A 125,379-nucleotide genomic window follows, 5' to 3' on the forward strand; every position below is an offset into this window, starting at 1 on the left:
AATAAGGGTTAACGGAGGCAGTTTCTATAAGCAACACCAGAATGTTTCCTTCCTGCCTTCCTTACAGGATTAGGCCAGTAATTTCTTCTAACAACCGGTTCTCTGAACTGCTTAGAATGTTAACAACCGGTTCTAGTGAATAGGTGTGAACTGGTAGAATCCCACTCCTGGATCTGTACCCAACATGGTGTCTGCCATTGTTTAAATGGGGTCTTGTCTCCACCACTCAGTATGACTGTGGTGCTCCTCGACAAAATATCCATCACATTGTGTCCAAATGTCCATCAAGAGCTTACAATGGCCCAATGTCTGATTTTTTTCAATATAGACCACCCTGTCCTTGAATGGCGGGGTGGAGTGGACATTAACATTTGAGCTACCTTAACTACTATAAGTATTTGCCATATGCTAAATAAATAAATTTCAATCTACATAAGAAGCAAAAGGTACATTGATCTCCACTGCTCATCTAATGGAATTGCTGAACTCATTCCATTGCAATCAGTTCAGGTTTCCTCACTGTTTGTACAAAACTTCACAATCAGAGCAGGAGGCAATCAGGAACTGGCATAATGAGAGATGCTTCAATACTGACCTCACTACATTGGCACCCTGGACAGGCACAGTGGCAAAGTTTGACATCTGGAATAGATTCAGAAGAATCAAAACTGATTAGCTGTTTCAGAGTTGTATAGATTTATTACTTCTATTGTGCAGGGTGTTTTTTTAGGGGTATGGGGTTTCACGAGAGTTGGTAAGAATAGTTCATACTGGGAAGGACCTCCTTCAATATGATCAAGCTTTATGAATTTCCTGCAGCAGGATGAGCCTTTCTACCTTTCAATATTCTTATTCCAGTTTTGGCAAGCATTTCTGAGAACCCAGAAATTTTGGCAAGTGACACATAGAGGTTTCAAGGCAATATGAAGAGCTTCAGTGAACCAAATTGCATTGCTTCTTTGCCTTGGCAAATAGAACCAAATACTTCCTGCCTTGCAAATCTCTTTGGCAAATTAGGTCAAAGCAAGAGAGGCTCCTCAAATTGAATCTACCAGCTTTTAATGTCCAAAATAACATATAATGTCAACAGAAGGATAGTTTGCCAAAAGTTCTGGGAGAATGCTTTAGTTTATCAATGTGGTGACTACATATATCTTATCATAATCCTAATCAGATATCTTATCATAATCCTAATCAGAAAAGCAGAAATTTCAGTGTAAATTTGTTTACACTGTTTACCACTGCAAATATAATCATTTGGCATAGGGGGTAGATAATCAGATGAAACTAACAGATTTAATAGATAATCAGAGTTGGAAGGGACCTTGTAGGTCATCTAGTCCAACCCCCCGCCCAAGCGGGAGACCCTACACCATTTCTGACAAATGGCAGTCCAATCTCTTCTTGAAAGTCTCAAGTGATGGTGCTCCCACACCCAGGGTAGGCTGTTCCATTGGTTGATTGTTCTCACTGTCAGAAAGTTTCTCCTTATTTCCAGGTTAAATCTCTCCTTGTTCAGTTTCCATCCATTATTCCTTGTCTGGCCTACAGGCGTTTTAGAAAATAGCTTGACCCCTTCCTCCCTGTGGCAGCCCCTCAAATATTGGAAGACCTCTATCATGTCTCCCCTGGTCCTTCTCTTTACTAGACTATTCAAGCCCAGTTCCTGCAACCGTTCTTTGTATGTTTTAGCCTCCAGTCCCCTAATCATCCTGGTTGCTCTTCTCTGTACTTTTTCTAGAGTCTCAAAATCTGTTTTATAATGTGGTGACCAAAACTGGATGCAGTACTCTAGGTGTGGTCTTACTAAGGCTTTATAGAGTGGTATTAGTAATTCCCTTGATCTTGATTGTATCCCTCTGTTAATACAATTTAGGATTGCATTAGCTTTTTTGGCTGCTGCTGCTGCTGCATACTGCTGGCTCATATTTAGCTGGTTGTCCACTAAGACTCCAAGATCCCTCTCAGTTACTACTATTGAGCCTGGTTTCACCCAGTCTATATGTGTACTTTTGTTTTTTTGTGCCTAAGTGTAGGACTTTACTTTTCTCTACATTGAATTTCATTTTGTTAGATAGGGCCCAGTGTCCTAGTCTGTCAAGATCCATCTGGATCTTGAGCCTATCTTCTTGGGTGTTAGCTATTCCTGCCAGCTTAGTATCATCTGCAAATTTGGTAAGTTCCCCTTCTATTCCCTCATCTAAGTTGTTAATAAAGATATTGAAGAGTACTGGGCTTAAGACGGAACCTTGTAGCACCCCACTGCTTACTTCCCTCCATGTAGACTTAGACCCATTAAGGACTACTGGTTGAGTATGGTTTGCCAGACAGTTGCGAGTCCATCTAGTGCTATCTATTCCACTTTTTTCTAGCTTACTAAGAAGTAGGTTGTGGTCTACTTTGTCAAATGCCTTGCTGAAATCTAAATATATTATGTCCACAGTATTTTGCTGGTCTACTAATTTAGTCATTGTGTTGAGGAATGAAATAAGATTGATTTGGCATGATCTGTTTTTAAGAAACCCGTGCTGACTGCTAGTTATTACTTTACTTGTTTCTAGATGTTGGCAGATCTGTTTTTTTAATATCTTTTCCAGTATCTTCCTGGGTATTGATGTTAGGCTGATTGGTCTATAGTTTCCTGGGTCTGTTTTTTTTTCTTTTTGAAGATGGAAACCACATCAGCTCTTTTCAGTCCTCTGGTAGTTCCCCGGTGCTCCAGGATTTTTGAAAGATATGGTGCAGAGGTTCTGAGATGGCCTCTGCCAACTCCTTTAAAACTCTGGGATGTAATCCATCAGGTCCCGGTGATTTGTTTTCATCAAGATCAGATAGGTGTTCTCTTACTAATTTTTTTTGCTTATTTTAACTTTTATTTCTGGTCTGTCTTTTACAGTTATGTTTTTGGTGGGTTGAGCTATAGTTTCTTTTTGCATGTAGACAGATGCTAAGAATGAGTTAAGCAGTTCTGCTTTCTCTCTGTTGCCTGTTACTTCCTTGCCATCTTCTCTCTTTAGTGGACCGACTGTTTCCTTGATTTTTTCCTTTTTATTTATATGATGGAAGAATTTTTTTTATTATCTTTGACTTTTGTTGCAAGTCTTCGTTCATTCTGAGCTTTTGCTATCCTGACTTTATCTTTGCAGATTCTGGCTATCTGCTGATATTCTGCCTTAGTTGTATGTCCTTCTTTCCAATTTTTTGTACTTGTCCTTTTTTTCTTTCAATTTGCCAGAGAGATCTTTGTGCAGCCATGCTGGTTTCTTCTTGGATTTCTTGTTTTTCTTTCTCAGTGGCATTGTGCTGGTCTGGGCTTCTATGATCATACTTTTTAGAGTTTCCCAAGATTCTTGAGTTGTTTTCCCCTTTAGGATTTTCATCCATGGAATCTTTCCCAAGTTCTCTCTGAGTGTATTGAAATCAGCTATTTTAAAATCAAAGACTCTGGTGTCATTATGTTCTGTTGCTTGTGTTTGTGTTATGCTGAATTCTAGTATGACATGGTCACTCTCACCCAAGGTTCCTGCAGTTTCAACTCCCTCTATCACTTCTTCTCTGTTTGTAAGAATTAAGTCCAGTATAGCTGTCCCTCTAGTTTCACCCTCTACCTTTTGGACAACAAAGTTGTCAGCTAGGTTGGTTAGGAACTTGTTTGATTTCTCACTTGGTGCAGAATTAGTTTGCCAATTGATATCAGGATAATTGAAGTCTCCCATTACTATTGTTGTGTGTTTCCTGCCTGTTTGTTAGTTGTCTGGCAAAAAGGACATCTATATTTTCTGCTTGATTGGGTGGCCTATAATATACGCCTATGGCCATGTCATTCTTTTTTTCTTTTATATTGACCCATATGCATTCTAGGAGGTTTTCATCTTTGGTTTCATGCATTTCTGTAGCAATATAGTGGTCCTTTACATACAGTGCAACTCCACCTCCTCTTTTATGGGGTCTGGTTTTTTTGAATAGTTTGTATCCTTCTACCAGTATCTTCCAGTTATGGGTTTCATCCCACCAAGTTTCTGTTATTCCAACTATATCATATTTACCATCATCTATTCGTAGTTCGAGTTCACCCTGTTTGTTCCCCAGACTCTGTGTATTTGTATATAGGCACTTGAGATCTTTATATCTGACACTGTGTTTACTGTCTTCATAACCTGTGTTGTGCCTGCCTGCCCCTACTTTCTTGCCACCTGTTTGATTAGTGCACATGGTATGGCACTGACTATTAAATGCTTGGTTTTGGTTGGCATCAAGGTTGATAATCTTACCTGCACAAACATCTATTTTGCATGCACTGGTATCCTTATTAGTTTTTGGTTGCTGGGGACAGAAATGTTCTGAATCCATTAATTCTCTGTTCCCCACTGTTCAGTTTAAATGTTTATCCAGAAAATCTGTGAATTTAATGCCAAGTAACTCAGTCCCTTTCTTTGATGGATGCAAACCATCTCTTTTGTACAGTTTTTCACTGGACCAGCTGCAGACATCATGACTAATAAAACCAAAGCCTTCCCTTTTACACCACTCCTTTAGCCACACATTAAACTCTGCTACATGCTGCCCTTTCCCTTTTTGTTCCTTGTATACTGGTAGAACCTCCGAAAAGATAAGCTTACAGCCCATATTAATAAGTTCATACCCCAAGCTCTGGAAGTCTTTCTGAACAGAAAGTACATCCTTCTGGGATAGATCATTTGTACCAAGATGTATAATAGCATCAACATCACAGTCCTTGCTAGCATTCTTGACTATCTTAAGAATACGCTTCTTGTCTCTGCTGGCAGTAGCACCTGATAGACACCTGACCTCTTTCAAAACCTCAGTATCCTTTCCTAAATTTACATCCCTTACAATTGAGTTCCCAACCAGAAGATGGCTTCTCTTTTTGGATGTCTTGCTCTTCTTGTATGACTGGTGCATAATACCTGATTCACACTTTCTCCTTTCCAAAGTAAGTTCTTCTTCTGGGACCATGATCCCCGGCTTACTTGCGTTATCATTATCACAAATACCTTGACCTGTCACTTTAGTGTCCCAATTAAGATCAGTAAGGGCAACTAGTTTAATGGATTGATTAAAGGTTCTGTTTTCCTCTATTTCTGTAAGATTGGCTTATAGTTGACAATAGTATTTGGGCTTGCATACCAAGTACGAGTGATATTTGAATAATATTACAGATAGTGAGATAATAACGGGAAGCATAGAACTCTGTGTGCAAGAAACACAAAAATAGCATGAATGAGGTAAATATAATGTTAACAGAAGGACTGTTTGAAATACTGTAAGTACAGTCAAAAGTTCTGGGAGAATTCTTCAGTTGATCAATACAGTGACAACATCTATCTTAGCATAAACAGACACAACAGAAGTTTCAATGTAAATTTGCAATGATACTATGTTTACATCTGCAAATATCCACATTTGGCATAGGCAATAGATAATCAGACAGATCTTGAAACATTTACTGAAAACTAGTTTAATGAATTTATTAAAGATTCTATTTTCCTCTATTTCTGTAAGATTGGCTTATAGGCTAGCTAATAACAGTATTTGGGCTAGCATACCTAGTATGAGTGACATCTGAGTATGCAAGAAAGACAAAAATGGTGTGAATGAGTTGAATAGTCTAAACTACTAACCTCCGACATGTTTGTCCAAATGTGGCCTTCAGTGAAAAAAGTTGTAACTCATGTTGATTCTGAAATATTAGATATACATATTCATTCTTTAGAAATTATGGGTTTTACAGTGAAGATAGAAGTAATCTCTTTTAATATGAATCAGATCTATCTACAATGGAATAGTAATGTCTCCTTTCAGCATCAATCATTCTTCCAGGCAAAAATGAATTATTCAAGATTATAGCAATATAGGAACAGCCTCTTATGTTAAATAACTGTTTATATCTTGCATTATATACACCAGCACTTGTTCTTTGAACCTAGATCTTCTCTATACAAAGTATTTAATAATTTTGTTTTTCTGTTTTAAATTATTATCACAATTCAAAGACAAAATGAACACCAGAGAAATAACACTTGGTGGATCTAGATTCTGCAGCGCTTCGGGGCAGGCAGGAATCCACGGCTGTGTACGGTTTCTGCCTGTGTTCGCTGCCTGAGTGCCCTGAGCCACCCGGCTTCAGGGTTAGCCACCTCTGTAGAAGGTGGCGAAGATAGGGGGGGCCTGGCAGGGTCGAGAGATATCGCACCTCTCTTCCCTAGCCGGCAAAACCCCCTTTTCCGAAGGCAGCTGAGCGGCGGTCAGAAATGGCCGCCACATAGAAGCGCTCAGCCGGAAAAAGAAGTGCAGGAGGAGTTGTGAAGAAGTGAAAGTGTTTTTTGCTGACCGGGAAAAGTAACAGCAAAAGCATCCTGGATTTTAAAAGTTGCTAAAGATACATCGTCCCCAGAGACTTACAAGCGGCGAATGGAAATTTAAAAGGGAAAGTTTTTTTCTTTTCTTTTCACTCTCCTTCCTAACGTGTCAGTGAACAGAATCGCAAGAGAAATCGGAAAACCCGCATTGGAGGTAATTAAATGCTAAAGGGATAAGGATTTCTGAATATTCAAAAAAAAAAAAATTTTTTATCTGTAAGTGGGAAGGGAGAGGAAAAAAAATTGGAGCAGAATTTGAAAGTAAGGAGGAGATTGCCTAGAACTTCGAAGAGTTATTAAATATTAACAAGACTTCTAAAAGTCTTGTCTTAATATTTTAACTGGAACTTTGTGACTAAACAGTAACCCCAGAAAGAGAAAGGGTAGAAAGAAGAAAGTATTAAAAGAAACAGCTTATTTGGATTGTTTGGTGATTTTGGAACTTTTGGGAACTACCTTTAATTAAAAGCACTTGGGTGGTTGTTTTGGAAAAACTTTTTCTCTTTACAATGGCATTACTTCTGGATGATTTGAAAATTGAATACCAAAAATACAAAAAGAACAAGAAGGGAAAGATTCTCTTGGCACCCTTTTTCAATTTTTAGAAATGGCGGTTTGTACTTATGAAAAACTGACTGCGCAACAGGATGATTGGGATAAAGAAGAAGCCATCTTTGATGAACAAGTGACTCTATTTGGGGAAGGAAAGGAGAAAGAGGAAAAGAAAAAGGGGACTTTAAGACTTGAAAAAACAACCCAAAAAGAGAAAAATAAGGTGAAAAGTGGATACAATGTTAGAAAACAACAGAAAGGGGGAAAGCAGAAGAAGAAAAGGGAGGCGGAGAGACAAGGGGGTAAAAAGGGCAAGGAGAAGAATAAGCAAGGGAGAATGGAAGGGATGAGAAGCCTCAATGGTGGGGAGCAAGATGTAAAGAAACAAAATTCTTTTAGAGACAATGGGTAAATTTAATTGAAAAAGGGATTCTGTAAAGGTACACTAGATTGTATTCTTATATTTGCATTTAGCAATAATGTTAGAAAATTGGAAACAACATGTAATCAAAAACGGGATAAAATATTTAGTGTAATTTAGTGAAATTTTTGTGAGGAAAAAGAAGGTAATGAAATAAATGAGAGAATTGAAGTAGGAGAAATGGGAACATTTTAATGAAATAATGATTTAAAATATGTGATGTGGGGGGAAATAATTATGGAAAGTATAAGTGTTCCCATAAAAGTATGATATTTAATTGAAAAGTAACGTGTAAAGTGTTTAAGATATAAACGAATATTAATATTAATGATTAGATCTGTATTGGCATTAATAGCTGTTTTAATTACATCAATTACCTATAATTTCCCTTTTTCTTTATAAAAAACATTGTGTAATTTTAGAGAATAAAATTGTGAATAAAATAAATGAAATGAAATAAATGAGAGAATTGAATCAGGAAGGAATGGGAACATTTTAATTACCTAATGTTTTATAAAATATAAGTGAAGTGGGGAGGAATTAACTATGGAAAGTTTATAAGTGTTCTCATAGAAGTATGATACTTATCTGAAAAATAATGGGTAAAACGTTAAGATTTAAATGAATATTAATATTAATGATAGAATTGAATTGGTATGGATTGTTGTTTTAATTATATTATATATTTATAATTTTTTCCTTTTTTTAAAATATAGTGTGTAATTCTAGAATGTACCAAACAGAATCCCAATGGAAGTCATGTATTATATTAAGTGTTATAAATTTAGGGGAAAGAGTTAAAGGCGTCATACTCCAATCAGTGTACAGGAGAAACTTTGTTTAAAGAGAAAAGATAAATGGATAGCTGGAAATAGAACAGACAAAGAATAATAAGTATTATGATTTGAACTGAGATGAGATAAATAAAATAAAATTGAGAAAGTTAAAAGAGGTGAGAAGTTATATAGAAAATTGAAAGTGGTAATAAGATATGGAATGGTATATAAAATGAATATGAATTTGAATTTGTGTCTGTACGAAGAGTTGTAACCCGGGATCAAGCAGCTTTCAGAAAAGATGTTCTATGTTTTTATGTTTTGTTTGTTTGTGTATTGTCTTTGAAAATCAATAAAACTGGTTTTAAAAAAAACATTAAAAATGACATAAAAGCACATAACACACACACAAACACCCAGGACAGCAGCAACACAGTCAATCAACCACCTGATTGATCCATTTCCATTCATCATTCCCAAGCCCACACACAAAACCATGTCTTCAGGCCTTTCAAAAAAGCAAGATGATGGAGGCCAATAAGCACAGATTCCAAATTTGGAATTAACTTAACAAAATGTTAAAGCAGCTTGAAGTAGAAGGCTTTAATTAATTTAACTCACAATTTCCCAAGCAGTCATAGGTGAAGTTGCCCTACAATAAAAAAGAAAATGATTATTATCCATTTTTTGCTCTCCTTTCATCCTTATATTTTGATAATTATGGATAAGAAGCCTTATCATGTATTATTTATAATTCACACTTGTGAATTATATACGTTATTTGGTATATGTATATAAAAATCTTATGCCTATGAAGATACTGGTATATAGAAAATCTTCATATATCTAGATGTTTTGCTTGGGTATGATCTAGAGGAAAAGCTATCCTGGACCTAATTCTTACTAATAGAGAAATGATAGAGGGAGTTGAAGTTGAACTTGAATAAGAGTGACCGTGTCATATTAGAATTCAATATATTGCAAACACAAGCAATAGAATATAATCCAACCAGTGTCTTAAACTTTAAAATAGCTGATTTTAACAAACTCAGAGCCCAAGCAAAATTTCATGGGATAAAAATCCTAAAGGAGAAAACATTAGCCAGCAAAAACAGATCATGCCAAACTAATCTTATTTCATTCTTTGACAAAGTGACTAAGTTAGTAGACAAGCAAAATACTGTGGACATCGTATATTTAGATTCATATTTGTCAAGGCATTTGACACAGTAGACCACAGCCTACTTCTTGGTAAAGTAGAAAAATGTGGGATAGACAGAATCACCACCAGATGGATTTGTAACTGCTGACAAATTGTACTCAATGAGTAGTCCTTAATGGTACCATATCTACATGGGAGGGAAGTAAGCATTGTGGTACCATAAGGTTCCATCTTAAAGCCAATACTCTTCAATATCTTCAAAAATGACTTAGATGTTATATCTTTTTGAGATATCTTTTTGAGTTTTGGATCTAATGAACCTGGAGCAAAGAAAGAGAATACTTTTAAGTAAATGGAAATAAAGAAAAGGAAACAGAATATGAGTCTGTTACCTACTTTTAAAAATCTCCGCATTCTAATAATGAGATGATATTTCTACATGGTCTAGACTCTAGATCATTCTGGTTCTCAATGGTTCTCAATCAGAGGTCATATGGCCTCTAAGGACCTTAGGATATCACAAGAGGGCTTCAGACAGAAAATATGTAACCAATGGGACTACCGAAAAGCAAATGTATTAAACTGAAACTAGTGTCTTGTTGATGCCCAAAACACACCAGTTATTGTTTTGTACCTGTGTCTGCTAATGACACAGGACAGGACAGGGAAGGCATAGGAGAGAAACAAGGCTGGAAGGAAGCCACGGGCAAATAAAAGTTTAGACGCACTGGCCTAGTTTTAACAACATACTTAAGGATTGAATTTACTGGTATGGCTACCAATGGATCATGGATCTTCTCTTTGTTTTTCTGTTAGCTTTCTTTGTTTTTGGTCACATTTAGTATATTTATGAAATGAGCATATGCAGAATTGCTATATAGTTCTTGTATTTTTCCCTTTTTTATTGTGATACTAGAAAAGCATACAAATTGTACTAACATTATCAGTAAAACAGTATTATATTTTAATTTGTTCACTGTTATTATTAAATTAATGGTAAAAAAAATTTCCATAAAAAGTATGGAAAGTAAATTGTTATTGGAATAACAATAACTGTAAATTCTATAAATGAAATACTATAAAATTTGATCATGTTCCTTAAAGATTACCCAGTAGGTCCAGCTATAAATCATTGGATTATACAGAAATGTGGTAAAACAATTTAAAACAAAATTATATATTCAGAAAACATCACATCTTTCTCTTTGGGGGAAAAATTGGACAGATTTATGAATGCTGAAATTTAAATTTCTCCTTTCAAAGACTTAAAAAATCAAGTGAACTTGAATCATATCTGTAATTAGTTTGCCTTTTTTGTTCTTATTTATTGTATTACGTTTTATTTTCCTTTTTTCATATGTGGTGAACTGTTTATTTTTATTTATATATGTTTGCTTGAAAATTGATTTTTTTTAAAAAACATATATAAATGAATTTTTTCTGCAGCCCAATCATTTCCTACATTTTACAGCATTAAGATTTCAGTAGGAACAGATCATCATTCTTGAGATGAATCCAAAGATAAATTGAAGGATGAAGTTCTTCATTCTATCCAGTAACTGAGGCTAAAATAAATGCACAATGAAACTGCAACCGCAGATGGACACATTTTTCTACTAGTTGAAAGTTATAGTATCATATCTTCCTAGGTAACTCTGCATTGGCTTCCAGAAGGAACTGAATAGGGAAAAATACAGGTAAGGTACCTCATAGACATGTTGTATCCATTCATATGGATGTTCATGAATGAGTTCTAATAGCAGAACAGAATGCATTAGATCAGCTTTTCTCAACCTTTTGGCTGTGGAGGAACCCTTGAAATATGTTTAAAGCCTTGGGGAACCCCTGCACAGAATACTACAAAATTATATTTGTTTCATATGTGTAAGAATTTATATATGTATTAACAGTGTTCTCAACAGGCATGATATTCCCCTCTGAAAAAAAAATCAGGGCCGGCCAAAAGAGACCCCCCCACCACGCGCCAAGAAATCGCTGCCCAGCTCCCTTTTCCTGCCGCTCAGCGGGCTCCGCTCGCACCGCCCGGGCTCCACTCGCACCACCCGGGCTCCGCTCGCACAGCTCAGGTATCCGGCTGGGGCTGTCAGGAGTTGCTACCGCCGGCGCGGCTCCGCGCGGCTCCAGTCCCGCGTTGCCTCGGGAAGGGAAAGGCAAAACCAGGAGCTGCTGCTGCCGTTGCAAAGCGCCGCCGCAGCTCTTCCTTTTTGCCTTTCCCTTCCTGAGGCAACGCGGGACTGGAGCCACGCAGAGCCGCGCCAGCGGTAGCAACTCCTGACTCGGGCCTCCGAGGGAGGGGAAGGAGGAGAAGAAGGGGGGAAAGGGGGCGATTCCCAAAAAAATCGGAATTCCGATTTTAATCGGAAGAATATCATGTCTGAAGCTAAAAATAAAAGGCACGTGTGCACCTGTTGCCACTGGTGGCTGAACCACGCCAGCCCTAGATCTCCTGAATTTGCTCTGGGATAGAGCCGCCTCCCCAAACTACTGTGCCTGCAGAAAGGCAAGTGGACAATGGCATGGACAGATTCAGAACATAGGGGTATCTCTCCCTCCCTCCCTCCCCCTCCCTCTCCCACTCCTTCCCACTCTCTTTCTCACCACCTGCTGCTCCTCCCTCCTCTCTTCCTCCCTTCTCAGCTCAGCTCACTCCTATTCTTTCACTCCTCATTCCTCAACTTATGCTTTGCTTACCTCCCCACCTGGTATGTGCACAATCCCCACCCTGCCTGTATCTGTGCAGCTTTGGTGGGCCCACCCAGTGTTGGAGGTTGGAGGGGTTTTGTTCAGTGTCTGCTTTTTTAAAATCAACATGATCCCACAGGTAATTCCTGATGACCATTTATGGAAGCCTGGCTGAGAAACCCTGTATTTAGAAGAAGAAGAAGCGCCTGGGGGTGGAGTCAAGAGAGGAATCAGCATTATGGTCCCATAAATAATACACAACCAACTTTCCCTCCTTGAATTCCCTTAACCCTCATCTATTGCCAGTTTAGTGCTATTAGTTGACAAGATTCTTATGTATAGGCATGAGCAATAAACCAGCTTAACTGGAACAATGTGTGATCCTGATTCTTTAGATACTGCATTAGATAATGGACTTTGGAGCATTGTCTTAATAAATTATTGTCTTATAGGACTAACCGCTAAAACAATTCTGCTTCAGGTGTTGATGGAGATACAAACTTGTCAAAACAAATTATTATTCATTATTATGCATCATTCATGCATAAATATTGCCCTTTTGTACTCAGAGAAGTAAAATATTGCTTTTAATATTATTATTTATTTATTTTGTTTTTTATTTATTTTGTCAAATACTTACAATATAATAGAAATAAGAATAAACATAAGTTTAAATACATGAAATAGGAACTAATAATTGGGGACAATAGGACAGGAATGGTAGGCACGATTGTGCGCTTATGCACACCCCTTACAAGATCTTCTTGTAGTTTAGAAAAGACATTGATAATATAAAATCCATCTCTGGGATGCTGATTCCCTCTCAGAAGCTGTTTGGTACATATCATTTCTTATAATTACATTGCAATGTCCTACCTGTCAATGAATACTTCAGCTTCAACCATAACAACACAAGAGCAAACAATAGATACAAACTCAAGGTTAATCGCACCAAACTAGATTGCAGGAAATACAACTTCAGCAACAAAGTGGTCAATGTCTGGAATACTCTACCCGACTCTGTGTTTTTTCCCCCCAAACCCCAAAAACTTTAACCTTAGACTGTCTACTATTGACCTCACCCCTTTCCTAAGAGGTCTGTAGGGGGCGTGCATAAGCACACCAACGTGCCTACCCTCCCTGTCCTATTGTTTCTTTTATTTTCTTTTATTTTTCTTATATGTATCTATGTATTCATAACTATGTTTTTACTTATACCTATTATCTTGTAAGCAATTGACAAACCAAATTAAATAAATAAATAAAAATATAAGATGTAAAGAAAGCTGTGAATCCCCTACCCTCACTTCCCTACTGTGGGAGTGAAACCAAGCTGGGTTCACACACTGCTGCTTACTGTCAACAGAAAGTGACTTTGATCAAAGAATTCACCAATGTGTTTGGTGGGTTGCCTTGCTTAGAGATAGAAAGCAGATACTGAATGCAAACTTGGCAAATAAGGAATATTTCAGAGGCCTCTTTCTCTTTCTCTTTTCTATAAAAAGCTTTCTCTTTTCTATAAATAAATATTCTTCATCAGTAGATTGGAAATTATACAGCTCATATAAAGGACAGGGGTTGAGACAAGTGTAACAGCAGAAAAAGTGAAGAAATTTGGCTGCATTATCAGACAAAATCAATGGCAAATTGGTTAAATTTTCTGTTGAGATTCCAAGCCTTGTGTGACAACTTTCTCACATAAGACTCAATGTTGACTATAGGAAGCTGAAGGGCCAATAGTGAGTTAATGAATCACAGGTTAGAACAAACTGATTCTAAAGCATAAGCAAATATGCTTGAACAAATTATGTCCATAATCACAGAGCTTATGGTTCAAATAAACTGTAGTGTGGGAAAGAAATTGAGTCCTCCCTTCACATATTCTTACTTCTATAGCTCAAGTAACAAATTAGAATAGGCCCTGGGCCAGGGCTGTCAAACTTCCGGCCCATGGACCTGATGAGTCATGCGCTGGCCACATCCACAACTGGTTTAGCAAAGGAGGGGGAAAGTCCTGATATGTCATGTGACACCGCCGTGACGATACGAGTTTTACACTCCTGCTCTAGGCAAAATTCAAACTGCAACAGGAAACACAAAATGTAATAGGATGCAACATCAATCTGACCTAATCTGAGATCTCTTTGATCCAGAAGAGAAAAAGCTCCCCTCCCACTGGCCAAGAAAAAAATGCACTGTTTGCCATCAATAAATGACACCCCAGTAGGATACCTGAATTGCAAATGTGCTGTGAAGGGTTACTGTAAATGCCATTTTGTCAGACCTCTTGGAGGGCTCACTTTTGAGGAACAAGGCAAGGAATTACTACACAGAGACAGCTTGGAAAAGATTTAAGAATGGCTACCTCTGATATTAGCTGATATTATGCTAGTATCATGCTCTCAGAAATAAACTTCTCTATTTCTTCAAGCAACTGCCTGGGTTCTTTCAAACCCAGCTTTCAACAGACCTCATTTTCCTTCCAATAGCACTTATACTGCATTCTTGAAACTTCTGTGATTTATTTTATTATAAAGCCTTGAAAACAGAGTTATATACCGGTATTAGATAAGGAACTGTAAATCAGATATGGCTAGCTTAAACAAAGTATGTGGTTGTCAGAGAATCATTCCCTCTCCCCTATTTTAAATGTCATAATCTAGAATTAAATCTGACAGACAGGACTAAAGCAGAAAAAAACTAAAAATATAAAAAAATGAATGTAATTGAAATTGAAGTAAAACTTTCTCTGCGACACCCTAGATTTTCATATATTTTTTTTATGAAAAAAATTATCATCTGTGGTTTTTACAGAAAGCTAATTCACATTTTTTTGGGTGGGTGGGTGTGGAAAATATTTGAGATTTTTTACAGTTACCTTCTAGATCGGGGTCGCCAACCTTTTGGACCTCAGGGACCACCAAAGTCATAATTTTAAATCCCAGGGACCACTAACAGGTTCTGTGGATGTGGCCTAATTTGTGGGTGTGGCTTGGTGGCCATGTGACTTGGCTTGGCTTGTATGTAAATATTATAAATATTTATATAAATATTGAATTTTTATTTAAAAAACAGCAACTTTTACCCAAAATCAGGCAAAGCAGGCAGGCAGATTGAGTTGCTCACAGAATCATTCAGTGATCTATGTATCTGCCATCAGCTAGCTCAATCTGTCACATAAAATTTGCTTGCAAGCAAACTCATAAAATTTGCTAGCAAGTAAACTCACAAAATTAACTCACAATACACCATCTATGTAAATATTGAATTTTTTATTAAAAAAAGAGAAACTTTTCCCTAAAATCAGGCAAAGCAGGCAGGCAGATTGAGTTGTTCACAGAATCATTCAGTGATCTATCTATCTGCCATCAGCTAGCTCAGTCTGTCACATGAAACTTGCTTGCCGTGAGTCTGCACTGAATAATAGAACCTTCAGTCCTAAGGGAGGTTTGGCTGTGCTTAAAAGCAGAGCTGAAGATCTAAAGACTAGCTAGAAAGCAAGAAATCCAACCATTTCCTGCTTCCTAGCTAATCTAAATCTCCTGGCACAGCAGAACAGCTGATGGTCAGAAAAAGGAAAAATAGCAATTTAGCAGGCAAGTTTGCCGGGTAAGGAGTGAGTGGGCGGGGAGGGTTCCCACGGGCTACGTGGGCGGCACAGCCATATGTTTCTGCACAGCCTGGATTAATTGCTTTGGGGGGGTGCTCTGGGGGTGAGATTTCTCTGCAGCCCACCAAAATTTTCTCACGGCCCACCGCTTGGCGACTGCTGTTCTAGAGCAGGGATGTCAAACTCTATTTCATTGAGGGCCTCCTCAGGGTTGTGTTTGACATTGGGGTGTGTGTCTGTGGCCAGGGTAGGCATGGCCAACTCAACATCACTACCAGCGAAAATGAGCTCCCCAACTCCATTTTCACCTGCACCAGCCTACTGCAACCCTCTGCCAGCGAAAATAGAGTTCAAGGGGGCCATTCGCAGCCCTTGTGAGCTCCATTTAACTGGCAGAGGCACCATGTGTCGGTCCTTTGCTGTTTCCACGGCAGCCCCATGGGCCAGATCCAGCCCCCAAGCCTTGAGTTTGACACCCGTTATAAAGAAATGCATATTCAAACTCCATTACTTCTAGAGAAATGCATATTCCCCTTTCTGTGGAATTATCTGAATAATGATCTCTATCTGGAGTCTTCAGCATCAACTGAGGAATGTATTTCTTATTGATTCTACATGTAGAATGCCTTCCTATGTCTATATATAAAACAGCTTTTTAGAACTTGACTATATTTATTTAATACCCAAGTGTGCAAACTTTCTTGAATCAGTATGTATAAAAAGCAAACTGAACAAAAAAGGTTTGAAAGTTATGGATGAGCTGTATATGGCTAGGATTCTTGGAACATTATTTAAAAGTCAACATCTCATAAGATTTTAAAAGATCCTACATGACTCTTTACTAGTAGGCTTTAGTCTCTTTCAAGAAAGGAATATTATATTTGATTCTGATTTACCCTAATGTGAAATGTCATATTTTAGACTGATTCATTTTGCTTTGATGTATACAGCAAAAAACCTTAATAACAAGAGACATCAATATCGAGCATGTGACTCATTAGACTACCATTTTCATCAACTCCAGCCAATAGGATAATGGGAGTTAACTTGAAAACATCTTTAGAAGCCATCAGACTGGAAAAAGCTATTGGACAGCAACAGAAAACTATCTCAGTTATGAGAGGTTACCCAATATGTATTCTACGTTCAAGCCTCCCGCCCATCTCTGCTTCAGCAAGGCAGAAAGAAAGCTGTTTGACCATGTCCTTCTGGGGTTCTGGTCTCGGCGCCAATTCGAGCATGTCCTCCATGGACTGCTAAGAGCCCAAAGTTGGTGGTGCCAAGGCAGCCCATGCCTCCTGCTGCTTTGGGCTCAGAGCTGTAAGTTGCATCCAGGAAGCACTCTGGCGGAGAAAAGCTGCCAAAGTCAACCCTAGTTTGCTGTCCGTTGAAGCTAGAAATCTCAAATACGGATGAGAAATGAACATTGTGAACTTGTAGCCAATGGTAGATCAGCCCCCTGCGGACTCCTAGTCTCTTGAGGAGCCAAGCCAATCACCAAGTTGACAGGACTCCCAGTGATGGGATGAGGTCCTTCAAGCACTTAGTTTGGCCACCTGTTTAGTAGCTCCAGCCAGCGGCTACAACACAAACATTAATTCTTGGCAGCATTTGAGATTCCTAGCTGCAGTTCACTTGTGAGCACCATTGGCCGGGAGAGGCAGGGAAAAAGATGAAGGGGCAGTATGGTCGAGGGTGCAGGAGCTGGGCATAGGCAGGCAGATTACAGGCAGCTGGCGGACCACTGGCTTGCTCGCTTAGCTGCTCACCGCCCAGAGCTCGCAGGCAGCGAACGAAACCCGTGTTGTGACCGCTGCCTCCTGTCTCTGTGCATCGAGGAGGCCAAGCAGCAGCGGGAAGAGCACACACCTCCTGAGCCGCGGGAAGCATCTGCCAGTGATGCCCCCAGGTGAAGATGTTGTGAGTGGGGAGACTCGAGCCCCCTCAGGAGCTGCAAAGTACTCACTGCCCCTCTGAGAACCCATCAAGCCTCCTCCACCCATGCTTCTCTTCCTCTTCACGAGAAGCGTTATTTTGGGGGAGACTGCAGGATTGTCCCACCTCCCTGCCAGCCATCTGGTCTTCAGTACATGGCTCATCGGCCTCTGGACGTCAGATTCCCTCCATCCAGCACCAGTTCAGAAGTTCCTTCCCCCCACCAGGGAGGGAAAGAGAAAGAGAAGGGAGAGGGAGGGAGGGAGGGGAAGAGAGAGAGAGAGAGGCAAGAGACACAGAGAGAGGGGGGAGGGAAAGAGAGAGAGAGACAAGACACAGAGAGAGAGAGAGAGAGAGGGTGAGGGAGAGAAAGAGAGAGCAACAAGAGACACAGAGAGAGAGGGAGGGAGGGAAAGAGAGACAAAACCCACAAACAGAGAGAGAGAGACAGGGAGAGAGGGAAAGAGAGAGAGACAAGAGACAGGCACAAGAGAGAGACATAAGGGAGAGAAAGAAAAAGAGGGAGAAAGAAAAGAGAGATGAGAAAGAAAAAGAGGGAGAAAGAAAAAAAGAGAGTTGAGAGAGAGAGAGAGAGAGAGAGAGAGAGAGAGAAGAAAGAAAAAGAGAGATGAGAGAGAGAGAGATGAGAAAGAGAGAGGGAGAAAGAGAGAGACAAATACAAAGATAGATACCTGTTTCAGGCTGCAGGGATTGCCATAGCCTACTGCTGCCTCCGTGCACACCATTTTCAGCCTCCGCATCCCATTTTCAGCCTCCCCACGCCTTGTTTTCAGCCTCCATGTGCCCCATTTTTGGGCGGCAGGGATTGGAACAGGCCAAAAATGGGGTGTGCAGAGGCCAAAAATGGGATGCATGCAGAGGCAGCAATAGGCTCTCAATAGACAATCAGCTGCGAGTGCTAATCAGTTTGTACTGAAGCTGAAACTGAAACAGGCTGCTGTTTGCTGCAAAGAGGCAAATTGCAGGGAGGCAGAGGCCAAAGGGTGGGGGGCCGGTGAGTGGGTGGGGCCAGTCAAAAGTACTTTGCTTGTGTGGAGTGACCATTCAAAGTTACAATGGCACTGAAAAAAGTGACTTATGACCATTTTTCACACTTACGACTGTTGCAGCATCCCCACAGTCATGAGGCCATGCGAGGAGATGCGTGCCTCAATGTGAGTGATGTTGAGTTGGCCACGCCCAGCCAGTAACATGAACACCAAGCCATGTCCACCCAGTCACATGACCACAAAGCCACGCCCACCTAAGCCATGCCCACAGAACCGGTTGTTAAAAATTTTGAATCCCACCCTTGGCTGTACCCCTTATCTAATTTGCGAATGATACTAAGCTGGCAGGAATAACCAACACCAGAGGTGGTATTCAGCATGTTCTGACCAGTTCTGGAGAACTGGTAGCGGAAATTTTGAGTAGTTTGGAGAATCAGCAAATCCCACCTCTGACTGGAGATTTTACAGTATCCTTCCCTTGCCATGCCCATCAAGCCACGCCCACAGAGCTGGTTCAGGACTGTCAAACTTGTGGCCTGTGGGCCAGATGTGTCACGCACTGGCCATGTCTGGTTTAGTGAAGGGAAAAAAATGATGCATCACTGTAGAGTTGTAATTGCAGGAAGGTCATTATCTTGATGGCAAACCTCAGATAAGGACAAAAGCAAATACAACTCAGACAAACAAAATCACTAATGCAAAGAAGGATTACAGAGAGGAAGTAAACGTGTTAGACTTTAACTAGAGACAATTAATTGTGTTAATTACTATGCTAGACAGTAACAAAGGCTGATCAACAACCAAAGTTAACCAATGTTAGAGGATTACTAGAAATGTGTATAAATACAAGACTAGACTCCAATAAAGTCATCATGATTCATGTGATCATGATCAAACACCTCGACTGCCTCGTCATTGCAACAAGTGGCGCATGAACAGGTACCCTCTTACTTCATCCGGCAAGGATTTGGTGCACCTTCAACCCTTTGGGGTTTCTCAACCATTATTGGTTTCTGTAAGTATGGGGTCTTCACTTTCAGAGGAACAAAGGAAGCATGTAGATGAATTAGGCTATTTGTTGAAGAAAAATAATACTCAGGTACCAGAGAAAAATCTCTTAAGGCTGGTCCAGGTGATTGCAACTCAGTGCTTATGGTATCCAAAAGAGGGGTCTTTAAAATTAACTGATTGGGAATGTATAGGGAAACATTGCATACTGAACCTAGAGCAAAAATAGAAGTTTTGCATGCGTGGCATTTATGTAGACATGCAATTGAAAAATTTGGTCACAATGAACTTTCTCTTTTAACACCTCCACCTTCAAGTTATACTAATGTTGTCATTTATCCTCCTTCTTCACCTGAATATATGTCTTCCATTCCCTCAGCTGTTGCAGATACAGGGCAAAAGCCTCCTGACTCTATTGTTCAGTCTTTTCAGAAAATGGTTGAGAATTGTAAGGAGGATGCCTCTGTCTCAGGAAAAGAACTTGCAGAATTACTGTCTGTTTGTCCAGTACAATATCATCCTGGTCAGGGGCCACAGCTTGGACTGCAAGTAGCAGAATGGGAGGGTCTGCCTTATCAGATTTTAGGAGAGTTAAAAAAGGAAGTTACAGACTATGGGATTAGTGGTAATTTTACAAGAGGACTTGTAGAAGGAATAAAAAATGGTTATACAATGATTCCTGATGATTGCAAGCAAATATTACCTGACTCCTTCAGCAGTCTCTCTCACTCCTCCCTAGCCACAGCTGGTAGCGCTGGGATTGATTTAATCACTCAAGAGGTAATTGAGTTTAAATTTCCTTTAGAAGTTAAAATAGTTCCATCTCAATTTAAAGGTCCTCTTCCTTCAGGATTAGTTGGCTTAATTTTGCCTCGTTCTTCTGCACACAAAAAGGGCTGTTTTGTTGTGCCTGGTGTAATAGATTCAGATTACACTGGTATCTTCATGATTCAGATTTGGGTGAATCTTCCTCAAGTTCTTCCTTGTAATTCTTCTGTTGCTCAATTGCTTCTTCTTCCACATGAAATCCCACCTCCTGGTATAGGTAATCATGTGGATGCAGGATTTGGATCAACTTCTTTATCTGTAGGTTTACTTCATCAGCTGAACTCCTCTCTCTTCTTAAATATACAACCATTTCAAGGGTTATTGGATACTGGAGCCGATGTTACTGTCATCTCCTCTTTACATTGGCCAGTACAGTGGCAAAAAACAACAGTTTCTTCATTGTGGGGAATAGGAGGTTCTACAGCTGCTTGGCAGAGTGTTCAAGAAATTAATGTTACAAAATCTGCTGGTAAGTCTTTTTTCCTACAACCATACATTCTAGATATTCATACTAATATTTGGAGCCTTGAAATCCTTTCTCTTCTTAATGTTCATTTGATTCTTGATGATGGCTCTTCTTTATTTATTTATTTATTTATTTGATTTGATTTGATTTGCCAATTGTTTACAAGATAATAAGTATAAGTGTATACATAGTTGTGAATACATGAAATGGGTACATATAAGAAAAATAAAAGAATAAGAGAAACAATAGGACAGGGACGGTAGGCACGTTGGTGCGCTTATGCACGCCCCCTACAGACCTCTTAGGAAAGGGGTGAGGTCAATAGTAGACAGTCTAAGGTTAAAGTTTTTGGGGTTTGGGGAAGAGACTACAGAGTCGGGTAGAGTATTCCAGACATTGACCACTCTATTGCTGAAGTCGTATTTCCTGCAATCAAGTTTGGTGCGGTTTACTTTGAGTTTGTATCTATTGTGTGCTCTTGTGTTGTTATGGTTGAAGCTGAAGTATTCATTGACAGGTAGGACATTGCAATGTATGATTTTATATACCATGCTTAAGTCAGACCGAAGACGGCGTAATTCAAGGTTTTCTAGTTCTAGAATTTCAAGTCTGGTGGCATAAGGTATTCTACAACGAGTAGAAGAGTGGAGAACTCTTCTTGTGAAATATTTCTGGACTTTCTCAATTGTGTTAATATCAGATACGTAATGAGGGTTCCAGACTGATGAACTGTATTCGAGTATTGGTCTAGCAAATGTTTTGTATGCTCTGGTTAGTAGTGTGATATTACCAGAGAAAAAGCTACGTAGGATTAGGTTAACAACTCTTAATGCCTTTTTGGCTATGTAGTTGCAGTGGGCTCTAGCACTTAGATAATTAGAGGTGAGTATTCCAAGGTCCTTTACAGAGCTTGGGTCCTTCTTAAATGGCTCTGTTCTAAATAGGTTTGGGTGGAACAATGACCACTATCAAGGGAAAAACTTGCTGCTTTACAACAATTGGTTCAAGAACAATTGGCTGCTGGTCATATAGAAGTTTCTATTAGTCTTTGGAATACTCCTGTTTTTGTTATAAAAAAGAAAAATGGGAAATGGCATTTCCTTCATGATTTAAGAGAAGTTTTTAATAATAGCATGCCCACAAAACGATATCATTGGTGCATGTTGCCTCAGGGAATGCTTAATTCCCCTACACTTTGTCAATATTTCGTGGATAATGCTCTTCAACTCTTTAGGAATAAATTTCCTTCCTATTTAGTCTATCATTATATGGATGATATATTGATAGCAGCCCCAGATTTTGATGAATCTAAATTGTTAAAAGAGTTAATGGATATTGTGGCAGAACAGGGATTGTATATAGCCTCAGACAAAATTCAAAAGGTAGAACCTTATACCTACTTAGGACATAGAATGTTGCATAATTGCTCCATTCCAATTCTTCCTGAATTACAAGTACAGAAATCATATACCTTAGTACAATGGCAAAAATTACTAGGCATTATTAATTGGGCACGCCCATTCTTTTACATTACAACTGGTGATATGTTGCCCTTATTTCAGTCTTTGAAGGGAGCACAATCACCAGGAGATCTAATTGTATTAACTGATCTTCAAAGAACATGCCTTCAAGAAATATTGAATAAATTTAAGCATCGATATGTGGACAGGATAACATCCTTAACAATAGGACTTTGTTTAGCTGTTCTTCCTACTGCACCCTTACCCACAGGATGTCTTTATTCTAATGCCTCTCCACAAGCAGTCAACATTCATGAATGGATTAATTTGTCTGCTACTCCGCCTAGAAACATTTACCCCTATCAGACGGCATTAGAGGATTTGATTATTAAAGGTCGTAAAAGAGTCTTACATCTTACAGGACAGGATCTCATTAGTATAGCTTTCACTCGTACAAAAGTTGAACATGAGCATTTGATGATGATTTCAGAATCATATCAGAGAGCCTTTTCTCAATATGTGGGAGACTTATTATATTCTTTACCCAAGGATCCTAGAATAGTGGTTACTACTACTTTAAATCTGGCCTTTTCTTCCATTTTTGTGCGAAATCCTATTTCTAAAGCTCTTACAGTTTTTACTGATGGCTCACCTACAAGAGGTGTGGTCGTCTGGCAGATTCAACAACAATGGTATTCTAAATTTACTGTCATGCAGACTTCAGCTCAACGTGCTGAGCTGGCTGCTGTGATTTTAGCTTTACAATTGTTCAATGATCAACCTATTAACTTGACTGTTGATACTCAATATGTGTATTTAGCTATGCAATCTCTGCACTTTTCTTATTGTGCTCTCTTTGGATAAGAATTTGTTATCCTTGTTTTTATCTTTAAAGAATAGTTTGGAAACTCGCTTGTATTCTTTGTATGTAGAACACATTTGGAGTCATACTCTCTTTACTAATGCCTTGACTGAAGGAAATCGGAAGGCAAATGAATCCTTAAAGAATGTTGCATCTTTGTTTGTTGACCCTGTTGATAGCCATTCTTATTTTCATCAAAATGCCAAGTCGCTTGAAGCAATTTAAAATTTCATTATCTCAAGCCCGGGATATTGTCCGTGCTTGTCCAGCTTGTCAGCAACTAGCTGTTCCCTTTCTAGAGGGTGTCAACCCACGAGGAATCCAAGCTAATCAAATTTGGCAAATGGATGTAACTCAATTTTCAACCTTTAAGCCATACTGTTATCTTCACACATCTATTGACACTCATTCACATTTCCTTTGGGTTACTGTTTTAAAACATGAACGTACTTCAGATGTTATTTCTCATTGCCTATCCTCTTTTGCTGTAATGGGTCGGCCTTCTCAGTTGAAAACTGATAATGGCCCAGCTTATATTAGTAAGGAATTTCAAACCTTTTGTCAAAAATGGAATATTACTTTGGTACACGGAATTCCTTATAACTCTCAGGGTCAAGCTATAGTTGAGCGAGCTCATCGTACTTTTAAGGCATTGCTTCAAAAACAATTACAAACTGAGTCTGGCCCTTACCATCTGCGAAAGATTCAAAATCTCATTGCTGTAGCATTATATACTTGGAATTATTTAACCTTTTTAGATTCTCTTGCAGACTCACTTGTTAATTTACATTTTCGAACTACTGAATCTTTAGCAAGGCCTTTGGTAAAGTATCGCCAAGCTCCAGATCCAACCTGGAAAGGCCCTACACTGCTGATCACCTGGGGTTGTGGTTACGCTGCCATGGAAGATCCTTCTACTAGACAAGCAGTGTGGGTTCCAGCACGCTGTGTTTGTCTGTATCATGGCATGGTATCAGGGCCTTCACAACCTGATTCCGGATTTCAATCTTCATCTGAACACAGAAGTCCGGCTTCCAAGGTCGAAGTGCCCGCAATCCATCACTTGGGGCCAGGTTAAATCTACTACATATCAAGCTCAACAACAACTGCAACAGGCCTCATTACCTCAGACTCCTGAAAATCTTGTTGCTGCTGTTTTTGCTATTATTACTGCTAATTCTGTTACAATTTTACTTTGTATTTTCTTGTTTATGGTTAATGGTGTTTCTGCTCAAAATGACACTTCTGTGGTTCGTCTTAACCCTAATTTGTGGGTTCGTCATGCCCAATACATGTTTATGACCCATGACACAAATATTACTTTATACTATGAGCCCCCAATGGCATTTGGTCAAATTTATTTTACCCCTAACTTGATCATGTCTTCTACATTTATTGTCTCACAACTACAATCTATTTCACACTCCTGGCTATTTTCTAAACCCCCAATGCAATTGAATTCTGTCCGTTGGCATTACTTGAAAGTTAGTCAATTTACAAGGGGTCTGTGTTTCTGTTGTCACGCTAAACACACTTGGCTTCATAATTGGTCTGATTATGATGCTGCCCAGCACATATTAAAAAAGCTGGGGAATTATAGTTATTGTTCTAACTACTATTGGTTGTCAGGTACCTTTAATTCTTCTTTGTATGGACTTAATATAGCTCCTGATATGTATCCTAACAATTTTCCTATTTTTAATGCCTCTGATCACTCTAATACAGGATCGATATGCGCTGGATGGCAGCTTAAAGATCCTAATATGTGGTTCTTTTTTGATAAATATGCCACCAATGTGCATCCTCAGAATTATCAATGTGCAGCTATAGGTTATTTTACTCTACCTGTTCAAATAGGTACACTCCCATCAACTCAACAGCGGCGTTCCTCTCTGGGGCCTACATGTAATGATGAAGTTATTATTGACACACAATTGTCTTCTGGTTCTACATTTGGCCGTGCATTGGCAGGGGCCGTTACAGGAGTCATTACTCTAGGCTCTTATCCTGGCATAATTGCTCAAGAAAACAGACGATCTATTCTTGGTCTCACCTGCAGACTTGAAAAATCCATCAATGCTACTGCTGCTATTATTCATGATTTGCAGCATGAAATAGAAGACTTAAATCAAAATGTCTTACAGCAACGTTTTGCCATAGACTATCTTTTAGCCCGTCAAGGCGGGTTCTGTAAGTTAGTTGGACACCGTGGATGTGCTGTGCATTTTCATTCATTGAATAAAACTATTGAGGATGAACTTGCCAATTTACAATCCTACATTCAAAATAATATCCATGCTCAGTACTCACTTTTTGAGTGGCTAACCAATTGGCTCCCTGATTGGTCTTGGCTCAGACAGTTTTTATTTTATGTTATAATTATTATTATTGTACTAATTGTAACCTGTTGTTTTATTCAATGTATTCCAAATTTGTTTGCATTGTTTCGTTCTACTTCCTCTTCTTTAACTCCTTTACAGTTGCGATACATTCATAAATCTTTGAATCCTCCATTTAAAATAAAAAACGAGGATATGTAGAGTTGTAATTGCAGGAAGGTCATTATCTTGATGGCAAACCTCAGATAAGGACAAAAGCAAATACAACTCAGACAAACAAAATCACTAATGCAAAGAAGGATTAGAGAGAGGAAGTAAACGTGTTAGACTTTAACTAGAGATAATTAATTGTGTTAATTACTATGCTAGACAGTAACAAAGGCTGATCAACAACCAAAGTTAACCAATGTTAGAGGATTACTAGAAATGTGTATAAATACAAGACTAGACTCCAATAAAGTCATCATGATTCATGTGATCATGATCAAACACCTCGACTGCCTCATCATTGCAACACATCACGTGATGCTGCTGATACATCATGATACATCATGCGATGCCGCCATGATGACACAAGTTACCTTCCCACCAAAGTGGTCCCTATTTTTCTGCTTGCGTTTTTACATGCTTTTGAACTGCTAGGTTGGCAGAAGCTGGGACAAGTAACGGGAGCTAGTTACATGGTGCTAGGGATTCGAACCGCCGAACTGCCGACCAGCTCAGTATCTTAGCCACTGAACCACTGTATCCCAGATAGAATATAATAATAATATAATAAAAGTACAATAATGGTAGGATAGAATAAAATAATTTAAAAATATAAGCAAGTAAATGAGAATCAGACTCTTCAATTATCTGCAACACGACTAATGGAAAAGTTAGATCCATTCTTTAGTGTCGTATAAAAATATCTAGTTGCCTTTCATTGTTTAAGCTTCAATTACAATTATTTTTAAGAGAAGAATTGTGATGCTTAATATAGATTCTAAGTGGTTTAAATATTAATAATGTCAGGAAGGTTATTAATTCTCAGAAATACTTTGAAAACATCTGAAGAGCTTATTCAATGAAAGCAAAATCATTTATGTAGCTCTTAAAATCTGACTGTGACTGACAGCCCAGCCATGTTCCATTTAGTTTCTTTCAGGCAGTCAGAAGAAGTGAGGCTATGAAAGCTGGTGGCCTTCTTTTCATTATGTATACAGTCTGTCCATTCATCTTGTTAGAAGTTAAAACCCACCCACCCCCTTCTAGAAAAATGAAATATTTTAGGGAATATTAAAAAGGCAGAATGAGGTATGTTTGTTAAGATTTGTGTCTTCCCTAATTTAACTCAGATTTATGGTGGGAATGACCAGTGTGTGTGTAAATGATGGAGTGGGAAGCACGCCTGAGTTCCCTAGCCATTAGAGTTCTGTGAATCAATGGGCTCTGTAGCCACCTGAGGCCTTCCAGGCTGCAGCAAATTTCTAAGTTCCAGTGTGCCATGTAACTTGTGCCTATGTCCCATTCCCCTGAGGCATCCCCACATTCCCTACCTGGGACTCCATCTGCTTAACAACCCATGAAATCGATTAACAACCACAATTGGGAATGCCAGGTTACGGTTGAGATGCAACATCTCACTTGCTGACCTCTTTGATCAATGACCAATTGTGGCCAAAAGTCAAGGACTAACTGTATTGGGTTATTTTTTTCTTTTCTTTTTTCTTCCATTCAATTTTGTCTGATATTTGACAAGTCCCTGCAGTTTTCTCAGCAAGGATTTTCAGAAGTGATTTGCCATTGCCTCTTTCCTAGAGTTGAGAGAAAGTGACTGGCCCATGGTCATCCAGCTTCCTTCATGCTCACTGCAGGACTAGAACTCATGATCTCATAGTTTCTAGCCTGATGCCATAACCACTACACCAAAGGGACTCTCTATGCCTATATTTAAAAAGATATAAATCATTAATTATTTTGAATAAAGATTTGAAAATAGAAAACCATATTTTCTACGCCATCCTTCAATTTTCTTGCCATGACATTCAATGTATTGGTATGTTTTACCCAGTATTGCCCCTTTTAAACTCATGGCTATATAAAATACGTTCTAAAGTTTGCTTTCAGTGGTTTTTAAATTATTGTTTACAGTGTCCGATGGTGCACTTTAATTCCTAAATATTAAATTTTCTTTATAGTATTATTTATAAAGGCTAATTGTAAAAGCATTTAGAACTCTGAAGAAATCAATATTCTTTCTAAATATACAAATAGTAACAATAGCAACATAACATCATTCTAGTAAAACAGAAATCAAAGGAAAAGCAGAAATGCAAAAAGTAAATTTTTGACTGATAGTTTTAGAGAATTGCAATAAATAAATTTACATACGGTCTTGATTTATTATAAAAATTCATTGCTACATAATTGGACCACTAAATGTTTGGAAATGTTGAGAGGGGTAAAAACATTAGAATGTTTATAGAAAAAAATGTAGGTATAGTGGCTAAGATTAGAAACCAGAAGACTGAGTTCTGGTCTCACCTTAGATTAAAAAAAAAACCCTACTGGATGACCTTGAGAGAGTCACTCTCTATCAGTCCTAGGAAGGAGGCAAGGGCAAATCATTTCTGAAATCTTGCCTAGAAAAGTTCAAGGACTTGTTCAAGCAATCATAAGCAGTCAAAAACTAACTCGAACATACATACACAAAAATGGAGGGTCTATCAGCAGAATCACTGAGCAAAAAGCTCTCTATGTGAGTGAAGGTTTATTCTCCGAGCGCTTGTTCTTTGGTTTCTGAATGTTTCATTACCAGGTTAGGTAACATCCACACAAAGTCCTTATAAACAGAAGAACCCTGACATCCCCTAAACTCCTTTGAAGGTGTTACCTGGCTGGTAACGAAAAGTTCAGAAACCAACCCACAAGCTCAGAGAACGAACTCTCATCCTACACCTGAACTACAGATATTTACCACTATTGCAGCTCTCTATGTGTTTATCTTTGGAACAAAGGCAGAAAGAAGATCAGGCTGATTATCTCCGTCACTCTTAACATAATCATCCTGTTGGTGAGTGCATCTAACTGCAAGGTGCTTTTGACCAGATTCTGGCAAATCTGGCTGTACCCATCATGGAATGAAAGCCAATGGTGATGTCTGATCTTTTTGCCTACCATTACATTTCATTGTTTAAAGGTTATGAAAAGCCATGTAGCCCGGATTTCCGGTCTACAGCGCTCCGGGGCAGGCAGGAATCCGCGATTGTGCGCGGTTTCTGCCTGTGCTCGCTGCCGGAGTGCCCTGAGCCACCCGGCTTCAGGGCTAGCCACCTCCGTAGAAGGTGGCGAAGACAGGGTGGATCTGGCAGGGTCGAGAGATATCGCACCTCTCTTCTCTAGCCGGCTAAACCCCCTTTTCCGAAGGCAGCTGAGCAGCAGTCAGAAATGGCCGCCACATAGAAGTGCTCAGCCGGAAAAAGAAAGAGCAGGAGGAGTTGAGAAGAAGTGAAAGTCTTTTTGCTGACCGGGACAAAGTAACAGCGAAAGTACCCTGGAATTTAAAAATCTGTGAAAGATACATCATTTCCAAAGATTTACAAGCGGCAAACAGAAGTTAAAAGGGAAAAAAAAACTTTTTTTCACTCTCCTTCCTAACGTGACAGCGAATAGAAAAGCAAGAGAAATCGGAAAAACCCGCATTGGCACTAACAGGTAATCAAACGCTAAAGGGATAAGGATTTCTGAATATTTAAAAAAATCTTTTTTGCTGTAAGTGGGAAGGGAGAGGAAAAGAATTGAAGCAGGATTTGGAAGTAAGGAGGAGATTGCCTAGAATCTTAAAGAATTATTAAATATTAACAAGACTTCTAAAAGATACATTTTAACTGGAACTTTGTAACTAAACAGTGACCCCAGAAAGAGAAAGTGAAGAAATAAGAAAGTGTTAAAAGAAACAGTCTATTTGGATTGTTTGGTGACTTTGGGACTTTTGAGAATTATTTTTGATTAAAAACACTTGGGTGGTTGTTTCGGAAAAACCCTTTCTTTCTACAATGGCATCACTTGTGGATGAATTGAAAATTGAATACCAAAAATATAAAGAAGAAGAACAAGAAGGGAAAGACTCTCTTGGCACTCTTTTTCAATTTCTAGAAATGGCGATTTGCACTTTATGAGAAACTGACTGCGCAACAAGATGATTGGGACAAAGAAGAAGCCATCTTTGATGAACAAGTAACTTTATTTGAGGAAGAAAGGGAGAAAGAGGAAAAGAAAAGGGGGACTTTAAGACTTGAAAAAACAACCAAAAAAGAGAAAAATAAGGTGAAAAGTGGATATAATGTTAGAAAACAACAGAAAGGGGGAAAGCAGAAGAAGAAAAGGGAGGTGGAGAGACAAGGGGGTAAAAAGGGCAGGGAGAAGAACAAGCAAGGGAGGAAGGAAGGGATGAGAAGCCTTAATGGTGGGGAGCAAGATGTAAAGAAACAAGATTCATTTAGAGATAATGGGTAAACTTAATTGAAAAAGGGATTCTGCAAAGGTACACAAGATTGTATTTTTATACTTGTACTTAGAAATAATGTTAGAAAATTGGAAACATGTGATCAAAAATGGGATAAAATATTTAGTGTAACTTAGTGAAATTTTTGTGAATAAAAAGAAGGCAATGAAATAAATGAGAGAATTGAAGTAGGAGGAAATGGGAACATTTTAATGATACAATGATTTATGAAATAACTATGGAAAGCATAAGTGTCCCCATAAAAGTATGATATTCAATTGAAAAGTAATGTGTAAGTTATAAATGAATATTAATATTAATGATTAGATCTGTATTGGCATTGATAGTTGTTTTAATTATATTATATACTTATAAATTTTTTCTTTTTATAAAATATAATGTGTAATTTTAGAATGTACTAAACAGAATCCCAATGGAAGTCATGTATTATATTATTATAAATTTAGGGGAAAGAGTCAAAGGCGTCACACTCCAATCAGTGTACAGGAGTTATTTAAAGAGAAAAGAGAAATAGATAGCTGGAAACAGAACAGACAAAGAATAATAAGTATTATGATCTGAACTGAGATAAGACAAATAAAATAAAACTAAGAAAGTTAAAAGAGGTGAGAAGCTATATAGAAAATGGAAAATGGTAATAAGATATGGAATGGTATATAAAATGAATATGAATTTGAATTTGTGTCTGTACAAAGAGATGTAACCCGGGATAAGCAGCTTTCAGAAAAGATGTTTTATGTTTTTATGTTCTATGTTTTGTTTGTTTGTGTATTGTCTTTGAAAATCAATAAAATTTGTTTAAAAAAAAAAAGCCATGTAGCCCAACTCAGTACAACAATGTTCAATAAAACTCTCTAGCCACATGTTGAGATTTATCTGACAAGAGAGATTTATTGAACATTGTTGTACTGAGTTGAGCTATATTGCTTTATTGTTTTACATAATCTTTTAAATGATCAAAACACATGAGCAAATTCTCAAAACAAACCAGTGAGTGTGTGATTACTATAATCCTGGAAGGTGGATTATGTGAGTAGATGCATGATTAATGGCCGTGGGAAGCTGCAATGAGTCTTTGCTTCAATGTTTTGAGCAAAGCATCCCTTTGGAGTTCTTTTGTGGAACAATAACCTTTCCCACATACTTCTAAGCACAAAGCAGTCGCAGGATCCAAATCCAAGATCTTCCTAGAAATGCCAGTCATTGCTCAATGACAAGAATTGCAAAACTAAATTGCTTTGCAAAGATCTAAGGCAGGTACATGAGGATGCAAGACCACTGCTGAAATTGTACTTGTAGTACCAGTGAAATTACTTTACTGAGCAGTACAACTTTGGGAGGACATCACAGGATTGATCAAACTTGCGGTGTATTCACTGCCAGTCTCAAATTCCAAAGTGATTGAGGGGTGTTTGTGTGCGTGTGTGTGTGAATATATAATATTTTTACTATGGTACTATGGAAGTTATTTGAAAAGGTAATGAAAAATTTGGAACATATAAACATGTTAGCTATTTTTACATAATAGTACATGATGTAATTTCATTGCTTTGCAATATCCCTAAGTGCATTTTGGTAGCACTGAACATATTTTATCCTGCACAGTAGCCCACATGAAGATGAATCATATATTGATTTTTCAGAGATTCTATGGATAAGTAAATTATATTGTGAGAAACCCAAACTCCTTTTTTTTTAAAAAAAGTTTTGAAACATAGAATACACTTTGAGGATTTCTAGAAGGATGGGGGAAAGAAAAAGGAAAGAATTTCAGAATGTTCTGGGAAAAAGTGGAAATTATGTTTTCTGAACATTAATCTGATCCTACCATTTATTTTTGTGTGCATGCCTTTTAGTTACTCTTGATTACAGGTGGCACCATGCAAAGTCTCTGCAGTTTTCTTGGCAAGATTTCAGAATGATTTACCGTATCTGCTTCTTAGAGATGAGGGAGAATGACTGGCCCAAGGTCACCCAGTTGGATTCATGCCTAAAGTGGGACTAGCTGGATGGCTTAACTACACCAAATTCTTGGTATGTGAGAGATACTTCAAACTTCATCATCTTGTAGTCTTCTTCTGAACTTGCTTCAGGTAGTCAAATGATCTAAACGGGATCTGATTGCAACAAAGTATTATAATCTTGATTCTATATTTCTGTTATTATACCCTAAATTGGCATTTTAATTTTTAGCAACTTCATTACACGGTTGAGTCATGTTTAATTTGTAGTCATCAAGGATACCTAGATACCTTTCACACCTACAACTGCCAAGACAGGTCTTCCCAGTCCTCTACTTGTGCCATATTTCTCCTACCCAGATGCAGAACTTGTTTTTCCTTGGTGAATTCTACCCACTGCCAATGCCTGATTAGTTCTTTTGAATCTTCTTTTTCATTTTATTTGGTTACCTCTCCCAGTTTTGTATAATCTGCAAACTTTACAAGTGTCTCAACTCTTTCATCAAATCATTTATAAAATATGTTGAAGAACACAGCTGAGGACATAGACCAATTCTATTCTACTACTTATAGTACTTTCCTCCAAACTGAAGGGGCACCATTATTAAATCCTATTTGGATACGGTCATTTACCAACTGTGAACTGGGACCTAAGATATCATCAGTCCCATGTACAGTGCAGGATTCAGTGTATAATTCCTGATAATTGTCTAATTTCTATTTGAAAACCATCTGTGAATGGGAAGAAACCACTCCATGCAGTAATATATTTTACTGCTCTTACTGCCAAGTTCTTCCAAATACCGAATCTGTATCTACATCTTTGGAGTTTCACCCCATTATTTTAAGTTTTGCTCTCTGAAGCAAGTGAGAAAAAACCCAATCCATCTGCTGTGTGACAGCTCTTTAGGTGTTTGAAGACAGCTACCATGTGCCCTATTATAAAGGTACATAAGAAAATCTTCGAAGATGAGACAAAGATGCTGTCTAAGGAACAGACAGAAATGAGATGGCATAGTCCACAGCTGGCTAGTGGGTGAAGCAAGAACTCAGAAGAGACCATATCTAGCTTCTTGGGTTGTAAATGAAACAGTGGAGGTATGTGCTTTCAGACTTACAAGATTCTGTTACTGTAGCCTTACAGTAAACTAGAATCATCTCACCTGGTTGTATTTTCTGTCTGGTCTACTTGGGAAGATTGACTCTCCTCAACCTTCTCTTCTGCAAGCTGAGCTTATTAGGAATTTTTTTTATTACTCCTCATAGGACTTCGTTTCCAGTCCCTTCTTCATCTTGGCAACCCTTTTCTTAATTTGCTGCAATTTAACAATGTCTTTTTTAAACTGGAGTATACACAACTGAACATAATACTCCAGGTGAGGTCTGATTAAGGCAGAATAGAACTGATAATTACTTCCCACAATCTGAACTTTATGTCATTCTTGATACCCTTCTAAATGATGCTGGCCTTCTTTACAGCTGCAAATACATTATGGTCCAGGAGAATGGCTTTGTCCTTATCTCACCAACAACTCTCTTCCATTTTGAGAGATCCATCAGTGGAACTCTATTGGTGAAGCCACTTAACAGTGGAATGTTTTCCACAGTGTTCATATATATTTGCGGTTGGACAAAAATGACATCTTCAGTCCCCAAAACAATGAAAGATCCATAATCTAGGGACCCTCCTTTTAAAGAGTAAACAGTGTTGTTTTGTACCCTAAGGTCACTTTCTCATATGTTAAGGAATATGCACGGCACTTATAAAACAATTTGTTTTAGTTACTTATATAGCATGTGTTTGTAAAAATGCTGAGATAACACTGCTGAACACCTTACTACATCTCTGAACACTTCAAATAGTGTGAGATATTAAAATGTTTCATCACTTCAGAACAGGAAATCACAGAGGAAGTTCAGTATTTTATTACTCGTCACTTTTTTAGACTTTCAAGGAATAGAAATATCATGGCCTACATAAAGATAAATAGATACAGTAGTATGGAATCAAACACTACAGTTCTGTAATCTTCCTTCAACTGATATTTTTAAACTTTATATTAGTACTGCACAGTTGCATACAATTCATTGTAGTTCTGATTAACAGTTAACATCCAGCTATCAATTTAGATGGCAACTTGTCAATCATAAGCAAGAATACAACAAGGAATCTACCTTAAGGATAAGGCCTGCAATTTATATTTTAAATGTCTGAAAGCCACCACTTAGGAAGGACATTAGTGTTTCCCTAAATCAGTAGCCGCCAAATGGTGGGCCACAGCCCACTGGTGGTCCGCAAGAAAATTTTGGTGGTCCGCAGAGAAATGTCACCCCCAGAGCACCCCCCCAAAGCAATTAATCCAGGATGTGCAGGCACACAAGGCTGCGCCACCCACATGGCCTGCAGGAACCCTCCCCACCCACTCACTCACTCCTTACCTGGCAAACTTGCCTGCTAAATTGCTATTTTTCTTTTTTCTTTTCTCCGACCATCAGCTGTTCTGCTGTGCTGGGAGATTTAGATTAGCTAGAAAGCAGGAAATCATTGGATTTTTTTCAGTGGTGGGATTCAAACATTGTTGCCATCGGTTCGGTGGGCGTGGCTTGGTGGCCACGCTTTGCGCACGTGCACACACTTTGCATGCGCATGTGCACCAAACATGCATTTTGCGCAGGCGCAGAGGCATTTGCGCAGGTGCAGAGGCGTTCTAAACTTGCCTCCTGCAAGCCTGCACAATGCAGGTCGCTTGAGCAGCTGCTGCGCGGCACTATTCTGTGCCGTGCAAAGCAGCTGCGCTTCACATTCTGCTGATAAAAGTGAGTATGGGAGCCCGGGTGGGCGGGCCCAACAGCAGAGCAGCGGAGAGAACCAGTTCAGTCTCCGCTGCTCATCGCTCCTACCGGCTCTCCGGTCAAATACCACCATTGGATTTTTTTTCTAACTAATCTTTAGATCTTCAGCTCTGCTTTTAAGCAGAGCCAAACCTTCCTTAGGACTGAAGCTTCTATTTGTCAGTGCAGACTCAGGTAGCTGATGACAGATAGATGGATCTCTGAATGAATCTGTGATTCTGTGAGCAACTTAATTTGCCTGCCTGCTTTGCCTGATTTTGGGTAAAAGTTACTCCTTTTTATATAAAAATTCAACATTTATATAAATATTTATAATATTTACATACAAGCTATGCCCAGCCAGCCACATGACCACCAAGCCATGCCCACAAATTAGGCCACACCCACACTCTTTCTTTCCTCCACTGTCAGCAAGCCACGTCAGTCAAAATTCATATTTGTGGTCCCCTGTATTTAAAATTATGAGTTTGGTGGTCCCTGAGGTCCAAAAGGTTGGTGACCCCTGCCCTAAATCTTCCAAACTTACAACTAATAAGCACCATGCCTTATAAACATTAGGTACACAGTTTTGCCCATAAATGAATTTCCTTCTCCTTCAACATAAACAATCAACAGGTGGGATTAGTCAAATCGATTTCTTTCCATTTCACTATTTCCTATTCTGGGCTAGAAGCCAAAACCCAGTCTAAACCTTGAAACTTCTTGTCCTTCTGGCAATGTATATAACGCTATCGCCCACACCACTGAATAAGCGGCCTACATGTACCTCCGTGCTGCGGGACGGGGCAGAACACGGGCGTCAAATCAGTTCTGACCTCCCCGCCCTCCTCCGTCCCTTTTTATTTTGGAAACCCTGTCCCCGAGTCTCTTCCTCTCGGGTCGGGAAACCATCGGTTCCGTGTACGGTCTCCTTTTGCCGGAGCTACCCAAAGCAGGGCCGGGGCAAAAACCTTCCAAACTGACCTTAAGCCGCTGCGAAGCGCAGCGCAGCCCTGGAAAAGTTGAAGGAAAACAAGAGCACGTTTACCCACCGAGAGTACGCTCCGCCCCCTTCGGCTCATCAGCCAATAGGGCGCAAGAGCCGGCAGGATGCCGAGATAGAACCGCCCTTGGGAAGAAGCGGCCGGGATCTCGACCGGCCCCGCTTTCAAGCATCAATCTCGGCCCATTGCGGGCGCTGCTGCGGGTTCCTTTCCCTTCCTCTTCTCCTCCCGCGATTGCAGCCTCTCCGCCTGGGGGGCACATGGCATGTCTGATGGCTGCTTTCTCCTTGGGCGCCGTTCTGGTAAGTAGATGCTTTGGGCATCTTTCTCTCTTTTCTCTCTTTTTTCTCCCCCCTGCCTTCCTGGGTAAGGTGCAACGTCGGAGTATCTCCAAGCTGGCGCCATAACCTCTGCTAAGCACAGCAGGATCTTACCTTGCCTCCCTTTGCCGTTGGCATTTTGAACGTACCCCCCCCCCCGGAAGAAGCCGGGGGCTCGAAAGCCGTGGGAGGAATTGAGCAAGGAAAAAAGGTGCAATTTGGGGGACCTGGCGGAAAGCGTTGCCCCAATTGGAAGGCGTGGAGAACTGCTTGCTTGCCACCCCTCCCTGCCCTCACTTCCCGCGTCTGCATCCTTTGATCTTGGTTTGCCCCTCTGGCTTGTCAGAGCCGGGGGCTTGTTCCTCTTTTCCGAAAGGGAAGCCTGGGCTGTTAGCTGGATCGCTTATTTTTAAGCCCAGCGCTTAGAAGCCCCCAGAGAGAGAGGCCGAGAGTTCAAAGCGCGGAGCTCATCCGTGTGTCGACCGAGGGGGAGGACTCCGCTCCCGAAGGGACCTGGAGAAAGCCTTCTCGGAGGTGGGTTAGCGGGGGCTTCCCGGATCCCGAGTCTCCTTGCCAGCCCTCGTTCTTATTGGAGGGGCAAAAGAAAAACCCTTCGCCTTGTTCTCTTGCGTTATTTCCCAGCGCGCAAATTGCTGTGGTAAGCGAATGTGGTCTCCCCGCACCCCCTTTTTTTGCCGGGTGTTTTCTGGCTGTGGCTCGTTTGCTTTCTGAAGGTATCCTTGACACGGAAATAGCTGGTAATGCCGGGCGCGGAAAGGCATAATAATGTCATTTTCACAATGCAAATCGCCTAATATAATTTATATGAGTGTATTACTGCCCATTGGCTCGGCGGCAGATGCCCAAACCGAAAGCCTCCAAAGTTGTTTAAGGTCTCATTTATTGCGACAAAATAGACTGATTAAAATCGAAAGGTTTGTGTTTATTTTCCTCGGCTCGGGTTGTGGGGAGGGGGAGGGCGTCATTTACATCATCCTGTATTTGAAGTCAGCTGCATATAGCTGGGTTTGACCGAAAGTTACCTCAGTGTTGCGCTCATTAAAACAAGGAAGGAGGGGGAAGAGGATGGTTTTCTGAGCATGCTCAGACTTTCACGGGTGCATCCTGTGATTCGAAAACACTTTTCTATACTGAAGCACAAATACCTTTCCAGCTCTTTATATAATGAATTCGATGTAAAAGGAACAAGAAAGTCCATTTTCTTAAAATTGCTCTTAGTTGGAACTTTTTTAAAAAATCAAATACATCTGCTGGCCAAGGAATGGATTTACAGTTACTGTATTTAAAATCCCCCCCTAAATGATGAAATCTGTATTTAAAGAGCCATTTAAACTGAGATGGAGAGCATATCTATTACGCCATGTAATGCATGAAGTTAGACATATATAATTGTAAGTTCGACATGCATACTATTAAGTCTCTTCATTACAGTTTGAAATTATGGATAGTCTGAACTATTAGATTTTTGCAGGATCCAATCTGAGTCCATCTGGGGAATCAGAGGTTTAGTCTTCTGAGCTTTCGATTAGTGCCTGAGCCCATCCACAGTCTATCAGAATGTGTTAGGTTTTTCTGTGAGTTCTCATTTCCCAAAATAAGTACCTTAACATTATTATGATCTCTAAATTTATTACTAAAAGAAATTCCCTGCCTTGTACTCAATAAAACTCTTACATATAGGGATGAAGATTTTAAAAGGAAGTGATTTATTAATTTTGTATGCTGCCTGACTCCCAGTGGTTTACAATTGTTAAAAACATTTAAGAACAAAACAAATCTCACAAAAACAGCACAAGGCAGAAGAACAATCATGGGAAACAAAAAAGAAGAAAGGAGCATCAGTTGTCCTCACCAAAGAAAGGCCTGGATGAAGAACCATGTTTTAGGGCTCTTTGAAATACCAGTAGGGTAGGAGCAATTCAAGCCTCATTTCAGAAACTAGGTGCTGCTATAGAGAAAGTGTGCTTCTGGGGTCAGGAGAGATGGCATTGTTTAATCAGTAAAATCCGGAATGTGGTAACTCTGTAGAATTAAACCAGCCAATCAAATACAATGGGAGACAGGTGGTCCCTTGAATAACTAGGCCATATGTCAAGTAGGGCTTTATGTGGCGATCAGCATCTTGAATCGCAGCCAGAAGCAAACTAGAATTAATTATTTCTGAAATGCTCATTGTATCATTCTGAGGTTTTAAATTAAGTTTCGGATTGTCCAAATTGCATGTTTCTCTTTCCCTCTGCACTGCAAAAGAACTATCTAGACAACAGAAACAAACATCAAAATGATGTACTTTGAGCTAAGGCCAAATACCTGTTTGGAATCAGGTGCTTCTGTAAGAGAATTCTACACACAGTTACAACACAGTTTTCCAATTTTGTGGTTTCATACCATCAGAATACTTTATTTCAGGCAAAGGCATAGAACATGAAGTAGAAGATGTGTGTGCATGCAAGCAATGAAATATATTTCCCCTTTTTTGGAGTGGAATGAGAAAATTTTTGTACTGCAAGACCTGTAGCAGCTGAAGACAGGGTGATAATTCTTTTTTCTTTGTTCTTAATGTTATAAGATTAGCAGAAGAGAAAGTCTTCATATTTCTTTTGAGGAACTAGAGAGTGGAAGTTGTGGTAGAGTGGAAGGTTATTGGATTATTGTGTGTCTGAAGCAGATAAATTGATCCTTAGTTCCTGCTATGTGAAATCCATGTTTATGGTCTTAAATATGACTTTTAGTTGGGGCTAGTACTGATATAGTACTGATATAGTCCTGAGAATACTATGGATAATCAAGAAAACAAATGGATTATAAAGATTCAATCATTTAGGGCACAAATGATCAGGGTCATATTTTGGGCACATTATGTGAAAACCTCTTCAGAAGTCTGCAATACTGAGAAAGTGGAAGGAAAGAGAAAAAGATGAGGGACTCAATGGGTACGCCCTTAAAAGACCCAAAGGACTTCCTTGGGGGATAGATTGTTCTCAAGAAAAACTATGTGTTCATTAAAAGTTGACACCAAGTTGATGCACATAAACAAATGCAGATGTTCTCATATTTGAAATTGGCGTAAAGTATCAGAGGTGATATTCAGCATGTTCTGACTAGTTCTGGAGGAAAGGTAATGGAAATTTTGAGTAGTTTGGAGAATCAGCAAATACCATCTCTGACTGGCCCTGCCCCCATCTATTCTCTGCCTCCTGAGTCCCAGCTGATCAACTGGGTCTTTTGTTATCCTGCATTAGTATCTGGCAGCAATGTGTATGCCTGGAGTCCCAGTTATAAGCTCTCTCATGCTCTACCATCCCAAATTGTAGAGAATCGGGAGATAACTTTGAAGCAAATATTCAGAAACAGTTATATAAACAAAGAAGACAGTCCTAGGAAGAGGAATAGTTTTAAGAAGAGACTCAGGCTAACTCCTCACTGATTTAATGGGATATAAGAGGGAGGGGAAGAAAAGCACAATCAGTTTTGCAAAATTCTGTTTTTATACACTATCTCAGGAAAATATATTTCTATGGTTCTGTTTCCTGATCTGGCCCATTTTAAAGGTCCTACACAAATTCATGTCAAGACATTTCCCTTGGCTCCTTAATTACTTCACTGTAAAAGATGTCATATAAATGGGAAACAATAAACAACCTGTTTGCCAGGTTGTCTGGAGAGGTTACTTATTTAATAGCTATTTAGAAATTTCCTACTGTTCTACCAACTGGTAGAAAGGTGAAGAAGCAAGTTCAGTGTCATTCTGCACATAATATAAGTGCATGTTTTTTCAATTTTCTTGCCCTAACAGTCTCCATGCCTTCTGAAAAGTTGCTCATGAAAGTTTGGAAGAATATGAATTGCACAGGAACATATTTTATAGACTGAGGAAATAGCAGAAATCTGATATCCTATTTTAGGATATTAAAGGGTTTTCTGTCATCTCTAAGGCACTGATACAGCCAAGGAATTTCTGCTGTGTTCTTTCTTTGACTCTTCCATTGATGATGATGTAGAAATATGATGATCCCAAGAATGGCCAGATATAGTGCAGTTCCATATATTATTGAGTATTTCTATGTTTGATTTTGTCGTAGATGTTTTATACATTATCAATTTATGGCATCTTCATTGTACTGTATTTCCTGAATATACAAATAAATAACAATTACTTTCATGTTGGCACAACACTAATTGGATGACTCTGGAAGGTTCTCTAAACATTTAACTGTATTGTTTAAATTTATCTTTGGTATTTACCCTAGCCTTAGCAAATAAAATATTTATTGTTAGCTTTCCACATTGACCATAGTTATGACACTGTTACTAGCATGTGGATACTCATTCAGTTATGAGGTAGCACACAGTATTATAATAAACAGTAACAAACATTGTTTCACATGTTACCATCTTCTCCTCTAGCATGGCCACAAAGAAAAATGGGAAGCTTTTACTTATGGTATTTGGGTCAGACTGTCAGACAATGTGCAGTTTGAAGCTTATGTTTAATCGAAGCATGCCCCCAATGGTAGATGATCAACTGATCGTTAAAGTTAAAATTAATTTAGGGTACAATTTTGATACAATACCATACTAAACTGGGCAATATAAAGTATGAATGTTATGTAGACCTGACAGAGGCAAAAAAGGAGGGGTAAACAAAGCCCGAAGTATTACGAATCTATTGGATTCTTGTTTATTTATACAAATGGAAGATAAGAACATCTCAAGTTTTTTATGAAAGAGAAACATGTAAGCATCCATTTACAGACAAAGAAACCAATGCAATACATTTAAGATTGGCAAAAATGAACACTGGAGTTGGCATAGTCCTTTCAGCATGAAAAACACATTTGTTAATTTGTGCTTCACTATGAAATAACCTAATTTAGAATTCTTGAATTTACACATTAAATAAAATGCAGTTATGAAACAATATTGGGTGGTGCAGAGTGCTATTTAAATGGGGGGTGGGGTGAGAACATGCACAAAAGTAATTTTTGTAAGTTTTACTAAAATAAAAAAAAGAACGATGCATAAAGAACAAATTTAAAATTGAGAAATGAGAAAATGGGCCACACTTTGACTGATTTGCCTATTTCCAAAGCCATATTTTCTTGTAAAATAACAGTGTTAACAGAACATCATTGAGTTAACTCTCTTTCTGTAGTATTATAAGACTCGTTCTGAGACAAATATACAATAATTGTATTTGCAATGGAGAGGAGAGGGAGGGAAGGAAGGAAGACAACACAAGAAAGCTATGTTTTATTTGTTTCCCTTCTTGTGTTCTAGAATGCCAGTAATTCTTCATCTACTATGCCTGAGCCAAAGTCAATATGTGTTTCAGTAGATGAGGTGGTCTCTGGTGGTACAGACACACAAGAGGTTCATTTGCTCAATGGCCATTTAAAGAAGATGGACAATGTTTTGACTGAAGCCCATCATTTCTCCTACCTTCCTCGAAGACCAGCTGTGAACATTGAATTTAAAGACCTCTCCTATGCTATACCAGAAGGACCCTGGTGGAACAAGAAGGGTAAGCTAGCATGAATATTTACGTAATTTACATTGTGGTAATATACCAAACAGTAGCAGTGAATTGTTGGTTTGTACATCAGAGCATATTGTAGCATAATTTGGCTCAGTATGGGTGTATCTAATTTATGAATTAAACTAAGTTATATAGCTTGCTGGGAGACCATAATAGCTAATGTGTGAATTCTGTTTATTAGATGTTTTGAGGTTAAAATTAAGCCTTTAATGGTATAGGGCTTCTGTTTCCCACACTGAGATCTTGCACTGCTGTGGTGATGTTGATTTCTTTATGTGGTTGATCCTGTAGTTTAGTAGAAAAAAAAATAAGTCAAATGTTTTAAGAACCTCTATTGCACAGTTATACTCATCTTCTTAGATGGCATAATAGCTTGCTCTTGATTGCTGTCCACAATTTCTTATTAGTCTTAGTCTGCAAATCAGCCTAATGTAGTTTGGAACATTAATATAATTTTTTAAAAAAGATTAATTTTGACATTGAGAGAGGTTCTTGAGGCTCTCTGAGCTTGGTTGTTTTCTTGTAGAAGTTTAATTACCCAAACTAGGTAACATCATCAGTGCTGATGCAGAACACTGATGATGTTACCTAGTTTGGGTAATGAAATGTCTGCAAGAAAACAATCAAGCGTAGAAAATATTAAGGACCCCTCATTCCCACCCTGAGCTAAAAAATAGTTTCCTTTATCAGTAATTTTGATTACTTGTAACTATGCTCCTTGGGAAAAGACTGAACTGCTTTCTGTCAGAAGTGGTGTAGGCTTGGGCGGGGTGTTGGTGTTGGAGTAGATGACCTACCAGGTTCCTTCCAACTCTGTTAATATGGTACTTTTAATATTGTATAAATAGTTGGTGTCATGTTTTCAAAGTTTTGATTAACAAAATATGTAGTTGCAATTTAAAAAGTAGTTTGGTGGTGTTTCATTTTGGGAAGTTTGTACCTGAGATGGGAGGATTTGACATTTTAAAAAATAACTTAATTTGATACTATTTTAACTGATATTTAAAAGTGCAACCAAGAAAGAAACAAAATAACAATAACAAGAAATAGGAAATATGTTTACATGCCTTTTAAAATAGAACAATAATTTTGAACAAAATAACCTGAGATTAGCATTACCATTGGGATGTTTATTCAGGGATTTTAGTCAAAGTACATGTTGTGCAATATAGCTGGTTTTTATAAGTCTGTGAAAAGTGTGTGTGTGTTTTTTTTTTACTGGAAACCAGTTTTAACACCCCTCAGAAATCTATTCATTGAAAAAGAGGCTCCAGTTCAGACGATCAGCTTCAAGTGTCTGATGAATCCAAAAGTTTTGAAATTGTGCTTGAGAGATCTCAGTGCTAGTTCCGTTGAGCACCTTGTTCATGTTTGAAATATAGAGGTACACAGGGTGATGGGCTCTCCCTATATACCAGTTCTGGGTAGTTCCTGAGTTCTCTAGAAAAAGAAGCCGGTAACAAATCATCTGAACTGTTATCTTCGACTGTTAGAAAATGAAGAATAAGCGTGATTGGACATGTGCATAAGCTCATATTTAAGCCAACTGTGTGAGGATAAGGGTGGAAGGTAAAGCTGTTTCTCTACTCTTTTTTTCATCTGCTGAGTATCAGGCAGCTTGCAATGGTCTGGACCATATTTCAAAGTTCCAGTGAGGAACATAGATTACCTTGTTTCCCAACCGCCAGGTGGATACATATACATACCCATCCCACGCATGATAAAGTATCTGATTCTGGATTATTACTAATTTTTTGTTAAAATTACTAAAAATAACAAGCACTCATCCATACTGTTTTACAACTTCAGATAGTGAAAGGCAGTGCTTTCTATTTAGTACCCAATTTCAAATTTATATCATACTGATAATCTCCAATGACATTGATCAGCTTGATGGTAATTTGTTAAAACTGAATGGAACATGCTGACAAAATTATAGTGTTTAGCAGGAACAATTCTGGACTGCTAAAGTTATACACTATGCTTTAATTTTTATGATGCCAGGAAAGAAGCCACACATAATATTTCCATTAGTCAATAAATCTATTTAGATAATTACTCTAGAGGAAAAGAAATGAAGCTCTTGAGGCTAATGTCCCATATTTATTATGAAGCAATTAGATTTTCACCTGGGTCTTCCAACTTGGCTGTATAATATCACTTGTTTGTTTTACACTTTCAGAACATAGTGATGCACAGAATTTTGGCATGGCTTGTTTCTGATGGGTAATTCTCTATAATTTTTTTCCACATAGTCTACTAAAATGCTTATCCCCTTCTCCCCATTCTTGATTAATTCAAAGACTTAGCATGTTAAAGAATGAAGTCTATTTTGCACAGAGTGATGAGGGAGCGAGGAATGATTTATGATCTAAATGGTTAGTGTTAAGCTGGTAGGATATAAAAACTTTATGAGAAAGCTATATTTTATGAATCTTCCATCTTATTCAGGAGAGAGAATGTTATTGATGGTCCTTGTAACAGAGAAATGGCTTTATAGAGAGCCAAATCTAGCTCAGGTTCCAGGCTATCCACTTACCTTGGAAGCCTGGAGTAAGGATTCAGCAAGGAAAGCACAACTCCCAATTCCTGAAGCCTCATTCTTTGATTCAAAGCCTACTTCCAATTTTCTTTGCAGAATCAGATTATAGGAAGACAACGTTAATCAGTTTTGTCCACTTCAATTCTAGTTATAAAATAGATTAGAGGAATCCCCTTTGCAACATATTACAGCAAGTAGCTATGATTGAAAAACCCAAAAGTCAGGCTTGGTTAGTACTTGAATGGGAGACCATCAAAAATCCCAATGGAATGGGATGATGGACAACTGAAAAAACAGATCAGAAGAAAGCAAGAACCATCTGCTTCTGTACTATTGGTAAGAAAACTCATGGAAGTGCTAAGGTAATCACCAAGTATTAAACCTTTTTACCAGCTATTTTATTCAGGATTATTGTTTTCAAACAGATGTTTTGATTATAGCCGATAGGATCATTTAACAGGTTCTGGCTGTTTATTGTGAAATAGATGAATCCTTCCATTTGACAATATATTTGATGGCACAATAACATCCATACATAATATTCAGAAAATTAAATCTCAGACCATTAAAGGTCTTAGATTATTGAGGACTTAATAACTGATATTGTATACTGTACTGATTTGCTTGTTTTTCCTCCTCCTAATTTGAATTCTGTTTTCCATTTCCCATACTCAACAAGAAGTACAATTTCCCTTTAATTTCTGTGTACATAGTCTACATTAATTATGTTATTTATACAAGAGGAACCAGAGCTGATCTGTCAAAATACTGGTGACCATTAAATTGCAGCAAAGAGTTATGATTCCTGAAGAGCTCCTCTGCCGTCTAGTGAACATCTTAGTTTTTACAGGCCAAACATGGTTGTATTTATATAGGTAGTCCTCAACTTGCAACAGTTCGTTTAGTAACTGTTCAAAGTTACAACGGCACTAAATGACTTATGATCATTTTTCAGCTATTACAAGGGGTGGGATTCTACCAGTTCGCACCTATTCGCTAGAACCAGTTGTTAACATTCTAAGCAGTTCGGAGAACCGGTTGTTAGAAGAAATTACGGGCCTAATCCTGTAAGGAAGGCAGGAAGGAAACATTCTGGTGTTGCTTACAGAATCTGCCTCTCCGTTAACCCTTATTACATTCTTGGCAGGACTAGACTTCCTGTCTCTGGAACTTCTCTGGAGTTTTTTTCCCTTCTTTGCTGGTACTTTGCTTGTGTGGAGTGACCATTGAAAAAAGTGACTTATGACCGTTTTTCACACTTACGATTGTTGCAGCATCCCCACAGTCACGAGAGGCCAGGCAAGGAGATGCATGCCTCGATGTGAGTGAAATTGAGTTGGCCACACCCAGCCAATAACATGACCACCAAGCCATGCCCACCACCTAAGCCACGCCCACAGAACCAGTTGTTAAAAATTTTGAATCCCACCCCTGATTATGATGATTGTAGCATCCCCATGATCATGTGATCAAGGCATTCATATTTATGACTATTGCTGTGTCCCAAGGTCCTGTGATCAACTTTTGTTACCTTCTCACAAGCAAAGTCAATGGGGAAGCCAGGTTCATTTAACGGTTGGGTTACTAACTTAACAACTGCAGTGATTCACTTAACAATTGTAGCAAGAAAAGTTGTAAAATAGAGCAAAACTTACTTAACAAATGTTTCACTTAACAATAGAAATTTTGGGTTCAATTGTTGTAAATTGTACTGAATATAGATTCCTAAAACTAATTATAGGATTGCTAATAATATTCATTCCATGCCTGTGGAAAGTTAGCTTCCTATATTATACACTACACTATATATCCATAACAAGAAGCTATTATGAGTATTTTGAATAAAGGCAAGCTGTAGACACCAAAGAGGAACACTCTAATCATCAGAAAACTTAAAACAAAAACAAAATGGAAATATATAGAGCTCTCATCTCACACTACTATTCTGCAGTCATTTTAGCTCCTCTGTTTTTTAGTGAAGATAAGAGTTACCTACATTCAGCAAATTAATGAGCAAATTTGAGCCTAGCTTATTTCATCCATTGCTACCCTGTCACTTGGTCAAAACAAGATAAAGTTGCAAAATATTGAAACAGTATTTTAATGATATTAAATAATTATAGGGGTTGTCAATTTTTGACTGTAAACCAACACTGGATTCCTGAAATATATACCTATTTGGTACTTGCTAGAAATACATGCTATTATCTTATTTATCTGTTACATTTTTAAAATTGATAATTTGGCTTCAAAGGGCTATGCTACAGTTTTATGAACACTTGGGAATAATTCCCTTTAAACATTGTGAGACTTGCATGCTAGTACACATATATTATAATTTTGCTATTAAATATTCATCTTAAAATATGTGAAGGACTCTTACAACATTTCTGGTACTGATATCTATTGACTAATTCCTATGCAGCCCACAACAAAAGATAAATTTCTAGTAAATACTGCAAATGCAATACCTAACCATTGCAAATAACGCTTTTAAGCTATTTGCATAAACCCATTTTTTCTGTATATATTCATTAGTGAATTGCATGCATGCCGTTAAATGTTTTGCTTTTCCATTTTGTAGCAAATGTCTGAAACATTCTCCACTTTTTCAGGTTATTAAGAAAGGCAGCTGTTTTTTCATATATTTATCTTTGCTATGCAAATTAATGTATTTTGATTAGCTGCATATATCTTAGATTGTTTTTTCAAATATCAGAATTAAAGATAAACTTGATCCAGTAATAGATTCATTTGTTAAGTATTTATATTTAATCTGCCAACCACTATTTAAACACTATTGAAGTATATTTTTACCAAAGAATACACCCATTTGGCAAATGAAATAGTGTGGTATAAATATGCCATTGTTTCGCCTTTTAAAAAAGTCAGAGGTATTGTAAATTCCACTTTGACACCCTCGTGTAATAAATGTATATCTTTTATTATCCTGTCAAGATTCCACCCCCTACCTTTTGAAATGCAATGGTGAAAAAATAGGATTTATTGTATATGTTTTGCTGCCTTCTAGTCAGAGAATTCAAGAAAAGCCTGTTCTTGTGTGGCAGGTGCATTGCAGTTGAGGTGCCGCATGAAGCAGCTGTCTCTCTCACTCCTACTCGGTTACTATCAGTCATTGCACTACAGTAACCTCAGTCTGTGATGCTGGGGCAGTGACGAAACAATGGTTGATTGGTTGCACTGTATCTGTTGCTAAGATGAGTGAGGAAAGGAAGGAAGGATTGCCAGATAAAAATGTACATTCTTCTTAACTAAATGTTATAACTAAATGTTATAGTCAGATTGCTCTGATGGTAACACATCTTAGTTAACTAAAGATTTAACCATCTTTTTTTTTTTAAGTAAATACCCAATTAGGATATAGAAAGACTCACTTAGAAAGAGACAGTGCTAAGGGCATCTTTTAAAAAAAATCTAAACTCTGCTTGATCTATTTAATTGTCTTTATTCTAAACCAGTAAATATAATGAAACATTTTTTGTTGCTGCAACAGCTGCACATTTTAGTATTGGACTTCATAGATCTGAATCTTTGATCCAGTAAGTTACCTGATATTGGGAAAGCAGAAATTAGCAGATGCTTTTTCCTTTTTCATATCAACTGAAGATGGCAGAAGAAAATCTTTTCTCCTTTTAAAAATGATATTTTTATAAATAGCCTGATCTTACACTGGTTTGATTAATTTAAATTGATTGCAGTGCATTCCTGCAATACCAATAGCTAGGTGATGCTTCCCATTGTTTGGTGAATTTAATCTAGTTATTTACTTTGGGAAGAAAAGAGAAATGCTTGTGTTGTGAACAAAATACACCCTGGAACAACTTACACAAATTCACAGATCTATGATTAATAAATTCAAGGCTAAATGGCTCTGGACTTGATCATTGTGGCTCTATTAAAATAAACACAAGCAAATTGTAACTTTTTAATCTCATTATTTCAGTGGATTTACTTTAAAAATGACTATTTATATATTAAATTTATATGGCTATTCAACTCAGTTATGGCGACTCGAGATGGCTTATAGAAATCAAATCCCAATACAAAACCCAATAAAGCCCTGCACCCCAACTATTTTTGTGTCTATCTTTGTATCTTTATGGATGTGTCTTGAACCAGTTTCATATACAGTACGTTGTATTATTGTGGCTTCCAAAGAATCAGCACAAGTGTTAAAAATGTGTGTCTGGAAGTGGCAGTAGATATCTTAACCACTCAAAGATAATCTTTGGCCACTTGGATTTCTATTGTCAGTAAGACTCAGGAAGCACCCCATCTTTCATCCTGATGCCTCAAGAAAGAACAGTTCCATCAGATCACACCTTTTGCAATCCTGGGAGCCATCCAATCCGAAATTTTCTTCAGATTGGGATGCTTCAGTAGCAACCTGCAAGTATTTGTTCTGGCCAGGTACCATAGTCCCCAGGAAACAAATTGCCTTCTGGCTGTGCCCTCTCAATGGCCAATCCATTTCCTTTCTAGGAACAGTCCTTAAAAGGGTTCACATATTGTGTATATGTGTACATAATATGCATACAGAGTTTTCAAAATTATATATGAATGCATTGTATATGTATTATATATGTACTGTATGTATATGTATGTATTATATATGCATGTATTGTATTGTTTAGCTTGTATGTATATGCAGACACAACAATAAGCTTTAACATCAAAATACCTTTTTTGCATTATCTTAGGTTTGGCTCAGTAATGTTTGCTACAGCTTTTATTATAAAGGGTCTTTCAGTAGTGGGGTGGGTGGGTGAATAATGACCCATATGAAAGGGTGTAGCCAATCAAAATGGAAGAGTTTGTCTAAAAGAAAATAAAATGCATAGGGTAACTGGATAGCAAACTTATGCTGGCATAAATTGTAAAGCAGTGGTCCACAATCTTTTTGGCACCAGGGACCGGTTTCCTGGAAAATATTTTTTCCACGGACCAGTGGGAGGAGCGCACAATCTATATCCCATGCATGCGCAGTTTTGCTCACCCACTGCTCGCCTCCAGCTAAATGGCACGGTTTCCTAAAAGGCCATGGACTGATGTCGATCTGGGGCCTGGGGACCCCTGCTGTAAAGTATAGTACTTTCAACTCAACATTAAGCACAAGGACATTTACAGTAGAGTGAGGACAAGTAATAATGACAGTGTTTAGTGTGCAGTTTTGCAGAAATGGTTGGTAGCCTGTATTTACAATAGGGTAACTTAGCAATATGGATAGGGCAAGACTTAAGGCTCCCTTAAGTCTAAGTTTCTTACCACAGTCAAAGTCTTAGATTGGGTCTATGATGCTGCATACACATTCTTTTTTGTAGAATAGAATATATTCTTTATGTTATTAACATACTTTTAAAACGTAAGTATTTAAATATTTTAAAACAGTACTTTCCTCTGTTTATTGTCTTCAGTATTTAAATTTCTAGTTTATTTATTTATTTATTTATTTGATTTGCCAATTGTTTACAAGATAATAAGTATAAGTGTATACATAGTTGTTTGCCAATTGTTTACAAGATAATAAGTATAAGTGTATACATAGTTGTGAATACATGAAATGGGTACATATAAGAAAAATAAAAGAATAAGAGAAACAATAGGACAGGGACGGTAGGCACGTTGGTGCGCTTATGCACGCCCCCTACAGACCTCTTAGGAAAGGGGTGAGGTCAATAGTAGACAGTCTAAGGTTAAAGTTTTTGGGGTTTGGGGAAGAAACTACAGAGTCGGGTAGAGTATTCCAGACATTGACCACTCTATTGCTGAAGTCGTATTTCCTGCAATCAAGTTTGGTGCGGTTTACTTTGAGTTTGTATCTATTGTGTGCTCTTGTGTTGTTATGGTTGAAGCTGAAGTATTCATTGACAAGTAGGACATTGCAATGTATGATTTTATATACCATGCTTAAGTCAGACCGAAGACGGCGTAATTCAAGGTTTTCTAGTTCTAGAATTTCAAGTCTGGTGGCATAAGGTATTCTACAACGAGTAGAGGAGTGGAGAACTCTTCTTGTGAAATATTTCTGGACTTTCTCAATTGTGCTAATATCAGATACGTAATGTGGGTTCCAGACTGATGAACTGTATTCGAGTATTGGTCTAGCAAATGTTTTGTATGCTCTGGTTAGTAGTGTGATATTACCAGAGGAAAAGCTACGTAGGATTAGGTTAACAACTCTTAATGCCTTTTTGGCTATGTAGTTGCAGTGGGCTCTAGCACTTAGATCATTAGAGGTGAGTATTCCAAGGTCCTTTACAGAGCTTAGGTCATCAGCAAGTTCTTGACTATTCAGCTTGTATTTTATTTTCTGATTTTTTTTGCCAATATGTAAGACAGAGCATTTATTTGTTGAGATTTGAAGTTGCCATTTGTTTGACCATTCTGATACATAGTCAAGATCTTTTTGTAGGGTAGCAGTATTGTCTGTGGTATTGAACAGCTTTACATCATCAGCGAAGAGAACGCAATTGCTCTTAATATGATCACAGAGGTCGTTTATGTAGAGTATGAAGAGAGTTGGTCCTAGAACACTGCCCTGGGGGACACCACTATTGACAGGTACTGGATTTGATAGGACGCTCCCGATTTTGACCATTTGTTGTCTGTTTGACAGGAATGCTTCTATCCAGTTATTCAGTTGTCCAGAGATACCATAGGATTTTATTTTTAGGAGTAGTTTGTTAGGAGTAGTTGTTAAAGTTATTAAGTAGTTGTTATTAAGTAGTTGTTATTTTTAGGAGTAGTTGTTAAAGGAGAAATATGTATGGAAATGCGACAGAGAATTTTAAAAACTGCATAGAGTATGCAGTATTTATTTTAGAGACAGTTTAAGAATCATTACTTAAAATATATACAAACTCTATGTTCCAAGGTTGCCTATATATTATGCTATTATCTAAACTGATCTGAAATGCTGAATGTAGATCAGTTAGACTTTGGAAACAGAAGGTGATTCAGATTTATTTCAACAGTTCTTAAATGAATCTACAGAAGGTTGCAAAAGGTGATCCCATGACACTGCAACTATTATACATGTGAGTCAGTTGTCAAGCATCTGAATGTAAATCACATAACTATGGAGATGCTTTATATGTAAACCTGATGTAAATGTGCTCTTCTCCTACCCCATGTTTATTTTCTGCACATGTATTTCTGTATTTCTCAAGTATATGTTTTTGTATTTGACAATCCATAAGTAGATCCTAAGAAGTCTATAAGGGGGGGTGCATAAGTGCACAATCGTGCCTGTTGTCCCCATTTATTCGTACCTATTTCCTGTATTCTTATTCATGTTTATACTTATACCTATTATCTTGTAAGCGATTGACAAATCAAATAAATAAAATAAAATAAATAGATACTTATGATACTCAAAAAGAACCCAACAACCCTTCATCCACTTTCTTCTGGAATCTACTCAATTGAATCGGGGGGGGGGAGTCCATAATATTTGTATAAATTGGCAGTCACTCAAAATATTAAAATCATGAATCATGCAAGCATTCTCTTGTTGTTTCTCCCTTTATCTGGTAAAAAAAGCAAATGGGCAAGTAGTGATTTCTGAGCAAAGTATAACTTCTTCAGGTGGATGGCAGGAAGGTTGCCTCATGGAAGACATCCCAGAAACACTTTCATGTAGTCTGGCATCTACAGGGTTATTATTATTATTCATTGACCTATTTAAAAGGCTCGCTCTGTTCTGGGCTGCAACAGTGCTATATACATATTTGCATTTGCCTTAATCTTTCTCACATAATCCTAGTGCCTATTATTGAGAGGCAGGTTCTAACATGTTTGACTATTTGCAAGTCTACCAGATTGCACTTTATTCAACTTTTTGAGTAGGCTAGCACTGAAAACTTTGACAGATGATATCAAGAAACATAGCCCAGTGATGGCTAACCTTTTCGGCACCGAGTGCCCAAAGCACATGCACACATGCATGAATACGCATCTATACGTATACGCAAAACCCAAAATGCAATGTGCACACATCCCCGTGCATGCACGCGTGTGTCCCGTATGCGGCCCACCTCCCGTGCATGTGCTGCAGAGACCTGAAGCTGGCTGACAGGAGGCATGCGCTCATGCACAGCAGAGCTGAGCTGAGCTGGGGAGACGGCTCGCGTGCCGGCAGAGAGGGCTCTGCATGCCACCTCTGGCACACATGCCATAGGTTTTCTATCATGGTTATAGTCGCTTATTTTCTCAACTTTTTATGTTACCTGATTATTTATCTGCAGTGAAAAAATAAGATTACTATGACCTGATCTTTATGAATTCAAACTAATTTCTGGAAATGGTAGCGTTTTTCCTATATGCTTACAAACATAGTGCTTGACAATCTGTTCTGATACTTTGGGTCCACACGACTGCAATACCTGAAAGTCAGGTTAGGGACAGATTGTCATGGAGAAAATGGGTCAGAAAAGGTTTATGGATGAAACTGTTGACAATTGCTGTCAATAGTTATTATTTTGGATATGTTTGCCACCTTGAGTTATTTGTAAAAATAATAAAGGATATAAACAAACAAATAAATAAAATTATGCTATATTCCGTTGTATTAGAGCAGGGGCTTTCAAACTTTTTCAGGCCACAGAATCTATAAGTTAAAAATAGCAGCAAAATGTTTTCCAGAACCTCTGATCAAGAGATTAAGCTTTAGAGATAGAAAACTGGCTGGGTTGGAGAGATATTTTTTTCATTCTTAGTTTCTTAGTGGAACTGAATATATTTTTCATAGACCCTAGAGTTCCATGGAACACATTTTGAAAAACCCTGGACTGATTCATTATAAAATAACTCCTATGACTGAATTTCATGCCTTGCCAAGTACAACAGAAGTGCATATTAAAATGAAAACTTCATATGGGGGCAAGAGGTGGGTGGGAAGAGACATTTATTTATTTTATTGATTTATTTGATTTGTATAGCTGCCCATCTCAACAAGTGACTTTTTTTAAACCATAAAAACAAAACAGTACAACATAAATATTTACAACACTAAGTAAAAATGGTAATACAGATCTTAATACAGCCAGGAAATGGAGCTCTTAACACAGTTGGAGCTCTATGCCCAGGCACATAACCAAGATTTAAAGCCCTGATAAATGCCAACAATTTCAGGGTCATCCTGATATCTGAAGGGGAATATTCCAGAGGACAGGGTTACGACAGAGAAAGCATGTCTCCTGACAGCTGACAGCTGAAGGAATCCAAATCCCAACCTGCCTGCCTGAGTTGAATGGGTAGAAACAACTGGAAGAAAATGGTCTTTAAGGGAACCTGGCCCCACCTTGAATTTCACCTGGAAACACACTGTCAACCAAGCACTGGTATTATATGTATTGAATATCTGACACTTTTTCCTACCCATACAGCTGCATTCTGCAGCAATTGAATCTTCCAAATGCTCTTCAAGGGCAGCCCCATCTATAGCACATTGCAATAATCCATATGTATGAGTCATGAGGTCATGAGTAACTGAGAACAAAGCCACATGATCAAGATCCAGAAATGATGCTTAACAAGTTGCTTTAAATACTATGAGAGTCCATGGGACTAGGAAATGGTGAGTAGAGTAGAGCAGAGCAGAGCAGAGCAGAATAGAATAGCATAGAAAATACCTTGGAGGTCTTCTAGTCCAGGGGTCCCCAACTTTTCAGACCTCAGGGACCACTAAATTCATAATTTTAAATCCCACGGACCACTAATATGAATCCAGCACGCCGGTCGCTGAAGAGCCTGGACACCCAGTGACGGGATGGGGTCCTTCAGGCACTTAGCGTGGCCATCTGATTCTGCAACCTTAAACACTGAAAGAGCCATTTGGACCCATTTCCCACATAAAATAAAACACCGGAATATCTCTCTCTCTCTCTCTCTCTCTCTCTCTCTCTCACACACACACACACACACACACACACGCACACCTCTCATCTCTCTGTATTTCTCGTTCTCTCTCTCATCTTCTCAGTATCTCTTTCTCACACACATATCTCTCTGTATCTCTCATCTCTCAGTATCTCTTTCTTTCATCTCTATCTTTCTCTCTCATCTCTCTCTCTCTCATCTCTCTGTATCTCTCCCTTTCTCTCTTATCTCTCTCTCATCTCTATCTCTTTTGCTGCGGAGAGGAAGTCGCGTGTCTCCCAGTCACGCAGGACCAACAAGGGCCGGAAGAAACACCAGCGAGGTCCAGCAAGAGATGAAGCCTTGCTCCTGTCCTGCAAAATGGAGCGAACCTCCTTTCTCAGGCCAGATGAGGAGTGAGTGGGAGGGGAGGGCAAGGGGTTGGGCCAGCCAGTGGTGGATTCAGCCAAAGGAAGCCACAGCAGGGGGAAGAAAGATCTGTGGGTTGCCAACACGTGTTGCTTCGGCCTGCTTCGCCACCACCACCACCACCTCTTGCCGCAACAGCACCATTACCTCGTTCTGGCCAGAAAGGGCTGCGCTGCTCCTTGCACTGAGCATCTCCTGCAAAGTTGCAAGTTGCACATTCCTCCCTCTATGGCAGAGATTTCCAGCACCACCACAAGCTGCCTGCTCGGTCCCATAATCCAGAGCTCTACGACTGGCCCATTGGTCATCCCAGAGCAGCTCCTCCACCCAGGTGTGCCGCAGGCCACCAAAATTTTCTTGCAGACCACCAGTGGCCTGCAGACCACCAGTTGGGGACCTCTTTTCTCGTCCACTTCCTATACCATTTCAGACAAATGACTTCCAGTTTGTCGGCTTCGCGAGCGGCAGGGATTCGCGATACTGCGCGATCCCTGCTGCGCTAGACGTTTTTGGTGCTCCGATCCGGACGGGTTCGGAGCTAGGCTGCCCTGCAGGGATGGCTGAAGATAGGGGGGATCCGGAGAGGGGTTTTGGGGTGTTGCAGACCCCCTCCCCGGCCGGCAGAACCCCCTTTTCCCAAGACGGTGCAGCGGCGGTCTGTAATGGCCGCCACAAAGAAGCCGGCAACTGGGTAAGAATGCGCAGGAGGAAGAGGAGAAAGCCTTTTGAGAGTGAAAGTTTTCTTGGTTGACCCAGGACTCTAAGACACATTTAACACAATTCCTGGAAATTATGGCTTTTTGAATGATTCTTTCCAGAAGAGAAAAAAAGCGGCAATTTTGATGTGCTGAAAGGAAAGTTTACTCTCCTTCCCTACGGAATTAACAAGTGGATACTGAGAAACCTGTCTTTTTCAGGTAAAAACCAACTTTATGTGATAAGTGGGAAGGGAGAGGACAAAAAATATATTTATATGTTAAGACTTTGTTGGAGGAGATGCCTTAAGGATTTGAAGACTGAAATATATTCTAATAAGGCTTTAAGATACAGATTTGGACTTTCTTTTTTTTGATTGATACTACCCCAGGAAGAGAAAGTGAGAACTTTGTCTTGGCTTGGATTGATTGAGGACTTTGGGATTGTTCTATTTTTTTGAAATATCTTGGTTGGTGCAAGAAGAAAGAGGGGAAAAAAAAGAAAAGAAAAGATTTATAATGGCTTTTTTTGCTGAGGAACTGAGAAAAGAATATGAGCAAACAAAAACAGATGGCAAAGATGGTGTGAAAGAAGCCTTCCTTTTTTTAGAAATGGCGCTTGCTAACTATCAACAAACACTACAACAGATGGAGGCAGAAGAAGAAGAAGAAGAAGAAGAAGAAGAAGAAGAAGAAGAAGCCGCCATCTTTAATGAATTCCATTTCAGACTGTCTCTTCTTAAAAATTCCAGTGATGAAGCACCCACAACTTCTAAGGGAAGCCATTTCACTGGTTAATTGTTCTCACTGTTAGGAAGTTTCTCCTTAATTTCAGGTTTCTTCTCTCTTTGATTTGTTTCCATCCATTGTTTCTTCCTGTTTTGCTGTGAAAAATAAGTTGACCCCTTCTTCTTTGTGGCAGCCCCTCAAATACCAGAATACTGCTATCATGTCACCCCTAGTCCTTATTTTTTCTAGACTAGCCAAACCCAAAACGTGCAATTGTTCTTTATATGTTTTAGTCTCCAGGCATTTAATCGTCTTAGTTTCTCTTAGTTACATTCTATGTGATTTAGAAAATTATTTTCATGATTCTGACGCATGGATTAAATGACATATCAGATAACAGTATAACAACATGATTTATAGCTAAAAAAGGAAATAAAGTCAAGCTTGACTTGTATATTTGTGAAGCTACCTTTCTTAGATAAATACTACCCAACCAATTGTCTGACCAGAAAATGCCTGCTGAAGATATGGAAGTGGACATTCGCTGTGGGAGCTTCTGTCTCTTGGATCAACTAATCAAATTGGCAGTTTTACTCTTATTTGTTCACTGTACACAACAATATTGATATTGCGTTTTACTCTAACCTGATGCCTTCTAGGTATGTGTGGAGTCTAGTTACCAGAATACCCAAACAGCAAATTAGATAAAGGTGGCACTGATGGTAGAAAATAAGCAGACCCCTGCAATAGATAATGAGTTTGACAGTCAAAAGTAGGATAGCTCCTGTTTTAATTTCTTCATATGATTTTTAACCCCCTTTTGAGGAGAATTTGCTCTGTTTATACTTGATGTTAAGCAACTAATCAATGTTCATGCAAAACGTTTTGAAAAAATTATCCATAAAGTACCTATTTCAGTATTATTTCTTTCAGTTTCCATTTACATCTGTTGCATTTTTTTTTGAATCTGATTGAGGTCAATTTGAATCTCCTGTAAATTTTCTTTGAATTTTTCTAGAAATTATCTCACCTTCTATACAGAATTCAGTCAAAATCCCTGCTGTTTAAAAGTAAAAATCACACCTTCCTGTTTGTCCAATTGAAATGGGATCCTCTTCTACTTTAATATTTCAATTTTTTAAAAAACCCTCTTTTCTCTTACATAAAATTCTGATAGATAGGAATTTTTAAAGATAGTTATATATGTATTATCACTAGTCAATCTTGTATTAAAATGCTGCTGCAAAATTTGAATGCTTTTTTTATTTCTGACAAAGTACATCAAAACTTCCCTTGGGGTGTTTCTCACAGTTTCTGCCTCTATATCATCCTCTTCCAAATCCAAATAATTGCCAAGACTTTAATGACCCTTTTTCTAATAGCTTCATCAGAAACCTCTGGGATTGCTCTAGGTTTTTAAATGATATCCTTCTCTCTCAGTTCCAGTGGAGCCAGATTATCTAGTTCTGTTTCAACTTTCTATCTATAAGTTCTGTCTTACTCTCTAAAATTCCATTTTGTCATAATGTATACTATAGTAATAAAGACTTTAAGAACCAGTGTTTGCAATCTTACTCTAATCTGTTTTATCACAGCAATCTTGTAGCAGTTGTAGTCTATGTTAGATAATTAAATTAAGATTTTATTTTATACCTAACACTAATTTTGATGTGTTTGCGGGTTGTTTTTTTCTTGGAGACATTAATTCTTTGATTTTGTCTTCAAAGGGTGCTTAAATTTTTTTTGATAGCATGAAAAATGAGAATTTGAAATATATGTTCACTAATAAATGCTGCAGAGGATGATAGTATTCTTTAGTTGTGAGTTTAGCTAATCAATTGTAAATTGGCTCATAGAGATTGAAACTGGTTAATTAGATCAGTATAAGACTTATGAAAGAAGTCCTTCCTTTTTTATATATGGGATCTACCTCCTTTAGCCATATAGTTTCCACCAATTTCTTAGCTTACCAGGTGTTAAAGATGTTGCAGTGTCTTCCAATTTGTCTTGTATGACTGCACCCATGACTAACATTTAGCACTTGAATAACCAACTGGCTGAACACAATACAAATCTTTGTTGTGAAATGATGGTGCTTTGTCATAAATTTTATTTATAGTGTCTGCAATTTAACTTCTGTTTTGAAATGGCTGTATATTTTCTTTTCTCAGAGATATGATGACATAACACTTATTACCTGTGTTGGAAACTTAGCACAAGAGACAATCATACATGTAAGAAATATTCAGAAAGCATCTCGTACTTTGTACACTGATTAATGGTAGATATATTTTATGTATAGCTTTTTGTCTTTGTCAGCTGTGCGAGTAGATTGCAAATAATCAAAATGGCAGTTTTTCTCTTATCCGTTCACTATACAGAATGATATTGATACTGCAATTTACTTTAACCCAATGCCTTCTAGGTATGTTTGGAGTCTAGTTACCAGAATTCTCAGCCAGCAAATTAGGTAAAGGTGTTACTGATGGTACTTGATGGTAGAGAAAAGACTTTGGTATTTTTTTTCAGGTACGATATGGCCCTTATGTGAGTTTTGTGATCTGTACTAATGTAGCTTATTTTCTCAGGCAATGGCTCTTTGGTGGAATCCTCAGCCATTTCTAAACTCTTTGATTCTTGATGAAGTCCATTGCAAGCAATAAAGATCTGAAAGGATCAGATATTGCCAAATATACTTGTGATGCCAATATAAAATATGTGGGTCAACACAGTCCAATGAATATTCAGCTCGATACAGCAAAGAGTCCAGGTATTTAAAATATATGTTTACTAATAAGTGCTGCAAGCCATGGTGGCACAGTGCTTAGAATGCTGCACTGTAGGCTAATTCTGCCCACTGCCAGGAGTTCAATCCTAACCGGCTCAATGTTGACTCAGACATCCGTCCTTCTCAGGTCGGTAAAATGAAGACCCAGATTTTTGGGGACAATATACTGACTCTATAAACTGCTTAGAAAATGCTATAAAGCACTATGAAGTGGTATATTAGTTTAAACACTATTGCTATTTGTGTCTGAGTATTTTAGATTACAAAGAGCAGTTTTAGTATTAGTCAGCTTGCATGGTAGACTTTTATAAGACCTTTCACCCATTTCCAGAGGGATAACCTATGTCACAGGGTTTTAAATCCCTCTGGCCTGCAGTACTACTTAAGAAAATCCAATTTGATAAGTTTTTTATATGCTCTCCTTTTAAAACGGATGTGCAAATACACTTGTATGGTACATTACAGCAATGATGCAGAAGCTTAATACAGCAGCATGGTATAAGATGCTTCATACTGTTAGACCAGCTCTGCAAACCCACCAAATGAAATTTTATATACATACATACATACATACATACATACATACATACACACACACACACACACACACACACACACATGTTCGTTCTTCTCCTCCTCCCCACCTGAAAGTAAATCTCTTCCAAATGCAAAACAAGCAGAGGAGAGGAGTTTCAGTTTCAGTTTCACAGCAGCAACCAGCTTTAGTACAGAACAGTTGAGTTAAGCCATGCTGTCTCCTTCTTGCTCACATAGCAAATACTGTTTCGGTATCCAAACACCCCTCAACTCTCTCACACATTGACAGGACGCTAGCCAGATGAATACCGATGGATGCTAGTAGGCAGAGGCAGATTTTTTCCCCTCTTATTTTCCTCCCCCAAAACTAAGCCCAACCACATAGTTTCGTAGCGAAGCATGGGTATCGAGCTAGTGTATTTATAAAGACAAATAGGGACATCTTGTTCATATACTATAAGGGCTCCCAAAATCATTTCAGCTATGTTTTGAAAATTATTTTGGAAGTACACTAAGAATCTCTCTATAAAAGTAAAAATGTGCTGAGGTTTTCCTCTGTTGCATTTGCAGAACCAAGATTTGTACTGATGCCAAACCAAGCCATGGTGCATGTGAGTGTGTGTAGCACAACCCTGGGAAAGCCTTGGAGCAGCCACATGGGACTTCCCGGAGGTTGTAGTTGATCCATTCCTTTAGGGAAAGGCCTGTATCAACAAGCTTAACGTAACCTTGATGTAGGAATTCAAACATAATTTGGGTTGGACAAGTATTATGAGAACTTTTCATTCCAAAATTAATACCCCCGCCTTAGATACTTAGCATTATAAAGGGTAGCATACTTGTTGACTGTAATTAAAAAGTGACTGCAAACTAGACAGAAAGGCAAACACATGGAAAACAATAGGCAGATAAAGCATTTCTCCAAATGTTTATATCAAATATAAGAAAGGAAGAGAACAGTGTGATACCAAATGAGAAGCAAAAGGCATGTTTTATTGATTTTTTTAAAATTCACTTAATCCAGAACAGATCCATTCTATTTTAGGAAGCATCCTTTATGAATGACTATAAATAAGTTTAGTTTACTTTATTGTCATTGCACATCGTACAACGAAATCAAACACCATCTTCAGTGCACATCATGACCATGACCATGAAAATAAACACAAACACACATCAGTCACCCTCCACACATTGAACCGGAAACCCCCGACACCACACCAACACTGCACTATACAGCAGAATTCAAAAGAGCTACTGCCCTGGGATAGAAGCTGTTTTTCAGCCTATTTGTCCTTGTTTTTATTATTCTGTACCGTCTGCAAGATGGCAATAGTTCAAAAAATGTTTTCCCAGGATGAGATGGATCTTTGAGAATGTTTTAAACTTTCTTAAGGCAGCGGGAGCTATAAAGCTCTTCCAAAGAGGGGAGAAGGCAACCAATGATCCTTTGGGCAATGACAACCCTCTGAAGTGCAGTCCTATCTGCCACTGTGCAATTGGCAAACCATACAGTGGTGCAGTATGTTAAAATGCTCTCTATGGTGCAGCGGTAGAAGGTCACCAGCAGTTTTTCATTCAGTTGTTGTTTTCTGAGAAGCCTCAGGTAGTATAATCTCTGCTGGGCCCTTTTGACCAGGGCTGCAATGTGGACACCCCAGGTCAAGTCCTCTTTTAGGGTAACACCCATAAACTTAAAACTGGCCACTTGCTCCACTCGGTCTCCATTGATAAGCAAGGGCTGGATGTCCGATCTGTTCTTTCTATAATCCACTATAAGCTCCTTGGTCTGATTGGTGTTGAGGACCAAGTTGTTGTCTCCACACCACGAAAGCAACCGGTCCACCTCATCTCGGTAGGCAGACTCATCCTCCCCGGAGATAAGTCCCACCACTGTTGTATCATCTGCAAATTTAGCAATATTATGACTTGCGTGAGTGGGAATGCAGTTATGCACATAGAGTAAGGGACTCAACATGCAACCCTGTGGTGTACCAGTGTTAAGAATAAGGGCTGAAGAGGTATGATTATCTAGTCTGACCCTCTGTGAGTGGCCAGACAGGAAATCCATAATCCAAAGGCAAATTGAATTAGAAAGCCCAAGGTCCAGAAGTTTAGATGCTAGTCTATGTGGAAGAATTGTGTTAAACGCAGAACTAAAATCCACAAAAAGCATCCCCACGTAGCCTTCCCGCTGTTCTAGATGAGTCAGAGCAGTGTGAAGAGTGATGGCTATAGCATCCTCTGTAGATCTATTTGTTCTGTATGCAAACTGGTGTTTATCAAATGTATGCGGAAGACCAGAAATGATGTGCCGGCAGACCAGTTTCTCAAAGCACTTCATGATGATAGGAGTGAGTGCAACTGGTCTGTAATCGTTGAGGTTATTGATAGGGAACTTCTTTGGCAGCAGAACAATGGTGGAAACCTTCAAACAAGATGGAATAGTGGACTGGGATATAGACCGATTGAAGATCCTGGTAAAGACTCCAGCCAACTGATCAGCACAGTCTTTAAGCACTCGGCCCGAGATACCGTCAGGACCGGCAGCCTTTCTAGGGTCCACAGCCCTCAGAATGCTCCTCACCTCCTGTTCCTCCACCATGAGGTGGGGGCTACAATGGGCTGGTAGTTGTGTTTTATCTATTTCTGATGTCTCCAAAGCAAGCAAAATAATTCAGTTCCTCTGCCAACGATAAGGCATTAAGTATAGCTCGCGAGATTTGTGTAAAATGTTTGCAGTTTATCCATTATAGTGCTAATGAATAATGAAAATAGAGAAACCCAAAGAATAAATTTTGCTGAAGGTTTATCCAGTCACTGGCTGAGAAAAGGAGCTCTAAGAGATCATGCAGTTGGTACTGCAGGGATAAAATCTTGTCCAAACATTCTAACTCAGAATTCATATTGGAGCTCTGCCTGTACACGTATATGCTTCAAATTGTCAATAGATTCTGGGGAAAGTTTGTGGAACGGGGAGCAGATTCTTTAAAATGTGATTTGGACTGATTCAAAGATAATCTATTCACAAAGTGGGCAAAATAAAGGTGAACAAACTTTGGAATGTTGTCTTGGATGGGGTGTGAAGCTGAAGGATGGGTTGAGTTTTTTCCCCTTTTTATAAATAGTCCTCGAGTTATTATCACAATTGAGCCCAAAAATCTCTGTTGTTAAGTGAGACATTTGTTAAATGAACTTTGCCCCATTTTACAATTATTTTTTGCCATAGTTGTTAAGTGAATCACTACAGTTATTAAATTAGTAACAAGGTTATTAAGTAAATCTGGCTTCCCAGGAAGAACGCAAAAGATAACCATATGACCCTGGAACACTGCGACTGTCATACATGTGAGCCAGCACCCAAATATAAATCCATGGGGATGCTGCAACAATTGTAAGTGTGAAAAATAGTCATAACTAACTTTTTCCAGGGCCATTGTAACTTTGAATGGTCACCAAATGAACTATTGTAAATCGAGAACATTTGAGATTTGGAAGCTATCTGGAAATCATTCTTTGTTTCTGCTTTTTTATTTGAAGTGCTAGCACTTAAGGAGATAAAGAACTTATTGAAAGAAGAAGCCAACTATATAGATGGCACTATTCATAAGCAAAGCAAATACTGCCAGCAGAGGCCTATTCAAGACAGGATATTTCAAAACTCCGTGCAGCAAAGTTTGACAGCTAACAAAGGCAAAATGGTAGATTAGAAGCAGCCCCTCACCCAAGATCCAACACAGGACAAAAGCCATTAGCCACAATTAGGAATTGCCCAACACCCTTTCAGAACACAAGCCCCTTCATTGCACAACACCAGAACAATGCAAACTTCAAGGTCACAGGAAACCTATAAAGATCCATCCACTCATTCAACCTGTTGTTCAGCTGACCCAGAACTACACACAATCTTTGTGGTTCTGTTCAATAAACTTCCTTTCCAGTTAACCTCCATGTTTCCAGAGTCTTTCACCCAGCTTGGAACTGAACCAGATAGATTTTCCTTCCAACAGCACACATACACAATCCTAAATATAAACGCCTTTATGCCTATTCAAGATCTAGATACTTTATTGTATTCATTACATGAATCTATTCACCAAATTAAAATGCAACCTTTGCTAAAATTATCAAGGAAGCTTCTAAATAATCATCATCCAAGTTTGTTTATTGGTGTTGAAGTTAATATCTTTGTGGTAGTAGGAATATTTACATGCTTATGTTTTGCACTTCCCAAACAATTTTGATTGCTGAAAGAAATAAGGCGCTGTCTCTCTGACAACCTGGCAGATTGTGCCTTTTGCAGTTATTAGCCAATGGGCTGGTGCTTCTTTTTAGCTTGTTCAGCTAACTTTGCTTTGTGATTAAGAGGCAGGGAAAATGTAATGATGCAAAACAATGAAAAAGAAAATAATTCTGTCACAGCATGCTGTCTGATAAATGCCATCCAGCTTTCTAAAATCACTTTAGAAATCTCCTAAATCTTCAAGTACACAAAAATTGGTTTTCAACTCATTCTTCTCTGTATTTTCTTCATCTCAATATTTTTCTTCCTTAATGATAGACTGTAATTCTTGGGGGACTTACTCTATTACTGTTGTACTACAAAACTGATTATGCAAAAACGTGTTTACCAGAAACAAATATTCTCATTTATTCCATATCCTTTTCCTTTTACATTTTTCCATCAAATTACACAGTGGTGGGATTCAAGTAATTTAACAACTGGTTCTTCCTAGTGACTGGTTGGGTGGGTGTGGCTGGGGGATGTCATATGACTGAGTGGGCATGGCCAATTCAACGTCACTCATGGCAAGGTGGGATGGTGCAGGTGGGCTGATGCTGCAGAGACAGGACGATTTCCTACATACCATTCCAAGCCTCTCCCGCCCACCTTGGGCTGACAAAATATACTCTGGTTGCAGACCCCAGTGGCCACCAGCTGGCTTGTTGAGGCATGCAACATGCTGCTGCTGCTTAAGTTCCCGGGTTCCTCGCACAAGTGCTGAAAGTCCAGTACTCTTTCCCCGCCCATTCAGCCCGCGCTCTCCTCTCACTTCAGGCACCGATTCCCCCAGCGTGCCCAAATTTTAAGAATTAGAGCTGTGGGGAGGCAAGGTGCGCTTATCTCTGTCTCCCTCTAGGACTGGCCATGCCCCTGGCCCCGCCCCGCCCTCGAGGTCAAACACAAACCTTATGTGGCCCTCAATGAAATCAAGTTTGACACCCCTGATCTAGACCACCATAATGTTTAGGCCTACAATAAAAAACTTTTTCTGTAACAACTGAAAGATTGTTTTAACCAGTCTAGAGCTGATACAAACTTATTAGAAAATCATAGAAAAATATTAGAAAAAACATGCACAAAGACTTTTATCATGGTGGTAAAGGAGTTCCAAAGCCACTACAAAAATGCCTGGTTGCAGTTAATGACATCCAGGTAATCAGATTTCCAGGATATCTAGATCAGATTAATTAATTTGTTCAAATTCTACAGTCTCTCTCTCATATAAGTGGCTCTTGGTGGCATATAATCATAAAACTAACTTAAAATCAAGCATAAGAACACTATGTGTGTGTGTGTGTGTGTGTGTGTGTGTTTGTAGATTTTCATGGGTACAGGTATGTAGGTCAAGGTATGTTCAGGTCTTTTCCCGAACTATAATTCAGGAGATGGATACACACACAACACACACACACACACATATAACATATACATATACATACATATATATACATATACATATAATATATATATATATATATATATATATATATATATATATATATATATATATAGTCTCTCTCTATCTATGTTTACTGTATTTTTCAGACTATAAGGTGCACTTCCCCCCCAAAAAAAAGTAGATGGAAATGTCTGTGCATCTTATAGAGCGAATATTGTGGGGTGTGTGTGTGTGTGTGCAGTGCCGATCAGCTGTTGTAGGTAGCCAGGATCACCGCTGCATCACCGCCTATCACCATCACTGCCGACCATTCGCCACTGATCATGGCAATTGATGGAGAATGGCCTGTGGTGAACGGGCCGTGGCAAACATCCTGAAGCAGCAGTGAAGAGCCCGCAGCAGCAGCAAGCAGCCCATGGTAGCAGCGAAGAGCCTGCAGCGGCAGTGAACAGCCCACAGCAAACCCATGGCAGCGGTGGAGAACGGGCTTCAGAGAACAGGCCACGGCAGCAGCAAACGGGCTGCAGAGAATGGGCCACAGTGGTGGTGAATGGGTAATGGGCTGTGGCAAATGGGTCATGGCCATGGCAAACGGGCCATGGCAAATGGGCAGCAATAGTGGTGAATGGGCAATGGGCTGTGGCGAACAGGCCACAGCAGCAGTGAATGGCCTTTGGCGAATGGACAGCAGCGAACGGGCCATGGAGAATGGGCTGCGGAGAACAGGCCACGGCAGTGGCAAACGAGCCACAGCAGTGGTGAATGGGCCAACGGGCTGTGGTGAATGTACTGCGGCGACGGCAAACGGGCAGCAATGAATGGGCAGCAGCGAATGAGTGGTGGTGATCCCCAGCGCCTAGAGCAGCTGGTTGGTGGTATTCCAGGAGGCAAATCCAATCACCAATCAGCTGGTCAGCAGCGAAGGCTCCAGCGTTCCCCGGCGGTGGCAGCAGCTCAGCTCAAGTGGTAGGCGTAATGGCACGGAGCCCTGACAATCCATATGCTGAGGCCGCGATAATGTGCTGAAGCTGACTAGGCTGTTTTCTGTTTGCTGCAAGAACGCTAGCCAGATGAATACGAGATGGATGCTGGGAGGCAGAGGCAGATTTTTTTTTTCTTGTTTTCCTCCTCTAAAGCTAATGTGCATCTTATAGTCCAAAAATGTGGTGTATTAGCCAAGAAAAAATATAACTAATATTATTTACAATTACTACTACTGTCTGATCAATGTCATTTTATTTATTTTAACATGTTTAAGATTTTATTCCTATTAAAATAGCTAGGTTTTGTAAAATGGATTGCACCTTGACTACACCAGTTTTGTAATTAATGGGTTTCATTGTGGTCTTTTACTTGCTTTCTTTACTCTGTTTTTGTATGTTTGGTTTGTTTTTGAGCTGGTCTATGGCTTTAACAAGGTGCCTACCTATTTTAGAAACACATGTTTTCTAAATTTTAGCGCTCTCTCTCCCTCCTTTTCATTTTTATAGGTTTCAAGACTTTGCTGAAAGGAATTTCTGGGAAGTTTAGTAGTGGCGAACTGGTGGCAATTATGGGTCCTTCTGGAGCTGGGAAGTCGACACTTATGAATCTTCTGGCAGGATACAGGTGAGGAAGTATACAAACACCGGCATCTTTTTATGACCAATATTCTCAAGATGTTAAGTGTGTTGCCGAGATGTTACTGTGTGAGAAAACAATATATTTGAAAATATAGGTAATTTATGTTTAATGGACAAGCTGCATTTCTTCGTCAGCTTTAAATATTAACAATGGTTTCTGTGTAAAAAAGAAAAACCCAGAGGTGTAATAGCTGGAATCAGGGTGAAAGATTGGAGGTCTTCACCTCTTGCTTTAAATAAGCAGTTTGGACACTTCCTCTGCGATGATTTACTTTCTAGGAGCACTTGATCTGGCATCTCCTCCCTAGCTCTGATCTGTCGGACAGCCTTTGCAACACAAACTGCCATTCTAACAATTATACGGAAAAAAATATTATCCATTCTTGGCCATGAAGCTTAATACAGGGGTTGCCAACCTCTGGGCTGCAACCCACTAATGGGCACTGAGCTTGTTTGTAACCGGGCTGTGGAAATGGGCAAGTATATGTGTTGTTTGTGTGTGTGTGTGTGTGTGTGTGTGTGTGTGCGCGCGCACATCCCCACTTGTGTGAGCAATGGGTGAGTACATGCAGGCATGCTCTGTTTGCAGCAAAGGCGGAAAGGTTGGGGAACTCTGGCTTAATACACTTAACTTTTAATTATGAAGGTATTTTCAGCCTAAATGTATTAGTCTTTCAGGAACTTCAGAGATGTGAACCCAACACTGTGTGCTATTAGGAGAGTTAGTTTGCATATGATAGTTGCATTTGTGCAAACTTGATAAATATAATTTGTGAATGGAGGGCTTTTCCATAATGACCCTTAAACTGTAGACTCAGACTCTGATAATAATTATTTCACACTTCATACTTACTAGCAGATGCTAAAAAAGAACTGACTCTTGTACTGTGAAAAACCTGAATGTGCAGGTTTGCCTGATTAATCTGATCTAAAGGCATGGGGAAAAAATAGCCTGTTTCTTCTCTTGCTTTCAGAGAGACTGGGATGAAAGGAGAAATTCTCATCAACGGGCAACATCGTGATTTGCGTTCTTTCCGCAAAGTGTCTTGTTACATTATGCAAGATGACATGCTGCTTCCACATCTTACTGTCCAGGAAGCTATGATGGTATGGTTATTAATAATAGCAACCACATCTATACAACATACAGTTCTCATTTTTCTGAATCAGCTTCTTCCTGGGTTATGCCGTAATTATTGCGCATCAAAGAACATGAAAAGAAATAAGATGCATACATGAAAAGGGCTAAGAGGAATTATGGACAATATAATTACTGCCCCAATTCACAGGAAGATAAATCTTGTATTAGAAAAAAGAAAGAAAGAGGGAGGGAGGGAGGAAAGGATAAAATGGTAAGCTATATACAGAGTTTTGTTGGAAGAAAGGAATATATGAGCTAGAACAAGTTTCAAAAAACTTTTTATGAAGCTATATTATAAATCACAAAATCTGGACTTTCACAGAGAGTGAATACAGAAACAACTGGAATCCTGCTATTTACTTGCATATTTTAAAGCTTTTATATGCTGCCCCAAATCAGTACATTCAAGGCAGATTACCACTATCTGTACTATTCTATTTCACTGTATGCTAAAATCCTATTTCTCCCATATTTATAACACTAAAGATGAGTTTATCCATTTTGTTTATATTTGAAAGACAAGAGAAAGGGTGTTGCTTTCATTGCATGTGGCTAGTATTAAATAGCCATTGTGTTTCATTGTGACTTTGGAGTATTTTTCAGCCAGTCTATTTTCATGGTATTCTATGCATATCCAATTCTTCGTCATTTTCTCTGTCGTGCTGGGAGTCTCAGAAATAATCAAAATTACTTGATTCTATATTGTTGATCAAATATGTCCTTTCTAAGCAAGCATTCAATTTGAAATTAAAATCTGGTCTTTTTGAGCATTGTGTTACAGATGCTGAAATGAACAGATAAATCTTACAAAGATATGTGTATCCCAACCTTAAAAATATACCAAAACTTGCAGGTCTTGAACTATGTGATTAGCTCTCTTGAACTGCAACAGAATCAAATAAAATATTTGGTGGTGGTGGTGTAGTATACATAAATACATTCACAGCTTTGGAAAATATTATTTTTCTAAGCAGAATTATAATAACAAAAGTGTAATCTTCAGATCAAATGTTTCCAAGTAGTTTCTTGAAGAGATGGTTCAGATAAAGATGGATTTTTTTTCCCTCCTCATGAACATCTGTGTCAGGCCAGCTTGGGCATTTAAGAGAGAAAGACCCTCCACTCCATTTATAAGGACATATATACTTTTAATAAAGCCAAAAGGTGTTACAGTATAAGCAAGGCCAGATCTGAATATTCCCCTTGTAAACCCAGTGCTTTTCCCGTCTCCTGGGCCCTTGGTCCCCTTCGTCCTTTCGTCAATGTCCAATGGCATTCAAACTGGGTGTTTCAGTAACAGTCCTAAAGTTTGGCACCTCTTTGGTGGGTGTTCACATTCTGCTTTGGCTTGTGTCTTTGGATCGGCCAGGCTCTGTTCCGGGCTGACATCTCTGGTTCCTGTCATCCTGTCATTCCCCTTCCCTATATCCCCTTACTACTCCCTTCCCCACTTTTATGGCAGGATGCCATTGAAGCAAAGCAGGGCTGAAGCGATGTGATGGCAGATCTGGCAACCTGCAAGCTTCTCACATTACTCTAACAAATATTGATCCTAACTGAAACTATTGATAATATTTCATCTCTTAAGGATTTATTTCCTGGCTTCTATACAGTAATACCCTGTTTCTCCAACAATACGGCCTTCCCCAATAGGAAGTCCCAGCATGTTTTATAGGCATGAAATGAAATTAAGCCCCTCCCCCCAAATTAAGGCCTATATTAAAACATGCGAAATGGGGGGAATGGTGGGGGCTTGCCGTTAGGAAGTACTTTTGTTGCACACCGGATATGGGGCTGCCTGCGTTGACTCCAATATGAAGTGCCCCACCAATGCCGAGGTCAACATCCAAGCCGTCACTGCCCGCCTGCCCGATGCAAGGGGGGAATTAAGTCACCCCGAAAAGACGGCCTAGCCATTTTTTCGGGGCTCAAAAAAAAATAAGACCCGGCCTTATTATATGAGAAACACGGTAGCTATGTATTTTAAATAAGCGGCTACATTAGTTTCAAAAGACCTATACTGTATTATGGGAATTGGGTAAGTTACTTTGCATGGCTGACATCCTCCCCCCAAATAAATTGACTTAATAAGTATAATATTCTACTATTTCAGGTGTCTGCCCATCTGAAACTTCAAGAAAAAGATGAAGGCAGGAGAGAAATGGTATGTATATTACTGTATTCCGACTTAAAATGTGATACTTATTTTCTTTTAGAAGAAAACACAATATGCTTTTTATATCTGAAAGTATTATTTGTACATGTAAAAGTAGTATATTTAGAAGATTTTATAGAATATTTTTTTTCTTTTTTTGACCAGATTTATGAAATGTTGAATGCAAATGATATCCAGTTTGCATAGAACTTATGTAATTCAAATCAGTAGGTTGAAAAGACTGAATGGAAGAAATATGGGAAATGTACATATAGAAGAATTTGTGCAATGACAGAGAACTCTTCATTGAACATGAAATTTGAGTTCTCAGCTGGATCTTAGGATTTGAGCTGGTGGTAAAATATGCTTTTCACCTGAGAGCCTGTCTGGTATAGTGATAAGAGATCAGGAGAGCCAAAGTTTATCATTTATCAAACTCAGTGGGCAACTTTAGGCCATCACTCTCTTTCAGCCTAATTGACTCAGTAGGGTGGTTGTTATGTGATAAAATTAGGAGAGATGCTGAAGATCCAGACATACTTACTTAGAAAGAAATTAAATGGATATTTGTGGAAGATGTGCATGGACTAAACTATATCTCAGCCGATAAAGATGGAAGTAAAGGAATACAAAGGCGCTTTGCTGAAATTCTGACATTCATTTTTGCAGTCCAAATTTGGTAATCCCAATCTTTCATCCGGTTTTTAAATGAGAAATGAGAAAGGGGCCTGTAATAAATGTAAAATAGATCCTTAGCAGAGTGTATAATACATGGATAATAGTAGAATAGGGTCATAGTTTTCATCCACAATGACTACTTAGTCTTGTTTCCTTACGACCTTAACAATAATTAGAAATAGCAACTTCCAAACTGTTGAACTATGTTTAACTAAATATTAAACAATATGCTTCCTAATACTTTAGAGCTGGCATATTAGATTTTTTAATAAAATATTTACCTATCCACTTCCCTAGTTTCAGATATTTATGTTTTCAGAGATCACTATTGTAATATGAATACAATTACAGAAATTATTACCGAAGTTTCCCTTATGTTGTTCCTCTTCGCAGGTGAATGAGATCCTGACAGCTTTGGGTTTGCTGTCGTGTGCCAGTACTCGTACTGGAAGCCTTTCAGGAGGGCAGAGAAAGCGTCTTGCGATTGCTTTGGAATTAGTGAACAACCCACCAGTTATGTTTTTTGATGAACCTACCAGGTAATTTGTGTTCTCGAGTGAAAGGCTGACAATTATTACAAATACGCTTTAAACCATTTATTATTTTTAATATTAAAGTATTAAAAAGTTAAAAGTATTCTCTTGATGTTTTAATTTTAAATTTTAAACAGATCTATTTAAAGAAAAAAGAGACCTTTGACTATGGAAATTCACTTTGTGCATTTATGTATTTTATCAAGTTGAATATAATCCTGAATTTAAGACGTTCTTTCCCTCCAAAGGGAGGATAAGAAAAACATACTAAAATACAGATAAAAATTTGGTTTAATGCTCAACTTCCTCACCTTGTCAACCTAGGATTGTCAACACCAGATGAAACCAATACTGGAAACTTGCCTAAATAAGTCCAATAAATATGTGCATGTAAATCAGAATCAAATAAAAAATATTTTGATGCTAAAATCAAAGACCAAATTGACATACTTAATCCTATGCATTTAATTAATCATCAATATTGTTCAATTATCTGTAAAACAAGATACTTGAGTTATAAAATTCACGGATTTCCATCTTTATATGTTAGCTTTCATTCTGTCAAACATAAATAACTCTCATACACAGGAACAGACACTTCCTTGCAGGTGTCAAAAACAAAATGGGAAAACAGGATGGAGATGGGACAAAGTAGAATAGCTACAGCATGAAAGAAAGGGGAAAAAGAAGAAAGAATGAGAAAGTAAAGGAGAATAAGTAGTTGGATGGTTAAGAAAAAAAGAAAGAAACTAGATTTCATTTTTAAAAGGTTAAATTACAGGATAGCTGGTCCTCCCAAGCAACAGCTAGTCCTTAGGCTAGAAACATCCATATATTTCAGAATACACTCTGCAATTGTTTGCATCTCTATCCACTTATAGTGATTATTTGAAAATAAAATCTTGCCTTCCTATCAGATAACTACAATGTCAGTATGTATTACTGGGTTAATATATCCTTTATCTCTTCATTAAGTGCAGTGTATGTGGATTGTGAAATGCTAGCCTATATTCATTGATCACCATGGCTTCATGAGTTGGTCCCAAGTTTTTTTTTAAACAACCCTAGTAATAACAACAGCAGATGCAACAACAACGAACTATTTGGCACTGAGAATACAAGGAGGTTCATGGACATATTCTTGTCACTTGCCAATCTCCCTATTTTAAAATAGAAAAAACGACCATGCAACAAACTCTAAAGCAAAGGGGAAACCTACATTTTCAAGAAGCTCTCAGGGCACCCAATAAATGTAAAAAACAAGGAAATAAAAATGTTGGTAGCTATAGTCCAGACTTTGCTTCTCCTCTACAAAAAGGACCAGCATAAGCAGAGATAGTAGGTAGCACCCAATCTAGTGTGATCTAGAGGTTGCTGGAAGCATTGTAATAATTACAGGCTTGGCCATCGTTTTTATTGAATAATTTTTGCTTTACAAAATGAATCATGTGAATTTTCTGTATTTCTGTTTTTCAAATATCTCAAAAGTACTTTCCTATCAAATAACTTTGATTAATTGAATACATGCCAGCCCTTTCAAAACCTCCCAAAATGAGAGGTTAATTTGCTCTGGGTTCATGACACTCCAACATAGAATGTGCTGAGATATGTGAAAATGTATCACATATAATATTACTAGCTCGATTCCCGTGCTTCGCTACAAAACCATGTGGTCGGGCTTAGCTTTGGGGGAGGAAAATAAGGGAAAACAATTCTGCCTCTGCCGACCAGCATCCATCGGTATTCATCTGGCTATTATACTGTCAGTCTGTGAGAGGATTGAGGGCTGTTTGGAAACTGAAGCAGTATTTGCTGTGTGAGCAAGGAGACAGCAAGGAGTCTGGGTGTGGCTTAGCTCAACTGTTCCGTACTAAATCTGGTTGGTGCTCTGAAACTGAAACTCCTCTCCTCTGCTTGTGTTTTGCATTTGGAACAGATTTCTTTTCAAGTGGGGAGGGGGAGTAGAACTCCTTAGCATCAGAGCCTGTTAATAATAATATACGAAATACTAAAGCTCTGGTGGTCATTTCGAAAAATCCTTTCTTAGTGAGCACCTAGAAGTCAGTGGTGGGATTCAATTTTTTTTTACTACTGGTTCTGTGGGCGTGGCTTGGTGGGCGTGGCAGGGGAAGGATACTGTAAAATCTCCAGTCAAAAGTGGTATTTGCCAGTTCTCCAAGCTATTCAAAATTTCTTCTACCGGTTCTCCAGAACTGGTCAGAACCTGCTGAATACCACCTTTGCTAGAAATCAAGAGGAACATATGTGCTAAATTTCAAGTTTGTAGGCTTTACAGTTCTGGAGATTTTGTGATGATTCGTGATAATATGTGATAAGCATAATAATATATAATAAGCATAAACATCACTGATAAATGATGTAATCAAGGCTACATTTTGGTGCACAGAATATGGTATTAGCAACCTTGTAAAGGACAAGCTAAAATGTGTGTGTGTGGGGGGGAATAAGTAAAAATTGCCTTTCATTCAAACTTCTCATTCCAAGATCAGTTTTGGATATGAAAAGAACAAAGTGGACAAACTGTGTTTTCTTCATTTTTTCCATAGTGGCCTGGACAGTGCATCTTGCTTTCAAGTTGTCTCCCTCATGAAGGCTTTAGCCCAGGGTGGCCGGTCCATCATCTGCACTATCCATCAGCCCAGTGCCAAACTCTTTGAACTTTTCGATCAGGTAGAATCATAGAGCTGAAAGACATGTATATGTACACACTGTGTCATAGCCACTTGGATCCTGGTCTTGAAAATGAGGCCTTTCCTCATTATTAAAAGATCCTTTGTTAGCATCATATTTAACAATCATTCACAGAGGAAACCTGTAATAGGTCACCTGCAGAAAAGGATGAGTCAATGCAGTTGAATTTCTTTGGGAATCAGTTAGAACAGAGTGGTATAGAGAAGTTATCCTCTGCCAGCTATTCCTTCAAAATGCTTACATTGTAGTAAATGCATTTGTTAGGAGTATATAAATCATTCCTAAACATTAAAGTAATTTGCTTTAATAAGGTGGTTTGCCCCATAGAAATCCACTGCAGCACTTTGATGCAATATTCTGCCTTTGCAAAAAAATCTAGGCAGGGCCAATCTGCTTTGCTCATCAGATCTCAGAACCATAGCAGCTGAGTGAAAATAGCTATATCATTTTGATGAGGATGTTTCATTTCATAAGGGAGAGGAGGTTTGAAAGGGTTGCTTTGGTCAGATATCAAGAAAGAGAAGTGCTACCTTGAAGATCTACCAGTCCTAATGTTTAGCACAGGAATAAAACACGAGATATTGCTAAGTTCACACAGGAATACAACACGAGATATTGCTAAGTTCACCCACATTTCCACTCATGCAGCTTTTTAACTCTCACTCAACCTTTCTCAGACTTTGGACTTTATTATGTTCCACATATGATATGTAATAGGTTTATGCAGATGTAATTAAGACATCCTTTATTTTGATGGATGGTTTTCTTCAAATGAGCAGAATGACTTCTTTGCTTGATGACAATAACTGCTGTTCATTCAATCTGTTTATTGAGATAAATCAGACATATCATAACTCTTCATTAAGGTGACTGAATGTAGATCTGTGAAGACAGGGCAAACATATCTGTGAGGTGAATAAGTCTTTGGAATAGATTGCCAATAAGTTTAACAATTATAGTTTAACAATTCATACCAAAATTAGTAATCCATTTGTAATAAGAAAAAAGTATTTAACATATTGAAATTTGTCAGCCATTAAATATAATATAATGGAATTAGGAAATTGTTGAGAAATTGAAGACGTTGTGTATTTAGGAAATTTGTGATGAGAAAAATGGGATTAGAAATTAGATCTGAATTAGCCCTAGTGTGCATGCATACTAACATATGTAACAAATAATTTTGTTAGTTAAAGTTTAGGGCTAATTTAAAGCTACACCCGAGAAAAATGTTGAAATGAAAATGTTGTACAACAAGGCTGGGTATGAGAAAAATAAATGCTTTTTATGTATATGAGGAGAGAGATTAATAAATTAAAATCAAAAAATATCTTCCAGTAGTTAAACCTGGAAACAGATATTATATACTGTAAAATCTTATTGGTTCTTAGTAAGTACATTAACATCGTGGAGATTTAACTATGTCAGTGTCTCTCCTTTAACTTAAATAATATTTTTGTAATAAGATTGCATATCATAATTCTGAAGCTAGACAGGAGTATTCTTCATCATTTCTTGTTTTTCTTTATTTCAGCTCTACGTCTTGAGCCAAGGGCAATGCATTTACCGTGGAAAAGTATTAAATTTAGTCCCTTATTTGAGAGATTTGGGTTTAAATTGTCCAACATATCACAATCCAGCAGATTTTGGTGAGCAAAATGATGGAGGTTCTCACTTTCTTTCACAAGCTTTTGGGAATGATACTGAATTTGTGTGTGTGTGTGTGTGTGTGTGTGTATGTGTGTGTATGTATATGTATATGTGTGTGTGTGTGTGTGTGTGTGTGTGTGTGTGTGTGTGTATATATATATATATATATATATATATATATATATATATATATATATATATATATATATTTATATAATTATATGGTATCTATTTATTGATATCTTATATCCTCTAATGGTAGCTAAAATTGCCAGATCTAGTTCATTTAAAAAAACCAACCCTTTGAAATAAAAGTAAGAGCAAGTAAAATACAACTGAGCTGTATTTGCTGAATGTTTTCCTTCTCTTTTATGATTAAAAATACAGAAGGTCAAGGCACGCTTGATTTGGGGGATAATTTGATATTCATATTGGAAATAAGCATACATTCCAGAGGATATGGCAGCCACAATCACTTTACATTAATTGATGGGTATACTTTACAACTTTACATACTGAAAATAGAATTTCATTAGGAAAGTCAAATGTTCATGACATTTCTTTTCAAATATTTTACTTTGGAAGTGTTCTTATGGAGTAAAGAACACCATACTGAAGTGTGCTTTAAAAAAAATTTGTAGTAATTTTGATTATTAAAGCTATCATTCTGCATGAACATTGAAATAGAGTCCATGTTTAAATGTGTTGATCAGCCTTAATTTTTAAAATCATTTTAAACAATTTCAGGAATTCTGCAGTTTTTTAACTTTGTTTCCTCTGCATAGTTACCTGCTTTTCACAAACTCTCCTATAATATGCCCATAACAAATGAATACATATTAGATTTCAGGATTATACTGGTAGCTGTACCCCTAAACTTTCATGTTAATTATATCATTTGAACAATTTACATTCATTCAAGGTTAGTTTGTGACCACTAGCTCATACACACACATACCCTCCAAGGCACCCATATCCCAAGAAGTCTGTGGGACTATGGTTAAAAAAAATAATACTGTAGTTCGGACCTTCCAACTTCTCATGAAAAAAAAAAAACTCGCAAAGTTGGAAGATCTCAACTATATTTTTTACCATAGTCCCACAGGCTTCTTGCCCTACACACGCAGTGGAGAACGGAGCTGGAAAGCAGGTTAGTGAATGGATTTGGCTGCCATCAGGGGATGAGGGACCTCTGTTTTGTGTGTGTGTGTGTGTGTGTGTGTGTGTGTGTGTGTGAGAGAGAGAGAGAGAGAGAGAGAGAGAGAACGAGAGAGAGAACGAGAACATTGCCGCCAACCCTTGGAGGTTGCATTGGATCTCTCTCTCTCATCTGCGGCAGGCTCCAGGCTGCTGGCATTGAGCCCGGCACTCTTTGGGCCCTAGCGGGCATTGCAGCTCTCTTATCAGCTCTGTGTGGGGCAGCATAGACTGAGAAAAGGAGGACAGGCAGAAAAATCCTCCTCCCCATTTTCCTGCCAAGCCTTCAGCATTGCAATCCTGGGATATGATATCTCTCGCTCCCCAGATTATCCCTCTCGTGAAGAAAACCCAACCCAATGCAAACGCTCCCTTCAGCCACCTCCTTGTCGTGGTGAAACTCCTCTTTGAAAGGACTACCTGTGTGTGTGTGTGGGGGGGGCAGATTTCCTGCACACCATCCTTTTAAAGAGGAGCCCTGCACAGATGCACATCCAAAAATGCTCCCTCCATGGCTTCAGAGCCTCAATTCTTGCAATCCTGTGCAGGGAAGGCACAGGTTTGCTCCGAAGCTGCGGCAGAGTATTGTACAAGGAGACCTCTGCAGTTACAGAGGTTTTGTTTTCTGGAGGCAGCAGCCGGAGCAGCACCCACGAGAGAGCTGGAACATAAGCTGGAACTCAGTTTCCTATCTTTAACATTCCAATGGGTATTAGTCACCGCTTCACAATGCAACCTGTCCCTTGTATGGCCCAAATACCCTGTTTCTCCAACAATATGGCCTCCCCCAATAGCAAGTCCCAGCATGTTTTATAGGCATGAAATGAAATTAAGCCCCTCCCCCCAAATTAAGGCCTATATTAAAACATGCGAAATGGGGGGGGGGGGATGGTGGGAGGGCTTGCCGTTAGGAAGTACTTTTGTTGCACACCCGGATATGGTGCTGCCTGCATTGACCCTGATATGAAGTGCCCCACCAACGCCGAGGTTAACATCCAAGCCATCGCTGCCCACCCGCCCGAAGATGCAAGGGGGGGAATTAAGTCACCCCTGAAAAGACGGCCTAGCTATTTTTTCGGGGCTCAAAAAAAAATAAGACCCAGCCTTATTATATGAGAAACACGGTAGTTGAGGTTTGTGGCACAACTTTGCAATGCGTTATTCGCATGCTGATGAAAATGGAAAATTCTGTAGATCCTGCTGCACTTTGTCTTGATGGTTGGCAAACTCCACAATTTTATGCATACCTGACAGCAAGGAATAATGCTTCATGTATCTGGCTTTTATTCTACTATATAGTAGGATTAAATAGTTTTTTCTATCTGTTTAGTGATGGAGGTCGCATCTGGTGAATATGGAGATCAGAATAGCAGGCTTGTAAGAGCTGTGCAAGAGGGAATGTGTGATTCAGATTACAAGAGAAACTCTGGAGGAGAAAATGAACTTAACCCTTTTTTATGGCACAAACCATCAGAGGAGGTAATTCAAAGTAAAGGAAATCAAGTCAGCCACTTTGAGAACTCTTTGAGTTCTTTAGTTTTAAGTGCTTCCTTCAGCTGGGTGTTGTGTGACATATAAGCTTAATAAATGCATTATTATTTTGATTAATCACATAGCAACACAGATGTTTATACTGGATTTGGTATTTTTATCCGTTTATTGAGCATTATTATTGAATTATTTAAACTGTAATAGAAAATGAACCTGGCTCAGCAGATAGTTACACAATAAAAACCCCATCATGCAGGGGTGTTTCTCAGGTAATTTTGTCCAAAAAGTTTTATATGCCAACATGAGCACTTTGAACTGGGCTCAGAAAACAATCAACAACCAGTGTTACTTTTTCTTGTAGAAATAAATTCCCCACATTATAATGCCAAATTCTGGCCCATCTGCAATTTAAGACTATGTTCAAGATTGACCTCACAATGAATGTTTTGTAATAGTCCAATTTTGCAACTACTAGGATATGTGTTACTAATTTGAAATCTTTCTTCTTGTTACTAATTTGAAGTGCATTTGATTTAACAATCAGTATGGTAAAAAGAATCCCAGGCCATAGATATCATGTGACTGTTCAGCATGAAAGGAGCATCCATAGACTGCCAACCTGTTCTTCAACTGGGAATTCCAGTCCATCCAGAATAGGTTCATGTCTGAAATTCAACCTGTAATAGTAATACTGAGTTTAAATTCATTTTTTTTCTGCCCATTCAAGTTTGGTAAAACATGAAGTGACAGGTAAAGATTATAGTTGATGTAAATGTCCGAGTTATTTTTAAGTGTAAAATTCTAATGTGCTGAATCTTAATATCATGTAAAGTACACTGCTCATAAAAATAAAGGGAACACTTAAACAACACAATGTAACTCCAAGTCAATCACACTTCTGTGAAATCAAGCTGTCCATTTAGGTAGCAACACTGATTGACGATCAATTTCACATGCTGTTGTGCAAATGGAATAGACAGCAGGTGGAAAGCATAGGCAGTTAGCAAGACATCCCCAATAAAGGAGTGGTTCTGCAGGTGGTGACTACAGACCACTTCTCAGTTCCTATGCTTTCTGGCTTTCTGTCACTTTTGAATGCTGGTGGTGCTTTCACTCTACTGGTAGCATGAGACAGAGTCTACAACCCACACAAGTGGCTCAGGTAGTGCAGCTCATCCAGGATGGCACATCAATGCGAGCTGTGGCAAGAAGGTTTGCTGTGTCTGTCAGCGTAGTGTGCAGAGCATGGAGGCGCTACCAGGAAACAGGCCAGTACATCAGGAGATGTGGAGGAGGCTGTAGGAGGGCAACAACCCAGCATCAGGACCGCTACCTCCGCCTTTGTGCAAGGAGGGACAGGAGGAGCACTGCCAGAGCCCTGCAAAATGATCTCCAGTGGGCCACAAATATGCATGTAGCTGCTCAAACGGTCAGAAACAGACTCCATGAGGGTGGTATGAGGGCCCGACGTCCACAGGTGGGGGTTGTGCTTACAGCCCAACACTGTGCAGGATGTTCGGCATTTGCCAGAGAACACCAAGATTGGCAAATTTACCACTGGCGCCCTGTGCTCTTCACAGATGAAAGCAGGTTCACACTGAGCACATGTGACAGACGTGACAGGGTCTGGAGACGCTGTGGAGAATGTTCTGCTGCCTGCAACATCCTCCAGCATGACCGGTTTGGCAGTGGGTCAGTAATGGTGTGGGATGGCATTTCTTTAGGGGGCCGCACAGCCCTCCATGTGCTTGCCAGAGGTAGCCTGACTGCCATTAGGTACCGAGATGAGATCCTCAGACCCCTTGTGAGACCATATGCTGGTGCGGTTGGCCGTGGATTCCTCCTAATGCAAGACAATGCTAGACCTCATGTGGCTGGAGTGTGTCAGCAGTTCCTGCAAGACGAAGGCATTGATGCTATGGACTGGCCCGCCCGTTCCCCAGACCTGAATCCAATTGAGCACATCTGGGATATCATGTCTCGCTCCATCCACCAACGCCACGTTGCACCACAGACTGTCCAGGAGTTGGGGGATGCTTTAGTCCAGGTGTGGGAGGAGATCCCTCAGGAGACCATCCGCCACCTCATCAGGAGCATGCCCAGGTGTTGTAGGGAGGTCATACAGGCACGTGGAGGCCACACACACTACTGAGCCTCATTTTGACATGTTTTAAGGACATTACATCAAAGTTGGATCAGCCTGTAGTGTTTTTTTCCACTTTAATTTTGAGTGTAACTCCAAATCCAGACCTCCATGGGTTGCTAAATTTGATTTCCATTGATAATTTTTGTGTGATTTTGTTGTCAGCACATTCAGCTATGTAATGAACAAAGTATTTAATAAGAATGTTTCATTCATTCAGATCTAGGATGTCTTATTTTTGTGTTCCCTTTATTTTTTTGAGCAGTGTATTTTATTCAAAGTATTTGCATGTTTCTCTGAAACATCTTTCTCACCTGGAACAGAAGAGAAATCAAGTCTGAGGAAGACTAAGAAAGAATTTCTCATGCATGGATTAATATATCACTCATTGTTAGTGGTGAAGTCTATGTTTAGTGTTCCTCATTAGTTTTGTTGAAGGAGCTATATCTCAAAAAAGAACTGTTTTAAATTCAAATCAAATGGTTGAGTTCTGTTTAGAAAGTTAAAGATTAGTTGGCCAGATCTTAAATCTGATTCAACAGATTTTTCTCTCTTAAAACTGTAAATTTGAGTCAGACATGTCAGACATTCTTTCAATTTAGGTTCCACTAAAATCAGGTCTGATAGTAAGCAATGCATTCCAATGGCCAATGCTTCACCGAGCTAAATTATTTGTCTGTGCACTGAATCCAGGTCAAACATCACTGCTGCAGCCCAGAAGGGGGGGAGTTTCTCTTAGATTCTGCATGTTGGAAATAGTTTACATTGGTTTTCTGCCTTCTGCGACGTCAGCTGGTACAAATGTAGATCTAGCTTAGTCTGACCTGATTTTCTGCCAGCATTGTGGATGTTTCTCTGATCTGGCTGCACTTGGTTATTTTCCTGGCCTTTTTTTTTGGCATTTTGCTTATATATTTTAAAATCAGTGGATGACTTTAACTGTCCCAAAAGTAACCCAGCCAGCAATTTTTTTTTTAATATTTTGCCCTTCAATAGAAACCAACTGCAACAAACCAAATTTTGATTTTAATATAATGCTTACTTAAATGCTAGACAGCAAATTTGTAGAATCAAAGTTATGTTCATTTATATTGGTGTTGAAACCCGAGAAACAATACAAACCAAAAATTTCTTTTCCACTTGTGTTTTGCACCAGGATTCTTCATCCATGGAAGGCTGTCATAGCTTCTCAGCCAGCTGTCTTACTCAGTTTTGCATTCTGTTTAAAAGAACTTTTCTCAGTATAATGAGGGATTCGGTAAGGCTCAGATTTTAAGTATAAGAAAGAAAAGTGCATTGTAAGTTATCTGTTTTGATCTATGAAGCCATATTATTAATATTAAGTGCATAAAATAAAAGAAAGATAGGTTTGATTCTTTTAGTGTTGCATAATTTAATCATGTTTCAAAAGTCAAGAGATGTAAAGGGAACTAAGGATATAAAACTTTATATGGATGTATAACATGCTTTAAATAATACTAAACACATTATTAGTATTTAAGTCTCTGGGGTTTCCGCCCCCCCCCCATCTGCTTTGACCTACCACCTCTGTAGCTTCATCCATGCTCTTAGCAGAGGTCTTCAGTTTTGCTCCCTTCTAGCACATCCCTATCAACCTTAATGAATACAAAATACTGGAAATATATGGAATTAAAATTATAAAGTGAACTGTAGCAAAAAAAAATCTTTGCCCAGCCCTGTATTTTCTTCCCAAGTATATTTTCTTGTTTTTTTGTCTTCCCACCAGTCCCTCACTTTTGTCTTACATTTGATTGTTACTGCAAACTTATTCCTTTTTTTTTCACACTGGAAAATTTATGAAGATAGTTTAATTTTTCACTAACTGGAACCATTAACTGGAAGCATTACATATAAGAAGCCTCTTAGGTTAGGCTAGTACAAAAATCACATTGTTTTTACAAAATTATTTGCATCCTCACTTCTATGCTATACAGAGGCATCATCCTGTTTGTCATTCAGTGTGTGTGCATATGTATAGATGTTAGCATGCTATAGGAGTTGCTAAGTCAAAAATATTATTAGCTCAAAGGTAATTTTTCTCCCTGACAGGTCCTGACACATCTGAGGGTAACCTCTCACATTGGAATTGGACTTCTGATAGGCTTGCTGTATTTGGGGATTGGAAATGAAGCAAAGAAAGTCCTAAGCAATTCTGGCTTCCTCTTTTTTTCAATGTTGTTCCTTATGTTTGCTGCTCTCATGCCAACAGTCCTTACATGTGAGTAACCAGTATGACACAGCTGACTAGGCTTCTTTAATCAGCTGCTTCTCAAATATCCTGAACTTCAATTCCCAAACATCCTAGACTTTGTTTTCATTGGCAGGGAATCACAAGAGAAGCTGTAACTGTTCATATGACAGCAGTGGTGGAAGGTTGCCAATATGCTAATAGTTTGATAAGCCACCTATTAGATGGTTTTGTTCTGACCTAGGCTTCCCAAAATTATGAAGCAGATTCCTCATTCTGATAAAATCCCTTTTGTTTAGGTTACAGTGAATTCCTCAAACAGTCTTTCATGAGATTTCACAACTACAGACCTTTATCAGGCTTGGAGAGTTGCCAGGCTGATTATAGCAGCAATTACCTGGCAAGAAATCAGGAACAGATCTTCACCCTAATGAATTGAACTAATTGTCTCCTGCAAACACCACTCCCCCTTTGCTCCCGTTTATTACCTATGGGAGGGGCCATTCACCGTCCCTTCTCCTGGCAGCTCTGTGCATGCGCACACTGGGGACAGGCTCCAGCTGTTCTTCTGTACACTGATCTCCAACTCCAAAGGCAGCTGATAACTGTCAGACGGCCCTGGCCCCATCTCTGCCTCCGACACAGAGCACTTGTCAGAGCCTTCCCCAGACTCCAGGATTGGCCTATTCTCCCCAACCTCCTCACTGTCCGCGTCTGGTGGGCCACAACAGGTTTCAGTAATACTAGCAAAACTCCGTGTAGTTGTTTTATGCATACATGCATAAACACGCACAAGGGCTGAGCAGCATTTTGGGGCCATAGAAAAAAGGCTGTACTGAGCTTACGGCGGTGCATACATTATCATCACCATTATCATCACTGCCTTCTTATATATGACTTGGGTGTAGGCAGATTAGACTGCAGAATGTAGAGCAGGGCTGTCAAACTCACGGCCCACGGGCTGGATGCGTCACGTGCTGGCCACGCCCCCACCCAGTTTAGCAAAGGGGGGGGAAGTCCTGATATGTTACATGATACTGCTGTGACGACATGAGTTTAACACCCCTGATGTAGAGTGTTAAAAACAACCCTTATAATCAGATTCCCAATCAAGATTCAGGAGAAATATCTTAAATCTACCACTTTGGCTAGCACTCTTTCACCAACAAACATGAGAACAATGAAAGGAAGTTTGTTTATCAGCTGAAACTCTTCCCACTCTCTGACCATTTATTTCCCTTTCCTCCAGTTAATCAGCTAGTCTGGTTTTAGCACCTTTCATCCTAATCCTTTTTGTTTACTATAAGGTAAGTGAATTCAGCAGCTGAAAGAGATCTAGTCTTCCAACCTAATCTTGTCCTTCATTGCTAAATCTGTGCAGCTAAGAGAGAAAACGTCTTTTCACTTTAGGGTTTGATTATTTAAAGTCCCAACAGCTGCTCCAAGGTGGAGGATGGGAGACCTGCAGTTGTGTTTATCAAACAATCTGTTTGATCAACCAACAATGTACAATCATGTATAAAGGGTATCAAATACTTATCATTTCAAAGAAAATAATCTTCCAGTAGTCAAGTGGGTGCCCTTGTCCATCTGTATTCACTTTTACTTTTGCCAAAAACTACTACAGTATCTTTGTTTTATTATAATTTATCTTCCATTTTCTCCCTTTTACAACAAGGCTGGTCAGTAATCTGCTAAAGCCAGTTTCAATATGGAAAGTAAGAGCCATGTCATCAGCATACATTAATAGCGACATTTTCCATCCATTAAATAAAAGGGAGAAAATACTTTGTGACTTCATGACCATTGTAATATCATTAATACGGAAGTTAAATAAGAAAGGAGCAAGTAAACAGCCCTGTTTAACTCCACTTTCCAATAACATAGAGCAGGGGTGTCCAACCTTGGCAACTTTAAGACTTGTGGACTTCAACTTCCAGAATTCTGGAAGTTGAAGTCCACAAGTCTTAAAGTTGCCAAGGTTGGACACCCCTGACATAGAGTCTAGCAAGAACCCTTGTGGGCCTGTTCTTATTCAAGCTGTAATCCAATCATTAGTTTAAGAAGATGCTTATTGATATCTGTTCTAGCTAGTTTCTCCCATAATCAATACCTGTCAATGGAATAAAAGGCAGAGGGATCAGTAAAAGCAACATAGAGTTGTTTTATATGCCCACTGGTATAGTTCTGAACAAGCACCTTCAAAGTGGTACAGTAATCTAGCCTGCTATGTCTTTTTTGAAACCCTGCCTCCCAAACATCTAATTTATTCAGAAGATGTTTGATATACAGCTTAGAAGAAATATCTAGCAGACTAACAATAATTGGCAAGTTCCTGGCAGTTGCCCTTCTTAAAGATTAGGTGTACTATAATTTGTTTCCAATGGGGAGGTATAAAATCCAGTACGTTTTACCTATTTCTGAAAGAGTCTAGTCAGGATGGGTTCCCACCAGGAATCATTGATCTTATATATCTTTGGAGTAATCATATCCTCTTCAGGAGTTATTCCAAGAGCCAAGCTTGAAATCAGCTGCTTAACTTATATTTTGTGGTTAATTATGCTTAATTCAATAGAGGTTGTTATTGGTTCAATATATGGCAGTTTAAAAAACTGGAAAATTAAAAAAAAAATCTCCAACAACTGAATTTTCTTGCATAATATATTAGGGAAAGAATTTCCTGAAATATCTAAAACAATGCATTACACTTTTGAAAAAATAATTTGTGAAGATCTGCATTTTTCAGAATTATATATTCATATAAATAAAACAGTCATGGCTTTTCTATAAAATATATTAATGAATAAGCACATTCAAATCATACATTTTCAAATGAAGGAGAGGCTACGTATGACAAGACAAATGTAAGATATTCAGGACAGCATCTAAGCATTAATTTCTGGAATTACTTTTGATTCTATGTATTTCAAGTGCTACTTTTATTTTTCTATATAGTTCCTCTTGAGATGGGAGTATTTCTTAGAGAACATCTGAATTATTGGTACAGCTTGAAGGCTTATTACTTGGCTAAAACTATGGCTGATGTCCCTTTTCAGGTAAATCTTTCTCTGCACCTTATCATTATTTTAGGACAGGAAGTTAGATAAAAGTAGTGATCAAATGAAATTTTCTTATGTGGTTTGCAAAATGCAATATGTCATTTTATCAGGAATATGAATTAATACAGCTACACATCCTATTATAAAGGATATATATTATAGCATATAAATATATGCTATATGGTGTACAACCAGTTGTAAATGCTTTCTTTTTATTATACAATGGAAAATGGGATGCCCAAATCGCATTTTAGAATTATGCCAAGAAATGAAATTTAAGTCAGAGATGGATGGTCTCATGAATTAGTTTCCAGTATTCCAGTGCCAAATTTAAGGGAAAAGATAAACCACCTATATTTGAGTTGCAATTAGGTTAAATCTGTAAGCTGCCCTGAGTTGCCTTATCGGGGAGACAAGTTGCATATAAATTGAAGAAATAAGTAATAAATAAAACTTTAGGCATGTGTCGAGCATTTAAAATATTATGTTTCATTCTATATGCCTGGGCAAAGAAAACACTCTTCAAATTATCAAAGTAGCTGTATTTTTCCCAAGGCTGGTGTCTGCTTCTGAAGCTGCTCCAGTGGTCCCCATCTACATGTACGTGCCAACCATTTCATAAACTAGAGCAGGGGTCCCCAACCACTGGTCCACGGACCGGTACTGGTCCGCGGAACAGGTCCTACCGGGCCGCTGGCTTGCTGGGCGCCACCATCTTTTTTATGAAAAGTGCTTCCGGTGAGCTTTTCCGGTAGAAAGCTCACCGGAAGCACGTTTCAAAAAAAGATGGCGGCGCTAGTGCTTCCGGTGAGCTTTTCCGGTAGAAAGCTCACCGGAAGCACGCTTTCATCAAAAAGATGGTGGCGCCAGTGCTTCTGAGCTTTTCCGGTAGAAAGCCATTTCTACCGGAAAGCTCACCAGCTGCCGCCTATTTTGATGAAAAAGTGCTTCCGGTGAGGTCACCGGAAGCACTTTTTCATCAAAAAAAGATGGCGGCGCCCAGCTGATGCCAGTACCGGGCCGCGGCACCCAGCTGATGCCGGTACCGGGCCGCGGCGTAAAAAAGGTTGGGGATCACTGAACTAGAGCATTCCTCCGAAAAAATCCTAATAGGACATAACTCATCTGATAAGAAGTAGGAAAAGTAGTATAGTATCTGACTTCTCATATACGTGGATAGATACAGGAATTTAAAAATATAATTCAGCTCATAAAGACAAAGACCCATCTCTCTCTTTCACTTTATTTTCTTGATGTTAAATAGGGCTATAACTCGTTCCTCTGCTTTTGACTTAACAGAGCACCATATTCTGTTATTTGTCTACTACAGATTATGTTTCCTGTGGCTTACTGCAGCATTGTGTACTGGATGACAGCGCAGCCCTCTGATGCTCTGCGATTTCTCCTGTTTGCAGCCCTGGGGACTATGACATCCCTTGTGGCTCAGTCCCTTGGACTTCTGATTGGAGCAGCATCCACCTCACTTCAGGTCTCTTCTGCTTTATGTGATCTTCTGTATCTTTCTTTGGTGAGGCTGGCTTAGCCTGATGTTCTCCAGGGGATTTCCTTGGGATTTCCAATTCCATTCTTTGCACCCAGGATAGCCAAAGGTTGGGGAATGATGTATTGGCAGCTGGAACTGAACTGTACTCATTATATTTTTGCGATCCATACCACATGTCACTAAAACAGTTTTTTTAAAACACTAAAACAATATGATTCTCATAAAAGTTTTATTCAAAGTTTGATTTGTTAATTTTAAAAAATTGTTTTGTTTTTTAAGGTGGCAACATTTGTTGGTCCTGTTACAGCAATCCCAGTTCTTCTCTTCTCAGGCTTCTTTGTCAGTTTTGATACCATTCCTGCTTATCTCCAGTGGATGTCCTACATCTCTTATGTCAGGTACATTCGAAGGATGTTTCCTTTTTTTTTTTTCAAGATAACTCTGCAAAGGCTGTATTTTTTTTAGACTATTCTCTTGGAACTTTTTCCCAGAGCTAGCTATTTTCATCTTTATTCTTGGTTATGTGTATTTGTATGTATAAACAGATACACGTGCTGTGCAAACATGCATTCATATGCTTCTAAAAAAGATGAATGTGCAGGAAAGCTGTTTATAATTTCACTTTATGGAGTCCAGATATGAGTAAGCCAGTTTGATCTGCTGGATATCTGAAATTGGACCTGAGTTGTACAGCCTGAGTTCAAAGCTTGGATCAGCACAAAGCCTCTGAACTGCTTTGGGTCAAGTTACTTGTTTTTAGCCTCTTAAATCAAATGCAACTCTGCTCACCATAGGGTAAAAAAAAACAACTGTTGAGACAAAAGCTTTATTTTCAATTGGAGAGGTTTTAAAAAAACATTTTTTTGCATTAATTCAACTGTATGTTTTCAATATCTGTTTATAATCTTTATTTCATTTATTATTAACTCCCTTGAGTGCTCAACAGAACCAAAATATAAAATATTAATCAAATAATAATTCTGTTGTTATATCTTTCTGGCATTTCTTTGCTAGGGATGGTGCTGATCTATGCTTGCTTTGAGTTTGACCTTGCAAATGATTCCTCTCCATAGGTATGGATTTGAAGGTGTCATTCTTTCCATCTATGGTTTGGATCGAGAAGATCTTCATTGTGACAAAGATGACACTTGCCATTTTCAGAAGTCAGAGGCTATCCTCAAAGAATTGGATGTAGAAAATGCTAAACTTTATTTGGACTTCATTGTGCTTGGAATTTTCTTCATCTCCTTACGTCTCATTGCCTATTTTGTTCTCAGATACAAAATTCGAGCAGAGAGATAGAGAACAAATGGGATAACATGCAGTTCTAGACAATTGCTCTTTGGTGTGGCTGATGAGTTTTCAAAGCTCGGTTGCAAATCATGTTGTCTTCTGACCCCTAGAAGAACTAAAACGGAAACTTATTTCAGTTTTGAAAAATGTCACTGCTGATCCCAAGAGTTTCCTCTCCTGGAAAATGTATTTCTTCTAAGGTAGCGTGTAGATCTGGCAACTAGACTGAGAATGTCTATCTTTTATTATAAGTGGAAAAACATGAAATGTTGTGTCATCACTTCTTGCTGCATCTTACAAGTGTTTTTCCATAAGAAATTCCACAGTTAGTCTACACATTTTTCCAGTTGTATGAAAAGGTGCTCTTTAAACTGAATGTTTAAAAATAAAGAAGGTGAGAAATCTGATATTGGTTCTCCTTAATACCCTGCTTTGAAGCTTTAATCATATGAGCTGGTCTCATGTACCAAATTTTTAATATTGTATCATATTACAGTGAAAGATGTAGAAGAATTTGAAAATCAAGATGCATACCTAGCTGCTTTCTCCTAACATTCTGTTTTTGTAGTGTCTTTAAGTTTCTTGTGGAATTTCAAATACTCTTTGTCTGTTTTATCTATTTTTCTGTGAATGCAAAACCCGAAACAGAGCAAAATGGAAACCAATCTCAAAGCCTATTTGAATATTCTAGCATGTTTTTAATAACACATATTCTAAAAAGAGAAAGGACTGCCAGTAATTTGGTGTTTGGTATGATGAATGCTTAAGGATTTAGTTTAAAAGGTCTCAGTGAAATATGTGTGCCCTGCCCAGCAATATATATAATACTGTATACAAAACCTATTATTTTTATTTTCACCAATTATGACTTTCTCAAAAAGAAATTCAAATCATGCTATTTTCACATTCCAGCAAAGCTAGGTGATTCCAAATCCATTCATAGACAGTTTATTTTTCTTTCATTCACTTTTTGCTGGATTCCAACCAAATTTATCTAAACAGTTTTTGTTACTAGTTTGACATCTAATTTGACAACTGGGATGTGTAAACTGAAGCCGATTACTAGAAGTGCCTACATCCTGATTTCAAATACTAGCTGTATATAGCACTTTGTCTCAGAAAATTATTTGATAAAATTAACATTATAGGAAAAAAGACTAGCACTCTGGGCCAGTCTTATCTACCTCAGTGCAATGGATTCAGGTTGATTTATTAGAGAAATCAATTAAGCTGTTTTCAATCCAAAAGAGATTTCAAGTTGTGTATTCAGAACCCAGATCAAATGGCTGTTTCTAGCAAAGGCTATTGTTGAATGGATACTAAACCACTCAAGCCAGATCTCCAGAGTTAAGCTAGAGCATCAAAGCAAAACAAATAGAAATTGAAACAAAAACAAGACAAATTTGAAGAAAGATTACTTTTATCCGTATTGTAAGATTTGCCCCTTCTGCAGTTCTTCTACACTAGTACATGTTCCTGAAATGCATAGTTTATATTGCTGGAAAACAATTAAGTAATTGGGATTGTATTTATTGGCAAAGCCAAAGTCCTTCTCTCCCTATAATCCTAGTCTTCTAGTCTTAACTTTAGAGTAAATAAATAAAAACGAACACTGTTCTTTAAATTAGCATGCAATTTAGTCCATATGTATCACAGGATTCAAATCTGCACCACTAATTAGGTACTTGTAGGTTTGTGTCCAGAAACCATTAACAACTTACTTTGTAAATTAACAGCAGATATGTAACAACATTTGTGATTAGCATAGACAACCTCCAAGAATGTAATTATGTTCCTTCAACAAGAAAACATACACTTTGGAGGATAATCAGTAGATGGATTGTGATAGGCTACCACCAGATTTGGAAGAGTCACACAAGTGCTTTCCAAGAAACTCATCAGGTGTATCTGCTAATTGACAAGTAAGGCATTCACAGGAACTGATCATTCTTTCATGAAATACTGCAGGTTGGTACTGCAAATGTAGAGATACATCATTTATGGATTATATCTCTAAATATAACATTATTTTGTTGCAGGAAACATGGGCCACAGAGAATATGGAGCTTGATAATTTTGCAATACATTCTCTCAAGGCCACTAGATTAAGGAAAGGGGGGAGGCCAAATGATGGGTCTTTCAAATAAAACCCACCCTGTGGTGAGTAATCTAAAAAAAAAACGGTGTAATCAATTTGCAATGGTTATAAACCTTTGAGTTGGCCATCTCCATGTTCTCCCATCGTGTTATAAAACAGGTGGAAGAAAGCTGGCTTATGTTGGGACTATATGTGACATCCTTCATCATTGTTTTTATTTCCAGTGTGAGGTATCAATTTTGAATAACATGTAATCGTTTCCATATCTGATACTATTATTGGATCGAGTCCCTAATAATTTCCTAATTCTTTTGAAAAAGAAAGAACACAATCAACATTAAGCCCCTTTAAATTCTGTTGATGTTAGTTTGTAGATTACTTAAACTTGGCCAGTTTAACTTGATCTGGTTGTTTCTAAGAGATTACTAGCAGATTTGTTAACCTGCCAGGATTGTCTGATATATCAAGTTTAAAAATACAGCTGTCCTAGATACTGCAGTTCCATTCTTAAACCAAAACTATAATTGGCATGATACTTCCACAAGGAAGAAAATTCTATTACAAATTGTAAATCCACATGAATTATTTTCAGCAGTGGAAACTGGAAGAAGTTACTGTGAGAAATTAATAAACAAAAATGATTACACATATAACAAATGTAATATAAAAAATAAGTAATTTTTTTCTTGTTGACATCCCTGAAAATACCTTAAATATATTATGCGTTGAGAATCTACAACAGACAAGCATTATTAGGAAGTCACATACAGCTATTACAACTGAGGTTGTTCAGGACCTTGCTTTTCCGTTAGAGTAGTGGGTATGTCTGTTTCACACATTTTGGGAGTGCATTGCAGGAGGGAAGGATTCAACATTGCTCCCTACATTATTACTGGCTTTCATATTTTAATCTGAAGACAAAAGACACTCATAGTATTACTACAGACAAGCAGGAATCTTGTCCCTTGCCCACCCAATAAATTTTATTAATTGCATATATATTTGCATATATCTGAGCTTAGAACCCAACTAAATATATGGGGAACATCCTGGATGAGTTCATACAACACACTAAAGTACAAATTAGCTAACCAAAATTTAGGTCAATGCATCATGAAACTCCAGTCTGTGCAGCTAGTTTATGATTCACTGTGTTATACGAATCCAGAAAATTGGATCAATGGGGTAAATTATGATTCTAATAAACAAGCTTAAGCATGTCATGCAAATATAGCCATTTCGTTTATTGCATTTTTACGTGAACTTGCTGTTTTCAGAAATATCAGAACAATGATGTATAGAGATGAAACTTTTCAGTTAACGTGCATGTTCTAAGTTTCACGCTATACATATCTGGCTTTTCTTTTAGGAAGTATATTCTACTGGGGTCCATGCCTAAGTATGCTAAAATTTTGCAAAATCCCTACTCCAAAAACAGCCCAACAAAAAATCTTATTTGTAGTTTTAAAACAAATAATGGATGATGATGATGATGATGATGATTATTATTATTATTATTATCTGAGGCATTTTTAATGGTGAGAGAGAAAATATCTTCTGTATGTTGAGTATCAATGTGACAGTATTGTTGACATCTTTTGTTTTTAAATTATACTTTCTGTGCAATGTAGATTCTTAGTTGTGGTGAGTTGTTGCCCTAAAAACCTACTTACTTATTTAAGACATTTATGCATATGTGTGGTTTTCCTTTCTTTCCTTCTTTTTTAAGAAAAGCAAAAGTCAATGCAAGTAATTTCAAAACCACAGCGTGCTAAAGAGTGCATTTACTGTACAATAACAGTTCTTCTGCCTTGGTTGTGTAATGCACACTGCATTACTTTGAATTCCTGTTGGTTTTGCTATTCTAGAGACTGCTGCTGCTTGCACGCTGTGATACATTTGCACTGTTGTAGATACATGTAAACATTGTCTTTTTTCCAGGTGGCTTATTTATCTTTTATAGTTCTGATGATAATAACTACTGAACTATGAGTAGTTTGATTCATGTATTAGAAGATTTAGGATGTTGGGCATTCTAATTCTGTATTTTGCATAAACTAACAAAATGCTTTGTATATTTCTGATTGTATAGTTGATTTCTTCTAGAATATTTGTATGTGCATTATTTTCCAGGTTAGAGCTCGTTTTCTGAAAATGGAGAACCCTTATGATAACGCAACAAAGGAATGATTAAATAAAAGCATTGATATTTTCTTTGTCCTGTTTCAGTGAGACTTCAGTTTTCAGCTTTAGAAGTTTTCTTTATCCCAATATTAAATACGGAGCCCTTTTAAAATTTTATTTTATCTCTTCTTCGTCTTTTCCTCTATGCCTCCTGTTTTTGCCTCTTATTTCTTCCTTCCTTTAGAATTCATGAGTCATATAAGCCAATGAAAACAAAATGTGAGTTCTAAATCATCCAATAAATGTAAGTTGGCCAGTAGGCAAAAAGCAGTTGTCTGTTTAGGATATTTTTTAGAATATAGTCAGGTTTGTACACTAGAGGGTGCTGCATTCTTCAATAAACAATGAAATTAAGTCTTGCTCAAATTAAATTTTCCTTATAACATTTCTCTATAGTGTATTCTGCTTCCATGTTTCCGTATTTTCAGGGGAGAAAAGAGATTAGAACTCTACTTTTTATTTAAAAAAATACTTTAAAAATACATAAAATGTGTACATTTTTATTTAGGTTACACTGTGTTTAGTGAAATTCAAGGGGATTTTTAAATGAAAATGTTGTAGCTAAAGTGATTGACAATAAAACATTGGGAATATGCAATGGGTTTTTGCTACAAACGCCTCTAAAAGTTTTCATAGATCCTCCTCGTGTTACCTGGGTAAAGCTATCCCTTGGGTAGAGTACACACATACATACACATATACATATTGGCTAAAATCTTGCGTGTAGATGTGTACCAGTGGTGGGATTCAAATTTTTTTACTACTGGTTCTGTGGGCTTGGCTTGGTGGGCATGTCATGGCTTGGTGGGCGTGGCTTGGTGGGCATGGCAGGGGAAGGTTACTGCAAAATCCCATTCCCTCCCCACCCCACTAACCTGCTTTCCAGTTCTGTGTGCAGGGCAACAAAAGAAGACCCAGCTGATCAGCTGGGACTTGGGAGGCAGAGAATAGATGGGTGCGGGGCCAATCAGAGGTGGTATTCACTGGTTCTCCGAACTACTCAAAATTTCCGCTACCGGTTCTCCAGAACTGGTCAGAAACTGCTGAATAACACCTCTGATATGTACATATACATATATAGCAATAGAACTTAGACTTATATACCGCTTTACAGTGCTTTACAGCCCGCTCTAAGTAATTTACAGAGTCAGCCTATTGCCCCCAACAATCTGGCTCCTCATTTTACCAACCTCAGAGGGATGGAAGGCTGAGTCAACTTTGAACTGGTTAGGACTGAACTTCTGGAGTCAGCAGTAATTTAGCCTGCAGTACTGCATTCTAACCACTGTGCCACCATGGCTCATGTATCTGTGTCTATGTATATGTTTATATGTATGTATTTGGGTAGCACATGAACAACCTTGTCTAGGTTTGGAATCTAACCAGGGGTGAACTTAAATAATACCTTTGGATGAGAGTTCTAGGGCTTACCAGTACCATAGGCTCTTTTTCTTAATCATATACTGTGCCAACTTTTAAAGATTATTGACAATGTTTAGTGATTCCTACCTCTTCATAAAACTATAATTGCTAGGATTTCAGAGAGAAAATAGCTCATATTAATTCCATTGTTGCAGCAGATCCTGCTTCCAAATCAGGACACAAGACCATGAAAGGTTGGAGAATACAGGTTTATTTGTGCACAAGGTTCAGAGCATTAACATGGCAAGTTCTGAACCCCTGGCTCTTCCTGAGGCGTCACTTTTACACATTTCATGACCTCAGTCTAGCCCGGGGCATTTCTCTTATTAAACTATACCATAAAAGGAAAATAACATGTATACCAGAAAAGGAGAAGTACATTTAATTATTCATTTTATCTTACACTATCTGCTATTTTCTATATCCACCCTTGTTTACTGGAACATGGCTAGTTCCTTGGTTCAGTAACTTTGTGGTTTTGCACAATATTGTATTAAGCAAAGCTTGGGGGCTTCTGTTAAATGTAAAAATACTTTATTTGTAATTTTCCACTGCTTCACCATTAGTTTTATTCACTGTATCCCCCAAACTTTACAGATTCCAGATGTGTGAATTCTAATTTCCCCAAATTTACAACAATGTTTATACTGGCTGGGAATTCTTGGGATTGAAATCCATGTAACTAAAAGTTGCCAAGGTTTCTTGACACGATTGCTGCCCTACTAATGGGTTGCTCTGACTATTTCTGGAAAAGGAAAGAGGTCTTCCTATAGCTTCTTTAACATGCTACTCTACCAAAGCTCAAAGTTTGGGCTAACCAGTGCAATGCCCACCAAATAATGCACTAGGCTTGAGGAACAAATATAATTAACTTAGAATATTTGTAGTTAATACAACACTGCTGTGTTTCTATGGACTCTGGTTTGAAGTGTTAATATATATTTACTTTGGGGAAAACAACAGGATTTGTAGAACAAAACAATACAAAGTAATATGAAAAATGACATAGATTTATTAGTGATGGATGTTCAAGGGTTGTATTTGACAGAACAATAGACTGGAAAAATCACATTTGTGTTAAAATATTCTGTTTAATTTTTAAGATAAACCTCACATGTTTTCAAAGACCAACATTTATTTTAGCAGAAGAGAGTCTACAGATTCAAAAATAACTTCGTTTTAATTCCTCAGGAGCTCTAGAAGAAGGAGACAGATCCCATTTATGTTAGATGGCACATTCTGGAAACAAAATACAATTAAAAACAATTAGTGCTATCATCAAATTACAGCGCCAAATATTCCCATTATAGTATAGGCCTACTGACCTCAACTAGATATCTGAAATGGGGAAAATAGGTTTGTTTTTGTTTGTTTGTTTGATTATATTTCATGTTTCTAGACCTGCCATCCAAGGGGCTTAATGATAAAGTAGAACATTTACTACACTACTACTAAATACTAAACTACTCCTAAAGATGGGAAAACAATTAAGAGAAATAATAATATGCAAATCATCATGGAAAGATTGTAGGTAGTATGCTATCTGTTGCAAAGAATGCATGTTTGTCAAAACAAGCACAAAAAACTATCTATAAAACCCAGCCAAAGCCGGGCATCCTCAAGGGAGTCAAAAACATCAAAATTGTGGCCATAAGTGGGCTTTATCTCTTTGTAATGTGCATTGCACGGGGCAAAACAAAAAGGAATCAAGAACAAACAGTTTACTGAGTGAAGGTAAACTAATACAGGATTGAGTGACACTACAAAATGAATACTTTGAACTAGTTTGGTCATATAAATAAAAATTAATTGCCACAGAGATAATTAAGGAATGCTGAATAAGTTTGAAATGCAGGGGGAGATCAAGGGAGTCATGATTAAGTGGAGCTGAAATTCTGAAAAATGTGAAAGTTTAAAAAACAAAAGGCGATGTGTAAAACAGTTCATAGTTGTGACAGAAACAAAGATGGTTTATATAGTCAATGGTGTTGGTGAAAAGTACTTTTGCTATCTTTTTGCCCCTCCTTTTTAAAAATTCTTCTGAATTTTTTTTTTTTTTTTTTGGCTTCTTATTTCTTCATCCTTTTCTGCAGATTGTACGATGCTACTCTCTCCAAAGTAAACGAGGGGCCGATGTGTTTTGTTGCTGCCTTGTGCTGCTGCTGATAATGTTGTTGTTATAGAAGGATAGAACTGAAATCTGTAGCTCTTTCTATAATGTGTGTGGAATGACTTGATGCAGAATAAGTCCTTGGTGCACATATGTATTTTGGGGTTTATTTTAAAACAAACAAAATGTGCTACAAATAGGCCTTTGGCCCCAAATTCCAGAGGTTGGAAGCTTTAGGGGCAGCAAAATTGAGGCTTGGGACTCTGCAACTTGTAGGTCATGGAATCCCACTTTTGCTCCCTTCGTGTTAGCTTAATTAACTGAATTAATTTCAGCCATTCCACATGTTTTCTCTAGATTTAAGAATGATGTTTCTTCCTGAGAATTAGAATTGGTGAAAGGATGGGCATGTATTTATATTCCCGGAGAATTTGTATTATGTCACCAATTGGCAAATTATTCTGATGTTATTGGTACTGAAATGTTGAAGAACATTAGTATTGTAAGCTACTCTGTAAGGGAGAGTTTTAAGTTCCTTAATATGATAAATAAATAAAAATAAATAAATAAAGGTGACTCATACATGAGTCAGACAAAAAGACAGAACTGATGAAGAATAGCAGGTTAAAAAAAGTATATATTTAGATATGTCTAAACAGATGAAAATCTTTTAAAGCAACAGTTGCCTAAATTATCTCAAACCCAGAGACAACTTATGAATGACCAATAAATGCCTTTGCAATGTCAGGAGGTATTTAAAAATGAAATCAAGTAAAGCTCCAGGCCCAGATGACCTTACGAGCCAATATTATAAGTCCTTTGAGGGTGAACTTTTTCAACCATTAAAAGATATAATGAATAATATATTACAGGGGGAAAGATACCTCAAACATAGAAATAAGCTAATATTGTGTTGTTACCAAAGGAGGGTCAAGATGTTACAAAGACAAAAAATTACAGACCAATTTCATTATTAAACAGGGACTATAAATTCTTTGCTGCAGTTTTGACAGAAAGACTAAAAAAGATCTTACAAGCATATATACATGAAGACCAACTGGGCTTTCTGCCAAAAAGACAGCTAAGAGATAATGAGAGGACTGTTTTGAATATTATTGAATATTTACAATACCACAATGAGAAACAGACAGCTCTAATATTCTTAGATGCAGAAAGGCCTCTGACAATCCCAATTGGGCTTTTTATGTTTAAAGTGCTGAAATTTGGAGATAATTTTATTCAAGGAGTCAAAATTTGTCATTAATGGTGACTTAATTAACTCATGTGAAATTTAAAAGAGTATGAGACTAGGATGCCCCTTGTCTCCTCTATTATTTATATTGGTGTTGGAAGTTTTGAGTAAAAATATTAGGCAAGATGAGAAAATAATATGTATAAGCATCAAGAAAGAAGCTTATAATTTGAGGGCATTTGTTAATGGTCTTGCAAGATCCAAAAAATAACATAGAACATTTAATAAGGAAATTAAAATGAGTTTGGGGCTTTAGCAGGTGTTCAAATAAACAAACAGAAAGCAATGTTGATTAAGAACATGTCACCTCAGTACAGTGATATATTGAGTAAAAAGTTGGGTTTTAAGGTCAAGAAAAAGGTGAAATACTTGGGGGTTATGTTGACAAAGACAAATATAAAACTGTTCAAAATAATTATGTGCCACTTTGGAATGATATTAAAAAGGACTTACAAAGATAGGACAAATTGGATCGATCACTATTGGGTAGAATTTCTGTAATTAAGATGAATACCTTACCAAAAATGCTCTTTCTGTTTCAGACATTACCAAAACTTGCAACTGATATTCCTTTTAAACAATGGCAGAGGGATATTTCCAAGTTTATATAGCAAGAGGAAAAACCAAGAATTAGATATAAACTATTGCAAGAGAGGGTTTGAGTTTACCAGATTTGAAACTGTATTTTGAGACATGTTGTCTGGTCTGGCTAAGAGAGTGGGTGAACATTCAGAATAAGAGGCTACTTGATTTAGAAGGTCATGCATTAAGGTTTGGATGGCACAGTTATTTATGTTATGACAAAGTTAAAGTTAATGTTGATTTCAATGATCACTTTGCTAGATGTGTCATACTAAGAGTTTGGATTAAATATAAAATGAGTTTTTGTATGAAGTTGCCTCTTTGGGTGTCCCCCCAGGAAGCTTTTTTAAGAAAAGAAATGGTGGCAAGGCTAGGCTGGTGGACCTATGGTAAAATAATATCTTTCAGTTCTGGTGATCTTACCCTCAAGTTGAGGAAAGAGAATTAGAAGGCCGTGTTTGCCATTGGTGCACATACCAACAACTGAAAGAAAGATTTCAACTAGATAAAAAGAGTTATGGATTTGACTTTGTTAACAATGAATTGGAAATCTTATTGTGTGGTAGTGATGAACATATTATTACTGGGGTTTATAAAACATTGAAACTGAATTTGGAAAGTGAATATTTAAAACATTGTATGACTCAGTAGGCAAGGAACTTTGGATATAATGTGATACTCAAACGATGGGAGTATATGTTGACAAAGGGTTTAAAATTCACACTAAACTATAATTTAAAAGAAAAATTTTGTAAGATGAGGTATTGTTGGTATTTAACACCAGACAAGTTATCTAGAAAGTATAAGACATAAGACATAAGACATAAGAATTTATTTGTCATTACACTCGCTAGCGGGTGCAACGAAATGAGGTGCTCTTCCACAAAGTAAAACTGGACAAACACCACTAAAAGAAAAAAAAATTGAACTAAACACAACCAACCATACAATAATCTCTATGCAATTTAAAAATGTAAATACACCATTACTCTCAGCCATTTAAATTCCACAAAAATCTTATGACCCTGCATTCAAACTCAAAACTGCACTTGGATAAAAACTGTTCTTAAATCTGGTCGTCCTTGTTCTTAATACCCTAAATCTCCTTCTCGATGGTAATAGTTCAAAGAGCTGATGTCCCGGATGAGAGGAGTCATTCAATATATTAAAAAGTATAAAGATATAAAGATATAAAGTATAAAAAGTATAAAGATATTTCAAATGAATGTTGGAAATGTAAATATAAAGAAGGGACCTTTTACCATGTATGGTAGACATGTGATAAGGCAAAGAAATATTGAAGTAGGATTTATATCTTAATATAGAAAATTCTTAAGAGTAAAGATAAAATTGAAATCAGATTATTATTATTTTTGAAAAAGACTGGGAGAAAATTGGAATTCTGAACTTACATATGTTGACAACAGCAAGACAAAAATGGAAAACACTTCGATTCCCACCATGGATGAATCGCTACAGAAGCTGATGGAGCTTGGCTAAATTGACCATTTTGATCAAAGAAAAGTATATAAGTACTTTTGTTTCTACTTGGAGACAGCTTCTGGACTTTGTGCTTGAAGTGGAAAAAAAATGAAACTTTGACTTTGGCTTTTACTGATTAGATTGAGTTGTTATTATAGAAATGGCTGGTTTATACTATTATGGAAATGTGAAAAGTTGATGTTTGATGTTTATGTCTTATTCTACTGCAACAGAGGGAGTCAGAAGTCAACACCTTTTTTTTTTTCCCCTCTCTTCCTCACCCTCCCCTTTGGGTCCTACTATTTGCTTTTGTGTTTTGTATTTTATTCTATAAACTAATAAAAAAATTGATCCGGAAATAAAGAGAGAGAGAGAGATGTAAAAACTGCATCTAGACCACATAATTAGAGTGACAAATATATATATACACTCATGAAACTGCAAATCCGTCCATTTCAATCCAATTTGCCTTTTGTTGGTAGATTAAAAGATTATTTGGTTTGGTTTAAATTTCTCATATTTAGATTTGGTTTTGAAATTATTAGGAGTTTGGTCAGAGTTAAGTCTCTAACTACACTTTCATTAAAAGATAGGAATAGCTGTGTGTCTCCCATTTTCTTTTCATCAGCTTTCTCAATGAATGCTCAAGAATCACATTCAAATGTACTTGTCCGTGTATGTTCTTGTGTGCACACATCCTAGAAGCATACACCAAAATCTAGAATGGGGAGGTTGAAGTTGAGGTTGTTATATGCTTGTGATGAATAGCTGACCATGAACAGAATCTGCAGTTGTCCTTGAGCCATATTATACAGGTCACTGAGTTCAAGTTCAGTTAAGCACATACTTATTATGTTTAATCCTTTAAAATCAATAGATGCTGACAGTGGCTTGCAAAATAATATGGATTCTGCTTGCAGCAACACTTGGTTTTATTAAGAGCAAGATTTACTGTAGAATAATATTGTATTAAATGGTTTAGCGTTTGTTGCTGTAAGAGCTAGATTTCTGTAGAATTTTTCAGAATGTACAAATGATTTCTATTAAATTTTTCAATTTGTTTTTCTGGTTAATTATAGTCTTTTGTGAAAGTGAACAACCTAGAACTTATGTACATACATACATACTGCTTCAACATCATTCATGTTAATTTATATTACTTCATAACTATGCCAAATGACACATTTAGAAGAAAATTAGTTAGGCCAATTCAGATTGACAGACACCCTTTTTCCCCAACAGTCCATTAAATCATGGGTTGATTCCATGTCAATTTCTATTTTACTTTTCTTGCTAGATTATAATGTTTCTAATTATGGTTTTTGAATTTGAGGAGTGATAGTAGAGGTCTGTGACAATTTGCCACAGCCAACTCATCACAGCCAATTTGCCATGGCTAATTTACCACAGGACAAGAGTTACACTAATGGTGGAATAGAATCATTAAAAAAAGAATGGAAAAGGAGGGGCAAAAATGAAATGTGAATGACAAAAATTAAAATAAATTTTAAATTATTTTAAATAATTAAATTGAATTGTTGGATTGTCTTGTGGCATGTTGTCCTATGGTGAGTTGTCCATGGCAAGTTATCCCTTGGTGAGTTAGCAGAGCAAGTTGGCCAAGGTAAGTTGACCGCAACATGTTCTCGCTTTCCAGAGGGTAGGAATCTTAGTATTGGTAGACTAGTTGCATTTATATGATTATGAGAATCACTTTGTGAAGACTTTTCCTTAACCAGTAGCATCGATCAGAATCAATACCTGCATTCTCTTGTGGAAAGAAACACCAGATGACTCCAGCAATACTTGAATCAAAACAGCATCCTCTTTTGTAGCATTCCTGAGCACTGATGTAGGGGTATCCACAATTCACTCTGGCATTTGGTTGCACTTGGCATTGTCCTGGAACTGTTAAATACAGCCTAAATTAATCCAGTAGATTAATGTATTTCAGAAAGGTAAAGCAATTAGGGCATTTGATTTGTAAAAAAGATTCTATGCTCAAGTCTGAATGCTAAATATTCTTAAAAACAGGTAAGGAATATAAATCCTTCCATTCCCCACTATCTTGTCAGAACTGAAAAAGTTTCTTGGATGAGAAGCAAAGCGTCTTCAAAACAAAAAAGAAAAATGTCCAGATGCCTTTTGAAAAAGCACCTTTGAGTTAAAAACAGATTAATCAGGTCTAAAGTTGTCCTTAGATATGTAGATGCTTTAGACAGGGCAGCAAACGCAACCCCTTCCCTCAGATTCAAGGTACTATAAATCAGTCAAGAAGTTTGGCCGTCTGAGGGCGAACTTCTGTAAAAATATTGTAACAAAGATTATGTACTAGGAATCACAGGAAGATTCTACCTTCACATGTTATCAAATGCTAACAGGTTTAATATTTATGACAAAGGGCTGCTGCAGAAAGTGTAGAATAGGCAGCTTTTACATAAACTGAATAATTCCCAGTAAACATTTTTAAGAAGTTCCACTCACGTAATTTCAGGTAAAACCCATTAGCCAGGCTGCTGAACCCTAAGAAAAGGACCATCATCAGTAACCAGAACTTCTGTTCCATGGCAGCTTGCTTTCCTCTGTCAGGAAGCTTTAGTGTTCCACAAGAAATTAACTATGCAAGGTCTAGGCAAAAGATTTGCTGAAAATAATTTTTATACTAGCCTGTTTGTTCAATCTCTTTAGGCAATGTTTGTCTTTGGAGGGCTCTTTATGTCCTCATGTCTCCACCTTTGATTTAAATCAAAGATTTCTCTGTATACCCAGATATAGTATCAAAATGTGCTAACGATGGATTGTATTATGTAGCAAGACACATCCCCTCTCTTCTCATGGTAAATGCATGAATAATATTCTTTCTTATCTGATGAGCTTGTGCTCTTTTTGGATCTTTTGAAAGGACTTGAGTAACCTTTGCCAAAGGCTGAAAATTTCACTTAATCATTCAAAATATTGCACAGCCCAGCTATTTTCTCTTGACCCTATCTATTTCCTTTGATCTTGTCAATGTCTTGAATTTAGTCATCGGCATCTCATCAGTTGATGATTCACTATGATTAATTAATTGGCAAAAGGTGGAGCTGAAATTATTGCAAGGTTCTTCCTGGTCATTATTTGAAGGGAACATTCCCTTGGCATCCAGAGCTAAAGGCTGCACTATGAAATAATAATTTAAAAAATTTCCAGATGAAAGCAGTAATAAATCTCTTTTGTCATACTTCCAAGAAAATTGCATCAATCCAGACATGTTTAATTTAGTTACTTTATTGTAATCGTACCTCATACAACTAAATTAAGTGCCATCTTCAGTGTACATTATAACTATAAAAAAAACCACAAATACACATCCAGCTCATTCTATACAACTAAATTGAAAACCCCTATTACTGCATTAATATTGCACTATACAGTAGAATTCAATATAGTTACTGCTCTGGAATAGAAGCTGTTTTTCAACCTATTTGTCCTTATTTTTATTATGCTATACTATCTGCCAGATGGTAATAGTTCAAAAAAAAAGGGTGCTATCGTCTCTCTCTCTCTCAAGGAGCGCTCGCAGAAGCAGGGCGGGAAACTTCGGGCGGGCTCTTGAGAGATGAGAGTGACTCCGGCTGCCTCTCTCCACGAGCGCTTCTTGACCCTGGGAGTCAAAGCACTGAAGCACAAGCGGTGCAGGAAATTTTGGCCAGGCTCCTTGAGCGAAGGTAGAATGCTGATGACGCGCAAATGCAAGTACCTTCCAGCCTTCTCCACCACTGCTTCGGGCCACCTGTGCCGCCACCCCCCTCTTGCTGCAACAGCACTATTACCTCAGCCTGGCTGGCAAGGGCTGCACTGCTTTTTGCACGTTGTACCACCTGCAAATTTGCACATTACATGTGCCACCCCCTATGGCAGAGATTTCCAACTCCACCACGGGCCACTCCCATATTCCAGAGCTGCAGTAGTCACAAGACTGGCCCTTTGGTCATTCCAGAGCAGCTCCTCCAGTCCATGTCAGGCCGGTGCATCCGGGAGGAGGAGCAGCTGCTCCGCGGTGATCAAAGGGCCAGTCTTGTGACTACTGCAGCTCTGGAATATGGGACTGACTTTCCCACCAATGTCAGCAAGCCACCCTGGGGTGGATTTCCCTCTCACGCCATTGGTCTTATCTTCCAGTTCCAGCTCGTGTGGCTCTACTCAAGGTTGGAGGCCAGAGGGTGGCCGGGCCATGTGGCCAGCACAGCCTTGTATTCCCATGCAGCCTGGATTAATTGCTTTAGGGGGCACATTTCTCTGCAGACCACCAAAAAATTTTTGTGGACCACCAGTGGTTCGTGGTCCACTGGTTGGCAACTCTATGCTCTATGGTGCAGTGGTAGAAGATCACCAGCAGTTTTTCATTCAGTTTTGTTTCCTGGGAAGCCTCAGGTAGTATAATCTCTGCTGGGCCCTTTTGACCAGTGCTGCAATGTGAGCATCCCAGGTCAGATTCTCTTTCATGGTAACACCCAGAAACTTAACACTGGCCACTTGCTCCACTCAGTCTCCATTGATAAGCAAGGGCTGGATGTCTGATCTGTTCCTTCTATAATCCACTATAAGCTCCTTGGTCTTATTGGTGTTAAGGACCAAGTTATTGTCTCCACACCACGAAAGCAAGTAGTCCACCTCATCTCATAGACAGACTCATCCCCCCCCCACAAAGATGTCCCACCACTGTTGTATAATCTGCACATTTAATAATAGTTTAGCAGGAGTGGGGATGCAGTCATGCACATAAAGAATATAGAGTAAGAGACTAAACATGCAACCCTGTGGTATACCAGTGTTAAGAATGAGGGCTGAAGAGATATGATTACCTAATCTAACCCTCTGTGAGTGGCCAGACAGGAAATCCATAATCCAAAGTCAGACTGAATAAGAAAGCCCAGGATCCATAAGTTTAGACACTAGTCCATGTGGAAGAATTGTGTTAAATGCAGAGCTAAAATCTCACATAGCCTCCCCACTGTTCCAAATGAATCAGAGCAGTGTGAAGAGTGATGGTTATATCCAGGGATGGGATTCAAAAATCCCAACAACAGGTTCGCTGCCTGGTTGCTGGGTGGGCGTGGCCTTGGTGGGCATAGCCTACCAGAATTTCCAGGAGGGCCATTTTTCACCTTCCCCAGGATCCAGAGCAGAGGTGGTATTCAGCAGGTTCTGACTAGTTCTGGAGAACTGGTAGCGGAAATTTTGAGTAGTTCAGAGAACCAGCAAATACCACCTCTGACTGGAGATTTTACAGTATCCTTCCCCTGCCACATCCACCAAGCCACGTCCACAGAACCGGTAGTAAAAGAATTTGAATTCCACCACTGATCCAGAGGCTTCCCTTGGGCCTCTGAGAGGGTGAAAATGGCTTCCTGCTGGCTTCAGAGGGCCTCTGGAAGCTGGAAACATTTCAGCCATTTTCACCTTCCCCAGGGTCCGCAGGCTTCCCTCAGGCTTCTGGGAGGGCAAAAACAGTCTCCCTGGGCTCCGGAGGGCATCCAGAAGCCAGAAACAGGCCCATTTCCAGATTTCCTGAACTTTTGGTTTGCTCGTTTTTTACCTTCCCTAGAGTCCAGAGGTTTCCCTCGGGCCTCTGGGAGTGCGAAAATGGCCTCCCCAGGCTCTGGAGGGCCTCCAGAAGCCGGAAACAGGCCCGTTTCTGGATTTTCGGAACTTCAGGCTTGGCCCGTTTTCGCACTCCCAGAGCCTCTGCGCGGACCCTGCACTTACCTGCATCTGAAACGGGCCACGTGGAGACTCCTGGGAGGGGCAGGGTGGGGTAGGTGCAGCCAGCCGGTTGGTTCAACTGCCCATTCGGTGAACCAGATGTAAATTTAACATTCGATTCGCCTGAACCGGTCTGAACCGATAGAATCCCACCTCTGGCTATAGCATCCTCTGTAGATCTATTTGTTCCGTATGCAAACTGTGTTTATCAAATGTATGCGGAAGACCAGAAATGATGTGCTGGCAGACCAATTTCTCAAAGCAATTCACAATGATAGGAGTGAGTGCCTCACTGAGGTTATTGATATGGAACTTTTTGGCAGCAGAGCAATGGTGGAAGCCTTCAAATAAGATGGAATAGTGCCCTGGGATAAAGCGATTGAAGATTCTGGTAAAGATTCCAGCCAACTGATCAGCACAGTGTTTAAGCACTTGGCCAGAGACACCATCAGGACCAGCAGCCTTTCTTGGGTCCACAACCCTCAGAATGCTCCTCACCTCCTGTTCTTCCACAATGAGGTGGGGGCTACAATGGGCTGGTGACTATATTTTAGCTGTCTCTGATGTCTTCACTTCAAAGTGAGCAAAGAAATGATTCAGCTCCTCTGCCAATGAAGATCCCTCTCAGCAGGGATGACATTGGTCGGTTGATGGTTGGTAATTTGTTGAATCCCCCGCCATACCTGTCTCATGTTATTACTATAAAAATTTTCCTCAATTTTCCTCTTATAATCAGTCTTGGCCTTCCAAATACCTTCCTTCCTTCAGACTAGCTCTGGCAACACTGTATCTTGCCCTATCACCGGACCTAAAGGCCTTGGTCCTGTCACACAAGAGGCACTGAACTTCCTTAGTCATCCAGGGCTTCTGAAATTGGAGCTAGGCTCTACCAGAAGGGCTCTTGTTTTTTTTATATATTTTATGTTTTAAAAAATGTTACTTCTGATTTAGTCATGCTAAATAAAAAAACCACATCCTTAAATGAACTAATATTAGTGAATCTTCTGCGTCTGTTTCAAGTTACAACAGTATTTTTGAGATATAGCAAACTTCCAGCTTCTTAAACCAAATCAAATTCAGCAAGACCAGATGTTATATTCAATAGTGGTCATTCAAGAAGAATCCAGAACTCTGTCCTTCTGTTGAAAGGCTGTCAAAATGCCTTTCTTCCGAGGATTCGATTTTCCCGCTGGGAGAGCTCCGGCGCAAGGATACGGACAACTGCTTGAAAGCCGGATCTTTATTTTTCAGGAAGGCGAGAGATAGCGAGGAGGCTGCGTTCCTGGGCTAGCTACCTTCGTATGGTAAGTCCCTTGATTTTTATACCCTTTTTCTCCTTTTGTGTGTGAGTGCTTGTATTTGTATTTAATGTTTCAAATCCTGTCAGGGTTTGTCTTTATTTCCGCCGGAGGGTAAACTCCATGGGGTGCGGAAGGCAAACTTTGTGGGGTAGATTGATTGTATTATCGGCTTCGTTCTAATCTCTTTTAGCTTTACAATAGTTTCTTATATTTGTTTTGTGGCAATCTCCTGTCTGTCTCCTTTATAATCTATATATGTTTTTGTGTCTTTTGTCTGTTTTGCTGATTTGGCATGTCTCGTGTTTGTAAGGGTTTTCTTTTCTTATTTCTCTAGTTTTCTTAATTATTTGGGCTTTTGTCTAAAAGGCTTCTTTAATACCTTTTATTTGATTCCTTTTCCTATGCAAGTTTGTTTTATGGCTGGCCTGATGTTCCCTTTGGGCTTTTCCTGCTTGAGTGGCACCACTGTCCTTGTGAAGTTCCCTTTCCACACTTCATTTCCCAGAATAATATTTTAATATTTATTTCAAAATATCTTCTTTAGAATTTGAATTTTGTTTTCATTCTAATCAATCTAATTTGAATCATTGATTTAATTTGATTATAGGTTTTCTGTACAAGCCTATACTGCCACCAAATTTTCTGATCTATTCAGAAGCAATAAATTACATTATTTAAGACAGTGATCCAATTTTGAAATCCATTTGATTTATATTTAATTCTAACTCAAATCTTGTTCAAATCTGAACTCAATTTTGAACAATATTATTTATTAGTACTTCAATCACAACTAATCTTTTCTTCATCTTTGGGCAAGGCGAATGTGAGTAAATTTCTGAATTAGAAATTGTTCTGATTCAAGTTAGTTCTTAAATGTATAGTTGTACTGATTACAAATATCTTAATGCTTGAAAAATATCAAAGGCACTTGAAAAAGGACTCCTGTCTTGGCAGGGTTTGGACTATAAGATCGCTAAGGTCCCTTCCTGGCCTATCTATCATTCAGATGAGTGCTAGTTGAAAGACAATTGAAAAAAATATATAGTTAGTTCCTGTCAGCTGCATGTTTAAAACAACAGATAACAGATAATCAGAGCTGGAAGGGACCTTATAGGTCATCTAGTCCAACCCCCCCCCCAAAGCGGGAGACCATACACCAATTCTGACAAATTGCAGTCCAATCTCTTCTTGAAGGTCTCAAGTGATGGCGCTCCCACAACTTCCGAGGGCAAGCTGTTCCATTGGTTGATTGTTCTCACTGTCAGAAAGTTTCTCCTTTTTTCCAGGTTAAATCTCTCCTTGTTCAGTTTCCATCCATTATTCCTTGTCTGGCCTACAGAAAATAGCTTGACCCCTTCCTCTCTGTGGCAGCCTCTCAAATATTGGAAGACCACTATCATGTCTCCCCTGGTCCTTCTCTTTAATAGACTAGCCAAGCCCAGTTCCTGCAACCGTTCGTTGTATGTTTTAGCCTCCAGTCCCCTAATCATCCTGGTTGCTCTTCTCTGTACTTTTTCTAGAGTCTCAACATCTTTTTTATAATGTGGTGACCAAAAATGGATGCAGTACTCTAGGTGTGGTCTTACTAAGGCTTTATAGAGTGGTATTAGTACCTCACTTGATCTTGATTGTATCCTTCTGTTAATGCAACTTAGGATTGCATTAGCTTTTTTGGCTGCTGCTGCACACTGCTGGCTCATATTTAGCTAGTTGTCCACTAAGACTCCAAGATCCCTCTCACAGTTACTGCTGTTAAGCCTGGTTTCACCCAGTCCATATATGTACTTTTGGTTTTTCTTGCCTAAGTGTAGCACTTTACTTTCCTCTACATTGAATTTTATTTTGTTAGATACGGCCCAGTGTTCTAGTCTTTCAAGATCCATCTGGATCTTGAGCCTATCTTCTTGAGTGTTACGTTAGCTATTCCTGCCAGCTTAGTATCATCTGCAAATTTGGTAAGTTTCCCTTCTATTCCCTCATCTAAGTCATTAGGGTGATGCCTAAATGGCAGTAAGAACCTAGAGTATAACAAGCATTAGGAATATCAACAAGAGAGAAATGCAACCAATGATAGCAAAGCTTAACTGTGAAGATAGGAAACAGAAACCAGAAGGTTTTACTTGTGAGAAATGACCTTGTACCACTCATATGGAAAATGCTATTGGTGATCTTAGAAAGTATTCTATTGTCCCAAAATCTGGGAAATTCCAGCTGACCTAAAAGGTAACAGAAGAAGAAGTATAACTGATTTAACAATGCAATATAATATCAAAATAATCAAAATATCTGTATAAAAATGTATTCTTTTCTTTATAGTTTTATATTTCTGTTGTCATAGTTTTATTGCTTTTAATGTTATAAGCTGCCCAGAGTTGCCTTGTGGTGAGATGGTGGCAAATAAATTTAATAAACAAACACTAAAATATTTATTTGACTTCCAGGTGAAAATTCTTTATAGGTGTATTCTAGAACTTGTGCATCCCAGGCCTAGAGCGCTCTCCTCGAACCTTGATGCCCCATCTGAATTGGCATCAGGCTGGAGAAGGAATATTTGGACTTAAATTTCAAATTAAACAATAATACAGCTAATGCCCCTAAATTCTAATGTTCAATCTTATGAAAGGGCCGCAACATACCATCGGGTGACATTCCTGGATGCAGCTAGGTCAAAATATTTTGAGAGGGAACTTCAAGATGGGAGTGGCAGGTCCCTCCATTATAACTGTGACCCTCCCTTAAACCCTATAAGGTAATCCAAATTCACACTATCAGATTTTAATCCCAAAGTGGCCAAATCTGTCACTTGCCACTGAATGCAAATACTCCAAGTGGTGGAAGTGCTGGGGGGATACACAGCCTCAGGATTATTTATTTAGTGATTGATTGATTGATTGGAATTTGTCAAACAAAAATGAGAACAAGAATAAGAGAATAAAAATACGATAGGGTGATAGGCACATTAGTGCACTTATGCACCCCTCCTCTACTGACCACTTATATGAAGTGGTTGCCTACCTATATCTATTATAACAGCTAGAGCTGAACTAGCAAGTACAAGGATAAGAAGACAGGAATTCTGCTGCCTCACAGGCCAGGATCTGAATGAATCTCCTGCTAGCTAAGTTACATTCTTAAAGTTATTTATAATTTTTAAACTAAATGGAGGCAAAACCGGAGGAAAATGAAGAACAGTTATTAGTAGTATGTTTTTAGAAGATGGAAAAATGCAACTGATTGACTTTTTTCAATCATGTTTTAATACCTTTCACATATATGTTTCATCATATATTGCTGAAAAGATGAGCTGTTTATGACATTTTTCTAGATTTTACAGTGGTAGCAAAGCTTAACAATAAAGGCGTGGAGCTGAGATTGTCAGAAATGCTAAGCCAGGCTGCAGTAAACAAATAGGTCTTCAGAATACTTTAAATATGGAAAATTTTTGAAGCCATATGAAAGTATCCATACTTCTTCAATATGTCCCCATCCAAATATTTTGGCAGGATAACTGAATTTCCTGCTAGATGATTTATTGAATAGGGGATGCCTATTATATCTCACCTCCTGCAAGAAAAGCTACAAGACATTCTATAAAAAGCACATAATATGTCACACCATTGTTATGTCCATCTTGTTTCCATTTCAATTCCATTCAAATTATTTTTGATTCCAGTTTCCATTTTGTCATAATTATCTGAAGGAAAGGGAGAAACAAGAAATCAGTTAAGTTGTTGTATATTTATTTGTTTGTCTGTTTATTTAATCTGTTGTCTATCTCAGGGGTCCCCAACCACCGGTCCGTGGACCAGTACTGGTCCGTGGAACAAGTCCTACCGGGCTGCTGGTTTGCTGGGCGCCGCCATCTTTTTTTGATGAAAAAGTGCTTCCGGTGAGCTTTTCCGGGTAGAAAGCTCACCAGAAGCACTTTTTCATCAAAAAAAAGATGGCGGCGCCCAGCTAATGCCGGTACCGGGCCGCGCCATAAAAAAGGTTGGGGATACCGGGCCGCGGCATAAGAAAGGTTGGGGATCACTGGTCTATCTCATTTCAGAATGGCTCTGGGTGGCTTGCAGCTTATGCTGTCTCTTTGAAAAAAATGAAGCTACCTCTATGTACTTCTCCCATCTGCTTAAACATTTCAACAGAGACAAAGGGAATCCATGTTTAGTCAGCAGTATCAGCTCACTCAGCCTCATGAAAACCAGGTGGCAGTAGCAAGAGATCACTCTAACAAAGTCTTTAATTGCACCCATTTTTCATCCTTCTTGTAAATACATTTTTTTTTTTTTTTGCAAGAAGGCTCTAAAGAAGCAGGCAAATGTCCCACCGAAATGTCTTACTCACCTGGGATAAAAACACCATTTTGCATTCTTGTATCTGCTATCAAAACAACATTTTTTATTTAAACATGTTCGTCTTGATATTCCAGGATATCCACAATCAGTTCTTCTTCTTGGAGGTACATTGCAATTCCCACCTAAGAAAAGTATAGAATTGAAGTATATGGAAATGGTTTAATTTGTATTTAGTACAAAGTGATGTGGAAATATACGTTTAAAAAAGCATGGGCAGGCAGTCATATCAGTAAAATATTTCTTTGACTTCCAGGTGAAAATTCTTTATAAGGCAAATTCTAAAACTTGTGCATCCCAAGCCAAGAACACTCTCCTCTAACCTGACGCCACATCTGAATTGGCATCAGGCTGGAGAAGGAATATTTGGACTTAAATTTCAAATTAAACAATACAGCTAATGCCCCCAAATTCTAATGTTCAATCTTATCACTCTTAATTTTTATCAAATTAAGCAAATATATATATATATAGCTAAACCTTGGACATCTAATTGACTTTGACTTTTCTTCTTGAAACCTCAATGTTAAATGCAGATAGATGTTAGCATCTGGTTTGCTCCCTCCAGAGCCTATCCAGAATGGGTGAAGTAAAAAATGTAGTTTTTCACTGCTATAAAAAGCTTAAAAGCATAAATTTCACACAAACACACTCAAAAAGAATCACACACCTGGTCCCAATTCGACATATTTTTTGGAGTGTTGTCCTCGACATCTACTGTATAAGACAGCTCTTGGTCAAATAAAGTCATGCTGTTCTACCTTTTAAGCCCAAAGGAACTAATTCCCAAGTTGGCCTTCAGTTGTACCATCATGTTGAAACAACTAGTCAGCAATTAGGATATTCAATGGGCCAGACACAGAGTCCTCTGAATTCCAGAAGTGCCAATGTCATATAGGCAAATGTGACATAACTATCCTGCTTTCTTACTCGACTATAAAGAATGGCATTCAATCCTGTCACTACTGCTTTCCAGGCACATTTTTTCTCTGACTATAAGAAACAATATGTTCATAAAGGCATATGGCTTTCAAATGCTATGAAAGAGGAACATAATTGCAGAATGAGCTGTTGGGGTCACCTTAATAGTCTAAAAGCTATGAAAACATTTAGAATTGCTGGCTGGCTTATGTGCTTTTCTATGGCTGTGCAATGGCTCAGTGGTTAAGATACTGGTTTGAGATCTAAGTGTCATGCAATGGGGTGAGTTCCCATCCTTGCTCTAGCTCCTACCAATCTAGCCATTTGGAAGCATGTAAATGCAAGCAGATAAATAGGTACCACTTCAGTGGAGAGGTAGCAGCACTCCGTGATGTCATGCTGGCCACATAACCGCAGAAACATCTTCGGACAGTGCTGGTTCATTGGCCCTTGAAACAAAGATGAGCCCCGCCCCCTAGAATCAGCAATGACTAGTGGGGTAAAATCTGCAAGGAGTCCTTTACCTTTTCGTGGTGGTCTACGTGGTGGTGGTCTAGGTCTAAAGGGTATTCTAGCATCTGTCAGAGAGCTGAATCCAAATATCAGAGCAAATGCCAGCAACCAGAGCCATTTGCAGTTCATTTTGAATGTCAGTCTTCACCAAGAGACAGATTTATTGAAGAATTCAAGAATATTGGTCTCTCTGTGTGTGATCTGATTCCTGAAAAGAAAGTTGCAAAATATTCAAGCATGTTTCTACTACCAGATCTTCAGAGGAAGGGAAGTGGTTTAATGCCCAAGTAGTTATTCTCAACAACACCTTAAACACCTTTGAGTTAAAAGATTCCTCTATGTGTCCTCTAAATACACAAAGGAAACCATATGAAAATGTGTATAAAACAGGTTTTGGGGTAATGTGGAAGGTGTGGTATGTAGGGTGATTGCAATGAAGGAAAAGAGAGGGAGGGAGGGAAGAGCTGTGGGAGGGCATAAGAACATTAGGATGTATCTTCTATCATTTAAATGTCAACCATAGTAATTGCGGATAAGAATTTGCAAAGAAAATTTTGATCTAAGCTCAGCTATCTTAACGAAGTATTAATTTGGCAATGTTTCATACCCCTCTAAACTGCAACCCTTGTAAGATTTCTGTTAAAAACTCAGTTACATTACTCTCTGCACGGTTAATGGAAGAACTAAGAAAGACATGATTGTCAGTGCAGAGACCAGAATTGAACAATAGACCTCCTAATTCACCAGGGAGAAGAAGATGTACAAGAAGAAGAACCTAGGACGACTGCATAAACACCAGGGCAAACCAATTAAACTGATTCTATCAATGCAAATCAAATGTCTTATAAAATGCTCACCTAATTCATTGTTGGATTGTACATAACTTACCTCTCTTGATGTGGGTATTCAGAATTTCAGGAAGAGCTTCCCACCCCAGAATGAAGGTAGACATGCTCATTTATATGGTTCAGAAAGTCCTCCTTCTTCCTGTTCTAGTTCCACTAACTGGCCAAAAAAAAGAGAGAGACTTAGATTACCAAAAAGAAAATCATACGTAATAGATTATTGCAGCAACATTTCTGTTGATACATTACACCTAGTTTAACATCTTAGATAATTTCCAATGCGTTTGTGGTCACAAGAACCCATTGTTCCCCTTATTTTGTTTCTCCATGAACAATGCCTGAAAACTGCTTTTCACTTGCAGGTTCTTCAGGTGAGGAAGAACCAGCTGAAGAAACATGTTTGCATTACTTTCTCTTATTAGCTTTGCTTGTTCTAGTTTGCCTGACAAATATTTCGAATGCTTTCTGAGAAGGACTTGAAAGTTTTACAATAAAATTGCTCTTCATTTGCAACTTTCCCCAATGAAGAACAATCAGCCTAAGAAATGTGTTTGCATTGCTCTCTCAAATTAGCTTTGCTTGTTTAGTTTTCATGAAAAATGTTTTGAGTGCTTCAAGAGAAGGGCTTGAAAGCTTTATAATAAGGTCTTTATCATCTTTTAAAAAAATGCTCTCTCTGACAGCAAGAGGCAGGTTCCTAGAAATGCTGTACTTCATTCTTACATAGCTGCAAAATGTTCAAACATGTTGCATAAATTATCATTTTATCATTCATCCATTGTCTTTCTGTAGTTCTGGATGTGTCTATCACCATTTCACTTTTGAAGTTCTTGTGGTAATTATTTTCCACAATCACATATATTCTAACTATTTTATTTATTGTATAAACTCCATTAAATTGTGTGCTGCATCAAGTAACATGGTGAACATTTTGAGCATTGATTTTGTTATTTTCATTTTCTATTCTTTCATCAGAACTTCCTTTTCTTTTTTACTTTTACTTATTTGTTTGTCAAACATGTACAAGATAATAGGTGTAAGTATGAACATAAATAAGAACAAAAGAAGTAAATACAGATAAATGGGGACAGTAAGACCGGGATGGTGCGCTTATGCACACCCCCTTTAAGGACCTCTTAGGAATGGGGTGAGGTCCATGATAGACAGTTTGAAGTTGAAGCTGTGAGGGGTTGAGGCTGTAACAATGGAGTCTGGTAGGCATTGACCATTCTGTTGCTGAAGTCGTATTTTCTGCAATCAAGTTTAAAGCAGTTTACTTTGAGTTTGTATTGGTTGTTGCCCATGTATTATTGTGATTGAAGCTGAAGAAGTTGTTGACAGGAAAGATCTTATCTTATAGCAGACTATTTTGTGAACTATGCTTAGATCAGACTGCAGGCGGTGCAGTTCCAGATTGTCCAGGCCCAGAATTTCAAGGCATAGGGAATTCTATTGTGAGTGAAGGAGTGGAATACTTTTCCCAAGAAATATCTCTGAACCTGCTCAATTGTGTTAATATCCGATATACAGTGCAGGTTCCAGACAGATGAGCTCTTTTTGAGAATTGGTCTGGCAAAGGTTTTGTATGCCCTAGTTAGCAATTCAATGTTGCTGGGGAAGAAGCTTTGCAAAATAAGGTTAACAACTTTTAAACCCCTTTTTGCAATGCTGTTACAGTGAGCTCTGGGGCTTAGATCATTTGAGATAAGTACTCCTAGATCCTTGACAGAGTGAGGGTTGTCTATGAGATTGCTTCCTCCTAACTTGTATTTGGTGTTCTGATTTTTTTTTTTGCCAATGTGTAGGGCAGAGCATTTGTTAATTGAAATTTGGAGTTGCCAATTGCGCAACCATTCTGACAAGGTTGCCTTGCAGGGCAGCAGTATTAGTGATGTTAAATAATTTTACATCATTGGCGAAGAGGACGCAGCTGTTTTTAATGTTGTCACATAGGTCATTATGTAAAACAGAAAGAGCATGGGCCCTAAGACACTGCCTTGGGGGACACTGCTGTTAACTGATGCTGGATTTAATAGGGCCTTCCCTATTTTGACCATTTGTTGCCTGTTTGACAGAAACGTGGCTATCCACTTGTGCAGGGGTCTGGAGATGCCGTAAGAATTAAGTTTCAGCAGTAGTTTGTCATACATCACTGAATCAAAGGCTTTGCAGAAGTCTATGTAAATGGCATCTATTGGTTTACCCTGGTCAAGATGTGTGGTCCAAATGTTTCTGCAGCGTAGGAGTTGCAGATTACAGGGAAAAAAATTCCTGAAACCAAACTGCTTGTTAGAAAGTAGGTTGTTGTCATGCCCCGTTTGGAATCTGATTCCGAGGGGGAGATCGAGCAGCTGACAGGGAATGGGAGTGTGGCTCTGGTGTCTGTGGAAGAAACTGGCGAAGGGCACAGTCCGGCTGGGCAGAGCAACGGAGAGGTAGAGCAAGGCAGAGGGAATTCAGAGGAAGATCCAGGCCCACCCCCCTCTTCATCCTAGAGCACACAGGGAGGAACAGAGAAGGGAGCAATGTGAGTTGCATGGCTTATGGGGGAGGAAAGGGCACTGATTCCCTTCATTAGCTGCAGCTGGGAAAACAATGTTTAAAAAGGCAAGTTATGCACAGCAAAGTTGAAGGAAGCAAACCGTAAGTTATCTTTCTTTGTTGATGCTTATCTGGGTTCTTGGTGTCTTCCCAACTGTGTGTGTTTTGTTGGCCTTTGAAGTCTGCAATTCCTTATCCTGCCCTGTCCAGTTAATTGCTGCAGCGTGGTTTGTGTGGATTTTTATTTACAATTTATATGTACTTTGTTTTCAGACTGAATTTCCTTCATTTAAAGACTGTTCTTGGGAGAGATTTTTCTCCAGCCAAAGGTAACTGGACATTGGGGACAAAGTTGGAGGTATTAAAGGGACTTTTCTTACTTATGTGACTGTGTTGCCTTTGTGCCATGCCATGGGTTATCACATTTGTTTGTTTCTAAGTTTAGGGTGATGGATTGGTTTATAATTGATTCCATGACTTTACAGGTGATACAACACAACAAGATTGGTCTTGGGATGACCATGGCTAATGACCATAAATCAGGCAGGAAGCTGGTTCTGAAAGATACCTCATAGATTGTGCTCAGAGGTTCGGCTAGGGCAGTGGCAACCTTTTTCAAAAAGTAGGCACATAATCCCTCAGGGCCAATAGATAGGGATGGCTTTAGGTTATGTAGTGCTGTTTCAACATTAACTGCTGTAAAGTCAATATGTAGCAAGTTGTTACAATTTGTTGTGATGTGACTAGGAAATGGGGGGCAGCAGCAGTTGCTGTCGACAAAGACTGAACTGAAGAACATATTAAAGAGGCTGGCCTTTACAGCTTCATCATTACACTCTTTCCCATTAGGCACTTTTAGGGGTGGGATAGATTTGGAGTCTTTAAATTTGGCATTAATGAAATTATAGAAGACTCAGAACAGTTCGAGTTTAACAGCTCTTCCTCCTGTTTGCAGTGGTGATTGGTACATCTAATCTCCATCTGGCAGCATAAGGTTTTGTAATGGTTCTTAAACTGGCTAAATAGCCAGTTTTGTTTGCTCGCCAAAGAGATTTTTTCTTGGATTGTAGTTTTCTTATTGATATGGGTAATTAATTTGTTTTTTGACTTTAGGGGTTATTTTGCAAGTACACAACAAAGTACACGACAAACTACTCCTAAAACTAAAATCTTATGGTATCTCTGGACACCTGCATAACTGGATAGAAGCATTCCTGTCAAACAGACAACAAATGGTCAAAATTGGGAGTGTCCTATCAAATTCTGTACCTGTCAACAGTGGTGTCCCCCAAGGCAGTGTTCTAGGACCAACTCTCTTCACACTCTATATAAATTACTTCTGTGATCATATTAAGAGCAACTGCGTTCTCTTCGCTGACGATGTAAAGCTATTCAACACCACAGACAATACTGCTACCCTTCAAAAAGACCTCGACTATGTATCAGAATGGTCAAACAAATGGCAACTTCAAATCTCAACAAATAAATGCTCTGTCTTACATATTGGCAAAAAAATCAGAAAATAAAATACAAGCTGAATAGTCAAGACCTTGTTGATGATCCAAGCTCTGTAAAGGACCTTGGAATACTCATCTCTAATGATCTAAGTGCTAGAGCCCACTGTAACTACATAGCCAAAAAGACATTAAGAGTTGTTAACCTAATCCTACGTAGCTTTTTCTCTGGTAATATCACACTACTAACTAGAGCATACAAAACATTTGCTAGACCAATACTCGAATACAGCTCATCAGTCTGGAACCCACATTGATATTAACACAGTTGAGAAAGTCCAGAAATATTTCACATGAAGAGTCTCCACCTCTACTCATTGCAGAATACCATATTTTACCGTATTTGCCGGCGTATAAGGACCCCCACCACCACCAGCTTTACGCCCTCCAGAAATCCCGCGGGGCTGCAGCGCAGGGCGGAGTGCCAGGGGCCGTGGGAAGAGCAGGAGGCTGCAGCCTCGGGCGGAGCGAGGCGAGCGGGATGACGCGAGGCGACGCGGGGATCTGGAAGCCAGAGGCGCCTTCGCTGCGATCCCCAACAAGCATCCGAAAGCGGGCAGTGGATACCTGCGAGCGTGCTAAGGCGCACCCCCACTTGGGGCATGTTTGGGCAAAAGTCATCTTATACGCCGGTAAATACTGGTATTTATTTTATTTGGTTTGTCAATTGCTTACAAGATAATAGGTATAAGTAAAAACATAGTTATGAATACATGGATACATATAAGAAAAATAAAAGAAACAATAGGACAGAGATGGTAGGCACGTTGGTGCACTTATGCACACCCCCTACAGACTTCTTAGGAAAGGGGTGAGGTCAATAGTAGAAAGTCTAAGGTTAAAGTTTTTGGGGTTTGGGGAAGAAACCACAGAGTCAGGTAGAGTATTCCAGACATTGACCACTCTGTTGCTGAAGTCGTATTTCCTGCAATCAAGTTTGGTGCGATTAACCTTGAGTATGTATCTATTGTTTGCTCTTGTATTGTTATGGTTGAAGATGAAGTATTCATTGACAGGTAGGACATTGCAATGTATGATTTTATATACTATACTTAGATCAGACCAAAGGCGATGTAGTTCTAGGTTTTCTCGGTCTAGAATTTCAAGTCTGGTGGCATAAGGTATTCTGCAACGAGTAGAGGAGTGGAGAACTCTTCTTGAGAAATATTTCTGGACTTTCTCATTTCTTATGCCACCAGACCATTTACATGTGAGACAGATTGTTAGTACACATCAATTAACATTCGTAGCATGTTAAAATAAATCATGTTGGGACCTTCTGAGATTGTCTGAAATCTATTGATGTATGTGAGTGCAACAATTTCACTCTGTGCTTAAAGCCCTGCTTTCTAAAGCAGTAACTTGGAGGTTTGCTATAGAACAGGGCTGTCAAACTCACGTTGTTACGGCAGCATTGCATGATGTATCAAGACTGCTTAATTGGTTGCACAATAAGTCTACTGCAAATGGTAACTGACAGTGAGAAAAAGAGGAACTTGGTAGGTGGGAAATAAGTTGCAGTTGGGTAATTGAAGAAGTACAGGAGAAACTTCCTCCTTGCCTCTTGACTTTCAGATTGGTGAAACTGCTGCCCCAAGACAGAGAGTTTTGAAATTCATTCATTCATTCATTCGTTTGTTCGTTCGTTCATTAATTCTGTCTGTCTGTTATGTAAGATGTCAGAAGCTTTTTATCATTGACAAGGATTTATAGTAAACTTGATAAAGCATACTAGATGTTCAATTAGCACAAACAGTTACATTCAATTTGTTTTGCATGATTTAATAGCATATTATTAAGGTGACATATTTCTAATCACAGGAGCATCTCAAAAATGAAATGTTCAGTTACAAAAAGCTAATATCTCATGAGTAGGCTACTGCATGGATATCAGTACAAGAGGCAAATTTATAATGCATTCATAAACATAAATACATTGCTTTTTATCATCATGATTGCTTTTGGCAGATGTAAAGAAGTGACAAAATCTGTAATTAACTGTCTACTATAAAGATGCATTAATGTATAGTGGAAGCCAAAATTACTACAGCACATGGGATACCATGTGCTTGAATAGTTCCGTCAAAAGCATGCTTTTTGTGAAAGTTCCTCCCTGAAGCATCATTTTAACACTCTGAAAAGAAAGAAAAGGGAAAAAAGTTTAAAAATTCAGCTTTTCTCTATTTTTTATTTCTATCAACACAACCCTCCTTCCCCCCCCCCCAAAAAAAACCCCAACAACAAATATTCTACTAGGACTGTAATTGCAAGTTTTTGTCTCTGAATTATTTATTACACCAATTTCCTTCTTACTCTGGTGCTGGTTTCAGCCCCAGTAAGTTAGACCCTCTTTTGTCTGCAATATTCAGAACTGGCTTATATCAAATTTATTAACATCGCAACAGCTTACTGATGGTGTCTTCCAATTGCTTTATATTACTCAGTGTTTTCCAGTGTTGTGTCAGGAACTTACATAGGAAGTCAGATGTATACGTTCAAAAGTCAAACATGAATCCTGACATCATAACACAAATCCCACAATTTACTGCTAGTCCTCAACATACCACCATTTGTTTAGTGACTGTTCAAAATTACAGTGACACTGAAAAAAGTGACTTATGATTGGTTTTCACACTTGCAACCATTGCAGCATCCTCACAGGCATGTGATCAAAATTCGGGCACTTAACAATTGGCATATATTTAGGAAATGGTGAATCACATGACCCTGGGAAAGTTGCACTGTTCCAGTGATCACCATTTGCCTCCAACGAGCAAAGTCAATGGGGAAAGCCACATTCACTTAAAGATCACATGATTCACTTAACAACTCTGGCAAAAAGGACCTAAAATGGGTAAAATCACTTAACAAGTGCCTTGGAACTTGAATGAAAATTTAGGACTCAATTGTAGTTATAATTAATAACTGGTAGTTACACCGGTCGGATCCCACCCCTGGTTAAGATACAAATACAAAATGTTGGGGTTCACAACCTTCCATTGGAGTACACCTTATGTCACATTTTGTCATCAAAATTTGTCGCAGACACATGTCACTCATCTGTAATGGTCCGCAGCATTCAGAACACCAAAAGCATAATCAGAGAAAGTGGTCTCATTGATATTTTACCTCTATGATCCTTAGCCCAGTGTCAGCTTCCCCATTCAATCCCAGCCATAACTCCATCTTAGTAAGACATCTATCACTGCCTGCAAGGCTGGGGCTGCTTTCAAAATGTAGAAATAAAATTGATGGTCTTAAGTGAATCTAGCTGCATTCAGAATCATCAACCATTGAGTTTTAATGAAAGCAACCAGTGGTCTATGTCGGGGTCTCCAAACTTGGCAACTTTAAGACTTGTGGACCTCAGTTCCTAGAATTGGCTGAGGAATTCTGGGAGTTGAAGTCCACAAGTCTTGGAAGTTGTCAAGTTTGGAGATCCCTGGTCTACCATTTTATTTATTTATTTGATTTGTCAATTGCTTACAAGATAATAAGTATAAGTATAAACATGAGTAAGAATACAGGAAATAGGTACGAATAAATGGGGACAATAGGACAGGGACAGTAGGCACGATGGTGCACTTATGCACGTCCCTTACAGACCTCTTAGGAATGGGGTGAGGTCATGTTTTAAGAAAATGGATTCCGGACCACATGGCAGTTTCTGCATAAAATAAAAATGAAACGAAATGTTTTCCCTCTTTTTTACTTCTAGAATAATATGAAACCTGAGTTTTGAGAAGATAAAATGCCTGGGAATCCCATGCAGACCCTGTTTTTGTTTTGTTTTGTTATTTTTTATGTGCAATTCCCAGGCTACAATTATTTAAAATGGTGACATTGCGTCCTGTCATTTTGAGATGGGAATTTCCACCCAAACTGTAGCATAAGCCCTAAAACAGACTTAAGATAGTATAAAAATGATAATAAATAATAAAAATAACTTCCCTTCCCAAATAATAAGCCAAACACCCCCCAAAAAATTCCTGCAAACAAACCATAAACTAGGAAACAAGGGAATAACATTGTTCTAAAAATTAAATGTACATGTATCATTTTAATTCTAAGCTACTGTAAGCAAATGCAATTAAATGAGGAATTCTACTCACAATGGAAAGCTATACTGTACTATATGCCAGAAAGTATCTTACAATGTGTCTCCTATAAAAGGTTGTTGCATTCATGGAAAGGACAAAACCAACATTTGTTCTTACCCTCTTCTGAAAAGATATGAAAAAAGCACCATGGGACACCAGGTGGTTTGCTCTCAAAACAGCACTTTCTCCTTGCGCATTCATTGGCAGAGATTCCTGGGTAGCCACAGTTCTTGCGGAGTTTCACATCTGCAGGACACACCTTTTTATCTGTTTTGAAAATAAATTCAATCAGGCTTAGTGGGTCAGGGCTAGTTGCAATTTGGTTCTGAACCGGGGTGGGATTCAATTTTTTTAACAACTGGTTCTGTGGGCGTGGCTTAGGTGGTGGGCGTGGCTTGGTGGTCATGTGACTGGGTGGACATGGCTTGGTGATCATGTTATTGGCTGTGCGTGGCCAACTCAATATCATTCACATCGAGTCACGCATCTTCTCGCCTGGCCTCTCATGCCTGTGGGGATGCTGCAACAGTCGTAAGTGTGAAAAACGGTCATAAGTCACTTTTTTCAATGGTCATTCCATACAAGCAAAGTACCAGCAAAGGAAGGGAAAAAAACTCCAGAGACGTTCCTGAGACAGGAAGTCTAATCCTGCCAAGAATGTAATAAGGGTTAACGGAGAGGCAGTTTCTGTAAGCAACACCAGAATGTTTCCTTCCTGCCTTCCTTACAGGATTAGGCCAGTAATTTCTTCTAACAATCATTCTCTGAACTGCTTAGAATGTTAACAACCGGTTCTAGCGAATTGGTACGAACTGGTAGAATCCCACCCCTGGTTCTGAATATGCTATATATGATAGATTCTATAATACTGTAGCTGTACAACATGCTGTCTATCATGAAAACAACAATTGGGAAGACGCCATCAGGTGTCAGGTGAAGCCATTAGGAGGTGCTATGTTTTCCATATACAGATGTGCTGCCCCCTATTTTATTAAAATTCAGATTCCATAAACATATTTACTGTGGATAACAGAGGCTGATTTAAAAACTCAATTTAAAGTATCATTCAGAAGGAGAAATCTTCATTAGTTCTGAATGTCCATTAAATCTGAAAAATACATAACTTACATTAATTGTGTAATAGAGTCATTTTGCAAATGATGAAAATTGTATCTTGCATCAGTGTATATTCTTTGCCTAATATGACATAGATTGATTATGATTTTATTATTATATTAATTTATTTGATTTTTAAATTAGTTTTACAGTTTTCAATGTGGTTTTTATATTCTGGAAGCCGCCTTGAATCACCATGGGCGAATAGGCAGCAATATAAATTTAATAAATAAATAAATGATGTAAAATTTTAACAAAACGTTTATAAATATGAATACCTTGTCTTGATTAATCAGATACAATCCATTATTTCAGAAAGATGCCTGGATGGATTTTTTTGTCTGTTGCATTCAAAATCCATTAAAAATGGCATCATTAAACTTATATTTTATTATGTTTCATAACAGTAATTCCAACTTATCTGCGCAGAAGGAATAAGGACTAAACATATTGTAGCAGTTAGAAGTAATAGGTTTAATGAAATATGTATCAAATCACTGAGGAATTCAAAACAAAGCTCTATATTCTTCATAACATGTATTGCAAACTATGCTGTGTTGTTTAGGAAATCATTTGAGAAATGTGTTGAAGTATTTAAAGGTCTTACCTTAAGGAACCACCGATTAATAATTCATCTAACTGGACTTGTGTTGGAATGATTGTCAAAAGTAGTTTGGGTTCTGTTACTTCCCAAAAAAGACTTTATCATATAGTTGTGTTACCCTTAAGCAATGTTCCAAAAGAATACCTCTTATCTAGAAATTACTAACAGCCAAGAAAATTATTTATTTAACAGACTATAATCTCTAACATGAAACAATAGGATAAGAACAAATGCTGTATTCAGACAAAACCTAGTAAGCAGTGTGTACTAATAATTAAAGTTGTAATGATACTTTTAAAATGCTGACTCAAATTTAAGTAGTAGAACTGCCCAATGCCCAACTGCCCAATGGCCTAATGCATAACACAAATCAATCTGACAGGTCTCCTGCCTCATTTCTCTTTCAAAAGGTAAAGTCAGCTGTGCACGTTTCAGTAGAACTCAAAATGCGATGTACAGTACAGCTTTTAAGAGTTCTCTTGATGGAGCCTGATTGTAACAGTCCAATTTTAACTCAATTTGATTGTCCTGTACAGTGGTTGATTTATTCCAAATGAGAGCTTTGAAAATGAAGGTAACCCCTATCTGTAACTCTTTAAAGGAGATATGTGGAGGCACAGCTGTGCAATCCAAGAAAAGACGTGGCTACATTAAAGAGATACAGACAGGATTTACATTTGCAGTCTTCCACTGAAATTCCTAGAATTGAATGAGAAGTGCTACACAGATCTTTTTTTTTTTTCTGCTTAAAAGTTTTTGCTCAAGCAGGCAGCATCTTTAATTATCACAAATTTCCTTAGATACTTTATGTAGATCTGTTTAGATCTACCGTATTTGCCGGCGTATAAGACGACCCGGCGTATAAGATGACCCCCCACCACCACCGGAAACGCCCTCCAGAAATCCCCGGGGCTGCAGCGGCAGGGCAGAGTGCCAGGGGCCGTGGGAAGAGCAGGAAGGCTGCAGCCTCGGGCGGAGCGAGGCGAGCGGGATGAAGCGGAAGCGACGCAGGGGATCCAGGAAGCCAGAGGCGCCTTCGCTGCGTCCAACAAGCATCCGAAAGCCGGCAGTGGATATACCGGCGTATAAGACGACCCCCCACTTGGAGGCATGTTTTTCGGGGCAAAAAAGTCGTCTTATACGCCGGCAAATACGGTATTTACCTTTCTGAACTTCAGCTTCTCCTATTTGTGACCTCAATACATGATAAACTACCAATTACGAATAGATTGGAAAATGGAGTTAAATATACTGTATATTTTGGATAAATAATCAGTACTCCAACTAGCTTTTAAATTTTCCTCTACTATCATTGAAGATAGATACTATTTTTAGATAATATCTTTCTATATATAAAGTATGAATTTGGGAGTTTGGGCCATATCAAGAGAAACTTTCTGTATTTGTTTTGATTAAATGAAACATCTCTCCAACTCTCATAGTTATAAGATAATTATAAGATATAAAGAAACCATCTATCCAGGGACCAGTACTTCTCTGTTTCTCTTGAGTCTGGGTTACTCTAATTGGGTACAATTAAAAAAATAAAGAACCTGTGGCATTGTCTCACTACTACCGCCAGCAAGATATCTGTTACAAAATTCTTCCTGATGAGAGGCCCTTTCTATTCTACTAATTTGTATATCATTTAAGAACTGGAAAAGTCTTTTTTGTATCACAATTACATTTTGGAGGGGTTGGTTTGAAGCACCAAGGGACTCCTGGCACTGTTGAACTGAAGCAACATCCTGAATTTTCACATTCCTGGGATGTGATCCCAGGAGGTCCACAGTTGGTTCGTTTGTGGGGATCAACGTCACATCGGCATTTTGCTGTCAAAAGACAAAACTCCAGTTATCCCATATTACCAATGTATGGCAAATGATTTTTTTTTAGCTATCACTATGCAGAACTTCAGAAATGCAGAAAAAGTGTCACCTCACTTAAACTTTTGACAAGTAAGCGGGTTCCCATTTTTAGATGCTGCTGTGAAATATTGATATAATAATTGCCTACATCATGGTTAGTTTCTTTTAAAAGACACCTTGTGAATGGCACATTGCTCCAGTCTGTTAGCAGAATCAATTCAAACCAAGGAATCTTGTTACTGAGCTAATTCCTTGTTGCTGAAATAGTTCAATAGTTGAGTGTTGTTTTGAATGTTTTGCCATTAACATACTTATCCAGAGATGTAAGTTTTAAGAACATTGATGTTGCCTCTTCAGCTTCATCTTTGTGGATTCAGTCGTGCTGGAAAGCTCTTAAACCGAAAGCAATATATACCAAACCACATGGCTGTTAAGTTTTAATGCACGTATTGAGCCTTTATGC

General features: G+C 38.4%; 2 protein-coding genes across 3 annotated transcripts; one reads left to right on the forward strand and one right to left on the reverse strand.

Annotated features, from left to right (window-relative positions):
• The first annotated feature begins 35,915 nt into the window (after positions 1 to 35,915).
• Positions 35,916 to 88,769, forward strand: ABCG1 (ATP binding cassette subfamily G member 1). Of its 2 annotated transcripts, none has more exons than XM_026674004.2 (15): positions 35,916 to 36,118; positions 41,438 to 41,681; positions 66,470 to 66,587; positions 67,576 to 67,708; positions 69,856 to 69,906; positions 70,969 to 71,114; positions 73,676 to 73,799; positions 75,355 to 75,469; positions 77,998 to 78,146; positions 81,458 to 81,559; positions 82,372 to 82,540; positions 85,466 to 85,566; positions 86,900 to 87,058; positions 87,353 to 87,471; positions 88,147 to 88,769. In XM_026674004.2, exons 1-15 carry the CDS (start codon positions 36,077 to 36,079, stop codon positions 88,373 to 88,375), a joined length of 2,001 nt encoding a protein of 666 aa, XP_026529789.1. In that variant the 5' UTR covers positions 35,916 to 36,076; the 3' UTR covers positions 88,376 to 88,769. The 2 variants fall into 2 exon arrangements, with proteins under 2 accessions (XP_026529789.1, XP_026529790.1); XM_026674005.2 differs by lacking the exon at positions 35,916 to 36,118 and adding an exon at positions 36,395 to 36,794.
• A 21,007-nt stretch (positions 88,770 to 109,776) lies between these two features.
• On the reverse strand, positions 109,777 to 113,264 carry LOC113416214 (trefoil factor 3-like). The gene is made up of 4 exons (XM_087967548.1): positions 113,217 to 113,264; positions 112,340 to 112,536; positions 110,887 to 111,019; positions 109,777 to 110,236 (listed from the first exon to the last, which is right to left on the reverse strand). Exons 2-4 carry the CDS (start codon positions 112,455 to 112,457, stop codon positions 110,233 to 110,235), a joined length of 255 nt encoding a protein of 84 aa, XP_087823674.1. The 5' UTR covers positions 112,458 to 112,536; positions 113,217 to 113,264; the 3' UTR covers positions 109,777 to 110,232.
• Between the last annotated feature and the right edge of the window lie 12,115 nt (positions 113,265 to 125,379).

Source organism: Notechis scutatus, chromosome 5 (assembly GCF_049901735.1).
Source record: "Notechis scutatus isolate UNSWTSFEM ecotype Mainland chromosome 5, rNotScu1.2, whole genome shotgun sequence".
Classification (NCBI taxonomy): domain Eukaryota; kingdom Metazoa; phylum Chordata; class Lepidosauria; order Squamata; family Elapidae; genus Notechis; species Notechis scutatus.

Bases quoted from the DNA above. Each gene is read 5' to 3' on its own strand.
- ABCG1 (XM_026674004.2), top strand. From the start codon at position 36,077: ATGGCATGTCTGATGGCTGCTTTCTCCTTGGGCGCCGTTCTG. The intron at 66,588-67,575 runs GTGAGGAAGTAT...TCTTGCTTTCAG, and splicing joins AATCTTCTGGCAGGATACAG to AGAGACTGGGATGAAAGGAG. The intron at 87,472-88,146 runs GTACATTCGAAG...TCCTCTCCATAG, and splicing joins TCCTACATCTCTTATGTCAG to GTATGGATTTGAAGGTGTCA.
- LOC113416214 (XM_087967548.1), bottom strand. From the start codon at position 112,457: ATGAACTGCAAATGGCTCTGGTTGCTGGCATTTGCTCTGATATTTGGA. The intron at 111,020-112,339 runs GTAAAGGACTCC...TACTTTTCTTAG, and splicing joins ACGTAGACCACCACGAAAAG to GTGGGAATTGCAATGTACCT.